Source organism: Urocitellus parryii, chromosome 11 (assembly GCF_045843805.1).
Source record: "Urocitellus parryii isolate mUroPar1 chromosome 11, mUroPar1.hap1, whole genome shotgun sequence".
Taxonomy (NCBI): domain Eukaryota; kingdom Metazoa; phylum Chordata; class Mammalia; order Rodentia; family Sciuridae; genus Urocitellus; species Urocitellus parryii.
In genome coordinates, this window is record NC_135541.1 from 111,944,365 (window position 1) to 112,088,543 (window position 144,179).

Here is a 144,179-nt window from a genome sequence, read left to right on the forward strand (position 1 = left end):
TCTTCAAATTGTTTTTATTATTTTGTGATATTGACAGGGTCATAGGATTAAAAGTTAATGAACAAACACCCAAACGTGGTGACAAAGGAAGAGACCCTGCACAGAGAAGAATTGGAAGACTTTAATGTTACCAAATAAGTTATTCTTCTCTTTACATCTGCTAAGTTTCCAGTATTAGTTTAAAAACTTCTCCCCAAGGCCAATGTTATACAAATACTTTTATTAAATTATCTTGAAATTAGTGTTTAAGTTATTATTATTATTATTATTATTACTACTACTACTTATATGTCAGTGCTCCAGCATGATTTCCTTCCAGAAGAGATTTTTTTAAAAGTTATCATTTCCTCAACTTATTTGATATATCATTAGCTTATTTGTTTATATGCCAATATAATCATATTTTTCAAGTTCAAGAAATAAGATGTTTTATTCAGCTTTGTGTCACTGTGACCAAAATACCTAGCAAGAACACCTTAGAGGAAGGAAAGTGCCTGTGCAGCTAAATATAAATGGAATAGTTTGTCATTCTTTCCTATCTGCCTCCTTTTGCACACAATAATATTTCTAAGATTCTTTTATGTTATTACTTGTGCTGCAAACTGCCCGGCCCCGGGCCGGCTGAGTCCCGCTCCTGCTGCCGAGCACTGCCTGCGGCACCCCTGCTGAGCGATTCCCTGCTGAGCTGTCAGTGCACGCGGGCTTGCAATCTTGCAACCCGGTTGGGCACAAAAACACAAGCCAGTCAAACTGAGACAAAGTTTTATTTAGAGAGAGGCCGTGTGCGTCCCCTAACAGGTGGGTCCGCCACGTGTGTATTCTACCTGAGCGGGGGGGGGGGGGGGGGGGGGGTTCCCCTTCCCCCTTCCCCCGGAACACCCTCCTACCATCCTTTCCCAACCAATGGGAACTCTCCCATTACAAGAGTGACATGAGTAACCTGAGTCCTGAAAATGGGCCCAGCTAGACAGCATGAGTCCAATTACCATATGAATGTGAATTGCTGGCTGGCAGTCATAAAATCCAAAGGTGCCTGTATCAATATTTTTGCTGTGGCTCCTAACAACTTGTATCAGTAGTTTATGTTTTTATTGCAGAGTTTTATTCCATTTCAAGGATTATGATAACTTGTTTTATCTAGGCACTTGGTTTATGGACATTTTGATTGCTTCCATTTGGGAACTACTCTGAGCATAGCAGTTCTGAAGTTCATGGGAACATGTACTTTTCTAGTTTTATGCGTTTATGTCTGGTGACAGCATTGACAGGTCACATGATTAGTGTATGCTCATCTTCATAAGCAGCCACCAAACTGTTTTTCAAAGTGATAGTAACATGTATCCCTCTCAACAATAGAGGATGGAGCTGCAGTTGTTCTAAATCCCTGCCAACACTTGGCATTGTCATTTGAATTTTAGACATTATGATGGATGTGAGTTGGTCTTCATTTTTGTTTTCCTGATGACTCGTGCTCTTGAGCAAATTTTCAGGTGTTCATTGATGTTTACATTCCTTTCCTTGTGTAATATCTGTTGAAATATTTGATCCTTCTTTAAGTTGCTTGTCTTACTATTGCCAAATTTGAAGATTTCCAATGACCATAAATCTTGTCAGATACCTGAATACTGTTAACCTAATAATAATAAAATTTATTTTATTATTATTAATATTGTAAATATTATACGTGGCTAATCTTATCATTTTCTTTTTCTTGATGGAAAATTTCAAATAGCAGAAATTTAAGATTCAAATAATGTTTAATTTAACTCTTTTTTACATTAATAATTTGTCCTCTTTATCTCAAATATAAGAAATCATTGCCAATGTAAAAATTCAAGGCCATAAATTTTTTTCATCTTAGTTTTCTTCTCCAAGGTTAGAGTAGCTTTTATTTCTAATGCAAAAACAATGAATTAGCACACTGAGAGACCAAGCTGAAGTCTGTCTCTAAATAGAGCACAAGGGGTAACAGCATCTATAACAAGAAGATAAAGAAGTATAAAAGGGAAGCTAAGGTAAATGAGTCCCAATCTGACTTCTAGAAAAAAAAAAAAAGACAGATTGGGCGAGCACAGATAAGAAAAAATAACATAAACATAAGAAAAATGTCCTGGCTTGTCTTCAGATACAAAGACATATAAAACATTAAAGAAAAGTTTAAATCACACATATGTGTACATACACACACACACACACACACACACACAGGCATACCCCAATGGAAATTTATCATTTTAAAGTGTTCCATAACCAGAGTAAAAAGAGAAAGTACAGATTCTTCACAAAAGTACAGAGGAATTCACAATAGTAGTACATAATGAAAAATACAAAGTAAGATCTTATTATAAATTTACTAATAATATAACTGTGGACTTGATAGCAAATTTTTAAAAGAGGTGCATAAAATAGAAGCATGAGGTAAAGTATGTTATTACTAATCTCTTAAATAAGTTTCACATAATGTCAACAAAATTGCAAGATGTTGGAGAAAATGGTAACAAATTATTGTGTAGGAAAACTGTGTTACCCAAGGCAATTTTCACTACCCCAGAAAGCATTTCAAACCCATGTAAAAGGGAAATATGAACTGACCAAGGCTCCAACTGTTCTTTTCACCATGTGTCAAAATGAGAAATCACCAACTGGCACATTTCACTGTTGATGTTTATTTATGTTACTATTTTCATGGCTGGTCCCTAAGATCTGAGTTGGCAGAGGTAGAAGCTCTATTTTTACAGACCAACATCCCTAAATTATAGAAAAAAAGTACATTTTCTCTTTTCTTATACTTAATGCAGAATGACTTTTGTTCACCAAAATGTGTGAGGATATTTGATCCTCTAACAGTCAGTCAGTTCTCTAGTGGATCCCCTCTGGGAGCCCTGTAATTCAATTCTATGCTGACACTTCTTAGAGAATAGGGTTAGATCCCACAGTTTGAGGGTGTGCTCCACTTTGGATTCCAACAGCAAGCATAGGCTGTGGGGTGTGTGTGTGTGTGTGTGTGTGTGTGTGTGTGTGTGTGTATTTATATTTTATCATATAAACATTTTATTTCATAAATCTATTATATGTATAGATGGTAGGCTATAAATTGGGGTTCCTAATCCCCTCCTCACTTTTGGTTAATTTGCTAGAGCAGCTCACAGAACTCAGGGAAACACTGTGTTTGCAAATTTATTGGTCTATCAACAAAAGATATTACAGAATAGATTGACATGAAGCCAGATGAAAGAGAGAACAAGTAAGGGAGAAGAGGTGCAGAGCTTCCGTGCCCTCTCCAGGAATGCCACTCTCCAGGAACCTTCCCATGTTCCGCTCCCTGAAAGTTCATTCAAATCATACCAAATGCATTTTTTTTAAAGAGAGAGAGAGAGAGAGAGAGAACTGTAACATTTATTTTTCAGTTATTGGCGGACACAACATCTTTGTTGGTATGCGGTGCTGAGGATCGAACCCGGGCCACACGCATGCCAGGCGAGCGCGCTACCACTTGAGCCACATCCCCAGCCCCCAATTGCATTTTTAAGAGTAAAACTGAAAATACTTTAGATGAAAGTATGTAGTGTGTCAATGTCTACGTCAATCCTGACATGCCTGGTCATATTACTGGAAAGCAGTAAAATATTCTGTGCTGGGGCAGAGTATCATGAGTCCTTGACAGCCTGTGGATTTCCAGATTTGGGCAGGTGGGGACTGGTGCTTCTTGTAGTAGACTTGATATGTGTTGGGTGTGAGTTGAAGTCAGAGCTCTAAATTAACAGTCAGCCTGAGAAGAGCAACTTCCAAGGCATTTGCAATAAGAAAAAAAAACTGCCACTGTTCTATTGACTGTGTCCTCCTTTCTCTGGGGAGCAGGCATTTTAGGAAGTGTCCACAGTGGACCTGCAGGAGAGATGAGAGAACCTGTCCAAGAAAGAGCAGTGCCCTTCATTCTTTTTTGGTTTCTTTCTCTTGCTGTTGTCTGCAATCTTCCATTTTTCAGGGTAAGGATAAGAAAATATCTTCAATATACAAAGATCAGAAAACCAAAAAAGATGTCCCATGCTGAAATTAAAAAAGACACCCAAGGTGAAAGTAAAACCAAATCAAAGAGATGTAAAAATATAAAAGCTACCCCTATGTATTCTGTAACATCAGATTCTATTCTAAACAGTGCATCTTTAGGATACTTCCCTTTGCTCTACTCAACGTCTTGACAATATCAGTGACTGCTCTTTTCTTTAGGCAAAGAATAGTGTAATCTACTTAGAAATTATATATATATACAAAATAGTATTCTAAATAAACCATTTGTGACAGTCACTATCAAGAGTATCACTCTATACTGACTAGACTAAAAACAATTGTCCTTTGGGGCTGGGTCATGACTCTGGTGAGAGGTTACCTGACATGTGTGAGGCCCTAGTTTGATCCTCAGCAACACATAAAAATAAATAAATAAAATAAAGTTATTGTGTCCATCAACAACTAAAAGGTTGTTTAAAAAGAGGAAGAAACACAATTGTCTCTCATGAAACCTTATTTTAGGGGGTACTCCTATAAATTGGTAGTCCACCAAAAGTTTTGATAGTGTGCTTTTCATTCTCATTCACTTTTGTATAACAATTCTTTTAAATATGATTTTCTCTTATATTTTCATTAGTAAGTAAATTTGCTTTTCCTTAGGATCTTTGTCAATCTGATTTTTAAAAATCAGCTTTCTTGGGGCTGGGGTTGTGGCTCAGCAGTAGAGCACTTGCCTAGCATGTGTGAGGCCCTGGGTTCAATCCTCAGCACCACATATAAATAAATTTAACAGTATTGTTTCCAACTATATCTAAAAAATAAATATTAAAAAATTAAAAAATCAGCTTGTCTTGTTCTAAAATTGAAAAAAAATCATGTTGATATTCCTTTTGAAATTATAGTCTTTTATGAATCTTTTAGGCAGAAGAAAAAATTTAATTATATTGAGTCTAAGAAAAATCAATTCAAGTCTCTTTTTGTGCATAACTTAGTATGTTAAATTATCCTTCCAATAGATTTTGCACATCTCTCTTATATTGTTTCTGTAATTATTTGGTTTGTTGTTGCTATTATGAATGGATCCTTTCTTCCTTCACATCTTGTGGTAGTTGCTGTATATGTAGCAGTAGAGATAATAATAGAAAAATGTACTGAATATTAACCATGTGCAAGTCAATTGTTATAGTATGGACATAGAAGTGTCCCCTAAAGAACTCAAGTGTTAAACAAGGCAAACATGTTCAGAGGTGAAACAGTTGGATTACAAGAGCTGGATTGATCCATTTGATGAATTAAAAATTTGAATCAACTATTGTTTGGTAACTGTAAGCAGGTGAGTCATGATGGGAGGAAGAAGGTCAGAGGGAGCATGACCTTGGGCTATATATGTCCTGGTCCCATCCTCTCTCTCTCTCTCTGCTTCTTAGCTCCCATGTGCTGAGCACATTTCCTCCATCATATCCTTCCCCCATAATATTTCTGCCTTGGAGCCAGCCAGTGGTAGTCTAAACACTCTGAAATTGGGAAACAAAGTAAATCTCTCCTCTAAAAGTTGTTCTTGTAAGGTATTTTTCATCAAAGCTCATTAACATAACAATGGCATGTTTTTAGGTCAATCAACTCAGTCTTTACAAATAAGGCATCAGCCAGGTCTTATATGCAGAGAGTAGAGTTCCCTCCAGTAATTATATAATTAATTACATATAATTATATAATTAATTATATAATATAATACAGCTATATTACATGAAGGGATATATTCAAGATATTTCCATAATTTATAAAATTTCCAGGAAGAACAGAGACCTCTAGTTGGATTCTGCACAGCTAGAAAAAAATGGAGCCAGGAGGAAGGTGCAAATACAGCACAGAAGTATTCCAGTGGACACTGCCCCCACAACTTGTGCCACTTAACACCTTGCTGCCAGGAACCCAACTTCAAGGGACCCTACCGCCTGGATGCCCAGAGCAGTTCCACTGGACATGCACTGACTTCAAAAGAACACAAATTACCTACATGCCACTCCTACCCTGAATTGCCCATATGCACATGTAGGTTTGTCTCACATGAATTCATCTCATTGAAGAATCAATGCCAATTGGAACTCTTACTTCAGATGAGACTGGGAAACTGCACTTGTCTATGCAGTAGTAGAAGGCATGATAAATGGAGAAAAAGACATCTGCCATAGTAGACATTAGACTCATTATGTATTCTTGAATCAAATTTATATATTGTTCAGTCCCCAAGAGGATCTTGCATCCCTTGCTGGCAGCAACCTTGGTTTTAGGGGTTAGGTGAGTGGCTCCAAGTGCTGGGGGAGGTAGTGCTGAGGCTGAGAAGGTCCAGCAGTCGGCTGAGGGACGAGTGCACACCCAGGAAGATAGGGAAACTGAAGACAAATTGTGAGGTAAGGGTGGGAGTGGGCTTGCAGCACCCCTAAGGGGCCTGAAGGGCTGGCGGGCCTGGAGGGGCAGGATGTGGCCAGCACCTGGGACAGCTGCTCCATGCAGCTCAAGGCCTTCTCCAGCCTCAGCTGCTCATTCCTCATTCCTGCTAAGCCAAGCAGATGGTAGCAGAGCAGAGGATGCCCTCCTAGCAGTGCACCATCCCTGGACAGAGGTATTCCTTCACCGCACAGTCCTACTCCATGGCTTCCAAGAACCAGGAGCCCATGTTGGACTTGTGGTTGTCTTCCACCAGATGCGTTTGTACTGGTAGCATCCTTCCATGTGGTTTGGGCATTCGGAGGAGATATTCAACAGGGCTGTGATCCCTAAGGCATTCAGCATGTCTATCCAGGAAGCGTGGTAGGCACCCTAGAAGTAGAGGAACCAAAGAATCTCCAAGGGACCCCTCCGCCTGGATGCGCAGAGCAGTTCCAATGGAGCTGCAGCCCAGGTGACAGGACTTAGTGGCACTGGTGGGATATCTGCCGGGTCGTTGGTTTTGGAACAGAATTCTGGGTAAGCAGAGGAAAACTTCTCACAGTCACGTTTGAGCAAGCAGATGTCTGCTCACTGGGGCTTAGGATGGAGTGCCTGCACTACTGGGGTCATGGTGCAGCCCTCCCTGAGCCCTTGGCATGCGAGCTCCATTCAAAGTAGAGGATGACAGCCAAGTAGAGGCTAGAGTACAAGAGGCTTCCTCTTGGGCGTGCAGATTGGAATCCAGACTCATGGAGCCTTTGTTCCGCCTATTGTCCTGGGTGTTGTATCAAAGGAGGTGGACCGAACCTCCAATAGGAAAGGTGCTGCCCAGCCCCAGGGTTGGGGGCTGCCCCTGCTGTCAGCCCAGCTGCCACCACTCACTGCACCATCCACCCCGCCCCTCAACCCTTCGCAACCACCAGCTCCCAACCTCTGCCTTGGTGGTTCTCGCTTAGCTTCATCAGCCTTTTGAGCACATTGCCATCCATCTCTCCCAGTTAATCATCGTCACTATGGAGTGTAGGAACTGGGGCGATAGATAGTCATCCAGGCCAGCCAGGCAACAGGAATGGGCGAACAAAGGTTAAGAGAAGGAGCCTTCAGAAGTGACCACCAGCTTGGTCCCCTGAGGCTTGGGCGGCCAGACCCGTATTGGGTCACCTTCCTCCTGCATGTTCAGGTTACATAGCAGCCCTAGCAGCCTCAGGTGCCTTGCATGAGCTTGCACTCACTAGGGGTTGGCAGCAGAAGTGTGTGTGTTGAAGGGAGACTAGCGCTGGCTCCTTCCTGTCATTGCCTCAAACGTGTTTTGCTGCTCCTGCACCTTGGGTTGCAGCCTGCTCATTGCTGCTCTTCCCCTAGCACCCGCCAGAGTTCTGGGCACTGCATCCACTTTTTCTTGGAGGAAGTTTGATAATTGGTTTGGTAAGATGCTTGTCATCTATGTTGTCATTGAGATAATTGTTTTTCATATCATACATCATTACAAGAGTATACATAGTACTAAGTTGTTGTAACATCATAGGATCAATTCAGATAACTTTTGTATTTGGTATTGCTCATTGTGCTTTTCTATCTTACTTGGTCTTGTCCTCATAAAGTTTAGTGAACTTTTTGAGAAATTCTTTTCTGTTTTCTTGTTTTTCTTTATGGTGTCATCATTTTCTCCTGTCTTTATTTTACCTGGAAAAAGATAAGGGTAGGCCCTTATTATCTTTTTCCATCCACTTTGTTCTAATTTCTTCCCTCTTGTTTTTTTTTTGTTTGTTTGTTTTTGTTTTGTTTTTGTAACTAATCAAGGTGGATGATCAGAGTCAACATTTATTTTATCCATCCATATATCTTTTTCTAATGTAAGCAAGTTGAAGTAGAAGCAGTACTTTAAGAACTTCTTAAGACGCATCCTGTTGCTGTTGATTGGTTGAATGTCAGTTATCTTCTGCTCAAAATTATTTCCAAATTTCCTTGTAAGTTTTATCTTTACCCCATATGTATATTTTACTAAAATGCTTTGGTTCATTTCAAAACTTTTGGTGATTTTTCACAAGGTTTACTTTGTTGACTCATCATTTAGTTCTGTTGTCAAATCATCTACTCTGAACAACATCCTTAAGAAAATTTGAGACTCCCTTTTTGCTTGTATTAGGTCACTTGCCAACACAGTGACAAAATACCTGAGATAAACAATTGAAAAGAGGGAAGATGCATTTAAGATTTCCAGGAATCAAGGAAAAAATGGGAATGTCCAAGACTGCTGTCTGTACATGGGTCCACTGCCCAGAAACCCCAGCCCCTTTATGCTTTTCTTTCAACCCACTGTTCAACCATGCAGCTCCCAGGGAAGCAGGGCACCCATGCAAGGGCACCACTGGCTTTTCTGAAAACAGTAAGCCTCACCCAATCATGGGGCTTTGAGACAGGCAGACAGGATGAACCATGCCAACGCAGGTTATGGTTCATGGAAGCACATGTAGTGAATCTGGGCCTGTTATTCTGGGTGAGAAAGAGCATTCTGACCTGATGGTGACATTGAGGCTTGAAGTCATTCATGGGTGAACAGAGATGTTTGTTGCCACATAGCCTCTTCAAGGGCTTTAAAAATGCCCTCCTTTCTAGCCAAGTTTGAAAGGACCTCTAATCTGGCACTCAATGACAACACTGTTCAACAACACTGCAAATGAAGTAACTTTTTCCTTCCCTGCTCCCCCAGCCTTCCCAAAGAAGTGCATCCTTCTTTCTCCAAAACCATTGCTCCTTCTGAAATGGCTCCTTAAAATGGCTTTAGTCCGAGTCAGGCTTCAACATGGCTCCCCAGATGCTCTTCACAGGAGCTGTCACCAGGCAAGGACTCTGTCCCACCCCCAACTCTCTTGCACTTCTAGAATTCAAGGAGACCTGAACAGTGGAGTCCCCATTTCAGTCAAAAGAGGGCCTTTGAAAAGAGTCTCCTAACAGGAGTTTAATTATGCAAGACTATATTAGTATACTTCCAGTAATCTGCCTAAAATCAAAAACTATAATATATGCAAGAGAGAGAAGATGGTGCTTCCAAGTACAAAGGATTCATTTCAGGTCTGTATCAAAGTAATTGCTTTCCTCCATGATCTTGCCAGATAATTCACTAAAGAAAAATCTGAATTATACCAGAGTTTCCAGGAACACCTTATGAAATGTGGCCTGTGACACAGAGAGTGGGAGTGGACCTAGAAGAAAAATGCTCCAAAGACCAAACCACACATCAGAGAAAAAAAAAAAAAAAGTTCTATGGTTGTGGTCAATGTACCCAGGATTCAGCAGCAGCACAAACAACTAAGAAATAGTCCTTTCCCTTCCTTTCTCTTCCACCCCATCCTGCCTCTCAGAGACAACAAAGTCAAGATCTTCAGCTGACCTGCACACATCTTCAGGACACCATTCTGTACCTGGCCACTTGCACATCTGCCTGCTATGGTGCTGTACTCTTTGTGATCCCACGTTGGTATATGCTACATTCACTGGCCATGGACTCCATGTACATATCTACTCTAAGCAAATTCTTAATTATTATTAGAAATAAATTATTATTAGTGCTTCTCAAGTTGCATGATCAGAGTCAACACTGATTTTATCCCTGTGTCTTTTTCTAATGTAAGCAGGTGGAATTATGAACTGCTTCATCAGCCTCCTATTGCTTTGATTTGTTGAATCTTTGTTATCTGTCATCTCAAAAGCATTTCCAATTTTCCTTGTAATGTTTTTCTTTACCCCATATGTATTTTTTATAAAAAGTCTTTGCTTTATTTGAAACTTCTGATGATCTTTCACTTATTTTTATTGTTGACTCATAATTGAATTCTATGTTCAAATCATCTATTCTCAATAAATCCTTGAGGAAATTTTGAGTCTTGCTTTATGACTACATTTGTTATCTTGCCTTCACTGCTTCAAAATACCTGAGATAAACTTTTTTTCCCTTGTACCTTTTCTATTTTCTATTATTATATATTAAACTTATATGTTTCCAACTGTATATATGGCAGTGGATTTCCTTTAGTTATTGTCAACATTTCTCCATATAATGTTCTTTTTTTACTAGGTCCATGTTCATTTTTCAAATATATTTTATATGTATTTTCACATGCATATTTTTGAATATTCATGTTTTTTATATATATATTAATACCCTAACTTTAACCTTTACCCTACACAATATTTATTATTAATCCTAAATTTACCCCATTCCTAATCAGATATTAATATAAAAGCATATATAGAAATATGAATATTCTTGCATACATATTCAAATATCCAATTGATAATTGTATACATAAGTATTTATATATGTTCACATATAATTTATCTGTACATTTGGAAATTAATAAATGTGTATTTATACATCTCACACCTTATCCTATCTCAAAACACATATATTTCTATGTATTTTAATGCCAATTTTTACATGTACATTCTTATAATTACTCGTTTTTCAATATACTTATTCATTGCCTAATGTTTATGTGTAATTTGACTTGCATTCATATATCATTGGTATATTTGCATATATACATTTTATATACATATATATACATATATCTGCTTTTACAAATTAAAAATGTGTCTTCCTAAATCTCACATTGAACCCTTCAGAATTTCAAAACATCAAAATTGCACATGTGCATTCTTAAAATATTCATATTTTTCAATATACTTATTCATTCCCTAACCCTAACTATATACAAAATTTAGTACTAACCATAGTTTTACCCCTGTAACTACCCTACATTCAGATAAAAGCATATATTCTTATATGAATACTCATATATATTTACATTTACATACACATTTATCACTTATATTTGCAGAAGTGTTATTATATATACATATATAAAATTTATCTTTGCATTTGCATATTAAAAATTTGTATTTATATTTCATATTAACCCTTCCCTATTTCAAAACATATATTTATGTTAATTTTTATGCAAATGTTACCATGCACATTCTTAGGTGTATTCATTTTTCCAACTAGTATATTTATTCCCTAAAGATAAACGTAAATGTAAACCAAAATTTGAAAGTGATAATAACCCTATATTTACTTGTATACTTAAACCTACCTTTAAATAAAAGCATATATAATAATTTTAATATTCATTTGTAATAACTATTTATACAGGTATCAATGTTATATTAGAATATGTATAAGTGGGGCTGGGGATATGGCTCAAGCGGTAGCGCGCTCACCTAGCGTGCGTGCGGCCGGGGTTCGATCCTCAGCACCACATACAAACGAAGATGTTGTGTCCGCCGAGAACTAAGAAAAAATAAATAAATGTTGAAATTCTCTCTCTCTCTCTCTCTCTGTCCCCCCTCTCTCTCACTCTCTCTTTAAAAAAAAAAAGAATATGTATAAGTATGTACCCATATATATAATAAATCTGTGCAGTCCTATTTTTAAAAATCTGTATTCATATGTGTTATGTTAAAACTTTTCTTAGTTCAGGGCTGGGGTTGGGGCTCAGTGGTAGTGCAATTTACTGGCATGTATGAGTAACTGGGTTTGATTCTCATCACTGCATATAAATAAATAAAATAAAAGTCTATCAACAACTAAATTTTTTAAAATAATAAATAAAAAATAAAGTCTTCCCTAGTTCAAAACATATATATTTATTTATATTTTCATACTTATAATCATGAGTTATTCTAATGAGTATTCTTGGTTTTCCATATGCATTTCTTTTACTAACCCTAACCATTACCCTACACAAAATTTAACACTAAACCTAAATATAATCTTATACCTAAATCTACATTAATATAGAAGCATACATAAAATTGTGAATATACATGTGTAATGAGACATATATATTCAATTATAAAAAATATATTTGCATATATAATATATATGCATATTTATTTGTGTATTCACAAATTTAAAAATGTGTATGTATACGTCTCACATTAAACTCTTTTCTATTTCAAAAAATATATTTTTATATATTTTCACATGTACATTCTTAGAAATATTCATGTTTTTTGATACACATATTCGTTCCATAGCCATATTGCTAACTCTTGCCATTATTTAATACTAATCCTATGCATACCCCTTTAAGTAAATCTAATTTTACATAAAAGCTTATGTACTTACATAAATGTTTTTGTGTATTTTGATACATATATTCAATTATCAATGGCATATTTGCATATTTTTGTATTAATATATATTTTTTATTTCTGCATTTGCAAAATAAGAAATGTATATTCATACAACTCACATTAAACCTTTCACTGTTTTAAAGCATATGTGTTTATATATGTTTTCATAGATATTTTCACAAGTATATGCTCATTAATATTCATGTTTTCCAAAAAACTTATTCATTCCCAAACATCAACCCTAACCCAAGCCATAATTTAATACTAACTCTCACAAAACCCTTATACCTAAACCTATTTACATAAATATATGTGCAGTAATATGAATGTGTATGTGTATTTCAACTTAGATATTCAATTACAAATGGTAATTTCACATATATATTATTGGTTATACATATATAAAATTTATCTCTACAATTGCAATTTTAAAATGTGTGACAACTACCTTATATTAGACAAAGGTGCCAAAAGCATGCACTGGAGAAAGGATAGTATCTTCAACAAATGGTGCTGGGAAAACTGGAAATCCATATGCAACAAAATGAAATTGAATCCCTATCTCTCACCATGCACAAAAGTTGACTCAAATGGATCAAGGATCTAGGAATTAAACCAGAGACTCTGCATCTAATAGAAGAAAAAGTAGGCCCTAATCTCCATCACGTGGGGCTAGGCCCCAATTTCCTTAATAAGACGCCTATAGCACAAGAATTAAAACCAAGAATCAACAAATGGGATGGATTCAAACTAAAAAGTTTTTGCTCAGCAAGAGAAATAATATGTGAGGTGAATAGGGAGCCTACATTCTGGGAACAAATTTTTACCCCCCACACATCATAGCGCTAATCTGTAGGGTATATAAAGAGCTCAACAAGATAAGCACCAAAAAAAAAAAAAAAAACAACCAATAATCCAATCAATAAATGGGCCAAGGACCTGAACAGACACTTCTCAAAACAGGATATAAATCAATCAACAAATATACAAAAAAATGCTCATGATCTCTACAATCAGAGAAATGCAAATTAAAACTACTCTAAGATACCATCTCACTCAGTAAGAATGGCAGCCATTATGAAGACAACAAGTGCTGGCGAGGATGTGGGGAAAAAGGTACACTCATACACTGCTGGTGGGACTGCAAATTGGTGCAGCCAATTTGGAAAGCAGTATGGAGATTCCTTGGAAAGCTGGGAATGGAACCACCAATTTGACTCAGCTAAGCTATTCCTCTTCTCAGACTATACCCAAAGGACCTAAAAACAGCATACTACAAGGACACAGCCACATCAATGTTTATAGCAGCACAATTCACAATAGCTAAACTGTGGAGCCAAACTAGATGCCCTTCACTGAATGATTGAAAAAAAAAATGTGGCATTTATACACAATGGAATATTACTCAGCACTAAAAAAATAATAAGATCATGGCATTTGCAGGAAATGAATGGCGTTAGAGCAGATTATGCTAAGTGAAGTTAGCCAATCCCCAAAAAACAAATGCCGAATGTCTTCGCTGATATAAGGGGGTTGACTCAAAATGAGGTAGGGAGGAAGAGCATGGGAAGAAGATTACCTCTAGTTAGGGAAGAGGAGTGGGAAGGAAATGGAGGGAGAAGGAAAATTGCATGGATGGTGGAAGGAGACCCTCATCGTTACACAAAATACATGTATGAAGATATGAATTTGATATCAACATATTTTGTATACAGAGATATGATAAACTGTGGTATAAAGGTGTATTAAGAATTGTAATGCAAATAATAATAATAATTATAGAGCTCATGTAAAATAAAATTTAAAAAAAGAAAAAAAAAAGATTTCTACCCAGTGACCCCAGTTAATGCTAGATGAAACTCCAGATGAAACCATACACTGCCCCACTTCCTGACTCAAACTGTGAAATAATAGGATAAAATGGTTGCTATTTTAAGCTACTAAATTTGAGATGATTTGTAACATATCAATATGATAAATTTCTTAAATGTCCCTAAAGAATTGTATTTAAAGGTATCAAATCATTTAAAAATATGCTCTATCAAATGGAACAGAAATAGCATAGATGGATTTCTCATTATCATATAAGACAAAAACTATTTCTCTTAATAAAATGCTTTCCGTAGCCTTTCATGGTCCACAGTCCTGCTTTAAAAGCTACTTTCCAAAAACATCTATATGTTTTGACATTCATAATTATAGTAAGTGGTAAGATTGAAGACAAACTGAATATCTAAAACTACTCATTTCTTGCCCTTTTTACAAAGATTAACATAAATATGAATAGAATTAGTGCTAAAGAGAGTTCATTTTCTACCCATTAGAATCAAGCTAGGATTCTCAATAGTTATTTCATATTAGTTCATTCTCACGGCCAATACAAAGATGACTTTTACTTGTTTGGCATGGGAAAAAGCTTTAATCAGCAAATCAAACATTTATTTGGGTCAGGCCAGCATAGCCAGGGCTCAGACACTGCATAATATAGGTTACCACTTATTTCCTTCCTCTCAACCCTCCCTGATACCTTGGTATCCTTTCAACACCACAGCTTATGCTCCCAGGCAGGCTGAGAACACCTACACAAAGTTAAGTATTAAACAAGGGGATGAAGAAAGCTTTCTGCTAGCAATGCCCATGCCACTCAATCCCTGTCTTGATTTGCCTGAATGCTTATTGGAAGCCTTTGTAGAGTTTAACAGCAACAGAGAATACTAGAGCAATAGTAAACAAACAAATGTAAAAATTCCTGTAGACTTGTCAGTTTGTGGGACTCACTTTTTCCAATTGCTTATTCCATGAAATACAATTTCATGAAATCCACAGCCTATAGGTCATCATGAAGGGCTAGCTCAGAATTAGTAAAAGTGGTATTTTATTAATGAAAGAAAAGAACTCATATAAGTAAATATGATCAACTGCCTTGCCATATCAAACTTTCTTTTTTATTCCCTGATAGGCTTTCTAGGCTTTAATGTTTAACTACTGTGTATCTAGAACTGATACAAAGCAGCTGTTGCTGAAATGTTGCCTGATTTGGTGATTTTTAAAAATCACCAGTACTTCTATCTCAAATACAAATGAATTGCTAAGAAATTAATAATACTTCACTAAAAAACTCAGCTGAAATGATGCACCAAGAACATTCAGATTTGAAAAATAGGTTTACTGTTGCTACAACATATTAAGGAGTATACTAGTGACTGCATTTTTGCTCTTCCAGGAATGATGCCGCTAAACAAGAAAATTTGTTAAACCATAATTACCTAGAAGTAACTTAGTGAAGTCTAGAAGGTACACTGATTCCTTCCCTCCCTGGTAAAAAATGCTGTCAAATGTATTAGTTGTAGATGAAGAGAAAAGTATTCTCATAACTTTGGGGGAAAAAAAAAAGAACACCTCATATATCACCTTTAACAAAGTGGCAAAAACATGAACTATTTTGAAGCGGTACTTAAAAATACTGTTTTGAAGGTCTTTTTTTTTCCAAAGCAAGGATTTATTCATTTTAAGTAATTTTTTTATTTATATATGGCAGCACAATGTATTATAATTCTTATTACACATATAGAGCACAATTTTTCATATCTATGGTTGTATACAAAGTATATTCACACCAATTCGTGTCTTCATACATGTACTTTGGATAATGATGTCCATCACATTTCACCATCATTTCTAACCCCATGCTCAGTCCCTTCCCCTCCACCCCTCTTCCCTATCTAGAGTTCATCTATTATTCCCATGTTCCCCCTCCCTACCTCACTATGAAACAGCCTTCTTATATCAGAGAAAACATTCAGCATTTTTTTGAGGGGGGGATTGGCTAACTTCATTTAGCATTGTCTTCTCTAAACTCCAACCATTTACCTGCAAATGCCATGATTTTATTCTCTTTTACTGCTGAGTAATATTCAATGTATATATGCCACATTTTTTTTATCCATTCAACTACTGAAGGTCATCTAGGTTGGTTCTACAGTTTAGCTATTGTGAATTGTGCTGCTATAAACATTGATAGGGCTGTGTCTCTGTAGTATGCTGTTTCTAAGTCCTCTCTCTGGGTATAGACCAAGGAGAGGGATAGCTGAGTCAAATGGTGGTTCCATTCCCAATTTTCCAAGAAATCTCCATACCGCTTTCCATATTGGCTGCACCAATTTGCAGTCCCATCAGCGGTGTATGAGTATACATTTTTCCCCACATCCTTGCCAACACTTACTGCTGTTTGTATTCATAATAGCTGCCATTCTGACTGGAGTGAGATGAAATCTTAGAGCTTAGTTTTCATTTACATTTCTTTAATTCCTAGAGATGATGAACATTTTTTTCATATATTTGTTAACTGATTGTATATCATCTTCTGAGAAGTGTCTGTTCAGTCAGGTCTTTGGTCCATTTATTGATTGGGTTATTTGTTTTTTTTGGTGCTTAGCTTTTTGAGTTCTTTATATACCTTAAAGATTAGTGTTCTATCTGATGTGTAAGGGGTAAAAATTTGCTCCCAATATTTTGCTCTCTATTCACCTCACAGATTTTTTTCTTTTGCTGAGAAGAAACTTTTTAGGTTGAGTCCATCCAATTTATTGATTCTTGATTTTAATTCTTGCAGCAAAGGAGTCTTACTAAGGAACCTTGGGCCTCACTCACATGATGGAGATTAGGGCCTGCTTTTTCTCGTATTAGATGCAGGGTCTCTGGTTTAATTCCTAGGTCCTTGATCCATTTTGAGTTGAGTTTTGTGCATGGTGAGAGATAGGGGTTTAATTTCATTTTGTTGCCTATGGATTTCCAGTTTTCCAGGCACAATTTGTTGAAGAGGCTATCTTTTCTACAATGTGAGTTTTTGGTGCCTTTGTCTAATATAAGATAATTGTAATTATGTGGGTTAGTCTCTGTGTCCTCTATTCTATACCATTAGTCTACCAGTCTGTTTTGGTGCCAATACTATGCTGTTTTTGTTACTATTGCCCTGTAGTGTAGTTTAAAGTCTGGTATAGTGATGCCACCTGCTTTTCTTTTCCTGATAAGGATTGCTCAATAGACGCAGAAAAAACATTTGACAAAATACAGCACCCCTTCATGTTCAAAACACTAGAAAAATTAGGGAAAACAGCAACATATCTCAACATTATAAAGGCTATTTATGCTAAGCCGTGGCCAACATCATTCTAAATGTAGAAAAATTGAAGGCATTCCCTCTAAAAACTGGAACAAGACAGGGATGTATTTTTTCACCATTTCTATTTAACATAGTTCTTGAAACACTGGCCAGAGCAATTAGACAGACGAAAGAAATTAAAGGAATACACCGAGGAAAAGAAGAATTCAAATTGGCACTATTTGCTGATGATATGATTCTATAACTAGAAGACCTTAAAATTTCTACCAGAAAACTTCTAGAACTAGTAAATGAATTCAGCAAAGTAGCAGGATATATAATCAACACCCATAAATCAAATGCATTTCTGTTAATCAGTGCAAATCATCAGAAATGGAAACGAGGAAAACCACCCCATTTACAATAGCATCAAAAAAAGTAAAATACTTGGGACTCAACAAAAGAGATGAAAGATCTATATAATGAAAATTACAGCACCTTAAAGAAAGAAATCAAAGAAAACCTTAAAAGAGAAAAAGATCTACCTTGTTCTTGGATAAGCAGAATTAATATTATCAAAATGACCATACTACCAAAATGACTATAAAAATTTAATGAAATTCTGTTCAAAATTCCAATGATATTCCTCATAGAAATAGAAAAAGCAGTCATGAAATTTTGAAGGTCTTTTAAAAGAGCAGTATACTGTTTGAAAAGAGGTTTTCAATAACCAGAGAAAAATGCTCAAAAGATGGGTAAAACTATATCAAGTTTTAAATTCCAAACAAAAACTTCAGGAGAGAAGTACAATGTGCTTTACTTTGGCAACCTTATTTCTAGGGTTTAGTATTACATTGTTTAAACTGCTGTTTTTTCTCCTATACAATGTAAATGAAAAGTGGAAATCAACCAACATGTGGGATGAGGTGGGAAACAAAACTACAGGGCAGAGAAGGAAGTACAGGAGACAACAGATATGGGCTTAATAACATTTGACCCCCTCCCAAAGATATCCATTTCTCAATCCTTAGAATCTGTGACTGTAGGACCTTATATGGTAAAAAGGATCTAGTGACTAAATTAAGAAGGTAGGGATTAGGAAATTATTTTGGATTCCAAATTGCCCTGATGGAATCAAAGGTCCTTATAAGAGGGAGGCAAGAGGACCAGAGACAAAGGAGGTAATGGGATGATAAAAATGGAGGGAGGAAAAGTGATATGATTCATTTTTCCTTAAGTGCCAAGAAATGAAGCAGCTTCTAGAAAAAAGGACAGGGCAGGAAAGCAGAAATCTTCCAAAGAGCTCCAAAAGAAACAAAGGCCTTAAAATGCCTGGCACCAATTTTGAATTTCTGACTTCCAGAACTATAAAATAATAAAACTGTTATTATTCCAAACCATTAAACTTGTGGTAGTTTGCTACACTGGCAATAGAAAACTAATATAACAGCTTAGTGTAAGGAAGAGTGATGGTCTCTTCCTGTGATTCAACTATCAACAGGGATGGTGGCAAGGTTCTGTTTGCTGGCACCTATCCCACCTCCGGAAAAGAGCCTCCAGGCTGTGTGTGTCTCCTCCCTTGCAGCCCAGAGACTCAAAGGAAGCTGAGCTCAAAGTATCAAAAAGCATTAGTTTCATAGAAGCCAATCATGGCATTTCTTGGTCCATTTACTGAGCTGAGTTTAATCCAATCAGCATTATTGTTACAGGATTGGTAAATTAAAATGTTCCATCCAGACAAAAGAGAAAGACTATATATTCCTAGACTCCCTCTAATTATAACAGGAGAGTAGTGTCCCAGCTGCTGGCAACTGTCTTACAATCATGGGGGAAGCTATGGACAAAACAACTGGAGGGGAAAAGCAGAATGGAGAAGAGAATATAACCACAGAGAATCAGTGAGAAAGTGTGAGTTAACTATATTCTATCAGTTTTACCATGCACTTCTTTTTAGTAGAATTAAAATATTTCTTTTTTGTTTAAGACAGTTGGGTTGGTGGTATCTTTTTTTGTTATTAGGAACCATCTAATTGATTCAGGAAGTCCAACTCTTAAGACACTTAAAAAAGCTAAATAATACAAATTAGATGACTTGCAATTGCAAGGAGTCAACCAAGAAAAAAAAAAATCTTGAAGCAGTGTTTAATTTGCTGTTCTTTCTATCTCCTTACATACACATGTAGTTTTCAAGAATAAGCAAGTTATTTTGACTAAATACAGGTGATGGCTTTACAATCTTTTTAAGATGGAGAGAATCTATGACTGTAGGACCTTATATGGTAAAAAGGATCTAGTGACTAAATTAAGAAGGTAGGGATTAGGAAATTATTTTGGATTCCAAATTGCCCTGATGGAATCAAAGGTCCATTTTTTAATCAGTGACAATCACATCATGTAAAACATACTAAAAAGTGCAACTGAGTTTTTAATATATAACTTCATACAGATTTTTGTTTCCTTATAAGTAAATAAAGATTTCTCATCCTGGTTCAGAACTAATGGCATTTCCATGACTGCTGGTGAAATTCAGGGCCACTGAATTCCCTCTTCTGCAAGCTGCACTTTCATCTCCTTTGTCCACTCTCAATTCTATTTGTCTTCATAGAGATATGGACTCATTTAAGAGGATGTTGTCACTTAACAGTCTATTGCTTGGATTTGACTTTATTTTATCTTCGGACATATAAAGCTTTCTCTATTTTTTAAATAAATTCAAACTTGATTTCTTCTATAGCATCTAAGTCTTATTTCTATTTAAGGTAGTCTATTAGTCCCCAATTTTGAAAATTTCCATAGACTTTCTCTTAAATCCCTCGTTTAAGAGGATTGTTATTTGGCTTTTATTGTATACCTTTAATCAATCTGACATTTGCTTAGGTATGTCATAAGAGGCAAGGTTCTAAGCACTTAGACTAACACCATATTTATTAAATATCTTCTTTGATCCTGACTGATCATCCTTTCGGTGACAGAGCAGAAGGAACATGGGTATATTTCCAGCTTCCAGCGGTGCACATTTGATTAGATATTAGACGCTAATCTCAGTTTCATTTTAAGTAACCTATGGTTTCCATCTGGAAATGTGTATAATTTTTCTTAATCCATGAAAGTCTGTTTTGTTAATTTTTCCTGGAACTCAAAGGTCCTTAGAGACATGTCGGAGACATGTCTTTTTTTTTTTCACCTCAAGTATACTTATTTGTTCAATTATTACTCCTCATTCTTTTCCCCCTGTGCTACAATTTTTTAAGGTCGATCTGGACCTTCCCTTGGATTTTATTTATTCATTTCTGATTTCTGTCTAAAGTTTTACTCAATGTTATAAGACATTTCTTCAGAAAGCCAATTTTATTCTTGGTAGTGATCATTTCCATTTTCTTCACTAAAATTTTAAATTGTGACCTTTTCAGTTTTTAAACTTTCTTTCAGCAAGCCTTTTGCTGTTCTTATTGTAACTGCTTCTCCCTCAGAGTCTTCTGACAATGAACTTCTCTCTAGCATTTCAGTGGGTCCTCTTCAATGGAGCCACATGCTCTATTAGACTTAATGTTCTTTCATCAAGGCCCTAATGACCTAGTAGCATATGAGCCACTTATTTGCCTGTAAAGCTTGTATGGTCCCAGATGAAGCCCAGGTTATACTTCTGGGAACTCCATAGCAGCAGCAAACCTAAAATTAGTGCACCACATTTACTGTCCCTGTTTTTGGGGACACTAAACAACAACACACACAAAACCATGACCCCCTCAGCACATAGTCCCTAACCAACTAGCCTGGAAAAGCCCCCATCTGTTTCTGACCAAGACCAAGAGAAAAAGCAGGCCTGACACTAGATCTTTTCAGAAAGCCTCAAGGAGAGGTAGTCTACCCTTGTAGGGATCCTATTATAGCACAATAACCATCCTTGAATCCTAAGCTGCTCATTCATTCCCTCCCCTGATATGTAATGGGAACTTAATAGCATGAGCCATCTGACTATGTCCTGAGAGACTTCTAGGTGCTGGTGACTGATGAAAGCAGATGGTCCATTGTACTCATACTCATCAGAGGTTACAGAAACTTGAGTAAAGGAGTAGGAATGAGGGAGAACCAGCCGTCTTCTCAGAATGCTTTCCTCGCCAGTGAAATTTCCTGTTATGGCAATTTCAATAGCATATAGTAAGTGTTTCTGATTCCCTTGGAAATCCTAACATTATAGACAGGGTGGGACAATAATCCAAAAACCTGCAAGAATTATAATTCTATTAATCAATTACTTTAGTTATGTATTTTGATTGGCATACCTGAATGATTTTCGGCAATACATCAACTCCATTTTTAGTGTTCTGTGTTGCAGTTAGATACTTTTTTTCCAAAAAGAATGTTACAACCCACTTAATAAAAACCACACGAGCTGCCATGTATGGAATTTTTGTACTGTAAATGCTTTCATTATCTCGAGTTGTAGTAATGTACACTGGTTTTGGTCTCAAATGGGGGATGTCTGGCAGAAAAAAAAAAAAGAACAGAGTATTGATTAGGTTAGTTATCTGTATAGCAACTAAGAATGAAGATGCAGAAATAGCACCTTTTCGTAGGCTCATTGCTAACTGTCTTGCAATCTGACCAAGAAGAGGGGACTGTTATTGTCTATATACAGCTATGGAAAAGTTAAGCTAATAGCTTTTTTAATAAATTTGAGAAATTATATGGGACTATAATACAATCTGGTCACATACCTAATTTAATCTCATTTTCTGACTGTAACATGTTAAAAGTATATAGGCACTTTAGAAAAACAATCTTTTTAAGTATTTTAATATCCAACACAGCACTGACTAAACCTACTGAACTTAAGTTTTTTCTACCCTTTTCCCTTTAGATGAATCCAAGGAAACAGAATCCATATAATATATTTGATGTCTAAGAATTCGGAACATTTCATCTTTGAGATATAAGATACCACATCTTCCAAAGAATTAACAATGAGGCCCATTTCTCATTCTTTAAATTCCTTCATCAATATGAAAATCATATGGTACCAGATTTAATATATTACTTGCCATAAATCCAACTCTCTCTCTTAACTAATTTTTGTACTCCTGGAGTATCTGAACGAAGCAGAAAAGATATTTTCAATAAAAAATTTACAACCTAGTAATAGGAACAATGTACTGTGAATATAAACTAAATTGAAGAATCAAGAAAATTTTTTTAAAAATCCACACATAACATAGCTAACAAAATAGAACCCTAGTATGACTAAAATTCATTTCTATATCTTTCCATATGTACCAAACTCCAGCTACTCTCCATGTGCCTGAGTGTGTGCACATGTAAGTGCAACCATATGTGTGTATGTACACAGATAAACATGCACAGAAAAGACAAATGAATTAGTTGGTCATGTTCCCTAGTTGGAGTAATGCTCCTAATGACCTTTTGTCCTCCAAAGCTATCTTGAATATTCATGAACTAATTTAGCCTCAGATAATAATAAGAAGATTTGTCCCCCCTTCCCAGACTTTCACTACTCTAAGGGATGCTTCTGTCCTGTGAATCCTCATTTTTTATGGAAGGAAAACTTTAGGTGCTAAATTAGAAATTGTCTTATGTTTCCTACCCCCGCAAATAAGGGACTTGCTATTCCTAGATTGTCCAATCACCCAAACATCTGTCCTCCATAAGCAACTGTCAGTAGTATCTGCTGGATAAAAGACCCAGTATAAAAGGGCATACTATGGGCAGCTGTGTGCTCTGGTCTGGCCTGTCTGGTCACTGAGCAAGTTCTAGGGTACCACAACCTACCACCCAGAAGAGGAGACTTTGGGAATGCAATTTTTACATTAAGAGATGGCAAATATAATTTACACAAAAAAATCATGATTTTTTTTCAAAGATAAAGATTTATTTAGGAAAGCACACATATATTTGAGGGAGAATGCAGGCTGTTTCAAGGGAGAGACATCCCTTGGGATAAAGTAAAAACAATCAAGAAAGAATGCCAGCCATCTTGAGAGTAAGAAGCTTTGGGGATAAAGCAAGGAATACAAGGAAAAATGCAGGTTATCTTCAAAGGGTGAGACAGTTCATGATGTGTTTTATTTTATTTTTGAGTATAGGAGTCACAGTTCCCATTATTGCTAGGAGATGATGCATATCTTAGTATACGTAATTAAAATCATTTATTAGGAAACTTTAAACTTTGCACAATAAAGTTATCATTTAATATAAGAATACATTGATTACTTTAAAATATTAAAAAGTCACTATAAAAGAGACTGTACAGCTTTCCTATGAATGTTGCCTATATACTTGTCAAACAGTACTTACCAAGTACAGGTTTGTAGATATTTCTTAACTTAGTAAATGATGGAAATAAATGAGGAAGATAATACTTTCGAAACAATGTAAAAAGAAATTTAAAACCAGTATCCTGATTCTCTTTATTCTTCCACTCCAAGCTTGCAGCCTTTGGATAATACATGAAAAAGAAAATAAGTATATTTACATTTCAGATTAACATATACAAAATGAAATGCTGTTTTAATTAAAATTCTTTTCATAAATTAAAAAGAGGACAAATAATATTGGCAATCATGAAATAAAATTAAATTTTAACAAAGTTCAAAAGATTAGGATCTTTAAAAAATAGGTATTATGTGTTTTCAAACTTGCTCTGCTACATAATGTCCATATTTTTTCCATGTGTTCTTTGTAATGATTAAACATTCCTTGTATTTTTAAAAGATTTAGTCAGAAATAATCAGGTACTTTTTTCCTAAACTCATAAAAGGCCATTTATAATTACTTTATCCAATACTACCTAAACATAAAATCAATAATAAAAGGCAAAAATCTATGGAATCTTGGAAAGAACATTCTTATTTTAAAGGCAATTAACAGGCTAAAATAAATCAAGCCTGCCAGTCTAGCTAATGGATTAAGTATAAAGCTTTCACAATGTTGAGGTAATATTATGAACCTTGAAAACCTAGCACAGTGAGTGCACAGTGTGAGCACTAGAAAAAAGTCCAGTAACTGGCAGCACTGCCCCAGAAGCCTGGAGAAGACTATCACAGAGGTGCAGTCACCACCATACTACTGAGGGAAAGATGACAGAGAGGGGGGTCTTTACAAGAATGAGCAGAGTAAATTATAAACCACAGAGGACCTATCACTGGTTCTTATTACTTGTTAGCCCAAAGCAGTGCTTACCAGCTTCCTTCATGACAATCCCACCTAGAAAATGACAATATCTGTGTGGTATCTGAAGTAAAGGGATGATTACTTTGGTTGCCTCTGGGGCAGAGGGGGTTAGTGTCCATAAACTGTCAGAAACTCTGCTCTGAAGAGTCACTCCAACAGACAGAAAGGAAGGGAAGGGAAGAGAAAGGTACAGTCATGCACATAAAACCCTACATACAGAGTGGTTTCAATGTGTGCAGACAAACCTCTACCCTATATCTATGCCATTCTCTTCTAGTTCTGGGGACTATGTGACTTATTTGACGTTGATTTATTTGAGATGTGTCACTAATGAGTGACACATCTAGAAAGAGAACCAAGGCCCTCAAAACATCAAGTTTTAGATACCCTGTGCTGATTTCCAGGGCATACAGGATGCTCAAACACTTTTAAAAAGGCACATGTGAGTTCCTCGTAGAAGAGGCATGAGTTCAACGCACAGCTTCTATAAGATGATAGAATGCCCTGATCAGGCTCTCAAGATTTTGAAGTCTTGGGTTTATGGTGCTGGCTAAATGAAATGGGTGTAGAGGTAGGGATCAGAATTTCCCAGCAAGACTGTACAATCAGAAAGGGCAGCCAAGAACTGAATTTTAAAGGATAGCAAAAACAAAACAAAACAGCTACCTAAAGAAAACTGGAAAGAAGTAGGGAGGGGAAAGAAGGCCAGAAGAAAACATCACAAGTATCACTAGGAGAGAAGCTCATGAAGAAGGGGTAGTCACTGACAAATCACCTCAAGAATGAGCAGAGCAAATTATGAACCACTAGACTCCATCCTGATCTGGGACCTGGGCAGAAGACAAGCAACAGTAGGTGTCAAAGGAATGTTAGGCAAGAAAGAGGATGTGGCAAAGATGATGACTTCAACAAACCTGGCTCTGAAGCCCAGGAGGAACTCAGGAACATGAAAAGTGTCCACTGAGAAAAAATAATCTGTTTGGAAATACAGATCATGTGACACAAATCAGGTTTTAAAATAATAAGCTAATGATTTCAGTTCTATACTATATGGGTAAATCTAAAAAAAGGAGCATGTGAGGTGAATCAGGCTGTGCTAACAGCAGCATGAGCTCATTGCATGTGTTTTTCTTCATATCTTCCATTCTACTCTGCCTACTCCTGGCCCATGGGTCAGCCTCTAGGCCTGCCTCCTCCTCCATTCTGTCATGCCAGCTTAGATATGAGGGGAGGGAAAGACATAAAGAAAGACAAATTGTTTGAAGAGATCACATAAAACAGTACAAATTCCTGGTCTTGCTGAAGTGACCTAACAACGGTACGGACTCAGTGTTTAGTGAAGTATCATAAAAATCACCCTAATAAAGAGAGAGAGAGAGAGAGAGAGAGAGAGAGAGAGAGAGAGAGAGAGAGAGAGAGAGAAAAGAATAAATGCAACACTGAAATAGCAACAATTTTTCTCTGACCTGAATAACCATATATTTCAACAGTATTTGAAGAAAAAAGCAGGTTTGGTCCTCAGCAATCTTCTCCCCTGATATGGCTGGCAGGAGTGGAGTGATTTCTTCTGGAAATATTTTTGCTGCAGGGTAGAAAATGAGACCTCTTTCACCAAAGTTAAATTTTAAATAGGGTTTTAAAAAATGCATTTTTTTAAACAACCTGATTCCTTCACATCTTACCTAAAGACAAAATTAAAAGCAATGAAAATGAAACACATGTATTTGTAGAAATGGATCTATCCAGCCATTGGAACTGCTTATACTGAATTCTAAGCCAATGTGGATCAAGGGCTTAGAACACAGGACAGATGTCCCAGAGCCAGCCACCTCTCCCACTGGACTATTCTTTCCCTTTCAAATTCTGTTTCAATCAGCCCCAAATCATGCTAGTCATCAGGCAATAAAGTGATATGGAATAATAAATCAATGGCCCTAATAGGTGAGAGTTCCTTAAAAATTCAAAGGATATAAATGGTCTGATGAGGCCACTGTTGTCCTTCTATAAGTGCTACATGAAACTAAACAGCTGGAAAATCAGGATGAATGTCCACTAATAAAACGATAGTGATGACAACAATAGACAGTCATTTTGGAAGGTAGATTTAAATTACATTAGCAGATACAAAAACACTGCAGACATACCATGTGTACTTACTTCCTGCTACTGCCAACATCTGTGCCTCCTTTCCATTCCTGTTTCCACCACTTCAGTAAGTTTCTCCTAGCATCATTTCATATAAATAGGCTCCAAATATTTTGATTCTAATGTTTGTAAGAAACTAGTGTGAATTACAGGGAATAATTCCTCTTGAGACCTCATCAGAACTTACACTAAAGAAAATGAAAAATCAAGAATTTCCTCAATTTAAGTGCCAGAGTAATTTCAGTGTGTAGAGTTTACTGACAGTGCTTACCATCAGCTACACTAGGGCTAGGATTGATGAGTGTCTGTGGTGTGCAGGGCCCCCTGGATGATAAGACGGCTGGAAAACCAGGCACGAGGCATGCAAAAATCAGCACCTGTTCTTCTGCGCTATTTGTCTGAAGTGCTTGAAGCCACAAAAGAAACAACCTGATTCCTTCACATCTTATCTAAAGACAAAATTAAAAGCAATGAAAATGAAACACATGTATCTGTAGAAATGCATCCAATGTAGCACCATTCTTAAAGAAAAACTAGAAGTTAAAAGGCACTGTTAAAGTTCTGCACCAAGTTTGTCACTAAATAGAAAGTAAGCAAGGATGCTACAATACAGCACCAAGATTAAGAGTTTGGGTTCTGGGGCCAGAGGGCCTGGGTTCAAATTTAGCCTCTTCCAGTTTCTAGCTGTGACCTGTAGGAAACCATTTAACTTCTCTAGGCCTTAGTCTCCTCATCTGTAAATTAGGGAGGACAATAGTTTTTGCCACAAAGGACTGTTATAAGGATTAAGTGAGTTAACATATGTAAGGCACAAAAGGGGATCCTGGCTCCCAGTTAGCACTATTTATTTCCTATTAACAGTATTTCATAATGTAAGGCCACAGTGTTCATACCATCAAATCTTGATTATCCAGAAAAACAGTGAAAAAGATAATCTTTCTCCAAATTTATACTGTGCTTTTAACAGAATTTTGTAATGTCACTATAATATGCACCTGTTTATAATGTTCTTAAAAATCCTGAATACTAGGAGCTAAATGAAACTGAAGACCTGGCTCAACCAGACAGGGCAGACCTCCAGCTACACTGCCTCAAGTCCATACTCTATTCTAAACTCTTCACTGTGCTCTGAATGGTCAGCATTCCCTGGTAGAAAAAAAAAATCAAGATAGTACATGTAGGTAGACATGTACCTTTTCTTCTTCTACACTTCCAACTTCATCATATCCCTAGAATTAAAAAAGGCATCCCTCCTTTTCTGCATTCCTAAGTGGTTGAAAAAGATGATGTCAATAAAAGAAGATAAATAAGCAAATGAGAATGAAACGTGTCAGATGCAACTGAAAGATGTAATGAGCTCCAAATACAGGCAATTGGAATGGCTGCCTGATCTCCTTTCAATTAACTCAAGGTAAGACTGGTCCCTCCAAATCAATAGTGTTGCAAGCCAAACAAGAAACTCCGCAGGAAAACCAAAAAGTGGAGAAGAGGACACGGACACACACACACACACACACACACACACACACACATGAGAGAGAGAGAGAGAGAGAGAGAGAGAGAGAGAGAGAGAGAGAGAAGAAGAAGGAGGAGGAGGAGGAGGAGGAGGAGGAGGAGGAGGAGGAGGAGGAGGAGAGGGGAGAGGGGAGAGGGAGAGAGAGAGAGAGAAGAGAGGAGAGAAAAAGATTCACCAATTTCCAAGAGAAGTCAAAATACACCAAGACAGATACCCTAGCTGGCACAGTACTACCACATTAACTGAGGGGATTTACAGCATACTTCCAAACATACCCCTGGACTCAACCACTGCTCTACTCAAACCTCCATGTCTTTCCATATTATTCCTCCTTTCCTCTAGCAGGTAAAATGAGGGGTAATGTTGAATACATATTATTCAGCCATCAAGCAAAAGTGATGCAGCTCTATACACACCTAATCAAATAATATTTAACATGAGGAAAGTTTCTGTGAAATTCTATAAGTCTCAAATTTTTCATGTTAACTATAGTTAACTATATTTAATTATAGTTAACTATATTTCCTTAAAAAATGTGGGGGGTGGGAACAAATATGGAAATCACAATGAGGTTAAGAATAGATTGCTTCTGTTTTTCAACATATAAGAGGAAAGTTAATATATCAAGTTTTAAGTATCTGTGGTTGTTTAAACTGGTATACAAACAAAAATGTAGTACCTTATTAAAGACATGAACATATCTACAAGTGAAAAATTCACCAGTCTCACAGCCTTCTACCACTCATGTTTTAGGGTCATCTTATCCCAGCATCAGATAGTCTATGTCATTATAAATAATACATTTTTATTTTAAAATAATCCAACTTTAACTTAAATTACAAGATCACCAACTGCAAATAGATGAAAAAATATTCAAGAGTGAGGCTCTCTGCTGTTTTTTCCTCCCACAATAGTTCTCAAAATTAGCAAAATTAATTCAGAGACAACTATAATTTTAACAACCATATTGCTGCGGTAGACAGAATCAGTTGTTAGTGATGAAGCTTACAAATGAATTACTCTTTTTTTTTTCTGATGATAAAACTGCAGCAGTCACTGCTTTGACTATGATCCTTAGCTATACTCAAAAGAATCACAATTAGAACTCAGAAGTCAAAACTCTGACACCAAAGCCACTTTTTCTAACACTACATAAAATGTCCTTCACAATATAAGTGACAATGTTAAGAACAAAAACCTTTCTAAACAATATTTGTCATATAATTTCTCAATTAAAAATAAAAACTAAGAAAGTGGTTTATAAAGATCTTTCATTTTCAAAATGGCCTTTGTTACTTTGTGGCATTAATAAACTTAAGAGTAATTAAAAATGCCATTATATTTTCATCTAAAATAAATACCTGTTTGGCAAAGGGAGTTGGCACCAACGCTCCCCTGGGTACAAGATGCACATACTAAGTAGGCATAAGGAAGCAGGAATTTTAAATTAACCAAAAATTAGCTCAAAATGGATCAATATGAAACATAATAACAGAACTGCAAGAAGAAAACCACAGGGGATCTTTGTGACTTCAGTTGAGTAAAAATTGTCTAGACACAATACCAAAAGCATAATCTATAGAAGAAAAAAATTGAATTTCTTCAAAATTAAAAGCTTTACTCCTCAAAAGACACTATTTAAGGGACTAAAAGAACAAGATAGGGAGAAAATATTTCCAAGACATATCTAATTAAAAAACAAAGAATATGTAAAGAACTCTCAAAATTTAATATTAAGGAAAAAATGTTTAAATGGACAGTATATTTGAACATACAGGTCCACCAAAAACATACAGATGGCAAACCCATGAAAAGATGATCAAGTTCTTTAGTCAAGGAGATATTACTACTAATCTTTCTTAAATTGACTCTACCAAGTATTTTTAACTGGAACTGTCACAGTGAGGATGGTAATATAAAATGGCACAAACACTGTGGAAAACAGTATGGCAGTTAAACATATGCCTTTATATGATTCAGCCATTCCATTCCCAAGAGGTAGGAAAGTTATATTTATACAAAGACTTGTATACAAATATTTACAGTAGCTTAATATTTCTAACTGCCAAATACTAGAAACAACACAAATTTCTATCAACAAGTAGACAGATAAACAAATTATACTATAACCATATAATGTAATACTGTACTATTAAGAAATAAGAACAAACTATTAATATATGCAACAACATAGGTGAATCTCAAGTGAAAGATGAAAACGAGTATATGCAGTATGATTCTATGTATATAAGACTCTAGAAAATGCAAGTTAGTCTATAGCAACAAAAAGCAGATCAGTGGTTAACTTGGGACTGAGTGATGAGTTAGGGAAGGGTGATGAGGAAACTTTTTTTTTTCCAAAGGGGATGAGGAAACTTTTGATGGCAAGATCTCTCTTCATTACCTGATAGTAGTATTATTTTCACAGATAAATACATATATTGTTTTTTTTTGTGTGTGTATCAAAACTTCTCAAAATGTGCATTTAAAATATATTCAGTTTACTGTATCCCCAATCAAGATGTTATTCAAAATTAAAAAAGAAAAGGTAGCATAGAAGTGACTGGGTGAAAGATCTAGAGGACGGAGGTTGTGGTCAGAGATCTACATAATGAAAAGTGTCAGGAAGATGCCTAAGGATAGGGATGAGGAACAATGGACTGATGAGTAATTTAGATTGGTGGAAAAGACTAGGAGAGAACAAGGCCATGAAAAAGAAGAAGAAGAAGAGAAATAAAGCAAAAGAAAAGGCAAATGAGATCTGGAATTGCCACTGGAGAAAAGAAAGACTATGAATAGCTCATCCCACAATCCTGAAGGAGACAGAGGAACCTCAGGAAAGCCATATTTCAGATGGCCAAGGAGGTGAAACAGAGAGGCTGAGGCTGCAGTGCTACTGTTTGGCAAAGGGAGTTGGCACCAACGCTCCCCTGGGTATTCATTCTACCCATTTTTCATGAACACAGAGGCACTCAGGATTTGGGTCTGGCTGCAATGCACTTTTGAGGGAGTTCTAGTGTCACGTTGATAGGGAGGTCCTGCTCCCTCAGGAAAAGTAGGGAATGGCATGGCCTAACAGCAAAGGAACCAGGAAAAGCTATAAGACCCAGGCTTCTAAGAAGAGTATAGAACCCAGTAGGCAGTAAAAACTTTAAGAAAAGAGGCTGGTGAGAAGTTGCGCTCACATTCAGAAATATGGGGCCACTGGGTAGCCCCAGGCATAAAGCCAGGGACACTCTTGAAATGTTGAAGACAAATTTCACTTTAGTTATGCACTTGGTTTTTATACTATATATAAGAAAAATCTAGTTAAATAAATGAAATTTAATAACAAATCATATTTAAAAATTCATGAAGTACTGCACATATGTAAATTTTCTACCAACTAAACCCTACTCTTTTAGATCTGAGGGTGATTTATTTTCAACAATTTTACTATAAAACACCTCTAATACAAAATGTGTCCTTTCACCCACTCCATACACATTTATTAGGCACAGCACCATACACTGAATCAAACAGGAAAGCTGCTATCTAGAGGCTCATGAGAAACAAATCCTTTAAAAGTGAACAGACATATAACTTTAGTTCTGTGTTGGGGACACGTGGATAAGTACTACAGCTCTTGCATCAAATATCCTTATCTTCCTGCTGCTACCATCCACTGTTATCTCATTCCCATTTTTATCTCATTATTGCCCAAAGATAAGGTGTCAAGCACCCACCTAGTATCTACCACAATTTACTCATCTAAAAGTGGCTTCAGAAAAGCTTGATAAACAATTTTTCCATTTGTAATCAGTAATGGAAATCTGCAAATAGCTCAGTAGTAGGTTAGCTAATATCACAATAATGGAAATTTGCAAATAGCTCAGTAGTAGGTTAGCTAATTTCATCCACATTCCCAATTTTGTTCTTCAAAGATCTCTTATAGCAGTACCTCTCTATATGCAGAATAATGAACCGGTGTTTATTTCACACTGTAAAACAATTTCCTCATTCAGTGATTTACAGAAAAGAGTCAGCCATTAAAAACCAAAACAAGAAGAAACTAGACTATTTTCCTTCTAAGAAAAAATCCATGTATGTATAATATGTCAAAATACACTCTACTCTCATGTATATTTAAAAAGACAGGATAAAAAACTATTTTAAGAGAAATTAAACATCTTTGCTACAAACAAAACAAAGTGACATATAAGACAGACTTTGTGGCATAAAAGGCAGAACATTGTGGTAGTTGCTGTCTATTACTTTCTTCTCAGGGTAAAATATGGCTATCAAGGAAGCCTGAGAGGTTTTGAGACTAGCAGAATATAGGAGTTGCTCTTATTTCTGATTTTTCTGCTTATTTTCTGTCAGTTCCAGGAAATATACAGCATGTGGCCCAAACTTCAAGGTTCTATCTCAACATTTCAGAGTGCCTTTCCCCTACAAGCTGCAATAACATTTAGTTAAGAAGTTATATAGTAGTGGTCTTTCTATAAGGTAAGGAATATTAACTATCTAGACTGTTAGACACTGGCTGGTGAGAGGACCACTAATTCCAGAAGTTTTGCAGAGGTCAAGATGCCAGTACTGGGAAGACGGTCAAAGCACAGTCCTTTCTTTGGAGGCTGGTGTCTTTGGGTGTGTGGGAGATTCCTGGCTGAAGTTAAGTTTCCATCTCCACAGAACATCACAGAATCCCTTGCCCCTCCCCCTCCTCTCCGAAGAGTGCCAAATTCAAAGGTTTCCTTGACCGATCCCCACAGGACACTGTGTCCGCTCATTGTTCCTGTCACCCTGCCAATCAGCACCCACCACGGCCCCTATGCAACCCTTGTTAAGCGGAAGCTTGTAAGCACACGCCCTCTGCCCTCTTCCTCTTCTTTCTCTCCTTTCTCTTTCTCTCTGCCCTCCTCCTCTCCTCTTAGCCTCTCCTTTTCTTCCCCTTTGGGCAGCCCCCCAATAAAATCTCTATCTTGGGTGAGTCACTCGCCTTTCAGGTGTTTCCTTATAGCTTCTTAGTTTCTACAATGAACTCAGTCAAGAACTTGAGTGACAAATAGTAACAGTATTCATAACTCCAAATAAACTAGAAAGAAGACAAGAGGTACAGTACAGCACGGAATACAAATGTGTGCAATGACAATTATCAACAATTTCAAAATTGACAAATTATCAACAATTTCAAAAAACAATTTTGAAATTATTGATCTCAACAATTTCAAAATCTAAAAGGTTGTGAAAACAAAAGCTTTTTTGTGTAAGTCCTAGTGGGAAGAACATAATCTAAACTATGTTGATAACACCTAAGACTCCTTCTCCATTGATGATTACTACTCATATCTTAAGTTCCACAACTAATAACTCACTTGGTTAGAAACTGCTGCCCAGATTCCTGGGGTGTTATATACAGACATTACACTATGTTGATGTTCTAAATGGTTTGTTATATTGTACATCAATGCACATGTTGCTATTCTAAAATATGAAAGTCTTCAAAGCACAGCTAGTCTGAAGATCAATATAAAAGAAATGCAGACTCTTGAGGTCTTCTTGATAAGATGCCACCAAACTAGGTAAAAACCTACTTGTGCCAGTAATTTTAACCAGTTTTTGTGATATTAGGCAGAATTAAAGTAATATCACACGTTGCCTACTAGATGTATAAAGTTTCCCAACACAAATGCAAATTAGTTTTCACAAAGTTCTAATAAGTTTATTCATGCTGAGGGGAATCCACTAATCTTCAGACATTCTAAAGTGCTTTCTGAAGAAAATGAGTATGGTTTTCATACAAATGATATAAACAAAATTAAAGAAGGATTATATCTAGCACAGATTAAAAATACTTCATGCAGTTATTTCTCTTTGTCATTTACTTCTACTATACTTTGAAGCATTACAAATCCCCATGATGTCTCTTTAGATTATACTTTGCATTTAAATTTTTTCTTTCTATTAATTTAAATTCACAAGCTCAAAGTTTGAACTAAGCAGAAATACTATGAACAACTATCTAAGATTTAAAGGAAAACTTTCTTTTGTTTCTTTGAAAGAGTTAAAAATCAAGGAACTTTCTTTAATGATTTATTCATTCAGTTCCATAGATGTATCACTATATATACTTTTTTTCCTTTAGATTTATAATATATAACTTCAAATATGTTCAATTTCTATAAAAGTCAGGTCAACATTTTTTTCAACATTTAGGATTCTGAATTTTGGAATATTGATGATTGTGAGATATTGTTTCTGCTTCCGTGACTATGCACACATTGTAGCCCATCCAGAAGGCCTCTTCTATGCTTTTCAATACTTAACCTGCTTATCTTTCAAGGGTCCGAAAGAAGTTACCTGTTGTGAAGCTTCCCTCAATTCCTCTAAATAATTATCCTACTTTTCTTCTTTGCTCCGATTATACTTCTTTCATAGTGACAATTACACTGCAATTATTTTTCTCATTTATCCACTCACAGGATAATAGGCCCATAAGATACAAGAATGAGGAGATATTCTTTGTTTCTGTGTCAAAACTTCATACCAACTGTCTCTCTCAATAAACATCTGAATGAATGAATGAATGAATGAATGAATGATCAACAGAGTTAGATTCCATTATGAGGTTCATGATCTCCTCCAATATGACATCTGGTAAGGAAGAAAAATTGTAGGAAATGCTAGTCTCTTGAAAGGCAGAAGAACTGAAGCAGTCAGTCTTTAAAACAGAAGGCAGAATTAACAATTAACCCCAGATGGGCTGTGCATATTAAATTAAGATGAGATGTTGTTAGATATTAAAAGCTACACAGAAAGGGCAGCCATGGTAACTTGCTTTATTTCAAGTTTCCTCTCACTATCACATCCTAAAGCATTCTAACAATTTTGAGTCAATGGTATAGGTTACAGAACAAGAGAATTTTGCAAGAAGATATAAAATTATTTTAGAATACTCTAGATCAGTGTTTCTCAATCTTCATGTACACAAGAATCCCATTAGGATCCTTGTTAAAAATATAAATGATCATGTTCAGTAGGTCTAGTTGGGGTCTGAGATTCTGCATACCTATCAAGCTCCCAGAGGAAGTCTGATGCCAATCCATGGGACACACTTTAAAGGGCACTTTTAGAATAAGAGACATTTTCCTTCAAAGTCCACGTCAGACTTGTCTTGGGTTTTAACTGTTAAACCCTTATCAATAATCCTTGCTATAAGCTGTCTTAATGGTATTCATTATATAAATCATTACTGAAAATTCCACTAAAAGAAATACATATTACTGAAAAGCTTTTAAACTTCTTTCTTACCTATACTCTGTTAATGCCATTGAAAGAAAATTCGCTCAGGTAGAAACTGCAGTATTTTCTATAAAATAAAAAAATAAAGTATAAAGAAAATAAACCATGAAATTTTGTATTCTTGTGTTAAGCCTATATTACCTGCTATTTTTAAGTTTCAGAAAAGAAAAGGAAAAGTATTTAACATAAATATTGCACTTTGTTCCATATTTCTATGGGAGTTTCTTTTACTTGCCCTAGGCAAGTTTCTTTCTCTGAATGTTTTAAGAGACTATTATCCCAAGTTTAACTCCCCAATAAGGTCAAAGAAAAAAAACTTAATCACTCTGTCTTTATTAAATGACAGTCAGAGCTTAAATATTAAAAGAATGTTTTCCCAAATGACAGAATTCCCAGGTTTCTTCTTTTTCACCTTCTCCTTCTCATTTTCATCATAATTATCATTAGTCAAAAACAGAGCTGGGAAGAAAGAGGAACAAAAAGAAGATAAAAAAAAAATTCAGTAGAAAAAAAACTGAAACTGGTGGCAAGAATTTCATGATATTAACAGCATAAAAATAAGTCTTAGCATCATAGTTATGCATATCCTCATTGGTAGATAAAGAAAAAAAATCTATGATATACACAATTATTTGGCCATTAAAAGTAGCTCCCCATTCCCCCAAAATCCCTAACTAATGAGAATAACTTTTTCCCTCATTCCACAACAAATTTTGTCAAATTATTCTAGGGTAATAAAAGTCCTTGTTCTTTAGCTGTAACTACTTTTCTAAAAAATATAGAAAATCCAAAACTGGTCAAAATACCTTCCTTGGTATTGATAATACATTTCTATTTTACTCTGAAATTAGTAAAGAAAACTAAAAAAGGTACTCTTGTACATTGCTGGTGGGACTGCAAATTGGTGCAACCACTCTGAAAGCAGTATGGAGATTCCTCAGAAAACTTGGAGTGGAACCACCATTTGACCCAGTTATCCCACTCCTTGTCATATAACCAAAAGACTTAAAATCAGCGTACTGACCACATCAATGTTTATAGCAGCTCAATTCACAATAGCTAAGCTATGGAACCAACCTAGGTGCCCTTCAACAGATGAGGGGATAAAGAAAATGTGGAACAATGAAATATTACTTGGCCATAAAGAAGAATGAAATTATGGCATTTGCCAGTATATGGATGAAACCGGAGACTATCATGCTAAATGAAATAAGCCGATCCCAAAAAAACAAAGGCCAAATTTTCTGATATGTGGATGTTAACACACAACAAGCGGAAGAGTAGGAAGAACATTAAGTTCAATAGATAGACAAAGGGGAAGAAAGGGAAGGGAGGAGTGATAGGAACAAGAAAGACAGTAGAATAACTAGACATAACTTTCCTATGTTCTTATATGAATACACAATTAGTGTAACTCCACATCATATACAACCACAAAAATGGAAAATTATATTCCATGAATGTATATGTCAAAATACATTCTGTCATTATAACTAAAAAGAACAAATAAAAAAAGAAAGAAAATCTCCCTTCTAGGTTTAACTAGCCTACTATTCTAACAGATCAAAAAATAATGTGATATAACATCCAGATCTCCTGGGTAAGTATGTTTTTAGGTAGGTAATGAACTGCTTTCTCCCTTTCAACCAGCTTGAGTTTTTGTTTTGTTTTCTTGTTTGTCCAAGTGGGTCAGTAAAATATGACACATCTATTTATTTCATTTGTTCCCAATGAACAACAAAGGAATGTATACAAACTTCTGAGAAAAGCCTCAACAGGTAAATTTCTATCAAACATAAGTGAATATAAATAACAGGGACTTTTCTTTTATCCTGTACCACTTTTCCACTCATATCCCAACACAGGTGATATCTCCTTGCCATTCAAGTCTCACTTCAAGTGTCACCTCCTCATGAGGCTTTTCTGAGAACTCTATCTAGTGGAGGCTGGCCCTGTTCCCACACCTCCAGGGCTTTCTCCTTTATCTGTCCTGTCCTCTTCATAGTCCTCCTCCTTAGGTGAAAGGATCATACTGATTTACCCATTTTAAGATCACATGCCCTCCACCATAAGTGTAATAAGCTCCAAGAGAACAACACTTTTGTTGTTCCCTGATGCATTGCCAGCACCTAGAGGATCTCTGACTGGTACCCAGGCATACTCAGTGAATGCTCAGGAAATAAATTTTGAATTCTTTTTTCTTATGAAATATTAAAATTTGTAGGTAATCAAACCTATCTTCACATCAACATGGCATGTGTCCCATCTTTCTTTAAATATCATTGAGTTAAGGACATTTAACTCGAAAATTAGTAAAGAAAACTAAAAAATAAAGCTGTAATTTTAAAACAACTGCTCTTCCAAGATGATAGACATAAAATATAAATGTCCTTAGTTACATAACTTGTTATAAATTCTTCCCATCTATAAAGGTAAAAATGCAATACAAACCATGTCAAAGATTATTTCTGATTATATAAAGCAGTAAACAGCTGATCACATACTGAAAAAAATCACTAAGAAGTTCTCTGTTCTTTTTTTTTGAATGGGAAAGCCTTCATTTAGACTGTCTTTAGAACATTTTGGTTTTTATTTTTTACTATTTTAAAATTAATTTATTTTTAATTTAAATTTGCTATTAATCAACAATAATTGTATTTATTGGGTCACAAGGTGGTATGCTTTTTCATTTATTTATTTGTTTGTTTTTGCAGTACTAGGGACTGAATTCAGGTTCTTGCACATGCTAGGCAAATGCTTTACCATTTAGCTACATACCCACCCCTCAGGTGATATGCTGATGTATGGACATTTTGTGGAATGATTGCAACAAGTTAATTAAATATCCATCACCTCACATACTTGGTATTTGTGTTGACAACATTTAAAATATATTCTATTAGCAATTTGAAATATAAAATGCATTACTATTAAGTATGATCACCATGCTCAAATCATATTCTTCCTGTTTAATTGAAACTTCAAACCCTTTGAACAACAAGTCTCCTTTCTCTACCCATCCCCTCCCCCCGAGTCTCTAAAAAACTGCCATTCTATTCTCTGCTTTTTAAAGTTCGACTTTCTTAGATTCTATAAATAGGAGAGATCCTTTGGTATTTGTCTGGAAGTACAAACAAAACAAACTCGAATAAAAATGCCTAGTCTCACAATTGGTAGGCAAGAGAGAAAATACCATTCACAAAACAAAGCAAAAAGCCTTGACAGAAATTTCTAAGAGGTAATACAGAAGTGAGGGGAAAATGCCTCATCTCAGAAGGGCTTCATGAACTGTTTCCTGGAAGAAAGCAGTGGAGACTTAGAGGATGAATCATCTTAGCCTACTGGAGAATAGGGATAGAGGAAGAGAATTGGAAGTGACAAAAGGCAAAAAACCCTGAGTGCCTTAAAGTAACAATATCATCTCACTCTAGTCAGAATGGCAACTATTATGAAGACAAACTACAATAAGTGTTGGTGAGAATGTGGGGGAAAAGGCACACTCATACACTGCTGGTAGGACTGCAAATTGGTGCAGCCAATATGGAAAGCAGTATGGAGATTCTTTGGAAAACTAGAAATGGAACCACCATTTGACCCAGCTATCCCTCTCCGCCGACTATACCCAAAGGACTTAAAAACAGCATACTACAGGTACACAGCCACATTGATGTTTATTGCAGCACAATTCACAATAGCTAAACTGTGGAAACAACCTAGATGCCCTTCAGTAGTTGAATGAATTAAAAAAAATGTGGCATATATACACTGAATATTACTCAGCAATAAAAGAGAATAAAATCATGGTATTTGTAGGTAAATGGATGGAGTTGAAGAAGAAAATGCTAAGTGAAGTTAGCCAATCCCCCCAAAAAACAAATGCCAAATGTTTTCTCTGATATAAAGTGACTAACTCATAGTGGGGTAGGGAGAGGAAACAAGGGAGGAATAGACAAACTCTAGATAGGGCAGAGGAGTGGAGGGGAAGGGAGGAGGCAGGGGGTTAGCAATGATGGTGGAATGTGATGGACATTATTATCCAAAGTATTTGTATGAAGACATGAATTGGTGTGAACACACTTTATATACAGAGATATGAAATATTGTGCTCTATATGCGTAATAAGAATTGTAATGCATTCCCCTTTCATATATTTAAAAAATAAAATCAATAAAAAGTAACAAGAGCAGTAGGAGGGTCAGTGTGGCTAATGGATGAGTGAGGAGATAAGGAGACAGCATTAGGAAGGCAGGTGAAGCTGCAGGTTAATATTCTCATGGGAGCAGTACAGAGTCCTTTAAAGGGTTCCAGCTGGAGGTAAATTTGAGATGGATGAGAAGAGAAGCAGAAATATCAATGAAGAAGCAATGGTAGTATTTCAGAGGAGAATGAAATGGTCTGTACCATGGTCAACAAGATAAAGAGAGGCATATAATTAATAATGATATTAGGAGGTAAAATTGTTAGCATGGCAGATAGAGAGGTTTGGGTAAATTGAAGATTAAGAATTACTCCCACGGTATGATAAAAGGCAATGCTTTTATTCAAGACATCAAGTACAAAAGGAATCTAATACTTGAGGAGAATAAGCATGTCAAATTAAAGCATCCTAGAACTGGGGCACCAATGGATCTTAACATAGTCTCTCCTCTAGGCAACTGGAGGGTCTGGAGGACAGGAGCAGAATGTGATGGTAATGGGGCTAAGTTACTAGCTAAAAAATGTGTATAAATGAAAGTCACTGGGAGAGAGCTTAAAATGAGAAAACAAGATGAATCCCTGGAGATATCAACACATTGAGGGAGTTCTGCTAAGAAGGTAAGGATGAAGGTATAGCAGGAGCTAAAGACAAATGTGCAAAAATCAAAGAAGACACCTTTGAGGCACCAGCTATTTATATGTTTATTTATTTTAAAGATCAGAAATACTTATGACTATACTCACAACTTTAAGAAAAAATTAAAGAAAATGGATGCCAAATGATAAAATGACTTCAGTATTAAATCCAAGGAGCTCAAAATTCTTGCCTGGAGAAGTCACCATCTTTGTAAACCAGACAACAAGTGCCAGAGATGATATAATAAATTAATAAACAAATTATTAATAGCTTTTGCAAAGTAAGTTCTCTGGGAAATATGCTATGATGGAGTTCGTGACCAGAAATGGAAGGCCCTTGTACTCCTGCCTTTTCAGTTGCTGACTAAGGACCTCAATAAGAGGATTATGATCAAGGCTGGAAAGCTAAAGGGGCTAGTATCTAAAGGACATCAACTAATCCAGTCAATGCATAGCAAATTCTTTCTTGAAAGAAAATCTGAACAGCATATTTTTATGTTTTCCATAATAATCTTCAAATTATTAATTGTGATATTCTTATAGTACTAAAAGGCTGAAGCACTAAGTGTACCTGACTTCAGGCCAGTACCTCTCATCAGCTGGCTGCTATGTCATGCAGATGGAAGCATGGTGCCACCAAAGCCTTCCCATCTTTTTGCTGTGTCCTTCCCTGAAATTCCTCAGCCTGAGAAAATGACACAGCAGGGACTTGGTGTCCTACTTTCTCCTGTATTCTCCTTCAAAGAGACCTTGCACCCCACCTACACTACACCTCAGGATCATTTTCTGACTTCATCTTGCCACTAAACTAAAAAACTTTGTATAGAAGTTACCAAGAAAATTAAAGAATCAGGATAGATCTTATCTTGAATTAGATGAATACCTGACACACACAGTGTTCTTCAAACTTTCAATTTAGTCAGAAAACCAATCTGGCACTGAATCATACTTTTCAGTTTTCCAAAACACATCATGATGTTTTTGACTTAAATTCTCCTTTGTTCATATAAACAAAGAAAAACACCTTTTTTACTTTATAGGATCATATTTTTTTGTTATCAATAATAACTAATGAAAATTAATATAATCAAAATTTAATCAAATACTAATAGTTTGGATTTTAATGCTACATTGATTCATTATATTTAGGGATTTGATTATACAACAGAAGCCAAACTTTAAGAACATTAAAGTGGTGTCTAAGTAATGAGCCATGTGAAGCTGAGAAGTGAACTTGGTTATTGATGGGTGAATAGTTTATAGATGTCTATTAATTCTATTTGATTAATAGTATTGTTTAGGTCTGAGGAGTCTTTACTAAGTTTTTGTCTGGATGACCTATTTATTGATGAGACAGGTGTTTTGAAATCACCTAGTATTATTTTATGGGGTTCTATCTGAGTCTTCATATTGAATGGGTTTATTTTATGTGTGTGTGTAAACTGCCATGTGGGGCATAAATACTTATAATCATTATATTCTGTTGTAGAATAAAGTGACTATCTTTGTCTCTTCAGATTAATTTTGGCTTAAAATTTACTTTCTTTTTTTTTTTTAACTTAGAAGAAAACCTTTTTAAAATCAGGAAATGAAACAAATACAGCAGGATGATATAGATACTGTGAGTCTGCCAGAAAAGTAGTCTCTAACTTATTCTGAGGTCAGGCTTATCATCATCATTATAACTTCTGGATAAAATTTTTCAGATTTACAAAATGGATGCACTTTACAGACACTCAAAAATGAACTCAATAAGGTTTGGATATAAAACATCATGCCCGTATCTGAGCTACTAAAAATACTCTCAAATGGACAGAATCTTATACAGTAACTCAGAGGCTGAAATAATACTCCTTCTGGTGTTACCTTTTGTACCCTAATATTGCAAGGGCCATTTTTTAATACAAGTCTATGAAGTCAATAAAAGTAAAGTCCAAAACAACTGTCTATGTCTAAGTAAGCCTGTTCCTCAGAAAGTCCCAGATGAAGGCTACCTTTACTGAGGCAAAAATAATCTGGTATTTCTTTTACTGTAGCTGATATTCTAAGCTACACTGCTGTGAATGCCACATAAGCTATTGACACCTTGTTTGTAGTTCCACTGGAGAATAAAAAAAATTCAAGAAAGCCACAGTGTGAATAAATATTACTTTTCTGAAAAACACATGGCTCTATTTAATGCTCAGTGCTCAACTGCATCTATATGGTAATCCATTATAGCACACTCGAAATCGAAATTAGGTATTACTACTGATCAGCACATCAGGGAATCTGTCATTCTTTTAACTGATTATCCATAGCTCTTTTTTCTTCAGAACCTACTGCATGACCAGGAATAATGTGAAATGTAAGCTGGAGTTTATACAAGATGCCACAGTGTACTTTAAAATGATTGGTCTTCATTTAATTTGTGTAGGAAACATTTTTCTTTCCAAATTATTACCAAATGATTACAGCGTATCCCAATGGATTCACACACTTGATTTCAATTTAACTTAGAAAGGCAGGACAGTGAAGAATGAGGAAAATATTAAATGCTAATTTATGCAATATACTAAAACAATGACCAACTAAACCTGTTTTGTCTGAAAGGAGAGAAATTGGGGAACAGCCTTTGACCAAATGAGCTGCATGACACATGGGGGCCAAATAAAGAAAATGTTGCCCTGGGAGAAAACAGAAAATTTGGTTTAGAAGAACAGAGTCTTACTTACTTGCCCTTTTGGGTAATAAGTGTTCTGAAAACTTAGGATTAGAACTGGCAGTAAAGTTCAAAGAAAGAACAGCATGAATGTGGATGCTACTAGTACAGTCTAGTTTCAAAAGGACCCATGTGCACAGAAGCACAACAGCATACACACTTCCATGGAGAACTTCAGAAAGGGCAATCCATTTTTCTGCATCTTGGTTTCTGGTTTCTCACTACTTAGTAAAAATGACTCAATTCATTGATGTAGATAGACTATTTTCATTGAACTCTTGAGTCTCAAAACTTATTTGGAACTTTTATGGTCAAGTGAATAGAACTTAAATGAAAGATTAAATAATCTTAAAAATAAAATGACTACATTTTTAGATAAAAATGTCATGTTTTTCTTCTCATACCAGCAATCCCTATCCAACCACTAACTGTCATGAATTAAGATATGCTCCATCTTTTCATATCCTTAATGGTCTTTGAGACCAAACTCAAATATCACCTCCTGGGAAGAGCCCACCTCAACCAGACCCTTTATCAGCATGCTTCTCAGTTGAATAGGCACAAGACCCACTCCATTAGATTCTAGATCTAAATATTGTGTGCCAGGCTCTGTATACACAAATAGATAAATAAGTAGAAAAATCAAGATGACAAAAGGAATTTTGAAAGGAATTGTTCATGTTTAAGGAAGTTAGTTCTAAACAGCAGAAACAAAGAATCTGTTGAGTAGGTACATAGTAAAGATGACTGAGAATAGAAATGTGTCTCCAGACATTTACAGTAAATCTCAACCCATGATTTGATCATTCAAGAGGCAATATTTTTTTGGATAATAATAAAATGAATAAAACATTTCAAAAACTAAACTTAAGATACAAGGCAAAGTCCTCCAAAGAAAATATAACTTTTAAAAAGGCCTCTAATTTCTCCCTCCCGTATCCTAAAAATCAACCAATATTAAAATACTGGAAAACTTTATTAGTCAATGAAGACTCGAAGAAGCAAAGAATCCTATCTACAAGTGAAATACTTACAGAAATTACTGCTTGATTAAAGCACAGATGAAGCTGCAAAAAAAGCTGGTGGGTGAGAGTGACTTACAAGATCCTCTTCCCATAAAAGTGGAAAATGCCAAGAACAAGCCTTCAGTAAGTAAAGGAAACCTTCCCAAAGAGCAATGGGAATCTCTCCTCTGAAAGAAATTTGCTAATTTTTTAGATTTCCTGATTTATGTTCTCAAAGGATTCAAGAGGATGCAGATTCTTTTTAAAGATCTAGAAAAATAAAGGAAACACATGTATAAATAAGCAATACTATGAAATTAGGAAATATTATGTGAAGATGAAAAACCAAAGAAAGCATGAATCTAGATGGACTGTTGTTCCCAATGTTCCCCCCATACTGGGATACGGCACATCACAAGGCCTCCTTAGAATCAAATAAGATAAAAGAACTGAGAAAAATTCTTTAAAAATACAAAGCTTTAAATCCGTAAAATCAATATATGATTAAACATACTATATAAGCCTAATAGAAAATGTAGAATATTCACATCAAAGAACAAACATCAAGCTGATCTCAGTCTTTTCCTCAGCAAAAGCTCCAAAGGACAATGTGGTCAAGTGATCATTGTAGACAAGCCAAGTGGAATGGGCAGCAGAATGCACAGATGCACCAGGAAAATGGCAGTCCCAAAGCCCACCAAGAAAACACAATTATGATAAAGATATCTAAAGAATATTATAGCTATTTTGAGACATAAATAAAATTCAGACTTTGGAGCACAAGGGAGAAGACAACCATTTGAAAATTATATAGCCAGTTACATGTCTTTCAAGTAAAAAGAAAAAACTCTAGAACTAGAAGTACATCAGCCACATACTCCCTCCCTCTCAACACACCACATGATTTACATTTTAGCAAATATAGAGATTAATCAAAATAATCCAAAAGCAAGTAGGCAGTTGTACAGACACTGTACTTAATTAGTGTTAATGTGTTTATAAAAATAGAGTAAATTTCCAAAACAACAAAAGAGAAATAACATTATAAAATTATTGTAATAATCTAGGTATATACTAATTAGAATAGCTAAGAAGTAAGAAATACAAAAGACATGTGGAGTTAAAATAAAAGCATTAGACTATATCATCAAATGCTGCTTTATTCTTGACATAGTTCAGAAAAAAATTATTCACATAACTTTTGTTCATTTTAAGGATAATTGCCAGAATGAAAGAATATAGAAAGCATACCTTTCAAATTGTAAGGCATATTCCACAAAGCGCAAACTCTCACACACAAAAAAAACAAAGTTAAAAGCCAAAACTATTGATTACCTCACACAAAAAGGTAATAAATATAAGCCAGTCAAATTCCCCTACTAAAGACCAACTCCATTAGAACTGGCTTTCAAACATAGAAAAATTACAATAAAATACAGAAAATGATGTCTGAGGCACATATGCACATGCATTCGCAATAAAGCAATGAATTAAATGCATACTGCAAATCGGTGCAACCACTATGAAAAGCAGTATAAAGACTCCTCAGAAAATTGAGAATGGAACCACCATTTGACTCAGCTATTACACTCCTTGGTTTATACCCAAAGGAATTATAAATTAGCATACTACAGTGATACAATCACATCAATGTTTGTAGTAGCTCAATTCACAATAGCTAGACTATGGAAACAACCTAGGTGTCCCTCAATAGATAAATGAATAAAGAAAATGTGGTATATATACTCAATGGAATATTACTCAGCTTTAAATAAGAATAAAATATGGAATTTTCGAGTAAATGGTTGGAGTTGGAGAATATATCCTAAATGAAATAAGCCAATCCCACAAAACCAAAGGCCGAATGTTTTCCCTAATATGCTAATTCACAATAAGGCAGGGGGCACTACGGAAGAATAGAGTTACCTTACATTAGGTAGAGGGAAGTGATAGGAGGGGAGGGGATGTGGGGATAGGAAAGATAGTAGAATGAAACAGACATTATTACTGTATTTACATATGTGAATGCATGACAAATATGATTCTGTAACATGTACACTCAGAAAAATGAGAAATTATATACCATCTATGTATATCAAAGTGTATAAATGCATTGTACTATCATGTATAAATAATTAAAACAAATTAAATTTTTTTTAAAAAAAACCTGGTTTTCCAACCCCTAAATCTTGCTCTCCTGCAGCCTATTTGTTGCAGAAAAAGTGACCTCTCCAACATGATGGTCTCACCCAGATAATATCCTCTTCCTGCAGGACCAGATAGAAAGTCCTCCATCCTCCCCCACCTGGATCCAAGCCACCCCGCTCTCCTCCCCTCCCTTCTTCTCCAGCAAGATTCCTCCATATTGGAACAAAGAGAAATCTCTTGAAGGCCAATTTCTTAGTTTTGCTTATTATATATGAGCTTGAATCCTTTTCAACTGTGGTTTATATCTCTGGTAATTTTGTTAGTACCTTGGAAAGTAAAATTGTGGGGGCAGTCCTGTCATGTGTAGATTGTTTGCACTAAACTTTGGATTGTTTGCACTAAATTTTTCTATGACTATTACTTGTTGAAGCCTTGTGTTTTATGTTAGAATAAAAATTCTAGGAATAAAAAAATAAATGCATGAGTTGATTCATAGACTGCTATAATTTTCTCAATTTATTTAATTAATTAATAAACATTCTTATTAAGTGCCCATCAGTGCCAGGTACCATACAAGGAGATCAGAGAGATCAGAGAGAGAAGAGAGAGAAGAAGAGGGTAGTGGTGGAGAAAAGACACTGTTCCTGCTCTAAACGTTATAGGCCCTAAGGGAAAAATGTGAGAAAATCAGCAAAGTCAGTATACACACAGAAAGCTAGTACAGAAAGGCCCACTTTCGAAGGATAAACAGTTTTGAACTGAATCTTGAGGGACACACAAGGGTGAGCCCTCCAGACAAGGGCATTTTAGCAAAAAAAAAAAAAAAAAAAGTGCAGCAAAAGAAAAGAAAAAGAAAAAGAAAAAAAAAGGCCCTGCTTTTTGTCTGGTGAATCTTTGAGAAGTTGCTAAGGGAGACAGAAATAAAATAAGCAATAAGGAATTGAGAGGGAGGCAGAGGCTAAATCAGAAAGGGCCTTGAACCTGTAGTGGGAGTTCAATTTTTGTCCTAAAGGCAACAGAAACTAGAATTATATCACACAGAGACCATTCAAGATGGGTGAGGGAGACAGAAGAGACAGAAGATCACAGCCTGGAGGCCAGTTAATAGGATACTCCAATCAGGGGAATAGGGTCTGAACAAAGGTGGAGGTAGAAGGCAGGAGATGTGTAGAACCACATGAGATGTGTAGAACCACAGAGTGGAGAAAATGCCATCAATATTGAATAAAATAAACAGATACAAGAAAACATTTTATTAAGTACTAAGATGCAATATTCAAAAGATTTTATTAGATATGAAAAGTGCAATATTCAAAAACTTAGCAATATAGGCACCTGATAAATTCTAAGAGGTTATGTTTTTACTTTGCTTAAGATCTTGCAACTATCTAATCTCTTTTTGAAGAAAATTGAATTGCACTACTCTTCATATTTAATGAGAGAATATCCAGCAATCTTCACAAATCCTCAAATTAGAAGCATAAATACTACACACATAATAGGTGGGGTTTGCCCTAAAGAAAGCACCCACTACAACAGATCCAAGAGGATACTTCTTTCCACACAGACTCTCACCTAGGAGATTATAGTCACCGCTACATCTGCCATGCTATTCTTCATTTCACACAAGCTTCCATATTCTGGCTGAACACTACTGCATCTTTCAAATCTTTCTAATTTTGGTAACCTGCACAATGAATTGGCTATAGTTTCTGTGCCAATTTAAGTTTGAAAGTTTAAGTTTACAAAAAGAAAAAAAAAACTCACTTCCAGAGAATTTCTGCATAAGTAACCAGAGAGAAATAACAAAAGCCCAGTGAAAGACCAATACCTGGTTTTCACCATCCCAGAAACTTAGAGGATTTATATACTTGACTTAGTTCAACTAGAAAGTGTTGTAAACCTGCAGGTCAACTCCCAACTGGCCGTCAAGCTCACTCAATGAATGCCCAAGGTCTCAAGGCTTCAATCTAAGCTCTTCCTTTCTAACCTGTTCAGTGTCACAAGCTCATCAAACACTAGTTGTCACTCTGTAACAGCTACCATGCTGCATATCCAAGCAGAAAACAAGTGATAGAAATTTTACCAGATGGCAAGTATTTATACCACTCCCTTCTATATGTATATAAAAAAATTAACTCATTCAAATTGTGTTGACACATTTAATTTTAATCAATTTAAAGGGAAAGAAATAAAAGCTCTTTACATCTTCTGTTTTTCTAACAATACAGTATATGCTCAAGCTTTACTGTAAATTTTCCATATATTTAGCCTTGATGTGGTTTCCACCATCTGCCCTAAATGAATTCTTGGAAGCACTTGCTAGTGCTATATTCTACAAGACCTCCTTTTCAGGGTGTCATTTACCAACAAGTCAAGTGGCATGTTACATGACAGGGGCCAGCATGCCAGGAAGCTTAGGGCACCTGTGCTGCAACAGGTAATCACAAGAATGTAATTTTAGACTTCCACAAACATCTTGTTTCCAGTTTCCCTTCCCCCAAGGTGAACTGAGTAATTCAGTATATCTCGTTGGGTCAATACCAAGTTTCTCACCTCTAAGTCTGGATGGATAAGGAAGACTGCAGTATTGAATATTAAGTTTGAAAGATAAATTATGCATTGAAAATGCTCCTTTTAAAACTCAGACACTTATACTATAATAAAAATTACTAACATACTACAATATGATGATCAATTTTTTACCATGAAAAATGTATTCAAAGAATCTCCCGCAAACACTCGACATTTTTATTCTGTTTTCATTTTCCAGTTTGTAGAGATCACACATACTCCATGATCAAAAACAGAACACAGAAATAAAAGATCCAGGCCCTGTGCTTTAGTATTTCCCCAGTACCTAGTACAGGGTGCAGCACTGAAGAGCAAAAATAGAACTAATTCACCACCACAGCAACACTTGAGACCAGGGGGAAAGGTCACAACTGGCCATAAGGCTGGCCCTCTATTGTAATCTCCGCAGATGAGATTTGAGGAGTATCTCAGGGTAGATCACACTAAGCCATAATAATAATGCTATTATTTAGGATTATTCCCAAAATAATTCAATGTCATCATAAACCATAAGTGTGACCAACATTATGAGAAAGGTCAGAACAATTATACCCCTCCATTATCATTTCAAATAGCTACAATGCATTACTCCCATATTATAAAGGTAACTCAATATTCCAGTCATGATCATCAGTGGCATTTTCCTTGCCAATTGGACCTCAGAATGGCTGTGGAAATACAAAAGGAATTGTCTGTGTTGGTTTGATTGTTTTTAATATTCTCCAGGAAATTTGAATTGATATTAGCTTTTTCTCTATTGCAATCAAACATTTAAAATTATGATTTAGGATTATGACAGTGACCTAGGAAGTGCATTCAAAATTTGACTTGTTCTTTGTAAACAAACAAACAAAAAAAAAAACTCAACTGAAGCATCCAAATATTTGAAATCTTTAATAAGAACTTGAAAGTGTAAGGGTTTTGAGAAAAATCTGCTCTTCTCATTCATTTTATTTGTTCTTGTCACTCCTCCACTCAATAATAGTAAAGTGGTCCTTATGGAAAAAAGAAATAAAAGCAGTAATAACCTGAGAGTAGAAGCAAGTCCTTTACCTTGGTATGGAGCAGAAGGAGCAATGTGGAGGACATATTCACATTGGCCAGCCCAGAGTAAGTAATGAAAAGTCAAGCAAAGGAAAGCAGAAGCTGCAGAAACTAGTTAATTGATAAAATATGATTCCACTGCCCTGCTATGTATTAGTTGTTTGTATGAAAGGGCACTAGCCTTTTCTTTATATAAAGAAAGAAAAGGGACTCTTACCTAATTCTGAAGGACACCTGGGCCTGAATGTGTTAGCTGGAGCTCAGTCCAAGCATTTTCATTGAAACTCCACAGAAGTTTCTAATTTGTTTTCATTTTCAAAGAATTGGAAAAGATATACAGTTCCAACAACAAAAAGGAGAATGTGAATAAGAAAGGGAAATAAGTATCTCAGAATTGTTTATAACTTATTATGTTCCTAATTCTAGTTTTTCATCAAGAAATTTACTATTAATATCAGAAGTAGAACAGTGCTACTAAATATGAAAAGTTAGAAATAACTTTTGTATGGGAAATAAAATCAACATTAAATTGCTGGATGGCACAGACAAAGCAACGACACAGAAAGTAAAACCCAGTCATTTTTTTCACCCATTTTTGCATAAATCCAGGCACTGCACTGGATCCAGTTGTGTTACTATTATCAAGAAAGTCATTACAAGTCCTGTTCCCCTACTTTAAGGAAAAGAATTATAGGCTAAACTCACAATCTATATAAGCTCACTCGGAACAACAAAGAACAAGGGACCCAGTGTCGAATTCCATTATAGTAAGATAGATTCCACTATAGCCCAGGATTTACCACTGGTCAAATTATGACTCCCCCAATGTAACTACACCCAGCAAGACTGCATACACGTGAGTCTTGCTATCCAATCCATCATTACCTTCATAGTACAGGGGGGCAAAGGGCGTCAGCACCTGGGAAGCGTGGAGTAAATCTCAAACAATCCAGTTGGTATCTTTAATATCAAAGGAGAAAACAAACGCTGGTGTATAGTATTATACTTTTCCTTCTTCTCTATGCCCATAAGAAGCCCAGATGTCACTGGCACTCACACTTGCTATATAGTTCATCTGCTGCAATTTGCCTCTTACCTCAATGCTTACCAAATCAGACTCTCCCTCTCTACCAAAGGAGGAGAAAAGAAGAAACACCATGCAGCATCCTGAAAAGACACTGAATTTTTATTTATTTTTTATTTATATATGACAACAGGATGCATTAAAATTCTTATTACACATGTAAAGCACAATTTTTCATATCTCTAGTTGCATACAAAGTATATTCACACCAATTCATGTCTTTATACATGTGCTATGGATAATAATGATAATCACATTCCACCATCATTTCTAACCCCATGCCCTCTCCATTCCCCTCTACCATATCTAGAGTTTGTCTATTCCTTCCATGCTCCCTCTCCCTATCCCACTATGAATCAGCCTCCTTATATCAAAGAAAACATTTGGCATTTGCAATCCCAAAAAAACAAATGCCGAATGTTTTCTCTGATATAAGGTGGGTGACTCAAAGTGGGGTAGGGAGGGAGAGCATAGGAGGAAAATTACCTTTAGATAGGGAATAGGGGTAGGAGGGCAATGGAGGGAGAAAGGGAATAGCTAGGATGGTGGAAGGAGACAGTCATCATTATACAAAATACATATATGAAGATGTGAATTTGGTGTCAACATACCTTATATACAAATAGAGATATGATCAATTGTGGTATAAAGGTGTATTAAGAATTGTATGCAAAAAAAAATAAGAGAGCTCATGTATAATGGTAATAATTTGGCGTGAACATACATTATATACAGAGTTACAAAAAATTATGCTGTGAATAAATAATTATGAATGTAATGCACTCCACTATTGTCATGTATGTAAGAAATAAATTTTTAAAAAAAGAATATCTAAAAGGTTTATAAATGTTTGAAATATCACACAAAGACTGATTCTTAAAAATTAATAATAAAGTTTGTTTTAAAAAAGTTAAAAAAAAAAAAGAAAACATTTGGCATTTGGTTATTTGGGATTGGATAACTTCCTGAATTTTTTTTAAGCTTGGCATGAAGAGAATAGATGGAGAGAAGTGGAAAGTATGGTAGGGAACATGGTGGCAGGTGAAGAGAGATCAAGTCTCTGACCTCTTCAGCTACGGGAGCATAGGGAGTCCTAAACCGTCTAAATGCTGTTTGCTCAGGATCACTAGGCAATGCTGAGCTGACGTGGATATGGGGCGAACAGTCTGTGCCTCTCAGAACACACACGGAGCCCAGATCAGCTGGATTCAAGCTCCCGTTCGCTGGCGTCTCGCAGACAAACCACTGTGACTCAGCGCTAAACGATCCCACAGAAACAACTGGTCGGCCCTTCTGAACCTGCAGAGGTTAATACCAACGGAGCCTTCATAGGCAGTGGCCACCCGATTGAGACGGGGCTTGGGAGAGCTAGTCAGGACCCACCCATTGCATTGGTCACCCAGCAAAGGAAACGAACTGTCGCCATTTGCATGGGATACCACCATGGCAGAGAACTGATGTCACCAGAATGCGGCAGAGGAGATAACGTCATTGAAACCGGCGGCGGCAACATCAAATAAATTTATAGGAGTAAACAGTAACTCAGCAGTCAAACAGAACAAGAAGTAACATGAGCAGCATGAAAAATCAAGGAAGAAAAGGAGTACAAACAATGCAGGACAGCCTAAATATTCAGGAGGACCTAGAGGCATCAGAAAAATGGTCAAATAAAGAACTCAAGGAATACCTTAGACAGATGGAATGGAATCTTAAAGAGGATCTGAGACAGCAAATTCAAACAATGAAAGAACACATTGAAAATGAATTACATAAACAGATAAAAGAAGCAAATAAGCATCTTTATCAGGAGATAGAGATTATAAAAAAAATCAAACAATAATTCTAGAAATTAAGGAAACGATAAACCAAATTAAAAACTCAAATGAGAGTATCACTAACAGAGTGGAGCAAGTAGAAGCCAGAACGTCAGATAATGAAGACAAAATATATCATCTTGAAAGGAATCTAGCCAACTCAGAAAGGCTGGTAAAAAAATCACGAGAAAAACATCCAAGAGATATGGGATAACATAAAAAAACAAACTTAAGAGTCATCAGGATAGAGGAAGGTATAGAGGTTCAAACCTAGGGAATGAGCAACCTGCTAAATGAAATAATTATAGAAAACTTTCCAGAAATAAAAAAGGAAACGGATGTACAAATTGTAGATACATACAGGACACCGAGCATACAAAATCACAGTAGAACAACGCCAAGACACATTGTTATGAAGATATTCAATATACAGAACAAAGAGAAAATATTAAAAGCTACAAGAGAAAGGAGGCAGATTACAATCAGGGGTAAACCAATAAGGTTAACAACGGATTTTTCATCACAGACACTGAAAGCAAGAAGGTCATGGAACAATGTATTTCAAACACTGAAAGACAATGGATGCCAACCAAGAATTCTGTATCCAGCAAAATTAAGCTTCAGGTATGACAACGAAATAAAAATCTTTCATGATAAACAAAAGTTAAAAGAATTTGCAGCCAGAAAACCAGCATTGCAAAGCATCTTGAGCAAAACACTATACGAGAAAGAAATGAAAAACAATAACCAAAATCATCAGTGGGAAGTGCCTCGGTAAAGACAGAGGGCGGGGGGAAAGATAATCATGGAGAAACAAACTAAATTTGAAAAAAAAAAGGATAAATAATCAAACATGGCTGGAAATACAAACCATAATATCAATAGTAACTGTAAACGTTAATGGCTTAAACTCGCCAATAAAGAGACATAGGCTGGTAACATGGATTAAAAAAACAAATCCAACAATATACTGCCTCCAGGAGACACATCTGATTGGAAAAGACATACACAGGCTGAAGGTGAAAGGTTGGGAAAAAATATACACGCACACGGTCCTCGTAAGCAAGCAGGGGTGGCCATCCTCATATCGAATAAAATTGACTTCAAGACTAAGTTAATCAAAAGGGATAAGGAAGGACATTATATACTGTTAAAAGGAACTATTCACCAACAAGACATAACAATTATCAATATTTATGCACCAAATAAGGGTGCTGCGATGTTCATAAAACAAACTCTCCTCAAGTTCAAGAATCAATAGACAACAACACAATAATTATGGGTGACTTCAACACACCTCTCTCACCATTGGACAGATCCTCCAAACAAAAGTTGAATAAAGAAACTACAGAACTCAATATCACAATCAATAACCTAGACTTACCTGACATATATAGAATATATCAACCATCATCAAGTGGATATACTTTTTTCTCAGTAGCACATGGATCCTTCTCAAAAATAGACCATATATTATGCCATAGGGCAACCCTCAGTAAATATAAAGGGGTGGAGATAATACCATGCATTTTATCTGATCATAATGGAATGAAACTGGAAATCAATGATAAAGGAAGGAAGGAAAAATCCTACATCACATGGAAAATGAACAATATGTTACTGAATGATCAATGGGTTACAGAAGACATAAAGAAGGAAATCAAAAAATTCTTAGAGATAAATGAAAATACAGACACAACATACTGGAATCTATGGGACACAATGAAAGCAGTTTTAAGAGGGAAATTCATCGCCTGGAGGTCATTCCTCAAAAAAAGAAAAAACCAACAAATAAAAGAGCTCACACTTCATCTCAAAGCCCTAGAAAAGGAAGAGCAAAACAATAGCAAATGTAGTAGAAGGCAAGAAATAATTAAAATCAGAGTGAAAATCAATGAAATTGAAACAAAAGAAACTGTTGAAAAAATTGACAAAATTAAAAGTTGGTTCTTCCAAAAAATAAATAAGATCGACAGACCCTTAGCCATGCTAACGAAGAGAAGAAGAGAGAGAACTCAAATTACTAACATACCGGATGAAAAAGGCAATATCACAAGAGATGCTACAGAAATACAGAAAACAATTAGAAATTATTTTGAAAACCGATATTCCAATAAAATAGAAGATAGTGAAGACATTGATAAATTTCTTAAGTCATATGATTTGCCCAGACTGAGTCAGGAGGACAGACACAATTTTAACAGACGAATATCAATGGATGAAACAGAAGAAGCAATCAAAAGACTACCAACCGAGAAAACCCCAGGACGGGATGAGTATACAGCGCAGTTTCACAAAATCTTTAAAGAAGAATTAATACCAATACTTTTCAAGTTATTTCAGGAAACAGAAAAAGAGGGAGCTCTTCCAAATTCATTCTATAAGGCCAATATCACCCTGATTCCTAAACCAGACAAAGACACCTCAAAGAAAGAAAACTACAGACCAATATCTCTAATGAACATAGATGCAAAAATCCTCAATAAAATTCTGGCGAATCGGATACAAAAAAACATCAAAAAAATTGTGCACCAAGATCAAGTAGGATTCATCCCTGGGATGCAAGACTGGTTCAATATACGGAAAATCAATAAATGTTATTCATAGACTTAAAGATAAGAACCATATGATCATCTCGATAGATGCAGAAAAAGCATTCGACAAAGTACAGCATCCCTTTATGTTCAAAACACTAGAAAAACTAGGGATAACAGGAACATACCTCAATATTGTAAAAGCTATCTATGCTAAGCCTCAGGCTAGCATCATTCTGAACGGAGAAAAATTGAAAGCATTCCCTCTAAAATCTAGAACAAGACAGGGATGCCTTCTCTCACCACTTCTGTTCAATATAGTTCTTGAAACACTAGCCAGAGCAATTAGACAGACAAAGAAATTAAAGGCATAAAAATAGAAAAAGAAGAACTTAAATTATCACTATTTGCAGCTGACATGATTCTATACCTAGCAGACCCAAAAGGGTCTACAAAGAAACTACTAGAGCTAATAAATGAATTCAGTAAAGTGGCAGGACGTAAAATCAATATGAATAAATCAAAGGCATTCCTGTATATCAGCGACAAATCCTCTGAAACGGAAATGAGGACAACTACTCCATTCACAATATCCCCCCAAAAAATAAAATACTTGGGAATCAACCTAACAAAAGAGGTGAAAGACTTATACAATGAAAACTACAGAACCCTAAAGAGAGAAATAGAAGAAGATCTTAGAAGATGGAAAAATATACCCTGTTCATGGATAGGCAGAACTAACATCATCAAAATGGCGATATTACCAAAAGTTCTCTATAGGTTTAATGCAATGCCAATCAAAATCTCAATGGCATTTCTTGTAGAAATAGACAAAGCAGTCATGAAATTCATATGAAAAAATAAAAGACTCAGAATAGCAAAAGCAACTCTAAGCAGGAAGTGTGAATCAGGCGGTATAGCAATACCAGACCTCAAACTATACTACAGAGCAATAGTAACAAAAACAGCATGGTACTGGTACCAAAACAGGTGGGTGGACCAATGGTACAGAACAGAGGACACAGAGACTACTCCACAAAGTTACAACTATCTTATATTTGATAAAAGAGCTAAAAGCATGCAATGGAGGAAGTATAGCATCTTCAACAAATGGTGCTGGGAAAACTGGAAATCCATATGCAACAAAATGAAACTGAATCCCCTTTTCTCACTGTGCACAAAAGTTAACTCAAAATGGATCAAGGAGCTTGATATCAAATCAGAGACTCTGCGTCTGATAGAAGAAAAAGTTGGCTCCGATCTACATATTGTGGGGTCAGGCTCCAAATTCCTTAATAGGACACCTATAGCACAAGAGTTAATAACAAGAATCAACAAATGGAACTTACTTAAACTAAAAAGTTTTTTTCTCAGCAAGAGAAACAATAAGAGAGATAAATAGGGAGCCTACATCCTGGGAACAAATTTTTACTCCTCACACTTCAGATAGAGCCCTAATATCCAGAGTATACAAAGAACTCAAAAAATTAGACAATAAGATAACAAATAACCCAATCAACAAATCGGCCAAGGACCTGAACAGACACTTCTCAGAGGAGGACATACAGTCAATCAACAAGTACATGAAAAAATGCTCACCATCTCTAGCAGTCAGAGAAATGCAAATCAAAACCACCCTAAGATACCATCTCACTCCAGTAAGATTGGCAGCCATTCTAAAGTCAAACAACAACAAGTGCTGGCGAGGATGTGGGGAAAAGGGTACACTTGTACATTGCTGGTGGGACTGCAAATTGGTGCAGCCAATTTGGAAAGCAGTATGGAGATTCCTGGGAAAGCTGGGAATAGAACCACCATTTGACCCAGCTTTTGCCCTTCTCGGACTATTCCCTGAAGACCTTAAAAGAGCATACTATAGGGATACTGCTACATGGATGTTCATAGCAGCACAATTCTTAATAGCTAGACTGTGGAACCAAACTAGATGCCCTTCAATAGATAAATGGATAAAACATGTGGCATTTATACACAATGGAGTATTACTCTGCACTAAAAAATGACAAAATCATGGAATTTGCAGGGAAATGGATGGCACTAGAGCAGATTATTCTAAGTGAAGCTAGCCAATCCCTAAAAACAAATGCCAAATGTCATCTTTGATATAAGGAGAGCAACTAAGAACAGAATAGGGAGGAAGAGCATGAGAAAAAGATCACCATTAAACAGGGTCGAGAGGGGGGAGGGAAAGAGAGATAGAAGGGAAATTGCATGGTAAAGGAAGGAGACCCTCATTGTTATACAAAATTACATATAAGAGGAAGTGAGGGGAAAGGGGAAAATACAAAACAAGAGAGAGAAATGAATTACAGTAGATGGGGTAGAGAGAGAAGATGGGAGGAGAGGGGAGGGGAGGGGAGGCGGGATAGTAGAGGATAGGAAGGGCAGCAGAATACAACAGACACTAGTATGGCAGTATGTAAAAAAGTGGATGTGGAACCAATGTGAATCTGCAATATGTATACGGGGTAAAAATGGGAGTTCATAATCTGCTTGAATCAAATGTATGAAATATGATATGTCAAGAGGTTTGTAATGTTTTGAACAACTAATAATAAAAAAAAAAGAAGGCTGAAGGTGTGGCTCAGTGGCTAAGTACCACTGAGTTCTAACCGCAGCACCAATAAATTAATATATAAATAAATTTACAATACATAAAGATAATTAACATTTAAAGAGATGAAAATACTTGTTAATATAATTTGAATACTACTACTTATGTGTACTGAATTATCATAATGTACCTCATAAAATGCATATATAAAATATATATTAAAGAGTTACCAGTAACTTCAAAAAAAAAAAAAAAGAAAGTATGGTAGGAAGATGAAATTACTAAGTAACTTGATTGACCATAATTAAATATTATTTTAATCTTAAAGCAAGAATGAAAATAGTAGAATAAAATTGTGCATACCTTTTCAGTTTTGTGGTTGCAGAAAACCACCCTGAACACATGTGCCTCCAGTTTATGAAGGTAAATGCTCATTTCCCTCAGCCAAGGGTACTCTGGTAATAACAGGAAGCCCAGAGAAACTATTTACTAATACCCTAGCCCCTAAAGTTCCCTGCCATGCAAGGACACAGATATATAGGATGCTGAGGATTTTACAAAGGAACCGTCTTTCAAAGTAATAGAGCTCTAATGAAAAATTGTAGAACTTCTTTGTCAGCACTGTAGCCTCTAGTCACATGTGGCTATTTTAAATATAAGTCAAATAAAATTATTAAAGGCAAAAATTAAGTCCTTCAGTTGCACTAGTTTCATTTTGAGCACTCAAGTCCTCATGAGGTAATTACCTAACTGGACCATGCAGATGAAGAATACTCCCATCACTGTGGCAAAGCAAATGAGAAGATTAGAAGTTTAAAGGCTAATCAGAGTCAAATCAATTTAAAATTTAAAACCAAATAAAACTAGTCAGTTCTTTTGATACTTGTTTCCTGTCTTTTTTTTAATCTAGAGAGTTCTAGGTGAGAAAAAAAAACACAAAATTTTACACAAAAGTACCAAATAACTCCATAGGAGAGAAGCTGAGAATTTAAGAGACTTTAATCCAACAATAAATATTATCAAGTGCAAATCACAGTGGGGAATACAAAGGATTATATGTAATGGCTGCCAGCCTCAGGAACTGTATAGTCTCATTAAGACATTAAAAAAGGAGCTAAGATATGGTCACATTTAGGGATAAATAAGAAAATCCAGCTATGATCAGTGGTAACACATTATGGTGTAGTTATACAAGTTCACAGGAAGGATAAGCACTTTTAGAGAACTGCCAGAAGAAATTGGTAAGTCTGAACAGAATCTGAAAGAATAGGCCAGACTGAGGGAAGAGCAAAGGGCAATCTCAAAAAGAAGAGTTGCATAAATCAAGAGACAGAAGTTAAACTATGCAAAAAAGGGCAAAGGGGCAAAGCAGCCTGAGCCTACATAGAACTTCCATGGAGTCACAACAGCAGCAAAATGTGAATGAAAGTGATACTAGGACCTAAGGAAAGGACATTCAGTGTTTGACCAGCTGGGCCCCACTTTACAGATTATAAAGAACCCATTCAGATTTCCAGATAGGTTAATGACAAGATAAAAATAGGGTTTAAACTGGGGAATAATTCATACAAAATTTAGAATAAGGAATAATAGAAACCAACTGTGCTGTTTATCCATAATGTGTAACTCTGGGATCAGGAAAACAACTGAGTCAGTGGCCTGAACATAGGTAACTTTTAAAATTAAACAACTTCTATGTGTGGGACAGTAAGGAAATTCTATGCTATCAAATTCTAGTAGCTTTATTAACCATATATGTATACCTCCGAACTATTCTATTTCTCTACTCAAAGGGAATGGCATACAACATGACAGATGTCCCTGTATTAACTATATTTTCTGTATTAATACTCTGACTTCTGAGGCATTACTGACCTGGGAAAAATATCCTCTACCAGTGTTAACTAAGTCCTAGAGACAATGTCCAAGAGTATGCTTTTGATATGCCAACCAACCAATCCCCAAACCCATAAGCCCACCTCCATTTATGGGCTCTCACTCTGAGACACTATGTCCCTTCTATACTCACTCAGAGGCCAGATACTGGACAACCAAGCACCACCCCTATGACCCAGAGTCTGCTGAAATTATTTAAGTTATTCAATTCTAAACCTACTTAGCTTGTCTACCTTGCCTTGACCATTCCCTCTTGCAAAGCTACAACAAAAGCACCTGCCCTCAGTTCCACTCTTTCTTTGCCTGCTGAATTCCCCTTGGTGCTCCTTGGGGTGGCCCTATGTGGCATTCCATACCCTGTTTTTAGAGAACTGTGTGCATGATTAAAACTTCTCCCTTCATGGCATTAAAATAACCTCTCAAGAATTGAATCCAGAAGATTCTCAAAGTCAAATGAATTCTTTTTACTTTGAAACCTATCACCAGGTATCTTACACTTTCACCCCAACCCTTCTTTCCCCTACACAGGTAACTACTTCAAGGGCCACCATCAACATCACATTTATCCATGAAATGGGCATTCAGAATTTTGTAACTCAGCAGGTCTTTCCTAGAGTTCTGATGTAAATTCATTCTTATTGGTGGACTCTTCAGCTTATCATGAAATGTTTACATATGGTTCATGAGGACAAGAGGCTCTCTAACTTGCTCACTGTTGTATCTGCAGCACCTAGACTTGTGCCTACCACAGTAGAACCCAGCAGATTGTGCCTGATGAATGACTGAATGGACTATACAACAATGAATACATGTTGACATAGATGGTAGAATGCAGCTTGAGAGGCAAGACAATATCCAGACTTAAGTGGTAGACAGTGTGGCCGCAAGTTAAAAATATGGGTTCTAGAATCAGACCACAGGCTAACTCCCTGCTCTACCATTTGCCAAATATGCAATGTTAAGACAGACCACAAATCCACCCACCCCACCCCAATTTTTTATCCATAATAACAGGTTAAAATGGAACCTACTTCAGAAGGAAAAGATTAAACAGGATGGTCTATGAAAAACATTTACAGTCTGCTCAAGATAGCAATATAAATTCATGTTTTGGGGTTCCACATGATCAACCCCACCTCTCCAATTGAAACATATAACAATCATGGATGAAATGTTTTTAAAAGAAGAGTAAAAGAAGACTCAAAACCATAGTAAAATTTGTGATAAACACCTCCATGAATCAACAATAATGGAAACCCTAGGTGGTACACATATTTAAAGCAAAGACAGCTAGTTAGAAGGTCAACCTCCAAAGGATATATGTGCTCCTACTGGATGTAAAGGCAGATGGAAAGGTCTACTGATTACCTGAAACTGTGACCTGGGCTGAACTAGTAGCCTTGATTACATATCACTTACTTTACCAAAACACTAAAATACCTCCAGAAGCTTGCTACATCCAAAACTACTATTTCTGTTTCTCAGTTTGCTCCTGTCTGACAAAAGCAGGCTGCAGCTCTCTTCACATACATACTCTTCTGTACCTTCTTAATTTCCATACTTCTCTACTTTCTTACAGTTCTTTCCTGTTTATAAAATATTCCTACATAATATCCCTTTTGTAATGATACATCTTAATAAAATAAATTCTACTACTTCTAAAAGAAGACTTTCCCAATTATTTACATATTGATAAGTAGTCACTCTGGAGCCCTCACAAACCACCTCTTAATATGGCACTAATGTAGAAAGAAAGATACCCATAATGAAGCATACAAAGAACAACCTCCCTTCTAAAGTGAGAGAGAGACAATTGAGCATTTGTTTACTAAACAAAATGAAAATTTTATGAAGCTTTGAATAATATATATTTGTTCTATTACACAGGCAACTAATCCTCTGTAAAAGTTAATGTATCACTAATAATCCTCCCTGCTCTAGAATTTTTGGACTTGAAGGGAAGGAACTGAAACTTCTGTGAGAGACTTAAGAACTAAGATGCCAGAAGGACTTTTTTGCTGCAGGACAGCTAGCCCTGGGATCAATAAATATAATTCTTGAGACATTAGAGAAACTAATAAGGGACTAAAAAATTAGTAGAGGAAGAGAACAAAGAAGGAAGAGTGAGGGAGATAAAACGTGAACCACAATCTGACTTGAGATCAACAAGCAAGGAAAAGAATGGAGGGTAGCAGGGAGCTAATGTCAATACCAGCACTAGAATCTCCAGATGTCTGTTACCTCCAGACCCCAGGCCCCAACCCAGAGTAAGCCTGAACCTGAAATGTCATTAATAAACCAGGACCCTCAAAGGGAGCTAAAGTGATCCCAATCAAGACCAGTCCTAGATTCCTGGCCAAAGAAAAGAAAAACCATCTGGAAGAAACCAGGATTGATAAATATTGGATCTGTGTCCAATTAATATTGATCTCAAAGTCAAATGTCACATAATATGCAAGAAAAAAAGTCACTCTGAGTGAAAGACAACTGAGACAGCCAACAGGTTTAAACCATTAGGGGCTTCACATATTAGAATTGTCAGATATAAAATATGAAATATTGTACAGTAAACATTTAAAAAAATTTTTTAAATGTCTAAAAAGGAACAAGGGTCAAGAGGCTATCAAAAGTAATCATCTACGTAACAATATCGATTCAAAAACCTACAAAAATGTGAAACAAATATCATTGAAATTTACAGCTCAATAGCTGAGTTAAGCAATAGGTTAGACCTGAATAAAGAGTTAGTGAACTGGAAGAAAGAATTGAAGAGATTTCCCAGAATGCAACACAAGAGATTTGGGGAAGAGAAAACAAAAGCAATCTTAAGAGACAGAAAAGATAGAACAAGAAGTTTAAATAAGAATCCTAGAAAGTATAGTCAAGTGTCAGCATTTGAGAATACAATAGCCAAGAACTGTATAGGCTTTTTTTTCCTTGTCACCATTCCCTCAATCATACAGTATAACAACTATTTACATAGCACTTACATTATATTAAGTCTTATAAGTCATCTTGAAATGATTTATAGTATATTGAAGAATGTGTGTAGGTTATATGTAAATACTATGTCATTGTCAGCCACTGATAAGTTTCCAGGGAGTGATTGCCTACAGAGTTAAGGAAGGATGGCAATAAGGAGGAGCACCCAAGTACCTTCTACCCACGAAATGGACAAAAAGGAGGGTATCAGCAGTACAGGTTTTATTAGCATATTCTATAACTCACATTTGCATCACCCATTAGAGAAATAAAATAATTGAAATTAACAGAAGAGATCAAACAAATGATGGTCAGCATCTTCATATTTAAGTAGTATACTTAATTAAAGCTCCTCTTAAAAATAACTCTTCTGCAGAGGGTTCATTAACAGGAGGGTAACCACAGGAAACACAATAACCACCATAAAATATACCATGAATCAATGTCTGTTACTCTGGGGAAGGAGTACCACTCTCAAAGGAGAAAGAGGAGAACCATGTTATTAAGCACCAGTCATGAGCCAAGTCCTGAGCTGGCAAGTTCCCATATCTTGCTTTATTTCATAAATACAGATAGCCACTCACCATTCTCCCACAGAAAGCTTTCCTGCCCTGGCCTTCCCCTCCAGCCAACTCTGCAGCAAGTGCATATTTGGCCTGTCCTCCATAGCCAAAAATGTTTCTCTTGTCACACCAACCTAAGTACTTCTAAACATGAGTAATTTCTAGACAATCAACAATTATCTTTCAGATTTATAATTCAGTTCTGAGGGTAGCTCTTTTTATACCCATAATCTGGCACTTAACTAATACATCTAGGTAAGAAAGATTTTAAGCTTAATACAGTAAAAGCTTCAGCGAGGGCTGGGGTTGTGGCTCAGTGGTAGAGCACTTGCCTAGCACATGTGAGGCACTAGTTTGATTCCCAGCATCACATAAAAATAAATAAATAAAATAAAGGTATATTAAAAAAAAAAAAACAGAAACCTGCAGCTAAACATTCTGCAAGCTCTGAAGAGAATATTATCAACACACAGATATTCAGATACAAATAAAGATCACAACCTTATTAGTATTCAGAAAATATACACATAAAAACAAAGAGGTCTGCATTTTTTCAAAAGACAAATCATCTCCAGCATAGGAAATTTATATAGGATAAATTTAAGTTTACATAATCTTTATAATGGAAAGCAGTTCAGCACTATTACTACTTAAAATGTGCACAGTTTTTTGTTTGTTTATGTTAGTGCTAAGGATGGAACCCAAGGCCTTGGAAATTCTAGGCAACCACTCTACCACTAAGCTACATCCCTACCCCTTAAAATAGACATACTTAATTCGTCCATCTAATAACTTCACTTATAGTTACCTATACAGGAAAAAATTTCCCATGTTATTAAAAAAAATCACAAGAACATTCTTTGCTGCATGGTTTGGAAAAGTGGAAGGAAAGTAGGAAGAAATGAAAGAAGGAAGAACACATCCACCTACAGCCATTTATTTCTATTTGTTTTCAAATGAAATTAAAAATCTAAAATTTCTCTCTTTTATAAAAATCTTAAAAGCTGAAAGAATTAACCAAAACTTACTTCAAAAAGAAAGAGGATGGAGTCCAGCTCCTCCCTTTGTGACTTATTATTCCCTGAAATAGTAAAAGAAGATAGTTATCAAGATAACATTTAAACTTTAGGTTACTACACATTATGTTAATAATCACCTTGAAACATGTAAACATCAACAAACATTAATTTATACAAAAATACCTAAAGACAGCATATAAGAAATGCAATAGACAACTGAGCAGACCAGAACTGCCCCTTGCTAGACACAGCTTCTGTGTTCCTCAACCAGGAGCAGATAATTCATTCACTTCTCAACTAGTTACTTATTAGCTCAAATTGTGGCTGAATGACAGCAAAAACAAAGAGTTCTAGCTTGGTCATAGAAACAGGCATACAGCAAGTAACATCTGTAAAAAGCAGTATCTCTTTGGGCAATGGTATACTATTCTTTTGATAATAACAATAATAATCTCCACAACACCTCCAGAAACAGTCACCATTTATTGTCTTCTCTATTCCAGAATTTGTGTGCTTTGTGCTTAGCTTACATCATCTACCTTAGGAATCAGCAAACTTTTTCTTAAAAATAAATACTTCAGGTTTCGGTTCTCTGGTAAATACTTAAGGTTTTATAGGTCTCCCTTATAATCACTCAATACAGATATTATAATGCAAAAGCAGCCACAGGCAATACATAGATTAATTTATATAAAACTTAGATATAAGTTTATATAATCTTTATAGTGGAAAGCAGTTCAGCACTATTACTATTTAAAATGTGCACACTGCTGTTTGTTTGTTTGTTTGTTAATGCTAGGGATGGAACCCAAGGCCTTAGAAATGTTAGGCAAGGGTATAGCTGTGTCCAGTGAAACTTTATTTATAAAAACAGGCAGCAAACTATGAGTTACAGGCCCCTGATCTAATGGAATCTCCACAGTTCTGTGAAGTGTTTCATTCACTCATTGAACAAATACTAAAGAATGTCTATATTTCAGGGATTATTCTAGCCCCTGAAGCTACATGAAATGAACAAAACAGACAACAATCCCTGCCCTGAGGAAGATTACATTCTGGCAGAAGGCACTCTATAAAGGAGTGAATGGGGAAGGGAGGGGGCAGGGTGTTAGCAATGATGGTGGAATGTGACGGACATCATTATCCAAAGTACATGTATGAAGACATGAATTGGTGTGAAAATACTTTATGTACAACAAGAGACATGAAAAAATGTGCTCTATATGTGTAATAAGAATAGTAATGCATTCTGCTGTCATTTATTTTTTTAAAAATCAATTAAAAATAAAATAAAACTGCCAGGGAAGGTGGCCCTTCAAAAATAATTAATTAATTAATAAGTGAGAAAAACCAAGAGGGAAAGAAGTTGGGGCAATTAAAAAGGGGTGGTGTGCAATTTTGATTAGGGAAAGCAAGGAATGCCTTTCTGGTACAGTAACAAGTTAGTAAAGATTCAAAGAGGTAAGGAAACAAGCTATATGAAAACTGGGGGTAAGGAAGCAAGCCATATGGAAATTTGAGGGAGGAATGCTCCAGGCAGAGGGACTGGACAGTACAAAGTTCCTGTGGCTGAGAATGTCTGGCAGGATAAGGAAACATCCAGAAGGCCCTTGAGGCTGGAGTGAAGAAGGGAAGATTCTAGCAGTTGAGGCTAGAGAGTAAGCAGGGTAAAGGAAGATTAGGTAGTGCCTGAGGTCACTGTAAAGACTTTGGGAATGAGAACCCATTTGAGGGTTAAAGCCACAGAGCTATGATTTGACTCACATTTTTAAAGCATGGCTCCAGCTACTCTTTAAAAGAGATTTTGGGATAGGGAAAGGTGCATGGAGATCCTTTCTGAAGTTACTGCTATAGTCTGTGATAGGATAACAGGAGTTGCACTGTTACTGGTATAGGCAATGAGACAGGGCCAATGGTTCTGGATATCTTTTGAAAGTAGAGCTAATAAATCCAAGGTTTTGGCATGAATAACTGGAAAGTTGAAGTTATCACAAAGTGGTTTCATTATACCTAATAAATGTTTTCTTTTTTATTCCTTTTGGGGGGCACACTTTCAATATAACAACAGATTATACTAAAAGCAAAAAAACTTCAAAAATGTCACCCTGTTTTTAGTGGTTCTTCATTGAGTCCTGTGATAAAGTGAAAAAAATGAACACAATCTTTCCCCTCCCTTCAAGAGATATTTCTTTCTCTATCCTTTGAATCTGGGATGCCATATGACTTGCTCTGGCCAAAGTGACATTAGCAAATGTGAGAAAGTTGCTGAGCCTAGAACTCTACCACCAAATGAAGGAGTCCAACCTAGTCTGCTAGTTGGGTAATGAGAAGCTGTATGGAGAATTAAGGTATGCTAATCAGCAGCTCACCAATCACAAGACTATGTGAAGGAGGACATCCAATATTAGCTGACCTCATAGGCAAGAGCCAGTCTAATTAAGAAGAACTTCCTGTATAGCTAGAGAATCATAAACACTGTTTTAAGGCATTCCGTTTTAGAGTGGTTTCTTATGCAGCACAAATTAAGTGATAGTCATAAACAGCCAAATTTTTCTAAAAGGACAGAAGAAAGAAGAAAGAGGACAGTAGAGAAAGACAAAGAAGAGGAAGCCCTTTAAAAAGAGGGGGATTTTGGTAGAATATATTTTTTAATCTGGGGTTTTAATTTTTTCTTTGCTATTTTTAACTTTATTTATTTTTAAAAGATTCTTTTTAAGATGACACAATATCTTTATTTATTTTATTTATTTTTATGTGGTGCTGAGGATCAAATCTAGTGCCTCACATGTGCTAAGCAAGCGCTTTACCACTGAGCCACAACCCCAGCCCATCTTTGCTATTTAAATTATACACAATATCACACTTTTTTCCCACACACACCTGTGAGAGAAAATGAACTGAGGTAAGAGTAGGAAACAAGATAAATATCAAACCATTTTATATTTGAAATATTTACACAATTTGGAAAAACTCAAACTCAAGAGTTACATTAATTTATAAATCACAGAGACAGGGGTGGGGACTGAGAAATCCATTAAAAATAAAACACACTGGTATCCTGGGCACATGTTCACATATGACTTGATGATTAGTTTGAGTCCACAGCATTCACTAAGACTATAAGACACCTGTTGTAGGTCAGAGCCCACCTTGTTGCCTAGTCCCAAATCCCTTCCCCTCCACACTTGACATGTACCTCTGTTTGACTGGAGGAATCAGGGCTTCTGAAAGGAAGCCCCTCCATTTTTCTTCTCAACCTTAATATGTCTTTGTGTCTATAGTCATCATCTTATTTTTTCCTCCTTACATAAAAAGGTCACCTTGTACCCTTTCAGACATCACCGAGTATCTCTTCATCTTACTATTCATTTGTATCATTTGTAATAAATGGGTAAACATTTTATATTAAATGAGTAAATAGGAAGTGTTTCTCTGAATTCTGTGAATTGCTCTGGCCAATTAATCAAACCCAAGGAGCAAGTCATAGGAACCCCTAATTATAGCCAGTTGTCACAGGAAAAAGTCACAACCTAGAGCTTGTGACTGGCAATCTGAAGTGGGGACAGTGTGAGGCTCTTAACTGAGACTTTAACCTGTGAGATCTGATGCTATCTCTAAGTAGAGAGCATCAGCATCAGGACTGAATTGAGTTACAGGGCACCCAGATAATTTCCACTGGAAAATAAGATGTCAGAATGTTGGGCTGAGTGGTGTGAGAGTAGAAAAAGATCTTTGGTTTGTTTATCCTAATTAAAATAATCTCCCCAACAGATAACATGAAAACAAAAGATGAAGGTAGTAATGCCAGCTACCATTTATTGACCATGTAAATGTGTCAAATTCTGTTCTAAAATCCTAGGATACCTGTTAACCTATTTAATGCTAACAGGAAGAAGCCACCCCAGAGAAAGGTCAACCCCTAGGGCTAGTCTGGATCCCCAACTACACTATCCTGCCACTTAAATACACAGCAAGGATATACATGTAACATTTTTAGTTTGCCTTTCAAATAATTTTTTATATATAGGCAAAACCATAAACATAAGACGTTAATAACATATGGAAAGATATGCATAAAACTTTCCATGCAGGTTGCTTCTGCAAAGGAGGACAGAAAATCTGGTCAAAGCAGATATTTCTGTTTTCATTCCAAACCCTCTAATGAAATCTGCATTTTTAATACTGTACATATATTAATTTTCCTTCTTCTTTTTAAATAAAATTATTCCTTTGGAACTTATACCTTCTGCAGGTCACTTTACTATTTTCTCTTTACCTATTAGTTGTTCAATTAACATCTGCAAAAGGGAAGACTCAATGGAAACAAAGATATCAACAAGTCCATCATGATCTCACAGCTTTGTTGAAGGCCTAATAAGAAAACAAATAAAGCTAAAAAATGTAGAATGTATGGCTCATAACAGATACTACTTCTAAAATTTCGTTAGAAAATTAAAGAAATGCTTATCTCTTAATTTTAAACTATTTTCCAGTGTTATAAAATTTTCATAGAAGATGAAATATATCTGTGAATAGTTGGTCTCAAAAAACTGCTTAAGATCACCTGCATCCGCATTATCTGAAAAGAAAAAGTTTTCATTTACACAATTATCAGAATTTAGAAATAATCTTTTCAAAAATGAAGGAAAGCTAGTCTTATCCTCTTAACAAAGCAAAACAAAAAGTATTCCCATTTGTTTATTCTCCATCTAAGAGGTTCTGAATGGTACTGGGGCACCAACCACCACAAAGGAGTCTCTGAGGCTGAGTCAAGGAGATAAGAGCTGATGTAGACACAGCACTCACAGGCCAGCTAGAAGGTCAGAGGTAGAGGAGGTAAGTGGGTCTGGGGGAGGGAGAGATGACTTCCTATTAGGGGAGAAGGATGTGGAGGTTTGTGGAAAAGGCAGTTTTTCACATAGGCCTTGAAGAGGGATGGGTTTGTACCTATGGAAACAATGTTGCTGGTGTCTCTGGGCATAAAAAAAGTAATCAACTCAAGTGAACCACCACATGCTCCCTACCATATCCACCCAGCCATGCTCATCTGGGCCCACATTTTCTATCTTCCTTCCTGTTTCAAGGTGACCAGTCTCTACTCCTACTCAGGTACTGTGGGACCTGACATGTGTTCTTAAAGTTGTCCCTGTTGTACCAGACAAAACTGTTGTACCTGACAGTTTTGCTAAGATCAGGAACTGCAAGTAGATAAGTGGGAAATACAGGGGACTGGCCCAGAGACAACTACCTTTAGGTCTGAGCAGCAACATGGCTACTTCTGCTGAGAGTAACAATCAGCCCCAAAGAAACTTCACAACTCTGGGAATCAGAGTAGTTATCCACTGTCAACACACGTTTGTCATTTTCCTCAGCTAACAAGGTTGCTTATGTCATTTATAGGATCCTGACCAAGGAGTCAGTGCTTTGAAAGAATATTCTAGTAACCTTAGGAAAATTAAAAGAGCCTCCTTAAAATTGTACAAGGATTACTCAAGAAAAAAAAATGTGTTGATATTCCATCCATAAAAGTGGTGTCACTGCTTTTGCTGTTCCAAAATTGTGAATATATGGAAACTACTGTGTTCAAATTCTATAAAATTAACAATAATGCAGATGGATCTAAAGAATTATTTTTCTTTGGTTATCATGGTAGGGGCTTCCATGCAAAAAAAATTTCCCTGCTTCTTTGAACTCACACACATTAGCAAGTAATATAAGCTGCCGATCTGATGTTATATTTACTGTACCAAAATAACACTGAGCGCACAGCAGTAAAAATTGCTAGTAACTAACAAATTTACCTGTGCAGAAGCAAGTAACAATGAAACTAGCATTACCAACCCACATGAACATTATTATTCTCATAAGCTACCCAAGCTTGCCAAGGAATCCTAGAGTCCCTATGCAGAATCTTCCAGTTCCAAGGAAAGGTTTTTGTGCTAGCCCATCTGCCACTAATTGTTTCCTCTGCTGGAAGCACAATAAATCCAGTCAGTTCCCACTCACTCTCACTGAAACATCACTAACCCACACCCAGACTAGTTCTGTACCTTTGCTGTGTGATCTCCACCTGGTTCTTCCCCTGTTCTGAAACATGTCATACTTCATTTCCAGTGGAATGTTGAAAAAATTCTTGGATTGATTATGATTGAATCATCTATCTTCTTTATTAAGTATAGTTCCTATACTCACATTCCCTGTATCCAGCACAATATTTAGTTCAATTTTTTCTTTAATCAGCTGAATAAAAGATATGACCTATAATACACAGATAAAATAATGACTATAAACTGTAAATCTATATGAAAGAAATGGTCTAACCCTCAAATCCTGAGGGTTATCAAAAGATAAATTTCATCTCCCTGCTGAGGGTTCTCAATTTCAATTTTCTACCCTGACATCTCGCGCTGTGAGCCCTATCCTCACAGTCAATGTATCACGTGAGGGTCTAAAAGGCCTTTCAAATTAAACACTGTCAAAGGGAAGACATCTCTATCAGATCCAGTTCCAAGTCTGTCAGGCTTTCCCATCTCAATAACTTAGTATCACCAAGCATCAGCAGCAGCAATCAGCTGTTCAAACCAAAGCCTAGCACTCTCTGGGTCCACTCTTTCATCACCCATCTCCAACACACCAATCTCCCCTATCAGTTCATATTCAACATGTGTCCCAGCCCTGAACTTACATCTGCCCTCCAAGGCTTTACCTGGTCTACACTGCCAGGAATAAGCACAGGGGCTATAACTACCACACACTGCCTAGGCTCCCTGCTTTCACCATTCTCCCATTCCCTATATTAGGTAACTTGAAAATTTACTAATATCAACCAAGTCAGATCACTCCTCTACTTGAAACCATCTAATTAGCCTTCAGTACAGTACTTAAAATAAAATACAAATTCTTTACCATAGCCCACAAGGCCCTGAATAACTTCTCCTATTAAATCAACTTCATTGCGCAACACTCTTCCCTTCACATCTTACACCTTAGACACTATGACTTGTTTCTGTGACCCCAAAGTTCCCTAATATGTTCTTCATTTGGGGCTCCTAAAGGCTACTGCCCCAATTCCCAGATCTTCATACAGCTGGCTCAGTCTCATCCTTTAGAAACTGGATCACACGTCACCTCCTCAAAGAAGTCTAGATGTACCCCATATGTCGCTCTTTACTTTTCATCTTCTACCCTGCCTTCTTGCTTGGTAGGCTCTGCAATGAACAGGTTTCAGACACAGAAGGCCCCAAGCAAGCAAACAATTTCATAAAGATGGGGAATGTGGATACACTGATGCGACAGAATGGTACAGAATGATTATTGGGTGATCAACAACTTCCCTACCTTGTCTTCCTTTGGTGCCCCGGAGACACTAGAAATATCAGCAACCTGAACAAAGAGAGTTCTCAAGAACTTTGAGAAGCCTTCATATTGATGATACTCTCATGAAGCCAAAAGTCCAGGTAACACACACCTTCCAATAACTTTTTGTAGACAAGGCACAAACGGTTCTGAGCTTAAAGCATTCACTATGGGTTAGGGACATAGCTCAGTGATAAAGTTCATGGCAGCATGCATGAGGTTCCACATGTTGATCCCTAGCACAAAGGAAGGAAGGGGGAGAGAGGGGTAAGGGGTGGGAAAGGCAGAGAAGGAAAGAAGAGGAGAGGAGAAAGAAAAAACACACACTACTAGCAGGACAAGTATATGCATTCAAGGTAACCCAAAACACAGTGAAGCTAGAAGCATAACATTAGTAACATACTCAATTCATCTACACATGTTGAGGGTTCTTGATTTCTCAGGGAGTACTCCTCACACAACTTCCCCTATAGCACTTAAGAGTAGTTAAAATTATCTCCTTGTTCATTCACTTCTGCACTGTTTTGCACACCCCACGATAATGTTAACTGCATGAAGGCAGTAATCCTGTCTGTTTTGTTCACTACCCTATCTCCAGCCCCAAGAACAAAGCTGGTGCACAGAAGACATCTAATTATTATTAAAGGAATAAACAAAGAATAAACATCAAATGTTTCACATCTGTAATTCAAAATCTTGAATCAATTCTTGATTCACCTGTTTCTCCAAAGACTCATCAAAAGAATATTTATAGATTAAGCATAAATCTTGGGGGAGGCAACCACAGGCACTGAACTTAACACCCTACAAAATGAACACTATAAAAAAATCAAAAGCCTGATTTTTAGCAAGGCTAACTTCAAGATGCAGAGAGATTAAGGATGGCTCTGCTCAGAAGTAAATGACTATAACCACAAACTTCCTTTAGACAGACATTCTTGACCCATTCATTCAAACATTTATTGAGCCTCTACCCATGGTAGCTAGCACTGTGTCAAGTGCTAAGAAATTCAAAGAGAAAAAGACCCAAGGCTATCAAGGTGCATGGATGAATAAGCAAGCAACACTAAAAGCCTCATGGCTAAAGACCATGCCCATGCAGAGCACCAAGGGAGAGAACCGATAACAAGAGGGGCTGGGAATATTACTAACATCATACATCTATGTGTGTTGTATGCTTTAAAAGACACTTTCATGAATTTATTTCACTCATACCATAACACTGTGAAATAGATTGGGCAAGAGGTACAAGGATAAGTACCTCATGTGACCTGCACAAGGTATCATAGCCAGTTAGAACATGGGCAAAACTCCTGTCTAGGGCTTCAGAGTCCAAATCTGAGCCGTACAAAGTCTCAGACAAACGGGTATAAGTCAAAACTAGAAATCAGATCACGAAATTAAAAGAAAGAAATTATCCCCATGGGAGCCAGAGGAAAGGGAGCAGGAAGAGAAAAGCCCAAGATAAGAAGCCAAATTGGGGAAGCAGCAGTTTGTGTACATTCTCTGCCGCAGTCCGGCTGCAGCAGAATAATGGGGGGGGGGACACACGAATAACTTGTGTAAGTTGATACAGCAGGAGTAGGAGCCGTTTATTGTAGGACAACAGAGGTATTTATACATTTTGCACAGCTATCTTAATTAGCATAAACTAGATACATCAGTCAACCAATAAGGATCTCCACACTTAATGGCTCGATTTTGTTACTTTTCAAACCACTCCCTCTGGCATTTTGCCAGGCACCATCCAGACTTGTTTAGGAACTCTAACATTCCCCTGGCAAAATACCAGGTGTTATTTTGACTTGTTTACAGACCTTAACAATTCTCCATAGCCTCAAGTGCTGGTGAAAAGAAGGGAGATGGGAGGACAAGAGCAGGCTCCAGAGGCAGATTGGAAACTGCCTTTGATTCTAAGAGTCCAGCAGGGATGCTGGCATGACACCTTACTACTATCACAAAACTCAAGAAAGTACATCCAAATTAACCACAGGGAAGCAAGTGGCAGACAGTCTTGCAAAGGCAGGGGTCATTCCCACATTTTTAAAGAAATCTTTAATTATTCATTCTCCTTCACCACCAACCAATAGCCAGTAAACTGTATCTATTATTTTCATTATACTCAAAGACAATTTTCTATATTCTAGACCAAACCCACCCTCTTGCATTTCTTTGTCCAGCTAAAACCTCTTGTGGACAATTTTTTATTTCTCCATATCTAACTAGAAGGCAACAACAAAGGTTGAGGGCAAAATCTTTGGAACATACTGTCTGAGTTCAAATGCAGAAGGACCTTGGACAAGTTATTTCAGCATGTTTCTCAATTTCATCTGAAAAATGAGGCTAACAATGGTTCCCACATCACTGCTATGTTGATAAAATCACTGCTATGATGATAAAATGAACATATACAAAGTGTTTCTAAGAATGTCTGCTAGTCAGCATTAAATAAATGCTAGTTGTTTTTTAGAATCACTTCCCAGCCATCACTATACCATGTTTCTAAGTACCTTTTGATCAAAGCAAATCAGGCAGTGATCCCTAAATCAGGGTGGGTAGGCACCATCCAAGGCTGTGGTTGTAGAGAAGGCATTTTTAGAAACCATAAGAGGGAAATAGAAGGTTGTTTAAATATGAGAGCAGAATCACCTACCTAAGTAATGGTGCATGACTAATGACATTCATTCTTGACAACATTTTCTGTCTTGTGTTTGACTGGTTCAATGCACTTCATTATTTTCCTTATTTTTATTGTTTCTAGATGACTTTTTTAAGTGTCAAGTTTATCTTAAATTCTTCACTTATCCCTTTTCCCTTTCACTAACCTATGATTTTGATGATCAGGTCTCCAGTGCCATTATCCAGGGAATTTGAGTATAAAATAGTTAGCAATACTCATCTTCATGTATACACGGATGTGTAGGCAGGGCTGGGATGGCTCTTAGGTTTGGGAAGTGGATGGAAGGTCATGGGACGGTGGTCATTCCCTACCAGGGAAAGCTGAGCATGAGTTCCTTCCTCCTCTTGACAGCATTCCACTGGGGCTGCTGAATGGGATAAAGATATTTCCCCTACCTTTTGTGCTTTCTAGGGGTCTGCAGAGCAGGTTTTTGTGAGGCTGTGTTATGACCCTTTTAACTGCCATTGAAAAGGATTGAATGTGGAAGGAAATAAAGGGATCATCCCATTGGTTTCATGAGTGTGTTGGCAGTGTTTACTGGTGTATTAGGATTAAGTGCTATTTAATACAGAATGGTCTCATTAAATATATGAATTTCTGAGTCATTGAATTTTATGGCTTCATGGGTAGGTAGCTGTTGGCCCAAGGGGAACAAAGAAACTCAGGGATCCAACCCAACAATCTGGAGCCAACCTGCAGTCAGAAGAACTTCCCAGACCAGCACAGCCCAACACAATGAGGGAGGAAAACAGATGCTTATAAGGCTCATGGAAGTTACTAAAGTTTGGAATGCTTTGTTATGAAACATTATTGTGGAAATATTGGTGAAAAAGAAGAAACTCAACACAACTCAGCTTTAAAGCCCATGAGGGCCAGGAAGCCTTTAACGGGGTGCCCCCCAAGTACAACTATAATGTTACCTCCATTTAAGACAGAAAAGCAGAAAAATTGATCCAAGTAACAAAATCTGTCCATTGACACAAACTTCCTGTCAACAGTGACAGAGTGAGGACAGAGACTCCTCCTAACACCAACCAGCACATCTGAATATCACCTGTGCATGCAGTAAAGCCCTATAAAGGGAAACACCAAGGGTATTTAGGTAAAGAGGCAAAAGGTACAAAATGAAGTCTTTCCAGTCTTAGTAGGTAATCACAAGACAGGAGGTGTCCAGGATATGAATGTGCTTCAAAGCCCAATCAATGCTCTTATCATCTTTATTACTGTTAAAGAGAATGCACATCTGAAAAATGTTCCTATATCCAGATATATTCAGATTCTAAAATGGGTCCTATATTGACAATATGCAAATGTACAATCTTCCTATGGATAGGAATACTAATGTACAGAGCAGTAATCACATCAAATGAAGTCTTCTAGTCCCAAAGACCTGAAACATGAGATCCAGTTCAAAAGTGTGTTGTGAGTAGCCCAGAAGGAAGAGGATGGAATACCAGGAGCCATAAAGGAGGCACAGAGTGCTCTTTGCCCCCTTATTTAAGCCCTATTCATCCCCCCAAGTCAGCTGGAAGGTCAAGTGACACCTTGCCTAGCTCCTCATTCACTGGTCTCCTGTAGCCCTCTTGTTTGTGGACTTCTATCTCCCCCAGAGTGCACCAGGTCCCCCTATCCCAAGGCACAGGCATTGAATACATCCACACTGAATAAATTTATCCATCGACAGAATCTAGATATATAGAAGGCTTGATAACTAATCCCTTTCTAAAAATGAGAAAGTCCTGAAGGTCACAGCAAACTATAAAAAAAAGTGATTAAAAACAAAAAACACCCAGGGCAAAACCTCTTAAAATAATGGGGAAAAAATTTCTCCAAATCAAAAGAAGAAGTCAGAACTATTACCCTAGATACAAAATAAAGTAATAAGACAGGGTAGCAAGTAATGAAGATCCACTCTACAGCTATTAATCCTAATAAATAGTAATGTTTTCAAGATAATGACAGCACAACAGCACAAATGTTCATCCCTTAAACTAATAAGAGTATTCATTTTCTTATATCTAATATTCAAACATTGTTATATAAACATATCTACTATATATTTTTTAAATTCTAAAATTAGAAACATCTAGCTCAGCTGTAAATTTTTTACACTTACCAATATATATTTTAAATAAAATTATATCATTATCTTTTACTTTCAAATAAATTATTTTCTACAAAACAGCAACAAATTACCACTATCATATTTACTAACACATGTGTATTTTTATGACTGCTACAGGTCTAAACATTAAGGAATAACTATTACATGAGTAAATGCCAAAACTGTACTTTTTTAAAAAATAAAATATGTCCTTAGATCCACAATTCCCTTCTGTCTCTCAATAAGAATGAGAAAAATTTGTAGGGATCACAAAGAGACTCTAATTATAAGGAGTATAAGGAATTTCAAAAGTATAATATAAGAAAACCAATATAAATCACCTGTGTTGGGGAATTTATTCCTCCTACAGATTTAGCCTCCAACACATAACAAAGTTCCCCCAAATCTGACCCTCAGTCTCTGGCCTCTGCTCCAAGTTCTGCCCCACAAATCCAAATACCAACAGCAAAAGTCAGATTAGAAAAATACCCCATTCCCAATCTAATCCTACCCTACCCCTTTTATCTGCTTCTCTGCATATCTTTTTCAGTCTAGGTTTATTTATAAAATTTCCCCCAAAGCTTTAAGAACCAAAGATTAAAGTTCATTCTACAAGTATACTCTTCTAATACCATAAGACTTTATATTTCAGAAAAATTCTTTAGAGTAATACTATACTTTCAATCTGCATCCATTTTTAGGCATAAATACAGTTGATATGGAATCACTCCTGAAGTCATCCAGAAGTTAAGTAATAATAAACTCAAGATAATTCTGGCCCCTCCCCTAGTCCACCCTACCCCACAAAAGTGATGGGACATCCTTCTCTTGCTCCTGGAAAAATACTCTTTTCCTCTCCCTTACCTGGCTACATAAATTGCCTAAAGAGATTATAGTAAGAATATAAGAAGATTATAATAAGAAATCATCATAGATGACTCTCGAGGTGCACATCAGGAGATGTCTCAATAGCCTTGCACTCAGGTTTCTATCCATCTTCTGGGAATCCAAGATTCCCTCATAACCTTCATCTCTATCACCCTCACATAGCTCTGGATACAACCTAATCTCACCTTAGCTTCCTAACCTAATCCTCCTACCAACTCCACTCAATAAAGATCACCAAATCTCTCCTCTAGGACACATTCAAAGGTCTCTTCTCCTTTGGTTCTGCCTGAAACCTAGCAGTCCTCAAAGAGGAAGGACTGTTTTCCTTGCAGGCTACAAGATAAGGCTTTACCTTCCTCCTACACTCACCTATCACTTGCCCTACACATTTTATGTATCCTCTGTGCTCCCCACTGCAACTTCCAGACCATTCTGATCCTTCCCCTCACACACAAAAAATGCTCCTTTGCTGCTCCCACCATTGGTCTGCACATCAACTACAACTACACACTGTCTTTCACATACCCCCAGGACACTCTGAAGATTCCAGGGCCTGCCTTGCTATCTCCACGATTAGCACAGTCTGCATTCTTGGTGATTTTGATATTTATATATTATATATTTGATAATGTCTCACTTCCTCATCTCTAATGAAGTTGCCTGGGCCCCTACCTCTGCCAATATCCCATAGCCAGATGCAAGACTGGATCATTACTTAACAATCTCTCCACCTTTAAAATCCCAGACAATTAATTCTCCTACCATCTGCCATTTCTTATCTTTCCTGCCCACTCCTTCTGGAACTCTAACTCTAAAAACTCTTAACCCTACTTGGTCCCTGACTTCATAACTCCACCATCTTGTCTCTAACTATGATGTCACTCAGGTTTTCCCTTTCTTTCTTTTCCAATTTAGCTTCCACTGTTCATCATTTTAATTAATTGAACCAGCCTGGATTCACTTGAAAGTATGTATCTGAGCCCAGGCCATTCTCTGGCTGCAAAAGGTTTAAAAAAAAAAATGGCATCAAACATTTAATGCCTCTGAAAGAATAAGTTTTGTACATATGTGATTTACAATGTGTGATAATAAAACAAACACTTTAAACTTACCCAACCAATGGAAGCATCCAGTCCAATCAGGTTTTTGCTGCTACCTCTCTAATAAGCATCACACTGTTAGATCAGTGGTCAATTTTTAGTCCTCTCCAGGGCCAACAGCTTCCTATGGAGCATGTACCCTGTGCCCAAGCACTACTATCTTTGCCCATCAGAAGGAAATGCAAACTAGAAACCAGGTATACTTTCAGAGGAAATTTGGGGCCTAAACTACATATCCTTATTTTCAGGAGATAAAACAAACTAAACTTTTAGCTTCATTAGTAGCTTTGTTTCTTAAATAATATTATAGTTCTATTGTATACATTAATATTTTTATTTCTCCCTAAAAATAAATATATATTCAAAAATTTACCATAATCAATGATTCATCTCCTGAGGTGTCCTCCACAGCATTTTAAACCCAAAAGTGAGAGCAGCATGGAGCAGACATTGTTGGCTCCCCCTCAACTCCCATATTTCACCCACCCCAACAAATGGGCCCTCACTCTTCCTAACAGAGACCCCCATTTGTTCAGGGATTTTCTTCCTCCCACAGAGCTCTGCCTCTCTAGAAAGGCTGGTCTGTCCCCATCACAGAAGACTGGATGTTATGCTATGCTAATCTGATTAAGGTGGCAACATGCACTTTGCTAGTGACTTGCATGAGCTCAAGCCTGTGACCCAATGCTGGTTAGTCAGAATAAGAGGAAGTCAGAAGTACTTATCTGGGAAAAGACTAAATAGTTCTTAAAGGGACATAAGAAGTGTCCCTTTTTTTCTTGCTTCTGGATATCATTCTATCTGAATGGCTATGGGTATTTTGCTACCATGAGGACAAACCTGCCACACAAAGTACAACAAAGCAGAAAAGCAGAAAGAACCTGGATTGTCACCATCACTGAACTGCTAATTAACTATGGGGTTTGTCTTGGGAACTCTTTTTCTTATAAGAAAAAAAAATCCCATACTGTTTATTTATATTTTAGTTTTCTATTAACCTACAACCAAAAACATTCTTATAAATAGTGAAATAAATTTGACAGCAGCAACAGAAAACAAATATCAACTGAAAAGGTCACAGAAATTATACACATCTCACTTCATTTCCTAAACTGTGTTGTTTTCCTTTCTTTACACCTATAAGGTAAACCAGATGTAGAAAGTAAAATTCTTAGGAATCAGAAAGATGTTAACACACTGTTATCCAGAACTGATAGTCTGTGTGTAAAAATAATTCTATATAAAGATATATTTCAAATATCTAGTGTAAAATTTTAAAAGTAGAACTATTTTCATTTAAACATATTTTGTGCATAAATGAAAGATTCTAAAACATTAATAGATATCAAGTATCAATATGATAAAACACCATATACACCAATGAAATATAATATTCAAATCAAATGTATTCCTTTTATAGAAATCAAGTTTCATCAGTTTTTTAAGTTAATGCATGCTTCCTTTTCCTTTTCTTATTCTGAACTGGGGATATAGTCTATATCATAGTCTAAACCACTCTCTAGAGAAAAAGTCAGGAATAGGAATAAAATGTCTAAAGCAGAAGTCAAATACCTATCTCTACCTCTCCATTCTCAACAACTAAAGAAGCCAAAAAGTGGTGAAGAGGATGAAGAGGGCCATAAAATAGTGTTTTGTGTCAAATAATTATTAGTAGTCACTGTAATAACAGCTTACAAAATAGCTTTGCATACAGTAACTCAACTCTCCAGCAACTGTGGGAGACACATATGGTCCCTCACTGTCTGTAGGAAGGAAGGTCAGAAAGACAACTCTCTGACAGGACTCGAACCTACAGTTAGGCTCCCACACCACTCAGCTGATGAAGTCTAATACTAACAAAAAGAAAACAGGGAGTGATACAAGATACAGAAATGGAATGTTATTAAATTAGTTAGTTCATTTTAAAAGGACACCAGTCAGCTTACAAGTAGAATAACATTTTCTCCCTTACAGGTTAAAAGGGTAGCTTTTCTGTGAAATTAACTCAACTGAGACTAACATGGCCTTTCCTCAAAGGAATATCTTTACCTCCAGAAAATCATCATGCTGTCCCCTGTCCTACTAGCAGCCTCACACTGAAATTTCTGCTGTATCCCTTACACACACACACACACAAAAAAAAAAAAAAAAAAAAAAAAACCAAAGGTCCTTTTTTCCAGTCACTGGGAGCTACTCCCAGATACACAATCTGCTGATTGTGAGAGCATGTGAGAGCCTGAAACTAACAGTCTGGAAAATGGGTGGTAATTTGTTATATGAGTCCAGTGAAACAAGATACAGCCATTTGAGTATTATGGTCTTCCCTTACTAATGTGCAAAAATGTCCAAGTCTTGTTAAGTAAAAAAATATTATAGTGTCAGACCATATATAATCATCATTCATATAAAACATTCATATAAATCCATAAAAGATTCCCTCAGGTCTTTTCATTAAGAAACATAAAATTCAGCATAGTGGTCCTAATTTAGATGGGTATCTGATGGAGCCAATCTGCAGTGTTTAGTGACTGCTGCCATCATTTACATAGATAAATTATTATTGCACTGACCCATTTTCCTGTGCTTATTCTTTTTCATCCACTGGCAAATCTCCATTTTTTTTTTTTTTTTGTCAGCATCAGGAGTACTTTCTAATGTGTCTTCCCCTTGTCTGCTACTATAGTTCAGGGTTAAGAGCAAGCCTGTCTCTATATTGCTTGTCCCAGTTCAGTCCACTGTGGGACCCTAGCACATGGCCCACTGCATTCTATAGCTTTCCTGTCCCATGGATCAGAAAGTGTTCCTATCCTATCTTCTTACCACTGTTCCCTCCAGAGTAAGTAGGAGTACAGGCTCTATGTGTGTGTCCACTATCTTTCTCCACACCTGTACCAGCCACAGCTATGGCCATTAACTTTTCCAGTACCACTTCTTTTTCTTCTCTTTTCTTTTCTGTTTCTAGTCACTGCTGTTTTGAGGCAAAAGATTTGACCTTTTGTGAAGTAAGCAAAAGAAACCAATCTCTGGTAATCTAACCAAACAAGTCTATTCTCCATGCAGGAACCAATGATTCCTTTAGACTTAAAAATCAGACCTAACGGACAGCTCAGGTCACTCCCCTTCTCCCAGGCTCCTTAAAGTACCCCATCTTATCCTACAGTGAGACAAGCCCAACCTTGCCTTACCCTCAACTCCTTTCTCCCACTCCTGATCCTTTTCCCTGTGTGTTCTCTCCCTTTCTTCTCTCTCCTTTAACATTATTGACTTTGGAGAGATTCCAAGCCTATTTTTGATCATGATCCTTTGCACTTACTGTTCCCTCTGCTTGGAATACTATTCCCGAAAATAATTAAACTATTCCCTTATAATAACTCTGGTCTCAGTCCAAATTACTCTTCTTCCAGAAAGAACTTACTCTAATATCTAGACAAGCGTGCACGCGTGAGCACAAACATACACATACACACACTCACACACACACACTTATCAAGCTTCACTTTACTATCAATACCCAACATCTAAGGATTTCTCAATGATCTAGAATTATTGGCATAAAAGTCAATGAACTTTACTTTGTGGTATACATGGGGCGCTCTGTGTGGAAATGTATCAGAATGCCTTTCCAGAACTACTTTCTCAGAAATATAGAAGCCAGAGAATTTACCACTAGGAACGGGACAAATTATCAAGTTGGTAAATCAGAATTCTCCATCTCTCTCATCCAGTAATTGGTACATGAATAAGCACATGATCCAAGTAGGACCAATCAGAAAGGTCCTTGGTACTGGGGTGGGCCCTAGCAAAGGAGTCACACTTCTTTAGATTTACTTAGTGGCTGAGATATATCAGGTTGACAGAGCCAGAGATACTCTCTCCTATACCAGGAAGAGTTAGGCTGAGAATGAAACAGACACAGAAACAAACCAATCCAGAACCAAGAATAATTCCACTAAATAAAGGAAGATGAGAAGAGTGGACATGACAGTGGGTGAGTACTCTAGACACTGCGTACAAACCCTATGGATAACTAATGCCAAATGTGCCCTTAGATTGTTGAGAGCCACAGCCAAAGGGGCCCCAGCAAACTTCCAGATGCCAGCAAACTTCCAGCTGCCAGCTGATGATTGGCTCACAGCGGCCCCAGCAAACTTCTAGCTGCCAACTGATTGGCTCCTCTGAGTGATGCTCATTGGGTTGTTTCCCCGCCCTTTCAGACCACAGAGCTGCTCATTTGGGGGACTTTTTTGGCTCCGCCCACGCAACCCAGCCAACCGGCCTCAAGAGCAGGAGGAGTGGGGGAGGTTGAGAGGCTTGTGGGAAGCCGGTGGTGGCAGTTGGGCTCTGAAGGTTTTCCTGAAGAGCTGTGTGGTGTGGCCTGTGTGTTCTAAAAATAAAGTTCTTTTTATTTTTTTTTTTTGACAAGTTGTTAAGGTCTGTAAACAAGTCAAAATAACACCTGGTATTTTGCCAGGGGAATGTTAGAGTTGGTAAACAAGTCTGGATGGTGCCTGGCAAAATGCCAGAGGGAGTGGTTTGAGAAGTAACAAAAGCAAGCCATTAAGTGTGGAGATTCCTTATTGGTTGACTGATGTATCTAGTTTATGCTAATTAAGATAAGCTGTGCAAAATGTATAAATAGCTCTAAACGGCTCCTACTCCTGCTGTATGGATCTACACAAGTTGTTCGTCACTCCCCGGTTGCAGCCGGGCTGCGGCAACAAGTGGCTCCTGAATTGTGCCCAGCCAGACTGCGGCTTTAGATTATTTAATTACATATGTCACTAAATCCCTGCTTTTCTTTAAGTTAGTTTGAGTTGGGTTTCTGGCACTTGCAACCAAGAGTTCTGACTAGTACAAATACAATCAACATATTACTACCTGTCTGGTGGAGCAGAGGAATAAAGAGAAGAAAAAAAGAAAAAGAAAGCCCAGTGTAGCTACACACATACACGTACATACAAGTAGTTGTCAGATAAATGCAAATGGTTACCGGATTTTCTACTGGGTGATAAAAATGTTTGAAACTAGAGATGGTGGTTGCACAATATTGTAAATGTGCTAAATGCCAGTGAATTGTTCACTTTAAAATGGTTAATAATATGTTATGTGAACTCCACTTAATAAAAAATTTTAAACATAAAATGTTGCAATGCATTTTATGTTTCTAAAGATATGATATAGTATTAAAATATATTAATCATAATTTCCTTAAAGTAAAAATTGGGTCAAATAGTACATTTTAAAGACCATTGCTACATGTTAATAAATTGAATTCCAGAAAGATTATACCAAATTATACTCCTATCAGATGTATATTAGAGAGCCCACATAGTATATTATCATTAGGGGGAAAAAAACCAGCAACTTTGCTAGTATAATGGTTAAATATATTTTATTCTTTAAGTTTACATATCTCAGATTATTAATAAGGAGTAACATTTAAAATATTCTTACAGGTCTTGTTTCTCCATTTCCTACATGAATACATATATTTTGAATATTATAATTTTTAACACGTAGTAGTTTTTAATAAAATGAAGATATAACTATTTTCCCTCTTACAAGTTTCAAATATTTTCCCAGTTCATTATTTACTTATTTCAGTTAAAGGTGATATGTTTATTTGTGTATGTATTTATTTTAGGAGCAGAAGAAAGGGATGGAAACATTCTTTACAAAATAAATATTTGTAATGATACAGAAAAACAGACACACACATACATACCAAGAACAGAGGATAGTTTGCCTCCACTCAGAAGTTCAGTATAAACTCTACTACAGCCAATCTCCATATCAGATAAAGAATCCAAAGGATATAGAGGTCTATACTGTACATACCTTAAATATGACAACACAAATAAAACTCATGTTAATCCCTTTTAAAATAGCTATTTAAAGGCAACATGTCTTTATCTTTTCTTCCATGCAGTTTTGAAAATACTATTAAGAATTTCATGGGGAAAAAAATTCTTACTAAATAGAAAAGATCCTTTTGTGGGGAGGGGGGAGTAATTTAGCTTTGATTTTTGAAATTTAACTTTTACAATAAGCCCTGCCTAATGTTGTTTCCATGAAAGAATATTTGGAATACTTTCCTAAGCATCACCCATGCCACTCCTTACAAAGAGTTCCTAATACAGCTGGTCCTCTTTCCTAACCGCCCACTTCCTCACCCCCCCACCCCCACCTACCTACACCAACTTTTTCTCCTTTTTGTCCACAGAAATAGTCCCTTCTTATGTCAACTTCCCTTGAAATCTAAGGAGTTGATCTGATAATGAGTGCACACATACAAGGGAGAGGTTAAAGAACAATTTCAGAAGAGTCCACCACACTTAATTCATAGTCTTGAATCATTACTTTAATGCAGGGCACTTCTGACCGGAAATAAAAATCTTAGGGGAAGGAAGACTTTCAGACACTACAGAAATACAGAAGATAATTAGAAATTATTTTGAATCCTTATACTACAATAAAATAGAAGATAGTGAAGGCATTGATAAATTTCTTAAGTCATATGATCTGCACAGATTGAGTCAGGAGGGTATACACAACCTAAATAGACCAATATCAATTGAGGAAATAGAAGAAGCCATCAAAAGACTACCAACTAAGAAAAGCCCAGGACCGGATGGGTATACAGCAGAGCTTTACAAAACCTTTAAAGAAGAACTAATACCAATACTTTTCAAGCTATTTCAACAAATAGAAAAAGAGGGAGAACTTCCAAATTCATTCTATGAGGCCAACATCACCCTGATTGCTAAACCACACAAAGACACTTCAAAGAAAGAAAACTACAGACCAATATCTCTAATGAACATAGATGCAAAAATCCTCAATAAAATTCTGGCAAATTGGATACAGAAACATATCAAAAAGATGGTGCATCATGATCAAGTAGGATTTATCCCTAGGATGCAAGGCTGGTTCAATATACGGAAATCAATAAATGTTATTCATAGACTTAAAGATAAGAACCATATGATCATCTCGATAGATGCAGAAAAAGCATTCGACAAAGTACAGCATCCCTTTATGTTCAAAACACTAGAAAAACTAGGGATAACAGGAACATACCTCAATATTGTAAAAGCTATCTATGCTAAGCCTCAGGCTAGCATCATTCTGAACTGAGAAAAATTGAAGACATTCCCTCTAAAATCTGGAACAAGACAGGGATGCCCTCTCTCACCACTTCTGTTCAATATAGTTCTTGAAACACTAGCCAGAGCAATTAGACAAAGAAATTAAAGGCATAAAAATAGGAAAAGAAGAACTTAAATTATCACTATTTGCGAATGACATGATTCTATACCTAGCAGACCCAAAAGGGTCTACAAAGAAACTACTAGAGCTAATAAATGAATTCAGTAAAGTGGCAGGATATAAAATCAACACGCATAAATCAAAGGCATTCCTGTATGTCAGCAACAAATCCTCTGAAATGGAAGTGAGGACAACCACTCCATTCACAATATCCTCAAAAAAAATAAAATACTTGGGAATCAACCTAACAAAAGAGGTGAAAGACTTATACAATGAAAACTACAGAATCCTAAGAGAGAAGTAGAAGATCTTAGAAGATGAAAAAATATACCCTGTTCATGGATAGGCAGAACTAACATCATCAAAATGGCGATATTACCAAAACTTCTCTATAGGTTTAATGCAATGCCAATCAAAATCCCAACAGAATTTCTTGTAGAAATAGAGAAAGCAATCATGAAATTCATATGGAAAAATAAAAGACCCAGAATAGCAAAAACAACTCTAAGCAGGAAGTGTGAATCAGGCGGTATAGCAATACCAGACCTCAAACTATACTACAGAGCAATAGTAACAAAAACAGCATGGTACTGGTATCAAAACAGGCGGGTGGACCAATGGTACAGAATAGAGGACACAGAAACCAATCCACAAAACTACAACTTTCTTATATTTGATAAAGGGGTTAAAAGCATGAAATGGAGAAAGGATAGCATCTTCAATAATTGGTGCTGGGAAAACTGGAAATCCATATGCAACAAAATGAAACTGAATCCCTTTCTCTCGCCATGCACAAAAGTTAACTCAAAATGGATCAAGGAGCTTGATATCAAATCAGAGACACGGTGTCTGATACAAGAAAAAGTTAGCTATGATCTACATACTGGGGGGTCGGGCTCCAAATTCCTCAATAGGACACCCATAGCACAAGAGTTAATAACTAGAATCAACAAATGGGACTTACTCAAACTAAAAAGTTTTTTCTCAGCAAAAGAAACAATAAGAGAGGTAAATAGGAAGCCTACATCCTGGGAACAAATCTTTACTCCTCACACTTCAGATAGAGCCCTAATATCCAAAGAACTCAAAAAATTAAACAATAAGAAAACGAATAACCCAATCAACAAATGGGCCAAAAACCTGAACAGACACTTCTCAGAGGAGGACATACAATCAATTAACAAGTACATGAAAAAATGCTCACCATCTCTAGCAGTCAGAGAAATGTAAATCAAAACCACCCTAAGATACCATCTCACTCCAGTAAGATTGGCAGCCATTCTGAAGTCAAACAACAAGTGCTGGCGAGGATGTGGGGAAAAGGGTACACTTGTACATTGCTGGTGGGACTGCAAATTGGTGCAGCCAATTTGGAAAGCAGTATGGAGATTCCTGGGAAAGCTGGGAATAGAACCACCATTTGACCCAGCTTTTGCCCTTCTCGGACTATTCCCTGAAGACCTTAAAAGAGCATACTATAGGGATACTGCTACATCGATGTTCATAGCAGCACAATTCTTAATAGCTAGACTGTGGAACCAAACTAGATGCCCTTCAATAGATAAATGGATAAAACATGTGGCATTTATACACAATGGAGTATTACTCTGCACTAAAAAATGACAAAATCATGGAATTTGCAGGGAAATGGATGGCACTAGAGCAGATTATTCTAAGTGAAGCTAGCCAATCCCTAAAAACAAATGCCAAATGTCATCTTTGATATAAGGAGAGCAACTAAGAACAGAATAGGGAGGAAGAGCATGAGAAGAAGATTAACATTAAACAGCAGGTAGGAAGAGCATGAGAAGAAGATTAAATTAAACAGGGATGAGAGGTGGGAGGGAAAGGGAGAGAGAAGGGAAATTGCATGGAAATGGAAGGAGACCCTCATTGTTATACAAAATTACATATAAAAGGAAGTGAGGGGAAAGGGAAAAAAAAACAAGGGGGAGAAACTAATTACAGTAGATGGGGTAGAGAGAGAAGATGGGAGGGGAGGGGAGGGGAGGGGGGATAGCAGAGGATAGAAAAGGCAACAGAACACAACAGACACTAGTATGGCAATATGTAAAAATGTGGATGTGTAACTGATGTGATTCTGCAATCTGTATACAGGGTAAAAATGGGAGTTCATAACCCACTTGAATCAAATGTATGAAATATAATATGTCAAGAACTATGTAATGTTTTGAACAACTAATAATAAAAATTTTTTAAAAAAATAAATTTTTCAAAACATCCACATGGGTGGCCATTACTCCCTAGCAGACTTAAATCCAGCTATTTGGAAATCATATTTCTGGTTTTTTTTTTAATAGTCACTTATAACAGACATCCCTAATGCTACACACAGTATCTGGAAAATATCTGGTATTGGACCAATGAGGAGACTCTAGAGCCAACTACTTTGGGTCCAAATCTTGACTCTGCACTTACTAGGGATGTAATACTACCTTACAAGACTCTCTCTCTTTATCTATCCCATCTGTAAAATGTGGATAATGAGTAAATAGATGTAAAAGTATTTATAACAATACTCTGAATATAATAAGTTTCAATTATTATTCTAATAAGGAAGTATGTTTTCAAGATGAACAACAAGCTGTCCATGTTCTTTGTGTACTTGTCTTTTACTGGGGAAGGTCAGAGAGAATAATAATAATACAAAGCTAAAGCCATAAATGTCAAATGAGAGGTAAAAAGTACTATGAGAATTCTGAGAAAAGATCATTTGAAGACAAGAAGACAAAGAAAGTTCTGGTGGAAGATATAATGTACTTGTACTGTGTTCTGTAAGCATTTTAGATAGCAGGATGACACCACCTTCTGGAAAAAAAAGAAGGTATCTTAGTTTCTAGGTTGTCTGAGAAGTAAACACCAAGACAGAAGTAGACATGCAAGAAATTTATTGGGGGAATATGTGGGGAAGATAAAGGGAGAAAAGCTTGAGAAGGCGGAGAATCGTCAGACTACAATACAGTTCCACCAACTATAAAGGAAAAGGAAAAGGAAAAGGAGGAGGGGGAGAAGATTGAGTAGGTAGTCTCTCAAAACTTCCACACAGTTCTAAGATAATCTTCACCAGATCAGGGGAGAATCCTCCAGCCACAGTTGCCCTTAAGAGGCATCTAGATTTCACAGAAATAAGCAGCATTGATATTCAAGGCCATGGCTGAGAGTGGTCCAACACTCAGCTCTGGCTCAAAATTGGTAGATCTAGAGAGCAGCAGTTAGACCATCAGTCAATCACACTCCACACAACAGGAGCAATAGCAACAGATTCTCACAGCTCCTACAACGGGGCACAAGCAATGTCACTAGTATCTTGTGTGTCCTTGAAAGTGTGGCTGAGGTTCAATAAATATATACCCTCACTTAAAATCAAACATAAGATAATATCAATAGGCTCCTTAACTTCATGAAAACAGATTTAAAAAAAAATAAACCACAACTCTAATAGAAAAATCAAAGTAAATGTTTATTGTTAATTACAACTATTTTAAAAATAGAGTTCAATATCTTCCAGATGTGGTTTTAACTTGTAAAACAATATAAAAGACACAAAAGGGTTATAAAACATCTCTTTTCTAAGACTCAAAGCTAAAACCATGAACTGAGAATTCAGAAATAACTCAGAAAAAAAGAATCTATAAGGTAAAATCTTTTAAAGATAATTTCTATGAATTTCTATTTTAAATTTCATCAGATTCTCAATTGCTGAGTTTTGATAGTAGATTCTGGATCTCTTTTTACCTAAAAAAGCTATCTGATCCTACAAATTCAGGAGACTGTAACTAGGCAAAATTACCCAAAACCAGACATACTACTGAAAGTACATTCACAAGCAGATATTTAATGACACATTCCTTTTATGACTAATATGAACTGATTGCTTGTAGGTAGCACTTTGACTAAATGAGAGCATGAAAAGACATTCTGCACGGATATAAAGTGGTAAATAAGTATAAGCAATCATGTACATCGTACATGGGGTTATGTCACATGAAAGGCAGTGTGAAGAAAATCAAAATGACCCTTAAACACCAGAGTCACACTGAGTAGGGATGTAATCCCACAATAAGAGGCCTGGAGGAAAGAAGACCTCAGAGGGCACAGCAGAGTCCCACCTCATGCCTACCCTGGTGCACGTGGTCACTGAGTGGAAGAGCAGACAACATGTCATCTGCTCTACTTAACTCACCTCATTCTACAGACCTTCCCCCTTCTAGCTAAATACATTTGTGAAACTACTCACAAAAAGAACAAGTAAAAGGTGGATGGCAATCCTTTCCAGTTATTGCAAGCAAAACATCTGAACTCAGGCATTTATCATAGGTTCACCGTTTTTTGTGTCAGAAATCTAGACAACCTCAAGCCCTAAAAGCAGGGATTTTGTGTTTATATGACATGCGTGTGTTTTTTATAATTATATATGAGGTACCCCCCAAAAGCTCATGTGTGAGACAGTGTAAGAACTGTTTGGAGGTGGGAAAGTTGGATTGAGAGTTGAGATAGATTAACTGTGTGATAACTGTAGTCAGGTGGAGAATGGTAGGAGATGGTTCATGGAGACATGCCTGAAGGGTGTATATTTTGTCCCTGATGAGCAAAGTTCTTTTTGATTCCTGATGACCATGTCCTGAGCTTCCCTCCCCCATGCTCTTCTGCCATGATGTTCTGTCTCATTTTGGGCTCAGAGCAGTACAGTCAGCTGTCTATGGACTGAGATCTCTGAAACCATGAGCCCCAAATAAACTTTTCCTCTTCTAATTGTTTCTGTCAGGTTTTTGGTCACAGCAGTGGAAAAGCTGACCAAAACAGTGTCCAAAGTTCATTTTACATACTAGAGGTTATAAATATAAAATATTAGTAACTGGTGAAAAATTAGCAAAGGGAGCATTATGACAAAATCACTTTGCTTCAAACAAGGTCAGCTGAGAAATGCCATACTAGTATTACATGAAGAACCTCCCAGGTTTTTTCTGGTTGTAGAACATCCATGTGACATTAATGAATTTTCAAATATCTGACTACCTGCTAGAACTGCCGTGGGCACAGAGAAGCCAATGAACACAAAAACAAAGAAGGAGTCTTATTATCTTCTATGCTCAAGTTAAATATTAAAATCTTCTTGGAAAAATACAAAGACCAGGAAGAGAGCTATAAATGTCATAGCAACATTTTAGGGAGTCATGCAAAAACTGTAAGGGTTTGTATATATATTATTATATATTATAATTTATATATTATAATTTATATATTATTAATATTATATATTGTTCATTTATATTTTCTGTTGTGCAAACATTATTTTGAATCAGATAACTAGCTGAAGCACACTATTGGCTTTACAAACACATGAATCCCAGCTCTGCCACTTACAAGCCAAGAGGTGGCAGACAAGTAGTTAACCTCACCACAATTCAATTTCCTCTTCTATATGTTACCAGTAGAAATCTTACCTTGATCAGTTTGTGGGAAGAGTCAACAAGATCTTGACAATAAACAATGCATCATAGCTTTCTATCTCTCCTTGAGCTTCAACTCTTATGTACCACAACCTCTGTTTAAAACATGCTACTGGATCTCACATTTTCTCAAACTCAAAATGTAGAACATCAAACTCATCTTGCCCCACCACAAGACAGGATTCTCTCCCAACTTTTCTGACTGTCTAGGACACTCCCATTATTCCAAATACCCACCACTAATTATCAAATTGTAAAGAGATGTTTATTTTTAGTCAGACTACAGTGAAAAGGTAGTCTCAATCTTGCTGCTGGCAGGGCCACTGGAACAACATTTAGGAAATTACTGTGAAACAAATCCTAAACATGTTCAAGCCAGCATTTTTACTGCAATGAAATTTATTCTAAGGGAATAACATAAAATGTAGAAAATGCTGCTTCATAAGATGATTAAAGAGGTATTTATTTGTATGAGAGGAATGAGGAAAGAAGAGGAAAAGGAAAGAAAAACACAACACAATATAACTCTCCAGAAAATGCTAAGATGAATTATAGTACGTGGTGTCAACAAATGTTTGATTTAAAAATGAAAGGAACAAAACAGAGAATATGCTAATAAATTTTAAAAGTTGGAAGTGAACTTGACCCAAATTAAAGCATAGATGCATAAGAGGAAATAAACCATAGTTATATTTTGCTTTGTCAGCACATAGAACATTTGTGAGAGACTTTTCTCTCTGGTTCTGAATCTGTGGTCCAAACTCTGATCCCTTGATTTGACCTGACTATGACAGCTTCTTATTCCAAATATCTTCATATTAATCACTCCTGGGTCAGCTTTTTCAACCCTCATTTTCATTATTACAGTTAAAAGAATCATAAATTTCTTCTCCGTAGTCTCTATAATCACACTCTTACTCTCCATTTACTGGACTGTGTCTTATTTTAGGCAATCCTCCATCAGTTTGCTCCATTACTGCCACAGTCCCCTCAAAACATGGCCCTGCCCCAAATGCCCTCCTAATTCATTCTTCCTACCCCTGCATTCAGAGAAGCAATTCTCAAGCCTTATCCATTGACCCTGTAGATACCCTCAGGGGAAGGGTCCTCAGGAGACAAAACTACCTCTCACCACTCTCCCACTGGATGAAGGCTGAGTTCAAGTTGGTTTCCTCACCCTCCTACCTCATTGACTTGTGTATTTCCACCATCAATTCTTCTATCTTCCCTTGGAACATCCCTCTCCTTCTACTTTCCCAATTTCTGAACCTAAAGTGTTTGATGTGTAGCCACTAGCCACATTTGGCCACAGAAAACTGGAAATGTGACTAATAAGAACTAATGCAATATACACTGGATTTCAAAGACAAGTATGGAAAAAATTGTGAAAACTATCACTAATATTTTACATTTATTACCTGCTGATAATATATATTAAATACATGAGGCTAAATACATTGTCAAAAATTAATTTCACTTACTTCTTTTTACTTTTTAAATGTGGTTACTAGAAAATTTAAATAACACATATGGCTCATATTACATTTCTATTGGTAAGAGCTTGTCTAACGATTCTTCAGGGTCTAGCATGAATTAAACTTTCAAGATGCCCCAATTTTTATATCATTCTTTTTTTTTTTTTTCAGTTGGAGATGAACACAATACCTTTATTGAGGATCAAACCCAGTGCCTCACAAGCGCTAGTCAAGTGCTCAACTACCGAGCCTCAACCCCAGCCCTTTTTATGTCATTCTTAATGGTCTTTTTGTCTTCTGAAATCCTATAATGGAGTCTACCATGTAATAGATTATCTAATTACATAATGCACCATATGTTTACTATTATGTGATATTGACTCTTGCCTTTATCAATGCCTAACTCTAATTTGAGACTTACAGTGGGCACTCAACTTTCAATTAGACATGAAATTCTTGCTGGAGCAAAACAGTAATATACTTGATATTTTGGGGTTTGGGTTTGTTTGGTCATCTACTTTCCCAATGATGATTTCAACAGTGCAGGAAGAACTGGAAATCAGCTCTTTGTTCTTCCTCTAATATAACACATATAAACACATTTTAGTACATGGCTTAGCAGCTTGTAAGGCCTGCCTTGCCTCAGTGTTCCTTAAGTTAATAAATTATTAACTTTATTTTACATATTAAAATAAAGTTAATAATTATTATTAGGCCAATATATAGTATCTAGCCAGGTCAAAGTATCTTAAGTAAAATTGAATTGAAGTCATTATCATGATATTAATACTGTACTCTCTACAGCTTATTCTCTATTTCTCGGCCAGATGTCTTAAACTCAGGTTACTTTTTATGAAGAGGGAATAAATCCATAACCATTATCAAAAAATAAGAAAGAAGAGTACAGAAACTACTACCAAAATACTTGTCCCATCCTATCAATGGTGAGAGAAAAGTAATGCAAGAAGGAGCTGTTAAATATCTACTCCACTTAAGTCATTTATACATCATACTCACAATAACCCTTTACATGACAGACCTTACCATACTCATTTAGCAGTGTGAAGAAACTGAGATTCAAGGACAGGCTAAGTAATTAGCTCACAGACACAGATTGCAAACCCAGTCAATGGTATCATCCTTATAAATAACATCTTTAAATATGTGAAAAACAAGAGTGTTATATAAATTTATACATAAAAATCAATAGAAATTACCATTCATTTCTCTTTGGTTTCCTAAGTTTTGGCTTAATTCCTATCTTTCCATTGAAAAGGGCTTTTTTTTCTCTTTTTAAAAAATAATCAGCAACTGAATATGGTATACGATAAATAGGAAGTAATGCATTAATTCTTCTTTAAAATCCTTAAATCCCAGTTGTAAAACAAAAGTTTACACTAAACATCAGGACTAGACCTCCTCAGACAAATTTTATAAAAATCCAATCCCTACAAAGATCATAATAACAAAGGAAACCCGGGCCATTCCACAAACAAATGTTATCAACAACAGAAAAACATACACCTAAGGAAATATCAAAGAACTTCTCCATGTTACAAAACTGCAGTCATACTGAGATCATTGAAATGATAAAAGGAGGTTCCTTAAAATAAGACATACAACTTAAAGACAAACCATAAGTACATGGACTTGAAAAGTATCTAATTTATCAGAATGGTGACAATGTATGTGTATCTCTAAGAAACCAGTCTGATCTGGGTTTAATGTCTTTATAAAATGTAGCCAACTGTTAAGGTCTGTAAACAAGTCAAAATAACACCTGGTATTTTGCCAGGGGAATGTTAGAGTTCGTAAACAAGTTTGATTGGTGCCTGGCAAAATGCCAGAGGGAGTGGTTTGAAAAGTAACAAAAGTGAGCCATTAAGTGTGGAGATTCCTTATTGGTTGACTGATGTATCTAGTTTATGCTAATTAAGATAACCTGTGCAAAATGTATAAATAGCTCTGTTGTCCTACAATAAAGGGCTCCTACTCCTGCTGTTTCAACCTACACAAGTTCTTCGTCACCCCCCCCCCCAGCCGGCCTGTGACAGCCAACTTAATCTTGTAGACTTGGACAGAACAAAGGTTTAAATTTTCTAGTACAGAAAAAGTCCCAAAGTATCAAATGCTTTTAAAATACTGCTCAATTCTCCTTTATCAAAATGTCCCTGCAGTAGGTGTTAATCAGTCACTACCAAAAAAACAGGCACAAAGCAATCAGTGTGTGCATGGTATTTTACTACAGGAAGTAGAAAGTTCAGTTTACCAAGAACTCCACATTTCGCTTTCAAAAGTCTTGAAAACTAATCCCTGTAACAGTAACTAATTTACATTTCATTCCAAACTGAACAAATAAATGTAAACTTCAGGAATCTGAGATAGTGAATAACTTACTTGATAAAATCAGGTATTGGGTTTTTGTTTGTGTTTTTTTCCTTAGTGTTAAGGTCACAGGGTATAAATGGAATTAGCAACTTTTAATATTATGAAAGAGATCTTAATTTAAAATTCCCACATATAAAATGAATTCTTTTGTGTCATATTTTCTCAAGTGACAAATACGTTAAAACTAAGTGATTTTTACTTATTTTTAACACTAAAACACACCTAAAAGAAACATAAGGTGTCTTTTGCTCTAGGCCCCCAAATACACAGACAAGTCTGTCTATAGATGGGCATAGGTGTTTCTGTCCTAAACAAAAGTTAGACCAAGAGGTTTTTAAAAAGAAAAGAAAAAGAAGAAAGAAAAGAAAACATAGCCAGCACTGATCACATGCAGCAGGTTATAGGAAGCTGGTGGACACTTTACATCCACAGTGCTGAGCTTCACCATAGGTCAATTTCAGACCCACCTGGGCTCTGCAGGGCCTCCACCCAGCAGGCCAGCAAAGCAGAAGAAATCATAGGCCCATGGTTGTCATGCTGGTTAATAAAAAAGTAGCAGTCTCCCTGAATCCAAGAAAACCACCCCTCCCTCCAAATGGCATATCCTTCATAAGGATAACACAAAGAAACTGAAACAGCCAGACCCAAAATAAAAAATTAAAAGGGGGACATGGGAAGAGAGATGACAGTTAAATTTATGCTGATATTGCTTGGAATCAGTGTATTTGCTGCCTCAGACTGCAAAGTAAAAATAAATAAATAAAAGAGGGAGGAGTGAGAGAGATGACAGTTCAATTAAGTCTGTGCTGGGACCACTGGGTCTCATTATACCTAATGTCTCAGGCTCGAAAATTAAAACTTAAAAAGTAGGATGGATAGACGACAGTTCGGTGTGTGTGCGCGCATGTGTGTATGTATGTACCTACCACCTGGGGCTCAATTTATGTGCTGGGAAGTAGAGGGGATAGTCACCTCTGTGCCGGGCCTCGAGGTTACCCAGGAGGGCAGACGGCAAGGAGAGCCTTGTGTCAATTTACACTCGAGGGCGACAAGGCAGGGTCCGCGGCCAGGCTATGGCTTTCGGGGAAACAATGCCTAGGGGGTCGCAGCCCGGATTAGACAAGGTCTGACGCCCACCTATCCCCAGCCCCCGACCCAGCATCCCTGTCCGTGACTCTACAGGGTCGGTGTCCGCGGGGTCTCTGGCCCGCCCGCAGACTACACCCTCTCAGGCAGGTGCCCCCGAACCCAGTGCCCAGAGGCCCAGCACGCCGGCGCGCGCCTCACCAGGCGAGTCAGCACGTCCTTCTTGGGGTCCAACACCTTCTGGGTGGACTTCTTCACATCCCCGTGGCTCCTTCGGGAGAACATCCCGCCGCGGGAAGCCTGGGCCCCGCCAGCGGGGCAGGAGCGCCTGCGCCACCGCATAGAGTCACCGCATAGGGTCGGGACCGGCGCGTGTCGCGCGGGCCACTCACCGCGGCGCTCCGGGCCACCACCGCGGCCACCTCTGCCTCAGCTTTGACTCCAGGAAGGAGGGGCAGGCCGGCCCGGTGAGGGGCGGGGGCAGGAAGGCGGTGTCGGTGCGGAACGAACAGCCGGGCCCCGCGGGAGGCGCTGGCCAGCCCCTCAGGCGCGCGCGCGAGTCTCGGACGCTCCTCGCAAGCCAACCTCCCGCTCGCTCAGACCCTCGCGGTGACGCGCCTAGAGCCGGCGTGGCGTGTTCCTCTCGCACGTTGTACTACAAGTCCCGGGAAGCACCGCGAAAAGGCCCTCCAATCAGGGTGGTGTGTCTTCAGCACACTGGGACTCAGTGGGCTACGAGCACGTGGTCCCGCTCAGGGTCTTGCCTCTTTCCTAGTAGGAAGTGAATGTTCCCGGTGCTGTGCAAAGCCACATAAGCAATCCAGTAGCAGAACCAGAAATAGAACTTGAGGGACCTGACTCTCAGGCCAGTAGGCTTTTTAAAGCCAGACGTCTGTTCCCCGGGGCAAGACTTTGAGATGGAAGACGGGCAGGAGATTTCTTACAAGAGAACTGAAGGATTATTTACTGGCATGGGGATCCTCCAAGTTTTGACAGCATTTCAGCTTTTTCAAGCAAGAATTTAAGGCTACTGTTTAGAACCACGTGATTTCCATCCAAATTGGGACAACCAAACTGTTCTTTTCTCCTCCAGTTGAACAGTAGCTTAAGGAGAAGCCAGGGATTTACATATCCTTGTATCTCCATCTCTGAGCACAGAATTTAACCTCTACTGGCATTCAGTAAAGCTCATTAAATGAAATGGAATGAAAAGCTAACAATGTAGGACTAGGTTATATTTGTTAAAAGTTTGTAAGATTAATGTTCTCTTTTCTGTCAAAGTTAAACCTGTCGTTTTGAGTTTCCTAGTATATAACAAAATGAGTTTGCTGTTGTAAAACCGAAATTTCATAATGTGTAGTTGGGTGGAGCTACTTTTAAGTTACAAAATGGTTAAAATGTAGCCATTTTCCGTCCCCCAAACATATCTCCCTTTGTCCTCAGTCTTCCAATCATATTGACTATAGTGTAGTAGTGATCAAATCATAAGTGTAGCCCTTCCCCCTGCCCTCTCCAATTCTAAATTAGTCAATTGGGTAATCTGTAACCCTGAACTACTCCTATCAGAGTAAAAGGCTGTGCTGCCTTAAGGATAAAAAGCTGGGCAGACTGTTGGGAAAAGTGTAAACAGCAGCGTACCCCAGAGAGAAACCCCAACATGGCGTCTAAGGACTTCTTCTTCCTACCTTCTTCTCTGCAGTGGAGCGAAAAGTTCCCGCCCTTGTGAATTCTCCCGCCGGCGCTAATTTTAAACCTCGCTGGCGGGAACCTTAGCCCCAATGAGAACTAATTCCTGGGCGCGGGAACTGATATCTGGAAGAGCTTGCCAATAAGCGGGTATCCTGCCATTTATCTAAGCCCTGCCATCTCCCCTTTACTTCTATATAAGCACACAGCTTTTTGCAATAAAATTGGAATTCTCCCGCGAAGTGTCTTTGCGTGGGGATCCTTTCACAGACTTCCTGCCCAGTGTACTTGCTTGTCAGATTTTTCTTGGTAGCACACCCTCCTGCAGAAGTAAAGTTTGCCTTACTGAGTGACTTTTGAGTATGTGTCTGATTTCTTGTGGCACCCCAATATTTCTAACAATTTCTCTATTTTTGGAATTGTCCAAATAGCATTGATAGAACAGGGACATATTAATAGAAAGGAATAGGGGGTTGAGATTGTGGTCAATTGTAGAGCACCTGCCTAGCACATGGGAGGCGCTGGGTTCTATCCTCAGCCCCACATAAAAAAATTAAAAATAAATTAAATTCATGCTTATTTTAAAAAATACAAAGGAATATTGCTCAACAATAAAAAGGAACAGAATACTGATAAATGCAACAACATGGATGAATCTCATAGACCCAGAGATGGAATTTCCATGCTCAGGAAGATGGCAGGGCTGCCCTATCAGCCTGAGTCCCCAGATGACATCATAGGTCAAAGCCAGAAACTCTACAAAATTGTTACAAGGGAGAGAAATTATGTTCACTCTTGAACCAAACAAGGACCTTTGTTACATCAGGTTAGGTTGTACCCTATTACAGACAGGAAACAGTGTTTACTGTCCCATTCCTTTGGAAGATAGTATCTTTCCTTATACTCACTGAAAAAAAAAATAAAATGACTTATCTTAAAGGATTCTGGTTTTTTTTTTTTTTTAGAGAGAGAGGAGAGAGAAAGAGAGAAATTTTAATATTTTTTTTTTTTTTTTAGTTTTTCGGCGGAAACAACATTTTTGGTTGTATGTGGTGCTGAGGATCGAACCCGGGCCGCACGCATTCCAGGCGAGTGCGCTACCGCTTGAGCCACATCCCCAGCCCGGATTCTATTTTTCTATCACAAATCAAGCTGTCATTATCATCAAACATTTATTGAGTACCTACAAGGTGAAAGCATGATTCTAAGCCTTGAGGATAAAAGATGTTTATGATACAACTCCCCTGATCTCCAAAGCTTCCAATCTATTTGAGGAGGCTAAGCAACTAGACAAAGGAAGGAATAAATGATAGTACAGTAAACATGTGACACTGTCAAAACTTGTTAGTGCCAGAAACAGGCGTCTCTGCATATAGATTCATCTCACCCATCATACTTACTAATGAAAATGTAGAACTCCAAATCTTCTCTTAAAAATTAAGAAACATGTACTATGCTGCTGCTGATGATGATACTTTTTCACACACATATATATATTGCATGTGTCTCTTTATTTTTTGTTTTCCTCTCAAAAATCATTCCTGCTGAATTATAAACTCTTTGAGGAAATCACCTACTTTGAAGGTAATTCTTTGTCTCTGGAGTTTCAGAGTATCAAGTATTTTGCAGACAATTAAGTGCTATTGAATAAATGACCCACTTTAATCAATAAGTGAGGGAAACCAAGTCAAGAGTTTAAAACTTGCAATGCAAATTAAAACTACCATGAAATACCATTAGAATCAGAAAAAAAAAATCCCCACACATGTTTGGCAACACATTCAGGTGGTAAAGCTATAGAGAAACACAGCAGTTAGTATTGCCAAAAGGTCAGTCCTTGTCCCTGAAGCCAATCCAATAACAAGGACATGGTTTTGAGAAAAAGGAAAAAGAAGTTTTATTGCTTTTCTAGCAAAGGAGAAACACAGGGGACCCCTGTCCCAGAGGCTGTGGTTCTGCTCATCAGCAGGAACAGGGGGCTTTTAAAGAGGTGATTCAGAGAAAATGAAATTAGGGAGGAATGATCAGAAAGGAGAAGATCAGGAAAAAGACTATCAGGAAGGAGAAAGTTAGGCAGGAGAAGGTCAGGGAGCAGAAGGTTGGGAAAAAGAAAAAAAAATGTAAGTTTCAAAGCCACAAGGGATATAGTCAAGCATCAAGTGAACCCCTGTTACATTAGGACTGTAAAACAGTACAATCCATATGGAGGGAAGTTTGGCAAAATTGCATTTTATTTGCCCTTTGACCCAGAAATTCTATTTCCAAGAATTGACCCTGAAGATAGATCTCCACAAATATAAAACCAATCGTGGAAGGTTATTCTTTCCAGAAATTTTTGTATAGTCAATTTAGTAGATTGAATAGTGCCCCCTCCACAAGAGATATGCCTATGTCCTAAACCCCAGAATGTATGAAACCTTATTTGGGGTGTGTGTGGGGGCATCTTTTCAAATGTAATTACATTAAGGATCTCAAGATAAGATAATCCTGGATTATTTGAATGAGCCTAATCAAGAGTCCATGGAAAAATAGAAAACAAAGAAACAAGAGAGAAGGTCATGTGAAGCCCAAGGCAGAGACTGGATTTATGCATCCGCAAACCAAGAAACTCCTGGACCACCAACATCTTGTCTAGCTTGAAGGAGTTCCTTATGACCAAATATGGGTTGATTTGATCATCAAAAAGAATAATACTGACTGATGATAAAACTCAAATAAATAAAAATTCAGGAATCTGTAATATCATTCAAAAGAACATATTGTCATTATAGTAGGCAGTGTTTCAGGCTGATTGTGTGTGCGAGCACACGCGCGCGCGCACACACACACACACACACAGACACACACACACACACAGTCCTCAGTAACAAATGGGAAAATATATTGAGAAACCAGCCTCTACCTCAGAACAAAGCCTGTTGAGGAAGGGGGCGTAACTCTTGTCCTTGGAAAGACCTACAGAGCACTCCTAAGCACCTACCCACCCTGCAGAGTTGTTTATCTACAAATAACAGGAGAGATCTGTGGAGCCAGGTGTCCCTGACTCAGTTAGGCTAGGTGAGGACCCATAGCAACCCCCTAGCATGAGACAAGGAAAATACCTGGGATGCCAGATGACTCTCCCAGTAGTTTATGGTGGTTGATAACCTGTTGGGAAACCTTGTAGTTCAGCATGTACTCCCCTCGTGGTTTCAACCAATCAGTTCAAAGGAATCCCCCTCTTGTACTAACCAATCACCCCTACCCAACTTGTTCCCACCAGTGAATGTGCTAATCATGTTTTAGAGTTGTTTTATGATTTTCCCTCGGTGTGTGATGATTTACTAAGAGATGCTATGATGTACGTAAAGTCCCTGCCTTCCCCAAAGAGTGTATAAAACTGCTGCAAACCCTGGGTTGGGGCCTCTCAGCGTCACCAGTTGCTGTGTGTGCATGGAGACCCAGCTAGCTCGCAATAAACACCTCTTTGCTGCTTACATCAATCTTGGTCTCTGGTGGTCTTTTGGGAGTCCCGAATTCAAGCACAACAATATCTGAATTAGGTGTGGGTTTCCAGATCTCAGCCAGGGAAAAGTTTCCATACCAGGAAAGTAGCCTGCTTTCCTGATAATACCAAATTGGACTTGGTTGTTTGGGAAATCAGTGATCATGACTAAGTAAGCAAAATGGGATGGGAGACCATGAAGGTCCAAAGAATAAATAGAAACTCATTAATTCCTGACATCCAGAGTCAAATTTTAAACTTCTTGTTCTTGTATACTACTTACATAAATTCGAACCAAGAGTTATTGATCAATTACTATGGCTAAATTGTAATCATAGCTTTGAATCTTCCCATTCTTTTCTATGTACTGAAAATTGGTCTTCCCAGGATCTATGTTAAAACTGCAACTCATGTAATCATTAATATTAAATATTTTTCAGATAATTCTGCAGTTCACTATTGCTGGGCTTATGTCTATCACAGGGCACATTCAATAAATATATATTAAGTGAATGCAGTTTGTCACTTTTTTATTCATAAATATTTTCAGCACAGTTTAGGTACATGTCCAATATGATGTTTTTAATTTAACTGAAGTATTATGCACCCAAATATTAAAATTTTATCCTTATTTTCTTCAACTTTTTCTAAAATATACTTAAAAGTTTCTATTTTATTAAACAGATTATTCATTATTTATCTTCCACCTCAGTCCAGCCCCCTCTGTCTCTTCCTAAATTGAGTTTTTTGTTGCTGTTGTTGTTTGTTTGTTTTGTTTTTTGGGAGAGTGGGGGGTTGGTGCTGGAGATTGAGTCCAGGTGCGCTTAACCACTGAGCCACATTCCCATCTCAATACCTTTATTTATTTATTTTTCTGTGGTGCTAAGGATCGAATCCAGGGCCTTGCACGTGCTCTACCACTGAGCCATAACCCCAGCCCCCCTCCCCACCCATCTCTTTTTAATATTTTATTTAGAGACGGGGTCTCACTGAGTTGTTTAGAGCCTCACTAAGTTGCTGAGGCTGACTTTGAACTTGTAATCCTCCTGCCTCAGCCTCCTGAGCTTCCTAAATTGTTGCTATTGCTATAAAAGCAAAGGAAAAATGCCTGGAAGACTCTTTCCATCTAATTCCAACCAACTCTTGTCCACACAGTCAATCTTTGCTAGTAGAGATTATTCCTTTGCCTTTTTAATTTCAATAATTGGAATCATTATAGATGTTTAGTTGGCTAGCACTGTGATTTCTGGATAACTTAAGTTACCATAAAAACAAACTTATCCTAAAACTTTATTTCCTGGTTTTTCATTTATCAAAGACTTTTTTTGGATTCTGAGGATTTACTTTCACAGAGTGACTAAAATATCATGTGCTCTCATGTTAACCCTAATTATCATTAATATTATATTAATTTGAGAGTGTGGGAAAATTTAGCTTTTAGCCACACATTTGCCCATCAGAGATGATCACTGTGTCTGTTCTCAGAAGTAACATCACTTAACAACTCAGCCACAATGTGAATCCTAATTTAGATGCTAATGCCACAAAAAGCCAAGCCCTGGTAGACCCACAAGACAGAGAACCTGCTTTTATTGATACAGGCCCTTTGCATTCTTATTTTCAAAAACAACATAAACCTACAATCTAATAAATTCCAGCATTTCCTTGTGTTAGCTCTCATCCTAAAATTTTACTTAATCTCTGTTTAATATGCATATTGTGCCCCTGCAAATCTACACCTACCTAAAATTTCTAAGAAAGGATGACAGTGCTTCATAGGAAGGAAATATAAAACTCAATGCATAAAGAACAAGAAACCCCAATGTCTCTGTTTTCCAGATGATATATAACTGTATACATTAAAAAACATATTTTTTTCTCTTCCAGAAATATTTCCTATTATTATTTTCTAATGGAAAACTATTGGTTTCTTCTCCTTCCAAATATCTGTCAAGAAGAGAGATTTAATACTTAGCTTTAAACTTGACTATAAATCATTTTGTATGAGAATTTCACTTAAAGACAGACAAAAAAGATTCCGTAAATGTACTAGCCATTTTGATATGTCTGATGGATACCTGATAACAATGTAATGCCTAAAGTGAAAGACACTCAATCATTTTTCTAAATTTATTCAAGCAGATGTTTTCACAGATGTGCATTTTAACTATGCATTTTAACTATTAGGTCATCTGCTTTGGATATATTTTCATTTTTTTCCTGGGGGCAGGGGTTGTCAGGGATTGAACTCAGGGGCTCTGGACCACTGAACCACATCCCTAGCCCTGTTTTGTACTTTATTTAGAGACAGGGCCTCACTGAGTTGCTTTAGTGTCTCACTGTTGCTGAGGCTGGCCTTGAAACTACAATCCTCCTTCCTCAGCCTCCTGAGCCGCTAGGATTATAGGCATGTGCCACCACACCCAGTTTATATTTTTATTTTTTATAACTGAAACAGAATTAACATTTAAGCATTGACTCATGATGTTGACACAAAAACATTAGAAAAATATAAACCTGAAGGTAAATACCATAAGAACTTGCAAATGGTTAAAAAAAATTTTTTTTAAATAATAATGTTGGAAAATCAGAAGTCATGGAAACTGTCTAAATAGTAAATAAAATTCAGAGGTTTTGATTGTTAGTTAGTACTAGGGATTGAATTCAGTTCCTCATTTATGCTAAATATGCACTCTACCACTCTACCCATAACTCTAGAAAACTTAAATACAAGATAATGTCCAAAGGTTAGAGAGAGCTGAAATTGTTTACAATGAGAAGTCTGCAAAACATTTGCTCATTACTTCACATCTGTCCCCAAAGACAAAGCACCACCATTGGGCTTAATACCGCATCAGATTTACTCCTTAATTTAGAACTGAGTGTTTGATTTTTTTTTTTTAAGTGAATGGAACTTTTAGAATGTCAACAAAAACCAAACACAATGGAGAGATTCATCACACTGTTTTACTTGGTAATTCCTATAATTTTCTAGAAGAATATAAATCTCAAAGTAATTATTGGGAAACATAATAATTTTGGGGAAACATGACACAAGAATATAGATTCTTTTTCTAACCCACATAAATATGTTCTAAATTGAGACTACATTTACCTGGTATTTCAGACAGGATCTTTAATTGTGAGTAACAGAAATTGACTGACTATGTAGGCAAAATGTGATTCATGGAAGAATGTCAGGCTCAAAAAAATTAATGGAGATGCAGGCTTCGGAAATAATTTGAAAATTATTAATGTTACGTGCTTGGTCCTTAGTTGGGAGGTGGTGGAAAATTTAAGAGGTGGGGCCTCATGAGAAATCTTCTGGTCACTGGGGCATGCCTCCAAAGGGGATATTGGAACCCCAGCCCTTTTCTCTTCCTTTCATGACCTGGCTATGAGGTGAATGGTTTTGCCATGTACTCCTACCGTGATGTGCTGCCTTGCCACAGACCCCAAAGCAATGGGTCAACCAATCATGGACTGAAACCTCCAAAACTGTGAGTAAAAATAAGCCTTTTCTCTTCATAAGCTTATTACCTCAGATTTTTTTTTTTTATAAGAACAGAAAGCTGGGGCTGGAACTGTAGCTCAGTGGTAGAGCACTTGCCTTGCATGTGTGAGGTACTGGGTTCGATCCTCAGCACCACATAAAAATGAATAAATAAAGATATTGCACCAACTGCAACTAGAAGAAGAAGAAGAGGAGGAGGAGAAAGCTAACATACTCCCTTATATTCTAAAAATTTTTTTTCCATGGTGCTGAAGATCAAACCTAGAGCCTCATATGTGCTAAGCAATCGGTTTACCACCAAGTCATCCCTGCTAGCTGTGCAATCTTAAAATGGTGACAATTCTTCAAGTCTTAGTTTTCTACAGTATGAAAGGAAGATAAACTTGCATTAGGCTATTTATTCTAAACATTGAATGAGCCCAAAAATAATTAAACACAATTCCCAGTACAAATTTTGTTTTCCTCTTTTTCCCCACTTCCCGGAAAATACGAACAAAGCAATTTCTATTAGCTAATATTGTCCACTGTTGCTCACTTTATTTAAAAATGTGTTGAATGGGAGGGAATTATACAGCTGTGGTTTCCCATACTTTTACATAGCTCACACTGGATACCTGCAGAACAGGTTGAAGCAATGTCTCAGAAGCCTTTGCTTCCCACATATTTTATTTACACTCCTTGGCAAGGAGAGATATTTCACTGATATCCCCCATTGTACCAGGTAAAATACTTGCTTATTTCTGGACCATACATGATACTAGATTAATACAGCTGACCAAAGATTTGTGGACCTATGTGTGACTCAGTGTTTTGTTCCAGGCTGTATTTTATCTCTTCTGGTTACCATAAAAACAAACCCATGAATAAGTGTTTCGGTCCTTTCAAACATTGATGTGATAACTCAGATGATTGTAAATCAGATTATGTATAATTCAGATTAATAACTTCAGTTATAGCTATGGTATAACTATATTTATAGTATAGTACAGATATATAGAATAGTTATAGTAGAAACATTGAAGAAATGTTCGGAGACTAAACAGTTTGGTGTGAACAGTCTATCCAAAATGGGTCAATTGACATTTTTCTCTATCACTTAAATGTTAATTTTAAAATCAAAAGAACAGACCTTTTCCTTTGAGCATCTTCACAATCAGATTTTGTTCACTTATTCATTACAGCTCAATGGTAGAGCTCTCCTTTTCATGCAGAAGGGCCTGGGTTTGATCCCTAGCAACACACACACACACACACACACACACACACACACACCATGGGATTCAATGTATTGTTTATATGATTTATATGTCTTTTGCTTTGGAAAGTGAAATCCTAAAAAAAATAGCAACTGTATTTAACTGACTTAAATATGTTACATGTTAAGTTGAAACTTAGTTGGAAAATGCCAGTAAATTTAAAACTTTTGCTGGCAATCTTGACCCAAGAAACTGAGCAGACATTCTTGTTTTTTTTTTTTTTTTTCCCAATCCCTTCTGCACTCACCTGTATCTCTGAAGACATTGTGTACACCTGTGACTCTCTGGCCAAAGGTTTTTTGTTGTTGTTGTTGTTGTTGTTTTCAACAAGGGAGAGTATTTGGTCCATGCACAAGGCAAGCTGAACATACCAAGGGTTAATGCTTTCAGAAGCAGCTCTCAACCAATGGCAGACCAGGGAGTTGATAGGAAAAAAAATCCCAGTTCCTTCACCTTTGGGGAAAGAGAACTGAAGAATTAGCTCTACAGCATCCTATTCTGGGGTCCCAGTGAGATTGATTGACTGCCAGTTGCTCATATGGTTATAGTTGTCTCTTGGTATCTGAAAAAGGTTAATTCTAGTACCTCCTGTGGATACCCAAATCCAAAGATGGCACAAATTGTTGATTCATTTTTTCTATAGGTGAATATTTAGCTCTGCTAATATTTTTGCTTGCAGCTCATGCTATAACAAATATTCCTGCCCATACCTAGTGTGCATGCATATATATGTGGCTGTTAGGATATTTATATGAGATGGGGCTTGCTGGTTACAAAACACCAAATCTCTAATAGTGGTCACCTCAGTGTTGGGATGGTCATAGAGGATCTTTGGAAGAAACGTGATCACTCATTGACTTGTCATTGACATTCATAATGTCTATGCTTCTTTGTATTTCTGAAATATATTGTTCATGATTTTAAAATATGTAATCTACTCTTTGAATCAGGCCAGATATAAACCTTTTCTGGAACTAGTTTTGTTGCTTTTACTGGCTAAAATTTTCTCTCAAGCATGCTATAATGATGGATGTGTCCAAGAAGCATGTACTGAAGAAATACAGATTCAGTTTTGCGCAAATTTAGCAAATATATCAATAGAAATAAAAATGAGTTGTTTGTGGCCAATATGAAGTTTTTCTCTCACTTTAAGCTTTTCTTTTCCTCCCAACTTTTAAAGAAAATCTGTATTCAGAATATTGATTTATGCACCATCCTCACTTCTTGGAGAATTCAGGACACTGAAACTGAGCTGCTCCATGAAAAAAAATGTTCAGGTTCATTTCAGGTTCTCATCCTTTGTTATTTCAAGTCAATTAAAAATAGTTGGCCAGGAAAGTCACTCAGGATCTGGCTTGCTCTGTCTTACTTGATTAAAATAATAGTAGATTAATTTGGCTTGTGTGATTCCTTTTCATCTCTTTATTTTTGCTGGAAATTAGATTAAATGGCTATTATTCCTTTCTCCCTTCTAATCAGTTGCCTTTGAGCCAAAAATCACTTTCATCAACTTGAAGTGATTGCACACAAGGTTTCTGAATAAACTAGCGCTGGTTTCCCCTCACTTCCTCACCCAAAATTCCATCTGTAAAGCTATATCTCAAAAATAGAAAATGAGCACAGTGACCATGTGAGTTTCCATGAGCAGGAGTCGGGGCTATGATTCAGCTGTTTTTTGGGCACTGATTACCTAATCAAGGCAGTAACAACTCTGCTGCTATTTTGAGGTGTACCCTGAAGAATAACTTTTTTTTCTCTTTTTGAGTGTTCCCTCTAGTTTAGAGATCTCAAAGTGTTTTAAAATATTATATGAGATCTGAAGGCACTTCTACGTCTGCAGATACCAGGCCATTAACAATTTGTCTTTACTAAATTAGAAATAATACTTTAAAAAATACTAACAGCTGGGGTTGGAGGTGTAGATCAGTGATAAAGTGCTTGGTCCTGGGTTCACTCCCCAACACTACACACACACACACACATACACACACACACACACACACACACACACACACATATATATATATATACACACACAAATACTAACAGATAAAATTCAGTAAGTTCATAATATGTGTGAGGCACTATCTCTAAGTGTTTTCTTATATGATCTCATTTAATACACACAGTGTCACTGTGAAGTAGACTATAATTATTCCAGTTGCACAGATGAGGAGACTGAGATCCAGAGAAGTAAAGTAATTTGCCTAAAGTTATATGGCTAATAAGTGCTAGGGCTGGGTTTTAAACTCAAACAGCCTGGCTCTTTCCTCTGTCTTTTGAGCTCCTCTGCTCTACTGAGGCTCAGGACCTCATTGTTACAGAGTAATTGAATGGTCATCTTCTTGTGAAGCCTTTGTTAATTACTACTTTTCTAGGGGAAAAAATGTTTTAATTCTTTATTCAAGACCCCTCTTTAGATTATTGGCAATTCATTCAAGAATCCCATTTTCCCCACCTTCCAGGCTACCTTTGAAGTGCAAGCCAAGAGTATTAGAGGAGACAAAATATAAAGTTGCTGCCTCTGAAGCAGAAATAAGGGCCATATAGAGATCAAATGTTAGGGGGGAAAAAGACAAATTTATTTATCAGCTGTTCTTGGGGTGGCTTTGGGTTAGAAATAATGTAAAATTTTCTGTTGTAGAATAAAAAGATAAGAACACATAGAGGAGTAACCACTGGAATGGATGCTATAAATATGCTTCTTTAAGAAACTTTATCCAAACGATATTTTTTTTTTTTTTTTCTCTAGCGAAAGCATCTTCTTCTGACAAGGCTGAGTAGTAGAGGATCTAACCTTCTCATATGAAATCCCAGTGTGGAGCTAGTGGGTGAACATCTGAAAACTTGTGTTTTTATGATTTGGATCTTAAATGTCCCTTAAAAGCTCATGTGTTGAAGGCACGGTCTCCAGCCAACGGGGCTATTGATGATAGAGTCTAGCTGGAGGAAGCATGCCTTTGAAGGACACATTGGAATTCTAGTCCCTTTCTCTCCTTTTCTTTTCAGTTGCCATGTACTAAGCAGCTTTGTTCCAACATGCTCCCCACCATGACGTTCTGCCTCACAACAAGCCCAAGGGCGATGGAACCAGCCAACCATGGACTGAAACCTCTGAAACTAGGAGCCAAAATAAACCTTTCCGCCTTTTAAGTTGTTTATCTCAGGTGCCTTGTCACCGTGATGCAAAGTGGACTAACACACTTGTGCTTAGTGCTGCAGTCCACTTAGGAGGAACTTCTGCTAATGAGCACCATCACTTTTAGCAGTAAAACCATCCTATAGCCCACAAAGTTCTTTCCCTTATCTAAATTCTACTCGGTCCATCCCAGTTTCCTTTATTTCTTTAGAACCTTCCCTCTTTGAAGTTTTGTATTTGCTGTTACCTTGGCTGGAAATGGGGGTCCCAGCTCTGCATCTCCATCTTCCTATTCCCCAGTCTCCATTTCAACCTTCCTACCTATAGGGGCCTTTCTGGATCCCGGGATGAAAGGATTGCTCAGCTACCTCCATGCCTCTGACATCAACAGGCTTTATTTTCCTCAGTGGACTTTTTGAAATCTGAAATGATCCTATTTAATTTGGTGCAGATGACTCTGCAACGAAAGCTATCTCCATAACGGGAGCTCCCTGAGGGCCAGGCTACTGTTTTTATTTATTGCTGTCAAGAGCACCTGGCATGTAAAGGGCAATCAGTCAATATGTGTTAACAACTAAACTCCATCTGTCCATGGCAATCTTGGCATGTGAGTTTTCATGTCGGTAATTTTTTGGGGGTTCATTATGGGCTCCTGAGTCTTTTGCGACATGAATATGAACAAAATCTCATCTCCAAAATCACGTAAAATATCCATCAACATGGAAAAGGATGAGCAAACAGTACATTCATATCATGGGCAATAAGAATGAGAGAAATGATGAAAAAAAATTCTATACCTTGTTTTGGGTACACAGGTATATACATTTTTCAAAGAGCACCCAACTGGATATTGAAGAACCTTGTATTTTTGGGGACTGGGAATGTAGCTTTGCATTTGTCTAGCATACGTAAAGCCCTGGGTTGAATCTCCAGCATTTGCAGGGGTTGGGGGTGGTAAATAATGTGTACTTTGTTGTATGTAAAAAATAAGCTATTTTTGAAAGTCCACTTTTAACAATACCAGGGTGAAACACTGAGATAAAGCAATATCCTTAATCTGAAAGAGGAATTAAAATTTCCAGAGTGTATATGGAATAAAAATGTAGCAATGTCACTTAAGACTTTCTGCTATGACTCTTAGAAAATTCAACTCAAGCTGGTGTCACAAATGAAAATGGAATTTATTAGTTCATGCATCTAAGAAGTTCAGAACTGGAGTTGGGCTTCAGGGTTCAGGGTTGAGGTCTGATTGGGTCTCCTCAAGTCTCAGCTCTGCTCAGCTTTATCTCTCAGCTAGTTTCCTCCTAGGCCTAGTGGAGCAGGATGGCCATAGCTGTTCTGTGGCTCAGGCAAAAGCCTGGATTGATCCTCACTGTGCCCTGCTAACACTGTAGCAGGGGATGAAAAAAGACCAGATCTTCATGTGAAAGGATGAAGAATATAAGGTTCCCAAAGGAAAATCAAGTACTGACATACAAAATAGAACGAATGACCACGAAAGGGAGCAAAAAGTCACAAAAGACTATTGTAATATGAGAATGAAATGATGGATCAAAGTCCAGCTTCTCATGAACTACTTAAATACCATCATTCACTCTACTGTGTGCCAAGAACATAAATGTTCTGATATCAGTTAACTATCTCCAAGTTGATGGGCTGGGGAATCTTTTGTATAAAGAATGTTTTTAATTGTGTATTCTTTTTTTTTATTGTTGGTGGTTCAAAACATTACATAGTTCTTAATACATCATATTTCACAGTTTGATTCAAGTGGGTTATGAACTCCCAATTTTACCCCATATACAGATTGCTGTATCACATCAGTTACCCTTCCATTGATTGACATATTGCCTTTCTAGTGTCTGATGTATTCTGCTGTCTGTCCTATTCTCTACTATCCCCCCTCCCCTCCCCTCCCCTCCCCTTTTCTCTCTCTACCCCTTCTACTGTAAATCATTTCTTCGATTTGTATTATCTTGTCTTACCCCTCCTTTCCTCTTATATGTCATGGATGTGAGGGCGATCTGGCTGCGACATCTGTCACCCCATTGATCGCCAGGGTTGATTCAGTCACTAACCTCTTGGCAGAACAGTGGCTGGGTGAAGACGCACAGAAATCATTCTGAGGAAGTAACATTTGAATGACTGTCTGTCCCAGGGTTTTCACACACTCACAGCAAAGCCCCAGACCCAAGTATCAGGTCGTCTCTATTTACCCCACAGACAAAGGGGCTTTTCCACTCTCCCTGGTGCTATTTCTTTAGAAGCATTTAAGCTTTTGGAAACACTTTTGATCCTTCATTTTTTAAATCAGAATCACTGCTTTCAAGGAAGCAAAAGAGCATCTGCAGATTCTTTCCTCTCTGGTTTTGACAAAGTTTGACTTTAGTTACTAGTTCAAAAGAGAAAGGTTCTAGTGCTCTTTCCTAAAATACTTAACCAAATGACTGTTAGAGTAATTTATTAGAAAAGCAGAAGTAGACCTTTCATCAAAATTAATTCTGTATGTATATTCCATATATAGTATATAATAAAAATTTACATATAAATATAAAAATAAAATATAATTAACATGAATATTAAATGGTATATAACTATATATGTAAATATCATATAGTGTATGATTATATATAGTTATATAAGTATACATTATATAAAGTGTTATATATGATGTATAATTATATGTAAAATATTATAATATGTAAGATATTATAATAGTGTATAATATATATCATATGTAGGTATGATATATTCTAATGCATAATGTATGGAATTTAAAGAATAGAATACATGTATTACATAATATTAATCTTATATAATATGTATCATGTGTGATATATGAATATATGTAATATATGAATATTATGAATATAAAAATGAATTCTAGAGATGGAAGGAATTAAAAATAAAATGGCAATCATTTTTAAAAGCCAGAAATATACCTAAGCAACTTTAAAAAAAGGACAGTAAGTTAAAGTGTAATGACAAATTGGAAAAATATTTATAATAAATGTAATACGCCACATGTTTCTATTTCTAGGATATGTTGACTTCATTCTAGTTGAGAAAAATTACTAAAATTTCAAGAACAAATGGACAAGCTCTTTTTGACCTACTACACTGCATGGTGACCCCAGTTAACAAAAATATGTGATATATTTCAAAATTCCTTAAAAAATAGATTGTAATCTTATCACAAATAATGACATTGGTGACTTGATAGATATGACAATTCATTTGTTCAGTCTTTCCATGATGTATGCATAGGTCAAAACATTACAATGAATATAATTACTTAATAATGATAAAAAGAAAAATGGGCAAAGGATGTAAACAAAAATTTAGAGAAGAAAATATCAATCTCATTGCCAAAAAGGAACTATAAATTAAACAAAATTAGAATGTTATTTTTCTCCCTTGGAGTTAGCAAAATGGTTTTTAAATGAAAAGTTAAATGAGACACTGATATACTTCTGGTCTGAGTATAAATTAGGATAGCCTTTCCAATAGGAAATTTGGCCTTAAAATAAATTTGTACTCCTTGTCCTTATACTTCTTCAGGTAGAAACCATCTTAAGGAAATAATAGAAAAAAATTGAAATATGTGCATAGATGTCCATCAAAGCACTACTTATATACAGAATGCACAACAAATTATAACTAACTTAAGTGTGTAATGGGAAAATAAAAAGATTACAGGTAATCCATTCAATGGAATATCATATATGTAGCCACTAAAGCTGTTGTACAAATCTATCATGACAAGGGAAATACTAATATTATAATGTTATATTTTTAAAGTAAGACTAGAAAATTGTATGCACAATATGATACAAAATTTATAACTTTATCAACACATGAATGTATTCCAATTCTGCATAATGCAGCAAAAACACAATACAACTACCAAATGTTTACCTGCTCTTTGTAAGGCAATAGTTTTATTCTTAGGGCTGTATCTTTCCAGATTCAATATAATCACATGTATTACTTTTTGTATAATAAAAATTATTTAAAATAGAACAGATAAGAACTTGAATGACATTCTCTTAAATAAACAAAATAATTTTAAAGGTAAAACTTGGCAACTTTCTACCTAGATCATTCAGCTTCTTTATTAAAATGTCTTCTTTTTCAAGTCTATACAGGTCCACAGAGAAAGCTAAACATTTTCAATCAACTTCAGAGAGAAATTAGGTAGACACTAGAGATTTATATTAATCCCTGTTGACAGGAGGTGTCATGACTAACTTCTAACAGAGTAATTAGAGTGTCCTGCTGGGTAATTGCTTCTGTGGTTTAGGTTAGTCTGATTACGTTTGAGTTTTCAGATTTACTCTTTTTGGGGGCGGGGGTTGTTAAGGAGTTTAACATCACTAAAGTTGTGCTGGGTGACTCATTAGATTGCCCTCAACTGGCTTTAATAAGATGAGCACCTACTTAATGTCTGATCTTTGTATACCTGTGACAGCTTTGGTAGGCCTGCTCAGAATCACAGAAGAATCTAATCTACCATTCCTCAAACTTAGGGTGTGGTGGAGGTGGCAAGATCAAGTGCCATGGCTTGGCCCCAAAGGACTATAAAGTGTGAACTGAAAGAAAACACGGAATTAGAGGTGGCCCATTCCATCAGAGATAGAGAAAGCCTACTGTTATGGGCCAAGCTCTATGGGAAATGACCACACAGACTCCATTTTACCATGAAACTCCATGCCATGCAAGAAATGCTTCTCCCCATCAACAGTTGTACCCATCAACAGTTGCTTAATATAGCATGTTTGGCAACACAAAATGGCAATTCTTATATAATGTAAAATTGTTTTCTTTTTGGTTCCCCTTTTTCTTGGACAATGTATCTTGTCAGAAGATGATTGTCTAGATGTTGGTAACCACTTTTTAACTTGTATTCAACTAGGGTTGTTTTGACCCACCTCCCCTTCTGCTTATGATCTGATTTCATGACGTTTGTTTGTGGTCTCCGATTCATAGCAACATCCATTTATGATTAATGTACTGACAGACTTTATTTATGGTATAAAAAGTGTTCTCAAATGCCGGGAGGAGATTGAAGGGTGTAGACTTGCAGCCTGCCCCTTGACCCACCAGCTGGTGAATCCAGACCTCCAGCTGGTAAATAAAGATGGTTCTGTCGCCTGCTTTAAGGTTGACTCAGTAATTTATTGCAATCTCACTATAACACTATAGTGTTGGTTTACATGCAGTAGGTAGGAGATCTTCTTTTCCTTGTTCCTTTGCCTCAGTTTTCCATAAAGGCAGATCCTCAGATTTCAATGAAAGTAATTGATCTGGAAGGTGATTGAAGGAAGCACAGTGGAGGAATGGGAAAGGGAAGAGAAGAAGCCCACATATGGTAAGTCAGTGAGCAGGTTATCAATCCCACTGGAGAGCCACAAGGAACTGTGTTGAACACAACTCATTGTTATTATTGCCCTACTGAGGGGCTAGGAAACTGGGGTATTTACCCAACAATTCCCATCCCTTGGTGGTTGAAGTTGGTGCATTGGACATTAATTCCAACTCCTTGGCACTTGCAAACTTCCCCATGTTGCTTAGTCACCGTCCAGGCCACAGATCAGCTTGGTCACAAAGATGCAAGGAAGTGTGGGTGGTACTGTAGGAACCTGATGATTATTACAGATGATGTACCTAGCATCTGGTTACCTCACTCTACCCTGAAATGCTTCACTGGAACCTGTTCCCCTAGTTTTCTCCCTTGAGCACTACATCTTGTCATCTGTCCTCCTGGAGAGTGATATTCTTTTATTTTCTTCATCCATCCATCTATTCATCCCTCCAACAGTTTCAGTTGGGAAAGAAGGGAGAGTATAAGAAAAAAAATTATGCAGAATCTTATCCGAAAGATAAAGAAGCAGAAAGGGGAAGACTTCTAGATGTTACTATGTGAATGGATGCATCATTCCTTCTACAGTTATTATTCTTGAAACGAAGAAATCGATCATATAGAGAACAGACAGAAAGAGATGCATAAGAAAAGAAACAGAAATTTTTAAAGTTAGGTCAATCTACTTGTTAAATTTGATCATGTTTTAAATGTACAGAAAAACAGTATTTAAATGCAAATCGAAACCACCCTAAGATACCATCTCACTCCAGTAAGATTGGCAGCCATTCTGAAATCAAACAACAACAAGTGCTGGCGAGGATGTGGGGAAAAGGGTACACTTGTTCATTGTTGGTGGGACTGCAAATTGGTGCAGCCAATTTGGAAAGCAGTATGGAGATTTCTTGGAAAGCTGGGAATGGAACCACCATTTGACCCAGCTATTCCCCTTCTCGGTCTATTCCCTAAAGACCTAAAAAGAGCATGCTACAGGGACACTGCTACATCGATGTTCATTGCAGCACAATTCACAATAGCAAGACTGTGGAACCAACCTAGATGCCCTTCAATAGACGAATGGATAAAAAAAAATGTGGCATTTAAACACAATGGAGTATTACTCTGCATTAAAAAATGACAAAATCATAGAATTTGGAGGGAAATGGATGGCATTAGAGCAGATTATGCTAAGTGAAGCCAGCCAATCCCTAAAAAACAAATGCCAGATGTCTTCTTTGATATAAGGAGAGTAACTAAGAACAGAGTAGGGACGAAGAGCATGAGAAGAAGATTAACATTAAACAGGGATGAGAGGTGGGAGGGAAAGGGAGAGAGAAGGAAAATTGCATGGAAATGGAAGGAGACCCTCAGGGTTATACAAAATTACATACACGAGGAAGTGAGGGGAAAGGGAAAAATAATACAAGGGGGAGAAATGAATTACAGTAGAGGGGGTAGAGAGAGAAGAGGGGAGGGGAGGGGAGGGGAGGGGGGATAGTAGAGGATAGGAAAGGCAGCAGAACACAACAGATACTAGTATGGCAATATGTAAATTAATGGAAGTGTAACTGATGTGATTCTGCAATCTGTATTCAGGGTAAAAATGGGAGTTCATAACCCACTTGAATCAAAATGTGAAATATGATATATCAATAACTATGTAATGTTTTGAACAACCAACAATAAAAAAAAAGAAAAACAGTATTTAGTGAAAGAATCAGTTTAATTGTTTTTTTTTTAACTTTTCATTGTTAAATAGATGACAAAAGAGTTGCAAGATCAATATGGGGATTTCTTTATATCCTTTAATCAGTTTTCTCCATGTTAACATTTCATATAACCATTGATCAATGATCAAAACCAGAAAAGCAACATTGATATAATACTATAAACTCTTTTAAAGACCTTGTTCAAATTTTGCCAACTGTCCCAATAATGCCACCCCCCCCCCACTCTGGGTGCTGTTTTTCAGGACTTAATCAAAAACTCTGTCCTGCGTTTAGATATCCTGTCTCTTAGTGCCCTCCCATTTGGGAGAGTTCCTCAGTGTTTCTTTATCTTCCATGACTTTCACATCTGAGGCACTCCAGAAAGTTATTTTAGAGGTTGTCGATAATTTGTCCATAATTAAGTTCAGATCATACATTTGGGGCAAAAAAAATACAGATGTGATATTGTGCAGTTGTCAGTGTATCTTGTCGGAAGGTACAAAATAACAATAAATCACATTAGTGGTTGTGTTTTTGCCACTGTGACCAAAATACTCAACAAGAGGAGGAAAAGTTTACTTTGGTTCATAGTTTCAGAGGTTTAGTCTATGACAGGTCAACTCTGTTACTCTGGGTCCTAGATGAGGCAGAACATCATGGCAGAAGGGCATGGTCAAGGAGCATTGCTCCTTCATGGTGACTGGGAAGCAGAGAGAGAAAGAGGGAAGATGTACCCAGTGATCTACCTCCTCCAGCCATGCCTCACTGGCCTACACTTACCACCCAGCTATTCCATAAAAAGTAGGATGAACTGATTAGGTTACAGCTCTTATAATCTAATCATTTCACCTCTGAACATTCCAGCATTAACATAAGAGCTTTTGGGTGACACCTCCTATCCAAATCATAACAGTGGTGATGTTAACATAGATCATTTAGTTAAAGTGGTACTTGCCAGGCTTCTTCACTCTAAAATCACTACCTTTGTCCTTTGGGATTAATAATTATCTTGTGGGAAGATACTCTGAGACTATAAAAATAATTTGTTTTCATACTTTTACCTTCCAACTTTTTTTTCCATTGATGTTTCTTGTCTGGAACAATTATGACTATAGGTTTTTCAAGCTAGTGATTTTCTAATTGCATCATTCCTTCTACATTTATTAATTGTTGGATTCTGCTGTAATGAAAAGCTTTCCCTCTCCCCTATGTATTTATTTACTCAACTATTCATTTATATCCGTTTGGACATGTAGGTATTTATTAGAGTATGGGTTATGATCCGATATCATCATTAATTTTGTCACTCAAAATGTTCCAAACCCAAGAGGCAGGCTTTTAAAGTATACTTGTCACAAAAATCTGTGTGAAAACTTTCCAAGTTTCTGGTAGTTCAAGTCCTTTGGAAGGCTGAAGTGAAGAGGCTCTAGCATGTATCCAGCCAGTTTAAGTTATCAGGCAGAATGGCTATATCCCTTCAAACTCCAAATTATGGCATGGTAGGAATAAGTCAAAGGTGATAAAGTAACTTTTATTTCTTTGCATAAGTACCTCTGTGCTTCTCCTGTCTTCAACAATGGAATTCTGGCTCAGAGCATTATTGTCTTTGCAGAAGTAACAAGCAGCGGCAGAGCCTCTATTCCATGCACAGCAGGGCCATGGGGTATGGAGAGATGACTGTGGCACAGGATGGACCTGAAGGCAGTTATCAAGTCTCACACACACTAAGGTTAGCTCACCGATAGTGGGGCATGAATATAGAAAGAATTTTATGTAAAGTATTGCTACAATTTGGATATGGTTTGAGTGTGTTCCCCAAAGGTTCATGTATTGAAGGCTTGGTTCCCAGTGTGGTGACATTAAGAGGACCTATAAAAGTTGGGACCTAGTTGTGGGGGGAGGTTGTTAGGTCACTGGGGGCATTGCTCTTGGAAGAGGTTAACATAGTTCTTGTGGGATCCCAGTGGCTCTTTGGCTTTCCATCTTATTATGTGATCTCTCCCTCGCACATGTACTCCCCTCATGATGCCATCCATTGTAAGGTGATACTGTCAGGGGGCCCTTTCTAGGGCTGGCACAACACTGTTTGCACTTTGAAGCTCCAAAACTGTGAGTCAAATCAGCGTCTTTCATTATTGGTTACCAAGCCTCAGGCATTTAATTACAGTAACAAAAAATGAACTAATACAGGTAACTTCCCAGAAGACAATAGTTCACTACATAGTATTAAGCTGTATAGGGTGAAACAAAGATCAAGTCTTTAACAGTTTCAGAGTAACCAACAATATGTGCCAACTTGCTGAAATTACTTTCTTAGAACAGAAAGTGGCCTGAGAAAGAGGCTCTGAACTCCAACCTGCTTATCAGGGAAAATAATAGATTTGGAAAATAGGCAGGGTTCAGATCAGTTGAGTCTGATTTGGAGATAGAGTCAGGACCTTAGAGAACACATTATGGAGAGCCTTAGACAATGGGCTTCCAAGTCAGGCAGCCTTGTTGCAAATATCTAGCTTTGCCACTTAACTTGCACAAATTAGTGAAACTCTGTAAGTCCTGTTTTCCCATCTTTTGCACAGGCATTTTACATAGAAATAAAAGCAAGAATTACTATGGAATGCTGATTTTACCTCATGTGCTTTCCCTGGATCTATTCCCTACCCTTCTCAGCTCTATTCTAGTCCCAGGAGACTGACCTCTCTGGATAGAGTGTTCCAAAGCTCCCTGCTTACCAGTTGGGTGTGGTGACAGAGGAGCCACTTGCACAAGAGAGAGAGGTCAGGGATATGCTTTTATCCCTCCCCCACCCTATCCATGCAGTACATGTGGCTAAGCTCCTTTGCAGCCATGTTTTGGGGAAATCATTACCCTTCTGTAATGATGCTGGTTCCCATTGGTATTCTTCCTTTGCACCTTCAGGTCCCTAGGATGGTAAAGGCTCCCCACTTTTGCTATCCCCTGACACCTCACCATCACATATTGATCCCTTAGCCCTACCCTCATCTCTGTAAATATTCCTTCATTGAACTCACTGCAGCTGGATTTCTATGAGTGCCACCTTTTTCTTGCTGGCTACAAACTCACATCTTCAGCACCAAGCTTCTAGATGGAGAAAATGAATGTCCTTCTAAGGCACTTGTCATGTAACCTAGGACTTTAGAAGTACTTTGGAAATGCTAATTGTGTGTGCTGTTGTCATAGTTTCTCACATTGCCCTTGGAGGTCTCACTGGCTTCTGACAAATAAAGAGTTGCCTTAGAAGGGAAAAAAGAAGGTGAAGTCCTGGAGCATCTTGTTATAAATGGAGACAAAGCACAGAATCTCAAAAGCTGAGCACTGGGAGATTAAAGTCAGATTTGTGGGGTGTTCTATTCTGGCACTCTGCGAACTGAGTCAATTGGGCAAATACAATTTAGCTTGGATCAGGGAAACTTAGAGGTAGCAGGGCATATTACATGACCCGATTTATTAAAAAAAAAGTCCGACTAATCTGATTAAAAATTTACTTTTTTTTTTTTTTGGTACCAGGGATTGAACCCAAGGGCACTTAACCACTGAGCCACATCCCCAGTCCTTTTTATTTTCCATTGAGACAGGGCCTCACTAGGTTGCTTACAACCTCATTAAGTTGCTGAGGCTGACTTTGAACATGTGATCCTCCTGCTTCAGTTTCCTAAGTGGCTGGGATTATAGGTGTGCCACCACCATGCCCAGCTCACAAAAAGTTTTACTTATAATGAAAACCTTATTTCATAACCCACTTGAATCAAATGTATGAAATATGATATGTCAAGAACTATGTAATGCTTTGAACAACTAATAATAAAGATTAAAAAAAAAGAAAACCTTAAAATCATTTTGATGTGTGTTCTTACCCTGATATGTGGGAAATCCAGTAAAACCCCATAGAGTAGAGGCTTCTATTCCCTAAATACACACTTTCAGGAATATCTTGCTAGATCAACTTGTCTCTCAAGACCAGTTATGGGAGTTGGTCCTATGACTGTGCTGATAATGGGCACTTAAAAATTAGGTGAAAATCTTAGTGAATAAATGGACTAGAGAAAACAAATTCACCTTCAGTCACCTTGCTGACTTTTTTTTAGTACTTGTTACGAAATGTGCATATATTTGCAAGTATTATTATCATGTAAGGTAAGACTGATAGGATTGAAACCAAATCACAGGTTCAAGTTGTAGGGACTAAAATATAATTTGAATTCATTTTTTTTTGTTTTATTCATGCATTATAATTATACATGATAGTTGAGTTCATTTTGACAAAAATCACACATGCATGGAATTTAATTTACTCCATTTCAGCCTCCAGTGCCCCCACTTTCCCTCCCTTCCTTCCTCCCTCTATTCTCCTTCCTCTCCTCTATTGGTCTTCCTTTCAGTCATTTATTTATTTATTTTTTGATTGAGGCTTTATATCATAAAGGTGGGAATTGACTATTTTTAAAATGCTATGGGGAAAAAGATAATTTAACATTCATTAACCTTGTCTTAGATGTTCAGAGGGAAAATGCACTTAAGTGAACATCTCTCAAGAACCACTTTATTTGGTTGGGGAGGCAAGAGTGATGGGGGCCACTCTTTTTTCCACCTTGTCCTTGTTTCTCAGCTGTATTTCTAGATCTGAAGCAAGAAGGCGTGTTGGAATGTAAATGAAGAAGTTCCGTAAAGGTCATCATGCTTCTTCACCAACATGAGGGGGAAAATGGGAGTGCGCACAAAGATCCCACTGTAAACAACATTTAAATAAAGGTGAAAAATTACAACCCACCCACCCTGCTTGCCTTGTGTTAGGCAGGAAATCAAATCTGTGGAAGGTGATAAACACATTTCTGAGCCAGTACAGAATTTGAATTTTTTTATTTTTATTTTTAGATTGGTCATGCATAAGACATGGGTAAACTGACTTGATTTTAGGCCTTGGGGGTAACAAAGATCAGCCACATGCCTGAATATATATATCTACACACATGCATATATATTATATATTTATTTGATGATATTTACTAATTGTACATATTTGTGGGTTACAGTATGATATTTGAATACATGTATACAACGTATAATGATCATATCAGGGAAATTGGCATATCTATCACTTCAAACATTAATTATTTCTTTGTTCTGGGAACATTCAAAATCCTTTCTACTAGCTATTTTAAAATATGTAATTAATTGTTGTCAACCATAGTCACCCTACTGTGCTATAGAATACTAAAAGTTATTCCTTTTATCCAACTGCACCCCTGTACCCATTAACCATTCTTTCTCCATTACCCTTTACTCCCACCCTTCTGGTTGAATTGTTTTATTGTGAAATTTTTACAACAAAAATTTTTTGTAACTTTTATTGTTTTTTTAATTCGTAATATGTCATAAGTGGTCCATGGGCTGTGTGTGTGGTCTGTTTTGCATAGTAACCTCCTCAGGGGATAGGTCTGGCACTGCGAACTCCCTTAGGGATTGATTGTCTGATGCAGGTGAACCTCCCCCTCAAGCTCTGCCTAAGATCCCACACAGCACCTGAGATATGTGTGAGATATGTGAGACCAGAAGACACTGGAGCAAGACTCCTTGAAACTTTATCCCTGCCTTTGATGTCCGGTTATAAAACAAGCTCAGGCTTTCTCTGTTTCCAGCTTGGAAGCTTGACCCTTAAGGTCAAAGAGCTGTCCTGCCCTGTTTTCTGGATACTACTATCTGTGTTGTGTGATTTTTTTCACTGCCGCCTTCTTAGCTTAATGTTGCAGCCAGCCCGTTTAAACCCAGTTTGTCTCATCTGTGTGGGTCACAGTTGAGAGTAACACCAAAGATTTTTGGTTTTGCTTTTTCCTTTTTAAAATTTTTTAAAGTTTTTATTGGTGCATTATAATTATACACAATAGTGGAATTCATTTTGCCATATTAATACATGTACATAAGTTGCTCCATCTCTTTCCCTAGTACTTTCTCTTTCCCTTCCCTCTTCCCCCCATCGATCCAGTTGCTCTACCTTACTGATCTCCCTTCTATTATTATTATTACTATTATTATTAGATTATATATATAAACAGGACTTATCATGGTTTATGTGTACATGGACATAACATAATTTGATAGATTTTGTTCCCCAATACTTCTCTAAGCCCTCCTCTCTTCTCTCCTTTTTGATTCCATTTATCTACTCTACTGGTCTCTCTTCAATTTTCATGAGATCACCCCCCACCTCTTATTTCTGCATATGAGAGAAAACATTTGACTGTTGACTTTCTGATTCTGGCTTATTTCATTTAGCACGATGTTCTGCATTTCCATCCATTTACCAGCAAATACCATAAAGCCTTCTTCTTTATGGCTGAGTAAAATTACATTGTGTATATACCACATTTTCTTTTTCCATTTGTCTGTTGATGGGCACCTAGGCTGGTTCCATGACTTAGCTATTGTGAATTACACTGCTATAAACATTGGTATGCATGTATCACTCTAGTATGCTGATGTTATTCTTTTGGATAAATACCAGGGAGTGAGATAGCAAGGTTATATGTTGGTTATATAGGTTATATAGATTCTTAGTTTTTTGAGATAGCAAGGTTATATGTTGGTTATATAGGTTATATAGATTCCTAGCCTTTTGAGGAATCTCCCTTCTGCTTTCCAAAGTAGTTGTACCAATTTGCAGTCCTATCAACAATGTATAAGCATACCTTTCCTCCTACATTCTCAGCACCATTTACTGTTATTTGTATTCATGATGATTGCCATTCTAACTGGTGTGAGATGAAATCTCAGTGTAGTTTTGATTTGTGTTTCTTTGATTACTAAGGATGTTGAACATTTAGTTTCAGAGAGATAGAGATAGAGATGATAGAGATAGAGATGATAGAGATAGATAGAGAGAGAGAGAGAGAGAGAGAGAGAGAGAGAGAGAGAGAAAGAGAGAGAAAGAGAGAGACAATACAGATAGAAAACAAAGTTGAATTTTAATTTTGGCTTCCTGGCTCAGTCACTTAGCAGTGGTAGGATTTGGCACAATTTCCTTCTCTTAGCCCAAGTTTCCTCAAATGTAATATGGGAATGATGATAAAGGATTGCTCTGGATGCAGAAAGGATGCCTACTGTGGCCTGGTATATAGAAAGGGCTCAATGCATAATCTCTACGATTAGTGTTGTTTCGTGGCTGCTATGGTTACAATCCCCCTCTCCTCCCTGTTAGCTGCAGACTGGCCTCTGGCCCTTATGTTTTGAGCTTATCCTTATGAAAAGTCACTATGCTGCCAGTAAAGGAAATGGCCTGGAGCCCTATTCTCAGATATTGTTAGGACATAGGAACCCGTACTCACTGCATGTTTACTCAAGCGAGAGGATTCAAACTGCTTCCTCTAATGGTCCCTGAAAAGGGCTGAAGCTTTGTCAGTTGAGCTTTTGAGATCTGGCTGGCTGCAGATGAATAATCAAACTCCTGCCAATGCAAAGGTGCCACAGAAATTCCTTAAAGGGGCCTGCTATTTTCTCTATAATGGCATCTCCCCACTCACCACCACCACCTTAATAATCAGATCTGTGTTACTTAGCCAAAGTTAGAGTTGTAAGTCCGGACCATTACCCTCTCCCTCATGGGTAGTTTCTCAATAGTAGTTGTATGTTAACCTTCCAGTCCCCACAGACCTGGCTGAGAGGGGCTGGAGTGGGTCCCACCAGAGCTGAGGGAGGCCAGTTCCTGTCTTAGTAAATTGAAGAAAGAGCCACTCCAGGGGAATACCAAACAGAGGAGACAAGTATCTTCTTGCATGTTGATACCCTCCTGGAAGGAAAACCACAGCCCCCGGGAAAACTTGGCCTATTTGTATAACATCCTGTTACTGGAGGGCCAGAATTCAGGCATGGAGAGGTACTTTGAAACAAACAAAGAGCCACTCCTGAAAGTGTGCAAAGATTGAAAAGAAGCCAATTCAAACCCCAGCTTGTACGGAAGAAATTGTTAAGTGTGTTTCCTGTCTCTAACCATCAGCAGTGGCATGTTTTTTCTCCAAGATTTTTGAATCCTAAGGGACTGCTTCCCAGCATGAACCCCCAGGGCTCAGCTCCACATGCTATTTGTGTAAAAATCACACATTTTAACACAGCTGGACTGTACTGAGAAAAAAGAGCTCCTTTAATTTTTTGACCTTAATTCTGAGGCTTATAATACCTGTGAACAAGAGAAAACAATTACCTTTAATTCTTTCAATCTAATTGCTAATTGTGCTATAATCCAAAGATCAGTCTTTCAGATTTTCCTCTCATCGCTTCCTTCCCAGAGTATTTTAAAGGTGCCTATTGGATGCGTGGGAGGAAACTGATGGATTATGTATGTGGCAGAGGAGATTGGAGGTCCCTGGCAATGATATCTTCCAACTTCTCTTGGGCAGTGGTCCTTGTGGCCCTGGTTCCTGGACACCTTGATGGACTTTAGGGTAACAGTGTGACTGGAGAACCCTTATGTCTACAGGGATTGTCAACTTCTTTCTTTGGCTGACCATTCTCCCAGTAGCTCCACATGGGTGCAGACCCTCAAACCCTGAAGAATCCTCCAGCGACTTACTGGCCTGGGCATCCACCTTGCATCTGCTCAGATGCATTGGATACATGAGGAGCCTGGGAAAACTGCACCTCTGGGCCTCCCCTCCTTAACCACAGAGATACAGCTGAGACCCTGACCCAAGGATGTGAGTAGAAATGGTTTATTTAGGAGGTGAAGCTGGGAAACTCTAGCAGAGAGTAAGGAAGTGAATGGGGGAAAGGAGAAGCCATTAAAGCCTGCATTATCATACTAATTGCCACCAACGAGGGCAACTGGAGCTTAATTGCACAGGGGAATTATGGGAACCTTGTAGAACAGGCCACAGAGTCATGGACATGTTAATAACTCACAAAGTTAATTATGAAGATTAAATAGAATATGCACACAAAATAATTAGCACAGAACCCAGTGCATAATAAGGACTCAATAAAAGTAAACACACCCCGTTCCCCCATAAACCCTCCCGCCCCAAACTCCTTTCTTGCCAGTTCTTTCCTCGGCTTCTTTAGCTCTCAGTTGTTCATCTTGTTTATAATCACTTCTCTCTGTTTCTCAACTACCTTTTTATTTTTACTCCGTGAACTGAAGGCAAATATTCCTCAAGGTCCACCCTCAAATTTTGGCTTTTTTTTGTGTGTGTGCTGAGAAAATGAATCCACATGCAGAGCTAATAGGAAAAAAATGCTCATGCCTCTTAAAACATTAATGAATAGACATCCCTTTGGGGTAGACATTCCATCCCAGCTCCAGGCAGGGGAAGCAATGCAATCTGTGTCAAAATAAAACTTGTCATTTCATATGTTTTAGGAAGTGCAGTAAAGCAGAAGGCTGAACATTTATAATTTTGATAACATGAAGAGTTGTGGGTATTGGGGGAAGTAAGTATTCTCATATCATTTTGATGGGAGCAAAAATTTATCTTGCCACTTTAGAGGGCATAGTATTTATTAAATTATTAATATACTTAACATTAGTATGAATAATATTTATTAAATCTGAAAATGCACAACATTTTACCACCCAACAATTCTACTTTTACATACCCACTACTGAGAAACCCCCATGTACATATAGTTGGTAACTGCAGTAGTATCAGCATAGGACAAAAGAAGAAAGCATTCTACTTGATTAAAAACTTCAGGTTGATGGAAGTTTTCAGTTTTAGTCAACTTAAGGTTAAGTCAAAGAAACAGGGCCTTGAGAGGCAAATCCCAAATTCCATTAAATGGGAAAAGAGACAAATTGAGAGAGCAGCAACCAATTTCCAAGAAGAGAGAGGAGGAGGGAAGGGTCTCTTTCATCTGGAGACAATTTCAGGATAAGGCAGGACTGGACATGACAAGTAGGATGTGCCAGTCTGAATTGCCACTTAGGGGCTCAGGGTTGAGAGGGTTATCAAACAGGCTGCATAAATAAAGGGAATAACAAGCCTTTTAACCTGCCCTTCTGCCTGTGATTGATGGCTGGGATCTGTAGCTTCAGATTCATGTGAAGCCAACAGATCAGTAAGATAATCTCAGTGAGGTAATCATATTCCTTCAAACTGAGTAATCAGGACAGTCTGTGCTGGATGGTAGAGGTCAGGTGTGCATCAGGGAGCCCACTGAAGAACTGAGAAGAATAAGGATGAAAGCTGGGATCTCAGGGCTCCCTCTATCATTTCTGTTTGATATCATTCTTATCAGCCATTTTGCCCTTGACTCTTGATGGTACAGGGCAAACCCAAGGTGGTCAAGGCATAAAAGATGGGTGGCACATCTTCACTGGTACAGGATTTTAATGTTGAACAGGTACTTAATCTGTTGATGCTGTCTTACCTAACTTCTCACCCCAGTAAAGACCCTTCTAGACATTTCCACCAGAGTTCACATTTGGCCTGTGTGATATTCAACTTCCTTCCCAAGTCAATCTTCCCTTGCTACCTCTTTCTGTTGATGGTGCCAATATTTGCCAAAATCCAGACAACTAACTTCTACACTATTATCTTTTTCCTTTCTTTTCATCAAAGCAAATCGCTTCTCCCTGAGATTTTCTTTGAGTCATCCTTCATTTCAATATCCACCCATTATTATTACTTAGCTACTTAGCAAACTTCTCCTTCCCTCCAGTCTCGCCTGGCCCATTGCATTCTGCACACTGCTCTCCCCAAAGCCCACATCAGCCTTCCATTCTCTATCTCATTACTCTACTTCTTGGCCATCTTCAGTTTGATTTTTCCCATATATGAGAAATCACTGCCCTAAAGGTTTTCCCCTCCAAATTATGCCCTATTCTATATTTCCCCTGTAGCCCACTTAATTCTTGCACTCATCACCATGAACCCCGTAACCATTGGCCTCTTTGATTTTGGTTTCTCTGCTCTACCCTACATTCCATTGCTGCAGTAATCTTGCTTATACATCATTTCACCAAGCTACACCTCAGCTCAAATATGTAGAAAGGCCTACCACTTCATATCACATCAAATCTAAACTTGGCCTGGCTATCATCACCTGACCCTGTGAGCCAATTTTCTCATCCACCCTTACTCTTTCTTTTTACAGGAACAAGTCTCCCCCACTTCCTCTGTTCTATAAACATCTTAAGTTTACTCCTAATTGTGCATCTTCATTCAGACTTTGTCCTGTGCTCAATCAAAGCTTGTTTAAGTTCTTAAGATCTATGGGATCTTTTATGGCTATCTGCCCCAACACATTTCATGTTCTACCTACCAATTGGTTAGATTCCATCCTGTACTTGTTTTGAATTATCCTCTAGTAGTTCCTTGTTTTATGTGTAAATTTCGTGTACTCCAAAAGCTAGTTCACGTTGATATCTGTTTTTCTCTCCCACTGCTTCATGCAAAGTAAATGTATGATAGATATTGCTGAATTGAAAGTTCATTTCCAAATATTCCTTTGTGAATAAATACAGTATTGTCTTTTAAATCTAGCTTAAGTGACCAAGGGGTAATACTCACAATAATTCAGCCTGTTGTATATCATACTATTTAAAGCTTCCTTAGAAGATAAAACAAAAAGCCACAAACATACAAAGTGTTAAAAATGTGCTAAGTTAATGGCAAGTGATATATGAGTCAACAACTGGTTCAGAAAGGAAAGGAAAGAAAGGATCTTGACTTATTTTTAATGCCAGAATAAATATGTGTATATACTTCTAACATTGAAAGTACTTCTCAGGGTTGTATTTGTTTTATGTTCTTATGTTCCTTATGATGAGTTTCAAGTTTGAAAAGGGGCCATATGAAACACAAATGAGGTCATCAGGATTATATGAGTTTGTTGGGAGGGAGGTTACTTAAATCCCTTCAAATGCTTTTTAAACTTTTCTAGAATCCAGGTATAGTTAGAAGGTTATTATATTGCCAATATCTGAGTGTAATAACATTTTGGAGACTAAGCAATATAAAGATTGAGACATAAAAAACAAGGATCAACTTAATCCAAGTACACTGCACTTGTTTGAGATAAGGAATAAGTATGTTCTTTTACAATAAAAATTAGCACACTCTTGAATTTATAAATTGTAATTAGGGATGGATGAACCAGTTTGATCAAAAAATCTGCCAATTCTTTTTTTAATTATTATTATTAGTTTTTTATTCAAAACATTACATAGCTCTTGACATATCATATTTCATACATTTGATTCAAGTGGGTTATGAACTCCCATTTTTACCCCGTATACAGATTTCAGAATCACATCGGTTACACATCCACGTTTTTACATACTGCCATACTAGTGTCTATTGTATTCTGCTGCCTTTCCTATCCTCTACTATCCCCCCTCCCCTTCCCTCCCCTCCCATCTTCTCTCTCTACCCCATCTACTGTAATTCATTTCTCTCCCTTGTTTAAAAAATCTGCCAATTCTTTAAGCCAAAATTTAATACTTTGGTGGAAATCTTCCTTTACCATAAAGATCAAGGTATTGCTCTTGATGTTTCTAAACTGTTGGAATATCAAAATCAATATTTCTTGTTCTTCAGCACTTACAAACATTTCAGGTTAAAGAAAAATGGTATTTACATCATATTAAGATTCTTGGAGCTGGGATGTGGCTCAAGTGGTAGTGAGCTTGCCTGGCATGCGTGAGGCCCGGGTTCGATCCTCAGCACCACATACAAACAAAAATGTTGTGTCAGCAGAAAACTAAAAAATAAATATTAAAAAATTCTCTCTCTTTCTCTCTCTCTCTTCCTCTTAAAAAAAAGACTCTTAAAACAGGTTCTACAGGGTAGTCTAGGAAATTGACTAGAATATACAGGGACCCATATTAATGGGGCTCTGTAGTCAGACAATTTCAATGCAAGAATTAGAGTCACATACAGTATAAGAGAGAATGAACAAGGGCATGTGGCTTTTGAAAGTCATGAGTATTTGCTGGATCAAGACGGCCTATTAACATATTTCCTGAAACCAGTTGGTGATCTTGGGTTGGTAAGCCACCACCTCCCCCAAGCCTGTTTTTACATTTATAAAAGTAGAAAGTGATGATAATATCTGTCCTCCTTACTGCACGGGATGTCATAAAACTCCACTAAGACAATACATGATAAAACATGTCAGAAACAATGTATAAGGTTCTTTGGGAAAAATAAGATTTCTGGTATGATACCAATGTAGAGAAGTACAAATAAAAAGGGGAACATTGTTCCAGTGTGTAAACCAAATGATTGAAGGATTCATGTCATGGGAATTTCAAAGGCAACTTGATAAGCAAACTGTATTTTCTGAATAGTTGGAAAGGTTTTATTGGAGAATTACAATGCTAGAAGAAAAAAGGAAGATAAATGGATGAAAGGGGGATCCATTAAATTAGCTGGAGTGCAGGAGATACTGTAAACTCTAATAAAAGATAAAGAAGAGTTGGAAGGAAGAATTAAGGAATGGGCTAAAGAACCCCAAGCAGCAAGATCATTGTGCCAACAGTCAGCAGCCAGTTATTTTTCGTATTTCATTTCATTTCAGTTTCACAAACCACCCCACAAGGTGGGCATTCTGATTCCCATTTGAAAAGAAGGAAACTGAGGCTCAGAGAGCCTTATCTGGCCCAAGGCTACACATTAGCAGATGGAACCTAGAAAAAAATCTCAGAATTTTCTGAGGCCAAACTTTTTTTTTTTAATGCCATGGATCAGGATTTATAAAGTAATGGAATACCCCAGAAATCTCAATGGGGCTAGGGCTAGAAGACTAGAGTGGGTGGGAACAACATGGCCTGAGCAACAGGTAGAAAAAATTTTTCCTTCTCCACAACTTTATTTTGGTACTGAACAGACTAATTTTCTTCAAATTACTTTAGTATGCTAATTTCCTAAATCATCAAATGTATTCCTATTTCCTCTTTCTCCCTCTAGCTCCAGCAAAAAGAAAAAGAAGATAACTGCAGTCAAACTAACCCCTCTTTTTAAACACACAGAGAACAACCTCTTAGCTATTACTTCTTCTCCACCCAAACCACCTCTTCTGGAAATAAACATATTACTAATGCCAGAGTTGCTACAGGACCAGAATTACGGGACAGTCAACAATAGGAAATGATATTGCAAATACAATTGAGAGCATAATACACACAAGGCTTTGTCCCATTCCCTTACCAAACTTCCTCTTACAAATATCCTCACATAACTGGAACATGATGCTATTGGCCAAAGCATCTCATCAGGGCTGAACCAGAGAGCCCCTGATTCTCATTATAATTAATTGGCCATAATAGAAACTTTAAACAATTGGGCTCATGATGTAATTATGACGTGCTTCCTTTGATGAAATCTTCCATGGGCTGCAGGAAATAGGCCAGTAAGGAAGTATACGTGCACCAGGCCCACAAGGTGGACTGAAACTACCAGTTTTGTTTCTCCACCCATAGGTCAACTATTTGCTGAATCCCTGTTAAAGAATTAAGAACTAGTTCCTAAGAAAAATAAAGCACATGATATAATGTCACTCAGGACTTAAAACCAAGCTCTTACAGCACACGGGAACTCTCACTGAGATTCCTCTGCATCTGGAGTTCAGAGCTCTTAATGACTATCAATGCTGATTGCTCTTCTCTCTCCTTTCTTTCTGTTGGGGAATTGGGCTGTGAAAGGCAATATTTTCATATTACATGAGCTGAGCTGCCCAGGTTTGAATTCCAGCTTTGCCACTTCCTTACAACTTGATTTACAAGCACTTTAACCTCTCCTTGTTCTCAGAATGGGGATGACTACCAGGACATGACTACTAGGAGTCCCTCAACCTACTGGGAAACCTACTGCATCTTGCAGTAAGAGTTGATTCCCTCAACCCCACACATCTTCTATTTCTTCTTACCTGGATTAAATTCCCCAGGCAATCAGTCTTAGTCGTTCCTTTATATAGATCCCCTACCTTCCTTGCTCCTCCTTCTTAATAGTTTTCTCCTGACAGCACCTTAATCCTATTGAAATCCAATCTTCCATCTTTGTGCTTGCTCCTGGATCAAAGGCTGTGGCTGAACAACAGCATCAACACACGAATCACTCTCCTTTTAAATTCATGACTATGAACTTCAAGTGTGCCCTAATCCTGCTTGCTAAACCCACATATTGTCCTAGATTATTTACTCTGCACTAGGGAAATGGAAGCAAGAAAATTAGAATTCACTCTTCTATGCACCACTGTGAGAACCCGTTTACCTGAATAGGCTCTTCTTTCATTACTAATTCTGAACAAGTCATCTAAGCTCCAGGTGAAGCCAATCCCTCCACCTGCATCCCAATCATAGACCCTGTACCTTTTACCTCTTGTGGAAGTGTCTCTAGCCACTTTCTTCTCTCTTTCACATCATCCATGTTCCTCTCTTTCCTGAGTCATTGCTATTCATGTATGTACTATTGCATCTACACATGGAAGTCTCAAACATCTCTCCTAACTCCACTTTCCTCTCCAGCTACTGCCCCACTTCTCAAATCTCTTTTTTAAGAACTCCTTGATACAGTTGTCATTACTGGCTCTTTCCAATTGAATTCCCATTCTTTCTTAAACCCACTCCGTTTCATCTATGTCCTTATCACTTTTCAGTGTTACTAGTCTCTCTACCTTTCTAATCTGGCAGTTAGTTCTGCATCATCAAATCACTTTATCTAAAGCAGACTTTGAAACAATTGAGTAGTTTCTTCTCTGAGAAGCGTCTGACTGCACTTGGTGTTCCATTTATTAGGATTGTATAACAAATGACTCCAAACTTAATGACTTATTATTTTGCTCATGGATCTGCAATCTGTACAGGGCATGGTGGAGACACTCATTTCTGCTCCACTTGATGTTAGCTGGGGTGGCCCGAAGGTTGGTCCTGGAATGATCTGAAATTTATTCACTCATATACCTGCTGTCTGGGCTGGAAATACTCAAACACCTAGGGGCTAGAACACTTGTGCTACTTTGGCATCTGTGTCTCTGTTTCTCTGTATGTCTCTCTCTGTTCTCCCCAGCAGGGCAGCATCAGCATCAGAGTCAGATAACTTACACAGTGGCTCAGCCCTCCCCAGGCATGAAAGAAGCCAGACAAAATCTGTATTGTCTGGCTATCCTTGGGAATCATCTAATTTCATTTTTTTACCATAGTCACAGACCTGACAAATTTATGAGGAAACATACTCCCCATCTCTTGTAAGGGAAATAACACTGAGGCCATCTTTAGGAAATGTAGTCTATGGAGTGTGACTCCTAGGGTATTGCATTCTCCTGTCTCAGTGGCATTTCCTTCTCACCCTCCTTTGCTGATTCCTCTTCTTCTTTCCCACACTTTAAATTTGCAGTTCCAAGGGCTCGGTCCTTTATCTTCTTGTTTTTATTTCCCTCTCTCTCTCTCTCTCTTTTTTTTTTTTTTTTGGTGCTGCCAAAGAGTCTCATGGTTTTAAGAATCACTTATGATAACTTGCAAGTCATATGTCCAGACTGGACCTTTCCCATGAACTTCCTATTCAATATCTTCTTGGATGTGTAACAGGCATCTCAAGTTGAACATATCAAAAACTGGAACTCCAGATCTTCCCACCCAAATGTGCCCTACCTTCTGTTTTCTCCATGTCGTTGATGGTTTTTCCATCCTACCAGTTGATCAGGCCCAAACTCCATCTTCACTTTTCTTTTCTCACATCTTTCACTAATTGATTAGAAAACCCTGTTGGCTGTGCTTTCAATACACATCCATGATATAACCATTATCTCCTCACCATGATATAACCATTATCTCCTAGTTATCTCCTAACTTCTACTGTTCTGGTCCAAGTTTTGTACATTATCTGTTATAATTACTAACATTTTTGACCCAAAGCTACAACTCAGGTTTTGTTGCTGCTGTGCATTCTGCCATACTTTCAACAATCTAGTTGGGAACAACTTAGAAAATATGGATGAATATTGTATATATTTCAGAACTGTTTAAACTTCCTGAATTTGTTTCTTCTTTCCAGTTCTTGAGCAGCTCCCTGAAGGCTATAGCAAGATGAGCAACAGCTTTCTCTACTCACTATTGCTAGCAAAATTGCAACCATCTTCCTTCCCCCCACCCCCACTTTATGAATATTGTTCTTATTCCCAAGAAATAGAAGCTAACCTGAGATAAAAAAACAAAAACAAAAACATACTGGCCTAGAGACATGCTGATCTCTCCCTGTTCTCTTACTCAGAGATAGGAGACAACTTACTGGTTCCTGAGATGGGGATGTACTGGTTTCTCTGTTCTTTCCTTGAGAAGATAAAGAGACCTGATGGTTTTCCTGTCTCCTCCCGCCCCCAGAGATAGGAAAACTGCCTCTCTCTGTTCCCAAGAAACAAACCTGTGTTCCATAAGATCAGGGGATGCTTACAATGTCAGTCAAGACCAAACCCACCCCTAGCGCGCAGCCATGATTCTAGCCTATAAAAGTAACATCAAGGGGAGTTGTGGCTGCTCTCCCCACTAGCTACTGCTGTCCCTCTCTTTGTGCAGAGCAGCCTTGTCAGACTCCTAACAATAAACCAGCTTCTTATCCCAGGTGTGTGTTTGATCAGTCCTGTGCCACTTTTCTTTCAACTACCTAGTGTGTTGATGCTGGTATGACGTGAGGTCAAACCAGGGTGGGAGGTCAGGGGTCACTTTCTGTGTGCAGGGATTTTTTTTTTTTTTAAAGAGAGAGTGAGAGAGAGAGAGAGAGAGAAAGAGAGAGAGAGAATTTTTAATATTTATTTTTTAGTTCTCGGCGGACACAACATCTTTGTTGGTATGTGGTGCTGAGGATCGAACCCGGGCCGCACGCATGCCAGGCGAGCGCGCTACCGCTGAGCCACATCTCCAGCCCAATGTGTGCAGGCATTTTTAAAATATATATATATTTTTAGTTGTCAACGTACCTTTATTTTATTTATATGTGGTGCTGAGAATCGAACCCAGTGCCTCACACATGCTAGGCAAGTGCTCTACCACTGGGCTACAACCCCAGCCCTGTGTGCAGGGATTTTTAACCAAATTCTGAACATGAACCCACTTGAGAATCTAGTGGAAGCCACAGACTTACTCTCTCTCTCTCTCTCAAAAAAAAAAAAAAAAGTGAATACATCATAGGAAAAGAACTTGAAGAGGTCCAGGGTGACACTCTGCTATTATTCCTGAATTCATTTACCCAAAGTTCTTGAGTAAAGACCTATTTCCTTAAAAACCAGGAAGCAGGAGCCATTGAGCCAATCATCTCTGTGCTGTGACATCAGGGATAATCTGTCTCCCAGCAGGGATGGAAAGTGGAAGACAAGAAGTATCCCTGGATTATCAAGAGCTTCCTGTTCAGAGAAAATAGTTTTTGACAGTGGTTAATAATCCAACTGCCTACTTCTGTTTTAATCCTTGAGCTGTGAGGAAAAATTGTTCTATTTATGAAAATGGCCCTGTTTTTATGTCCTACTTTCAGATACATCTGCTGTCATCTCAGGAATTTAGCAAATGCTTGAGTAATCAATTATTCTAAAATACATTTACAAAAATAGAAGTTGGATTATTTACACTAACACTTATACAATTATTTCTATTATTCCAGAGTGATTTTAGAAGCAATTACAAAGCAAGAATTATTTTTTTTAATATTTAATTTTTAGTTATAGGTGGACACAATAACTTTATTTTATTTTATGTGGAGCTGAGGATTGAACCCAGTGCCTCACACATGCCAGGCAAGCGCTCTGCCTCTAAGCCATAACCCCAGCCCCACAAAGTAAGAATTCTTATTAATGTAAGACATTACAAGCAAGGTTGTCAAAAAAGGTCTAAAGGGCATCATAAAATTCAAACTGGTAATTGACCACTTATATCAAAGAACACTGTGAATTCAGGATTACTCCTTGTTGGCATAATTGCAGCCATCTTCCTTTCCCCCACCCCACTTTATGAATACAGTTCTTATTTCCAAGAAATAGAAACTAGCCCAAGATAAAAACCTACTGGCCTGGAGACATGCCGGTCTCTCCTTGGTCTCTCCTCGTTCTCTCACTGAGAGATAGGAGACGACTTACTGGTCCCTGAGGACATACTGGTTTCCCTGTTCTCTCCTTGAGAAGATAAAGGGACCTGCTGGTTGGTTTCCCTGTTCCCCCTTCTGAGAGATGGGAAAACTGCCTGTTTCCCTCCCCTAATCCTAGGCCTTGATTCTAGCTTATAAAAAGTAACATTCACAGGGCATGGTGGCACATGCCTATAATCCCAGAGGCTTGGGAAGCTGAGACAGGAAGATCATGAGTTCAAAGCCAGCCTCAGCAAAAGCAAGGTGCTTAACTCAGTGAGACCCTGTCTCTAAATAAAATACAAAATAGAGCTGGGGATGTGGCTCAGTGGTAGAGTGCCCCTGAGTTCAATCCCGGTACACCCCCCACCCCTGCCAATCCTGCTCCATCAAAAAAAGTAACATGCAAGAAGGAGTTGCTGCTGCTCAGAGCAGCCTGTCGGACTCCTGACAATAAACCTGCTTCTTATACCAGGTATGTGTGTGATTAGTTCTGTGTCACTTTCCTTTCACTCCTTATGAGGGAGTGTTTGACTGTGGTTCTCCAAAAAGTTGAACTACTTTTTATCATTATATTTGCAATTATGCACATGGAGTGAAATAGTAGCAAGAAATTAAATTCTTTCTTTATTGTAAGTATTCTAAATATATGAGTAGTTGAGGATTTGTCTTATATTTCAACCAGCCATGCTGCTTCATAATAATAATAATAGTTGCAAAAATTAATACACTGGATTTATAATAACTTGAGTGGGAGAATTAATGTTCATATAGATGCCTTGTGGTCTCAACTTTTTGCACTAAATGCTATTTTGAAATTATATGCAGATCTCAGGCCTAGTCATCTTCTGTCCTACAGGCCCCAGTCAGCTGGGTGGAGGTTTAGTGTAGCCATTCTGCTCTGGGACTTTCCGGACGGAGTAGTCCATGATTCTGAGTCATTTGCAGGTGTTCCTGGGGCCCAGTGGCTGTGGATGGCAGAAACCCATAGTGGGACTGGGCAGCTGCAGGAGCAGAAAAAGGGTCTCCTGATAGCTGTCAGTGCCTCAGTGGATAAAATCATCTCACACTTCAGGTTGAAGTGGAACCTGGTTCAGAAGGCCCCATTGGGAGACAGCAGGCTGAACCTGGCCGGATGTGAGGCATTGGGGGTGCCATCCCTCCACTCCCTGCTGGCAGATGGGCTGAAACCTTTCCTATATGATTTTATCACCAGGCAACACAGAAGGAGTCTCTAGACCCTGGTGGAGGCATCCATGAAGCCAGACTCCAGCAGTTCCCTTTGGTTCGGCTGAGAAGCCTCCACAGCCACTTTTATGCCTTCATCCTGGGCCTCCTCAACACCAAGCAGTTGGAGTTGTGGTTTTCCAGTCTCTGGGAAGTTGCAGACCTGCCATCCCTTCTGTGTCTGCCCACTGGATTCTTCTACCTGTACTCAGTGCCCTTCCCCGTCCAGAGTTACTACTCCTGCTGCAGTTTGTGGGTGCTCACCTTCCATCTGGACCTGCTCTTTGAGCACCACCACCTGCCCTTGGGTCAACCTGAGCCCCTGCTCCTCCATGCCTGCCTTCAGCCCTACAGAAAGATGCATAAGCCATGTGGCACTGGGCGAATGGCGGTGGGGGGTGGCTGGCCCAGAGTCTGGGGAGCTTCCTGGAGGGAGCTCCCAACCCATCAGCTCCTTCAACTCCTCTATACCAGTCAGCTGGTGGGAGCATCTGACCCAGGTCTCCTGAGTCTATGCCTCAGGGGGCACTGAGGACTTCCCTCTTCCCTGGTGAGGATCTGGGCAACAAGAAACTGCAGCTGAGGGTACACAGGAAAAACCTCTGCCAGCAGAGGAAGTGGCACCAGGCAGAAGTGTTGGGCTTGGGAGACTGTTTGGCTTGTCTGGGGTCCCCACAGACACTGAGTGGAGCCTTAAAGTCCAGGAGACCACCCAGTTGGCTGCTCCCAACAATGAGTGTGTTGGTTCATGTGAAGCAGGGCACCTTCAGAGACTCCTTAGGAGGAGCTTGTGGTCTCAACACCCGGCACAGCATAGGCCCACAGGGAAGTCTGGGCTTTCTGTGACCATACTGTGGCAAGACCTGACCAGTTAAGCTTCTGGCGTGGAGAATGCTGAGTGTCATTGCCACAGTGGATGAGAACTGGCTATGCTGTGGGTGGGATGGCAGGGAAGAGTTAGTGCCAGTGGGGAATACCTCCCTTGGTCTCTAGCCTTAGGAGGCTTTGCTTTCCTACATATGTATTCCTTTGTCACCTGGGACTGGAACAGCTTCTGAACACTATGTAAACTGACCATCCCAGAAACCTTTTTCCTGTCTGCAAAATGATATTTGTTCCCACATCGTTTTTGCTAATCTTCAAAATAAACTTTCCTTCTTCCCTCCATGCCCATTTGTAAGGTGAAACCTGCTCTTCCAAATATTGAAGAGGAATCCCCTCCCATGAAACCCCTCTCCTCTTTCCCATCTGTATAAGGGAACATCTCCTTTCCTATCTGTAAAATGGAACCTAGCCCTCTTCTCCATCCCTAAGTGGTCTGTGTCAGTGCAGTACATGCTTCGGCCCACAAGCCTAGAAGGGCCTCTAGTCTCCTTTCAGTGTATTAAATCTCTCCTATTCTCCCTATCCCATGTTACCTGTATTTATGATGTACTCATGCTGTTCTAGTTGCTGAACTGAAGCCTGGATACCCCTGGTGGGTGGGCCTGTGGTATTGGTCTGCTTCTTTCCTCCTTTGTCCCAATAAAGTGTGGGAGTTGAAAAAAAAAAAAGAAATTATATATAATCTACCATGCAATTGTATACATTTTAATGCTATCAATAGTCCAAAGATGGTGACTATGTGAAAGGGGATATAAAGAGTTAGAATACTGATGAATTATTGCAAGAGCCAAACAAACAAAAACAAAAACATGGAGAAAGAAAAGGCAGTAACAATAAGCAGGTTACCTCCTGAATCACCTCAAATCTCAACGATGCAGTGTTGGTGAAAGTCAAGACAAAGGCTAGGGTTTTGGGTCATTTGTTAATCCAGGTTCTCTTGAAACAAATTCTAAAATTAAGATTTATGTGAGAGTGATTTATTAAAGAAGTAAGGGCAGCAGAGAAGTAAAGACAGTAAGGGAATGGTAAAACAGACAGGAAAAGGGAGGAAGTGAAGCCAGGATGAGGGGTCTAACACACTGCTGCAGTGGATGGCAGGGCGTTGGGCTTCCACAACTCAACAATCGCTGCGGAAGAGTAACTTTCAGCCGTCCAAAGTTATCCGCACATTTGCACAAAATGTTTATATCTGCACAAAATGGCTCCCGCAGTTAGAAAACAAGACTCCAAACAGGAGCTGTTTGTCAGGCTGCTGGGTGGAAAAGTATGGTTGATGGAGAGTGAAGGGTTGGCACATAAACACAGGGAACAAGCATCCAAAAAAAATCTGGGCAGAGTGCCAACAGTGCCTGCTACAGGTCACTCAACCTCTGGGGTCTAACCCGTGGCTTAGGAAGATGAGGATTTGCCCAAGGCAAGTAGTGGAATTCATCCCAAAATGACTCCATGCTGGAGTTTCTGTTATCTTTGGACAGAATGAGATATTTAACTCTAGACTCAATGATATAATTTCATCATACGTTTCCTTATTTTCCTGTATACCTGAACTTTATCTAGTGCCAATTCTCTGTGGCAGAAGTTGAAAAAGTAAACTGGAAATAGTCATTGAACATCAGTTGAAAACAAGCCTAAAGCTGTCCAGCATTCTCTGTGCAGAGGAATCATTAACAAGTGTTCTTGGTTCAATGGTAGTTTAAAGGCTGTGGCACTTTCTTCCTTCAAATGGATTGCTGCAAAAGAAGTTGCAATAATTATAGCTTCAAGAGTAATCTAATAATTTGTCAATTTTGCTTCCCATCCAACAACCAGCAGAACACAATAAATATTCATTTATAACACCACAGCTGATGTTTTGCAGAAAAACATAACAAAAATCTTTGAAAAAATATGAAAAGAAAAATGTTAATCAATTTATTCTTCACAAGATAATGTCTGACAAAATATATACAAGAAAATATTACAGGATAATTATTTGTAATTAGATGTGGGCATTTTAACAAGAAGGTAATTAAAATATGGAACAGTCTATATGTCTCAAATTATTGATATCAAATAACATCAACAGTGAGATTACTATCCATATGGCTGAGGAATAATTCAGGTTTAGTAAAGATTATTCCTCTTAATTTATTGCTTATTCTGAGATATTCATATAAAACAAATTGATATATCGGTTACATAAATCATTTGTTTTCCAAGTATGGATAAAGCTATTTTTAGAGTATCTTTCTTGTTTCTTATTTTCAGACTCCCACTAAAATATTAGAGCATAATTCAAAATTACAGATGAATTATTTGCCAAAAGTTCTTTTAAGATACCACTGTGTGTCAGGTGACTTATTGCTCGATCCTTTTTGCTTTTTTCAAAAATGACAAAATATAGAAAACTGAATATGCATATGTAGAAGAATGAAACTTGACCCTTATCTCTCACTGTGCAGAAAAGCCAAGGCAAAGTAGATCAAGGACTTAGGAGTTAGACTAGAAGAAAATGTAGGCTCTACACTCCAATATATTGGCACAGGCAAGACTCCTAAAGCACAAGAAACAAAACTAAGAATCAATAAGAGGGATGGCATCAAATTAAAAAGCTTCTGCAGAGAAAAGAAAACAAGAGTGGAAAGAGAAAATCCCAGAATGGGAGATCTTTGCCACCTGCTCCTTGAATAAGGAGTTAATATCCAGAATATATAAAGAACCCAAAACACTTAACACCAAAACACCAAATAATGCAATTAATAAATGGGCAAAAGAACTAAAGAGACACTCCTCAAAAGAAGTAATAAATACAAAAGGCCAATAAATATATAAAAAATGTCCAAAATCTATAGCAGTTAGGGAAATGCAAATCAAAACTATATTGAGAATTCATCTCCCTCCAGTCAGAATGGCAATTGTCAAGAATCCAAAAAATAATCAATGTTGGTGAAGATGTGGGGGAAAAGGTACAGTCATACACTGTTGGTGGGACTGCAATTTAGTTCAAGCACTCCAGAAAGCAGTATGGCAATTTCTCAAAAAATTGGGAATGAAACCTCCATATGACCCAGCTATCCACTCCTTGGCATAAATCCAAAAGATATAAAATCAGCCTAGTATAAGGATGCAGCCACCTCAATGTTTATAGCAACACAATTCAAAACAGTCAAGCTATGGAGCCAACCCAGGTGCCTGCCAACAGATGAATGGATAAAGGAAATATGGCATATATACACAATGGAGTTTTACTCAGGCATAAAGAAGAATGAAGTGATAGCATTTGCTGGTAAACTGATGGAACTGGAAGATGTCATGCTAAGTGAAATAAAGCCAGACCCAGAAAGGAAAGGGTTGAATCTTTTCTCACATATGTGGAAGCTAGAGCAAAGTAAGGGAAAAAGAAAAAGAGAGGGGGAATCCCATTAAAATAGAAGAAAGATCAGTGGAGTAGAGGAAGGGAACTGAGGGGGAGGTAGAAGGGATGGAAAAAGGGAGGAATGGTGGAATGAATCTGACCAAACTTTCCTACTGTTATGGTTTAGATATGAGGTGTCCCCCAAAAGCTCATGTGTGAGACAATGCAAGAATGCACTGCACAGGCAAAATGATGAAAAGTTAGGAGACATCTAACCTAATCAGTGGCTTAAGCAACTGATATGGATTAAATGGCTGGTAACTGTAAGCAGGTAGGTGGTGGCTGGAAGAGACAGGTCACTGGGGGTGTGACTTTGGGGGCATATTTTTGTTCCTGGTGAACAGAGCACATGGGCTCTCTCTCTCCTTCCTAATTGCCATGTTCTGAGCTACTTTCCTCCTCCACACCCTTCCACCATCTTGGGCCCAGAGCAAAAGAGTAGACCATCTATGGACTTAGATCTCTGAAATCAGGAGTGCCAAATAAATTTTTTCCTCCTCTAAAATGGTTCTTGTCAAGTCTTTTGGTCACCATGGTGAAAAAGCTAACTAAAACGTCTGTGTGTATGTATATGAATATACCACAGTGAATTTCACATTTTTACATATCCATAATGCACTTATTTTTTTAAAAAAAAACTATAAATAAATAGAAAAAAGAGTGGTAGAGTCAAGGAAAGGGAATGGGGAGTAGTAAGAGGGGAGGAAAAGAGAAAGTACTAGGAACTGAAGGGGAGAAAATTATACTCCATGCCTGTATAATTATGTCAAAACAAAATCCGATATTAGATTTAGAGGGAAAAAATTACTAAATAGAACAAAAGGCAAAACCAGCAAGTATGGGCTGCATAAAATTTACATATGTCTACCCTCCTGAAACCACAAAAAGAGAGAATATTTTTAGCACCTGTGTTTAGTCAGCTTTGCATCATGACAACAAATATCTGAGTTAATCAACTGATGAAGAGATAAAAACATTTTGACTCATAATTTTGGAGTTTACAGTCCAAACTTTTAGGCCTCTGATGGTGGGAGCATAGAGCAGAGCAAAACTACTCCCCATGTGATTGGGAAACCCAAAAGAGGAAGAAAAAGGAGCTGGAGTCCTGCTGTCCTCCAACAACACAACTCCAGTGACCTGAAGACCTTCCACTAGATCCCATGTCTGAAAAATTTCACCACCTCCCAATAGCATCAAGCTACAGACCAACCCTCCGAGACTTGGGCCTTAGGGAGAAATTAATGATCCAAACTTAAACACACAGAAAGGCTGTCTCGTGCCCTTATACAACAACCCCTAGAAGTAATCACTATTTCTACTTTTTTCAGTGCAGGTCAGTTTTGTTTGTTTTGATTAGTTAAACATGACAAGAGAATGCAGTTTTGTCTTTAAACTTCACATAAATGAAATCTTACAGTACATAGCTTTGTCGTGTTTGACTTCTTTTGCTGGACACCATGTCTGTGAAATCCTATATGTGGGCATATGTTTCTCACTTGTTTTACTATGTAATTTCCTCTTGAAGAACTAAAAGTATCTTGGTAATTAGGCTTATCTTTTGTAATAGACAAAATTGAAAGATAGAAGCTAAGCTGAAATTCCACTCCTTGGTTGACTTAACATCCTAACATCTCAAAGTTTTAAGTAACTGTTTTGCAATTCCATAATCATTTTGAATACTTAAAATTTCAGTTTGCATTTCCACTTCCAAACTAGAAGACAGATGAAAAGCTACCTGGCTTAGACCTCTGAAATAAAAATAGCATTTTTATCACATAAATTCATGAGCTTGCTGGAGGTTGTAAGTGCTAAGTTAACTTAAGCCTTGTTTAACAAACAACAGCCCCCCCCCCGCCCCAGCTAATGTATGAACAGCTATTTCTCTTACACTAACAATTGAAATGCAGCTGAGAAAGGCACATGAAAGTCTCTGTTGAGAGGCAGAGAAAGACATGTTCTTTCTGAGGTTCTTTATAAATGGGAGTGCTATGGTTTTGAATGTGTCCCTCCAGAATTAATGTGTTTTGTTGAAGATTTAATCCCCAAATTCATATGTCAATGCTATTTAGAGGTGGGGCTTTTAGGAGGTAATTATTATTAGTTGAGATTATGGAGATGAAGACTCCACGATGGCATTAGTGGCTTTAAAAAAAGAGGAAGAGAGGCCTAAGATAGTATGCTTGCTCTGTCCCATCATGTGATATCCTCTGCCATGTTATGATGCAGCACAAAGGTCCTCACTAGATGCTAAGCAGAAGCAGGCTGGCACCAGGCCTCTAAAAGCATGAGCCAAATAAAACTCTGTTCTATATAAATTACCAAGTCTGTGGTATTCTGTTATAGCAACAGAAAATGTACTAAGATAGTGAGTGATCTCAACACCTGGGGTAAAATAACTTCATGCACCCATAAAAGAAGCAAGAACACAGTGAGCAAGATTACCCCAGGTCAGCCAGCAGTCTGCAGAGGAGCTGCCTGGCACAGTCAGCTCTCTGGGTTTCCCTATGGCTCTATATCTATTAGGCCACACTTCCTGGCATTGAATTTCTCTGGATGGCACAACTCTTAACAAAAACATTCCAATAGGATGCAGAAGTCAAGCTTTCACTGAAACTCAAAGAACAATCTCCTCAAATTCAATGTTAAAATAAATCATTCATCAATAAAGACACTCTAATTGTACAGGATAGATATTAAGTACAGCAGCAGTAATTAGGTAACATGCGGTAGAGCCCTTGATTCAGGTTAGCCTAAGCAAAACATACATACAGGTAGCTACAAGGGAATTTGCTGGAACACAGGATGTGCATGCACTAAGTTTCAATAGCTGTGATTACATTTTGCTGTGGTGAGTTTGGTACCCCAGGTCCCCCACTTTCATGTTTAGTTAGCACAGAGGGCTGGGCCTCTGCTTTTTCCTATGCTCCACAACTTCAGTGCCACCCTCTGCTTTATGCCACAGTAATCTTTGCCAATGGGACTGAATTTGGATTGCTTTTTCTTGGAAAAGGATGGAGCTTCTGAAACTCACAGTAGTTGTGTCATTGATTTCTCATGGGTGCACTTCTTTAAT

General features: G+C 37.5%; 1 protein-coding gene and 2 pseudogenes across 1 annotated transcript; 1 reads left to right on the top strand and 2 right to left on the bottom strand.

Annotated features, from left to right (window-relative positions):
* Positions 1-1,913: 1,913 nt before the first annotated feature.
* LOC144249363 (ral GTPase-activating protein subunit alpha-2-like) lies at positions 1,914-96,950 on the bottom strand. The gene is made up of 5 exons (XM_077791594.1): positions 96,600-96,950; positions 23,993-24,131; positions 21,964-22,163; positions 11,662-11,731; positions 1,914-1,975 (listed from the first exon to the last, which is right to left on the bottom strand). Exons 1-5 carry the CDS (start codon positions 96,738-96,740, stop codon positions 1,914-1,916), a joined length of 612 nt encoding a protein of 203 aa, XP_077647720.1. The 5' UTR covers positions 96,741-96,950.
* Positions 6,296-6,801, bottom strand: LOC144249140 (dual specificity protein phosphatase 4 pseudogene; annotated as a pseudogene).
* A 39,594-nt stretch (positions 96,951-136,544) lies between the features above and the next one.
* Positions 136,545-137,820, top strand: LOC144249240 (AP-4 complex accessory subunit RUSC1 pseudogene; annotated as a pseudogene).
* The last annotated feature ends 6,359 nt before the right edge of the window (positions 137,821-144,179 follow it).

Coding starts and splice junctions, on each gene's coding strand:
- LOC144249363 (XM_077791594.1), bottom strand. CDS start 96,740: ATGCGGTGGCGCAGGCGCTCCTGCCCCGCTGGCGGGGCCCAGGCTTCC. Junction 24,132..96,599: donor AGGACGTGCTGACTCGCCTG/GTGAGGCGCGCG, acceptor TATTATCCAAAG/GCTGCAAGCTTGGAGTGGAA. Junction 11,732..21,963: donor TATTGCCGAAAATCATTCAG/GTATGCCAATCA, acceptor ATTTTTTCTTAG/TTCTCGGCGGACACAACATC.